Genomic DNA, 144,179 nt, shown 5'->3' on the forward strand with positions numbered 1-144,179 from the left:
CTGCAACCTATAAGAAGCAGCCAGTACACATTCTATAATAATAATAATAATAATAATAATAATAATAATAATAATTAGCCATCCAGCCAAACCTTGTGGGCATATTAGCCCACATTCTCAGTTAATCATCATCATCATCATCTCCAATTGCTAACCACAGTGAATTTTAATATTAAATACCATTTTTATTTGTCACTCACTCACTACTGCTGTTGGAAATCTGCCCCCTATATGACAGGGTCTTTTTTTAAAAAAGAAAACATCATTGGCAAATTTTAAATGTGGCTAGCATGAAAACTCCTGGAGATACCTACCTGAAATTTGGCAGAGTTAATTCCCTGTGTAGGGGCTACCATGTCACAAAAATTCATGTCTGTGTGAAAAAAACACAAAACCTTTATGTCCATTTTAATTTTAAAACATTTTACAGGTGGCTAGCATGAAAATCCCTGGAGCTACCCACCTGCAAAGGGATTTCCAGAGATTTGTAAAATCCGGATTGTGTCTGAATCTGTCCACGCCTGATCTGTATTTACAAATTGGAGCCACAAATTGGATCGGGGAGTCTGTGCAGAGCCCTAATGATGACACCTCTCTTCAGATTACCAGATGATCTCAATCAGAGCTTTCATGTAAATGCTAAATAGCATGGGGAACAAAATATCATTAAGTGCCACTGAGTGGAGCAAGCACCATTTTCTGGAAATAGCCATCCAGACGGGAATCCCATCCAGATAGGAATTAAGCTACAACAGCCCAGTACCCAATCTGCACCTCATACAACTGGACCAGAAAGATTATAAGGCTAATGATATTGAAAGCCACTGGATGGTCCAGCAGAATTAGCAAGGTTGCACTCCCCAATTTTTCTCCCTGAACAGGTCATCTAAAAGGACAATCAAAGCCATTGCAATTCCAGATCCAAGCTGGAAGCCAGATTGAAATGCATCCAGATAATTGATGTCGGCCAGCCAACCATTTGAGCACCTTGCCCCAAAAAGGTATATTTGCAATTCGCTTATTATTGGCTTATTGTGGAATAGTCCTTAGGGTCCAGAACATCTCTTTTACAAAATAATGGCCTCATGACCACATCACCTCCTTCAAGGACTACTGAAAGGTAGGCCCGTGATAAATACCATTTTGCATCTGCACTTTTATTTATTTGTTTAGACATTTCTTTACCACTTTATACATAAAAATCTCTCTAAATGGTGCAGACAACTTAAACAAAGAAGTTACAAAATACACGTTACATATACAAATGTTAAAGGTAAAGGTGTCCCTGCACTTATAGTGCGAGTCATTTCCGACTCTTAGGGTGACATCTTGCGACGTTTACAAAGGAGACCGTATATATGGGGTGGGATTGCCAGTTCCTTCCCCGGCCTTTCTTTACCCCCCAACGTATGCCGGGTACTCATTTTACCAACCACGGATGGATGGATGGAAGGCTGAGTGGACCTCGACCCCTTTTACCGGAGATTCGACTTCCTCCTTCTGTTGGAATCGAACTCTGGCTCTGAGCAGAGCTTCGGCTGCATTACCGCCGCTTACCACTCTGCGCCACGGAGGGTCTATACAAATGTTACATTAATACAAATTAATAAATTTAAACCAGTATCAATTCCTTCTCCTTCTGATACGCCTCCTCTTTCAGCCTTCTGAAGGACTCCATGCATCCACCCTCACTCTCACCCAGGGCCCAAGCACAGCTCACCTCACAATTTCACAACAAAGAGGGCTCTTAGAAGCTGCTGGCATCATCCTTGGCATCACTCTAGGATTGTTTTTATGGGCAGGCACCAAGGTGAGTGGAGCTTCCTCATGCTGCCCACAGCTGTGTGACATGCAGCAGCCAGCTGAACTGCCTACACCCAGTTCCAGGCTACAGCAGGTGTAGCTTGGAGGGTTTCTCAGGGGGGCCCCCCCAAGGACAGCAAATAGGACATCCCTTCACTCACAGCTCCTTCTCTGGCCTCTGCACACCTATCCTCCTCCAGCTGCTTTGTTCTTAGAGCAGGGATGGACAGCCTTTTTTCCTGTTAAGTGGTAATCTGTCAGGGGCCGCATGCTGACTGTGTGCGGCACATAGGAAGTGGCCCAATATAGAGTCAGACCACTGGTCCATCTAGTTCAGTACTGTCTACATTTACTGGAAGCGGCTCTCCAGGGTTTCAGGCAGGGAATCTTTTCCAGCCCTTCCTGGAGACGCCATTGGGGATTGAACTTGGGACCTTCTGCAAACAAAGCAGATGCTCTGTCACTGAGCTACAACCCTTCCCAGAAGCCAGTGGTGGGTGGGGCCTCCAGTCTTTACCCTCTGGCTCTTCATCTCCACCTAGAGAGCTGCAAGTGGAGACACAGATCACTCTTAGTAGGGGTCGAAGTGGATTGCTTTAGGTGTTGGAGTTGGATTCCTCATCGTGAGGGGATGAGGACTCTGAAGCAGAAGGGGAAGGGAATAAAGAGCCAGCCACAGCCAGAAGCACTCTCAGATGAACCCGTGGGGCCAGTATCCCCCTGGCCTGAGGATGTCACACTGCCATTCTCTGACTCAGAGGACTCCACTGCAGAAGACTCAGGGTAGGGTTGCCAGGCTCAGGGCCTGAGAATGATTATGTATCTTTAAGAGAAGAGAAAATTCAGCCAAGTGCAGGTGTTCTTGCAACACTGTAATGGGAAAAACCACAAGGTGGAATTCTCCCATCCCCCTGCACAACTTTTAAAGATACAGAAGACCTCGTGGAGGCTGGGCCTGGCAACCAAGAGGTCTTCTGTATCTTTAAAAGTTGTGCAGGGGGAAAGGAGAATTTCACCTTGCATTTTTTTCCATTACAGTGTTGCAAGAAAACCTGCACTTGGCTGAATTTTCTCTTCTCTTAAAGATACAGAATCATTCTCAGACCCTGAGCCTGACAACCCTAACTCAGGAAGATCTGAGGTTCCCCTGTTCCATTGCAGTAGGAGATTACTGGAGAAGGGTGGGCACTTTAAGTGCAGCAGCATCTTGCAGCACAGGTGGTGCTAACAATTAGGTTGCACCTACTGCTACTACTACAATAAGGGCTCAGTTTCAGCTTGTTACTTACTAAAGCAACTTCATAGCGCTGTGCTCTCTAGAACTGTCTTGTATTCCACCAGAACTTTGTCCCATCTTGCCTTGTCTTATACCCTAGTTGGGCCTTGCCACACCATAGAACACAACAGTAGAGGGCTTTTGAAATCAGGCCAAGGCATGTGCTAGCCAGAGCTTGGAAGATTACTTTAAAAAAGTAATAAATTACAGTTACTGTTACATGGCCCCAAAAAGTAATAAATTACCATTACCATTGCAATTGCTCTGAAAGTAACTAATTACCATCACTCCAAAGTAATCACTACAATTACACTTCAGTTACTTTTTTAAAAAAATGCCTACAAGCTGCTGGCCTTGGCTGCTGCATATCTAAGTAGCCTAAAACATTAAAAATAAACACACACACACAGAGAGGTGGTAGAATACTTTTTTTTATCCATAAGATTAGCAGAATGACATTACAGAATCTCACATCCCCCCCAGCAATGATGATACCCCAACGCACCCATAATAATAAATGCTGCTTTATAATACATTTATTATTTATTTATTTATTTTAATATTATCCTCCCTGATGAGTTTTCGACGAGCTTTAAAGACCTGGCTCTTCGGGCAGGCCTTCAGGAACCTTGAGCTAGTTTAATTGTAATGTTTTAACTGATGTTTCCGATGTTGGTTTTAATTGATGAATGTGGTGGTATTATTGCATTGGGTAGTGTATTTATTGTATTGTATATTGTATTTTGTTGCTGCTGTAAGTCGCCTAGAGTGTCCAAAAATTGGACAGATAGGCGACTAACAAATTAAATTTTATTATTATTATTATATTTATTTATATCTTACCTTTCCTCGCAGCAGGAGCCCAGGGCGGCATAATTTCTGTTATGTCTCGAAAGAACAAGATGCTCAAAAAGCATGTCAGACAAGGAATGTATTTTTACAGTCATTACATTGCCACCGGTACTGAACAGGAGTTCTACTGTGGCACTTGAAGGCATGCCTGTGTTGTGCTGCAAAAAACACCACAGCACATGTGGAAAGCCATGGAGTGATGACAATTCCCTGCTGGGAGACCTCAGTTAACTCAAGAATTCCTCATCAGCAGTGTCCACTGCTGAGTTCTTGCCCTGGGGCTGAATGTTACAGAAGTCATTTTCCAAGTTATTACCTTCCTGGTCTTTTTCTGAAGACTGATCACTGACCTCATTAAGTGCACCCATCTTAAGTAAGTGGACGTAAGCAGGCCAATAGCACAATTAAAAGAGATCCTCCTTGCATAATTTTTGCTATAATTTATATATAAAGGTAAAGGTGTCCCCGCACTTGTAGTGCGAGTCGTTTCCGACTCTTAGGGTGACGTCTTGTGATGTTTACTAGGCAGACCGTATATATGGGGTGGGATTGCCAGTTCCTTCCCCGGCCTTTCTTTACCCCCCAGTATATGCCAGGTACTCATTTTACCGACCATTGATGGATGGAAGGCTGAGTGGACCTCGACCCCTTTTACCGGAGATTCAACTTTCTCCTTCCGTTGGAATCGAACTCCGGCTGTGAGCAGAGCTTTGGCTGCATTGCCGCTGCTTACCACTCTGCACCACGGAGGGTCTACGCTAGTCCTGACTTGTAACAACTTTACATTCAATGGAGAACACTACCTGCAACTACAAGGCACAGCTATGGGGACTCGCATGGCTCCATCATATGCAAATATCTTTATGGGTAAACTGGAACAGGAGATCCTCAAAAAGGCCATCAACAAACCACTTATATGGTGGCGATACATTGATGACATCTTTATGGTCTGGACGAATGGTAAAGAGACTTTGGAACAATTTAAAAATTACATCAACTCTATCCATCCCTCTGTTAAGTTTACATTTAATAGTACAAATGACAATCCGCACATCCCTTTTCTGGATGTCCTTCTTACCATTGAAAACAACAAAATAGTCACTGATCTCTACAGCAAACCCACTGATGCCCACACCTATTTAAACTGGAAATCCTGCCATCCTAGGCATATAAAGAAGAACATTGTGTATAACTTAGCTCTGAGAATTAAACTTATTTGCAACACTGAAGATAAATACCAGAGAAGGATCAGTGAACTTAAAGAACACCTTCTTTGAAGAGGATATTCTCCACATATTATGAATTGCAATATCCACCGAGCCTCCATTCTGTCCAGAGAAAACCTCCTCCATCATACTGAGGTGTCAAAGAGCAGAGAGCAACGGATTCCATTTGTGGTAGATTTCCATCCAGCATCTCCTAACTATCACCGAGCAATCAAGGAGAGCTACCGATTGCTGGCAAACTCTGAACATCTTACCAGAGCCATCAGCAGGCCTCCTGCTATAGCATTTTGACAACCTCCTAATTTGCGCAGACTGTTGGTGAGAGCTGTGCTTAAGCCACCTATCACCAATCCAGTGTCTCATCCTTGTCACTCCAAACGCTGTATCACCTGTGTGTACCTCAGGGAGACAGCCACTTTTACAAGCACTAGGACAGGCAGGACATATTACATCAAACAGAACATCACCTGCAGGTCCTGCAATATAGTTTACATCATCGAGTGCAAAAGACCAGGATGTCATATCCAATACGTAGGAAAGACCACAACTGACCTACGCACGCGCTTCAGGAACCACAAGTCGGCAATTTTGACAAAAAAAGTGGAGCAACCAGTTGCAAAGCATTTTAACATCGAGGGTCACAGCCTGTTGGACTTTTCCATTACAGCGATAGAGATGCCAGCAGATCCAGCAGCACTGACCAAAAGGGAGAATTTTTGGATTTACTCTCTGGACACATTGGCACCACATGGCCTGAACCTGGAGGACAGCACCACCACTACTTAGCTTCTGCAAGTGAAGCCCCTCTGAGCATTCCATCCTCAAAGCTCTATAACTGCCACCTTGGTAACAGCATTTGTATGTTGGCAGCTGATGAAGGCGGAAGCTGAAACGTTTTGTTAATATAATAAAAACTTCTGTTTGGTTAATCACAATTACGTTCACACACACACACACACACACACACACACATATATATATATATTCACTAACAGGCAAAAAAACCTTGCGGTTTAAGAACATACCTATAGCCCACAGCTATTCTATCAAACTTTAAAAAGCAGGGAAATTGGGCAGCTATAGTGAATGCACCAGGGGAGCAGGAGACCTGAACTCCTCTCTGAGATATTGGACTGCCCTACAAATTGGTCAAAATGCAAACACCATTTGGGTTGGTCTTTCACAGTCCAATCCACTTCCTGTGTAGCTTGGAATAATTTGGTAAAATCACGTAGCTTGGAATAATTTGGTAAAATGTGCCTCTGAGGATATGGTGAGTGGTGGCAACACTTGCCATCTCCAAAGATAGAGAATTATATTTTTGTATGTTTGCTGGTGTTCTTCTTACTTTGCTTCTTTCCTCTGTTATTAATGTTTCTACAGAGAATCTACACTAGAAAATTTTATTTCCCTCATTATTCATCCCAGAAATCTGTGTCAAATTTATTTTTATTAATTTCAAAGCCTTTTTACTGGTCAGTGTCATATGATGGTGAAGACAGCCTTTTGTGTTTCAAATTGGAGGTTATGTTCTATTTCTATTTTGGGTGCATTAACAGTGGAATTTGGACCTGCAGTTTGATGAAAAATCAGTCTGATTCCAATATGTTGCTACTTCAGCAATGACTCTAGCTGTTGGAAAAAAGAGGATGCATATTTTCAGCCTGCTATGTTTAAACCACTTCATTTAAGGCAAGGTGGGCACAGTCAATTAAAAACATAGAACACACCTAGCATTTTGCTAGAATATTTTTCACCTCCCACTGTTTTATCTTGTGCAAATTGAGACACTCCTGAGGTCCACTGGAGACTATTCTGCAGAAGTCAGTGCCATTATTCCACAATTATGTTTGGAGTTTTTTTAGTATAATTTTTGCAAAGAGTTGCTGTACTTCACATATTCACAGAAATAGAAACAAAAGAAAATGATTTCCTATAGGAAACTTCACTAAAATTGCAAAGGAAATCAGACATATTCAAAGTGACCATCTCAACTATATCAACTGTCTTAATAATGTTGCTTCCTCCCTGCTAAAACAAGATCAGCACAGCACACCTCTTCTTTCTATTATTTGGGCTGATTGCAGGTGTTGCCACCACTCACCATATGCTCAGAGGTACATTTTACCAAATTATTCCAAGCTACACAGGAAGTGGATTGGACTGTGAAAGACCAACCCAAATGATGTTTGCATTTTGACCAATTTGTAGGGCAGTCCAATATCTCAGAGAGGAGTTCAGGTCTCCTGCTCCCATGGTGCATTCACTATAGCTGCCCAATTTCCCTGCTTTTTAAAGTTTGATAAAATAGCTGTGGGCTATAGGTACGTTCTTAAACCGCAAGGTTTTTTGCCTATTAGTGAATTTCCCTGCTTTTTAATCCGGGAGGTAAGAAATGGGATCCTGTCCAAGTTTGCTGAGAATGGATGGATCATTTGCATGGTTATTGAGCTCAATGGGAGTTCAATTGGGTGGAAGCGTTTGGATTTGTTAGGCACTGGGGAACATTTTGGGACAAGCCGGGCCTGTACAAAAGGGACGGGCTCCACTTGAACCAGAATGGAACCAGACTGCTGGCACTTAAAATTAAAAAGGTAGCAGAGCAGCTTTTAAACTGACTGAGGGGGGAAACCCGACAGGAGCTGAGGAAGGTCCGGTTCGGAATAAACCTCCCCCCTGGGATAAAAACCAAAGAAATGATGAAATTTTAAAAGGGGTAGGCCTAGAAGTAGGCATTGTGAGAGCAGGGGCACAGGATATAAATTCAGAAGGGCAAAATTACCACAGGCCAAACCACAAGTGCCAAAGACACTTGAAAAGAGACACTGCTTACAAGTGCCTGTACGCTAATGCTAGGAGCCTCCGAACCAAGATGGGAGAACTGGAGTGCTTGGTCTTAGAGAAGAGCATTGATATAGTGAGCATAACCGAGACCTGGTGGAATGGAGAAAACCAGTGGGATACGGTTATCCCTGGATATAAACTATATTGGAAGGACAGGGAAGGACGTATTGGTGGCGGAGTCGCTCTATACGTGAAAGAAGGCATTGAATCCAGCAAGCTCGAAACCCCAAAAGAGGCAGACTCCTCCACAGAATCGTTGTGGGTGGTGATACCATTCCCCAGGAGGGACTTAATACTGGGAACGATCTATCGTCCCCCTGATCAAAATGCTCAGGGAGACCTTGAGATGAGATATGAAATTGAGGAAGCATCCAAACTAGGAAATGTGGTAGTAATGGGTGACTTCAACTACCCGGACATAGACTGGCCGCATATGTGTTCCAGTCATGACAAAGAAGCAAAGTTTCTAGATATTCTAAATGACTATTCCCTAGACCAGTTGGTCATGGAACCCACCAGAGGGATGGCAACCCTGGACTTAATCCTCAGTGGGGACTGGGACCTGGTGCGAGATGTAAGTGTTGTTGAACCGATTGGGAGCAGTGACCACAGTGCTATTAAATTAAACATACATGTAAATGGCCAATTGCCAAGAAAATCCAACACGGTCACATTTGACTTCAAAAGAGGAAACTTCACAAAAATGAGGGGATTGGTAAAAAGAAAGCTGAAAAACAAAGTCCAGAGGGTCACATCACTCGAAAATGCTTGGAAGTTGTTTAAAAACACTATATTAGAAGCTCAACTGGAGTGCATACCGCAGATCAGAAAAGGTACCGCCAGGGCCAAGAAGATGCCAGCATGGTTAACGAGCAAAGTCAAGGAAGGTCTTAGAGGCAAAAAGTCTTCCTTCAGAAAATGGAAGTCTTGTCCGAATGAAGAAATTAAAAAAGAACACAAACTCTGGCAAAAGAAATGCAAGAAGACAATAAGGGATGCTAAAAAAGAATTTGAGGAGCACATTGCTAAGAACATAAAAACCAACCACAACAAATTCTATAAATACATTCAAAGCAGGAGACCATCTAGGGAGGCGATTGGACCCTTGGATGATAAGGGAGTCAAAGGTGTACTAAAGAACGATAAGGAGATTGCAGAGAAGCTAAATGAATTCTTTGCATCTGTCTTCACAGTGGAAGATATAGGGCAGATCCCTGAACCTGAACTAACATTTTCAGGAAGGGATTCTGAGGAACTGAGACAAATAGTGGTGACGAGAGAGGAAGTTCTAAGCTTAATGGACAATATAAAAACTGACAAATCACTGGGCCCGGATGGCATCCACCCGAGAGTTCTCAAAGAACTCAAAGGTGAAATTGCTGATCTGCTAACTAAAATATGTAACTTGTCCCTCGGGTCCTCCTCGGTGCCTGAGGACTGGAAAGTGGCAAATGTAACGCCAATATTCAAAAAGGGATCCAGAGGGGATCCCGGAAATTACAGGCCAGTTAGCTTAACTTCTGTCCCTGGAAAACTGGTAGAAAGTATGAGTAAAGCTAGATTAACTAAGCACATAGAAGAACAAGCCTTGCTGAAGCAGAGCCAGCATGGCTTCTGCAAGGGAAAGTCCTGTCTCAGTAACCTATTAGAATTCTTTGAGAGGTTAACAAGCATATAGATAGAGGTGATCCAGTGGACATAGTGTACTTAGACTTTCAAAAAGCGTTTGACAAGGTACCTCACCAAAGACTTCTGAGGAAGCTTAGCAGTCATGGAATAAGAGGAGAGGTCCTCTTGTGGATAAGGAGTTGGTTAAGAAGCAGAAAGCAGAGAGTAGGAATAAACGGACAGTTCTCCCAATGGAGGGCTGTAGAAAGTGGAGTCCCTCAAGGATCGGTATTGGGACCTGTACTTTTCAACTTGTTCATTAATGACCTAGAATTAGGAATGAGCAGTGAAGTGGCCAAGTTTGCTGACGACACTAAATTGTTCAGGGTTGTTAAAACAAAAAGGGATTGCGAAGAGCTCCAAAAAGACCTCTCCAAACTGAGTGAATGGGCAGAAAAATGGCAAATGCAATTCAATATAAACAAGTGTAAAATTATGCATATTGGAGCAAAAAATCTTAATTTCACATATACGCTCATGGGGTCTGAACTGGCGGTGACCGACCAGGAGAGCGACCTCGGGGTTGTAGTGGACAGCACGATGAAAATGTCGACCCAGTGTGCGGCAGCTGTGAAAAAGGCAAATTCCATGCTAGCGATAATTAGGAAAGGTATTGAAAATAAAACAGCCGATATCATAATGCCGTTGTATAAATCTATGGTGCGGCCGCATTTGGAAGACTGTGTACAGTTCTGGTCGCCTCATCTCAAAAAGGATATTATAGAGTTGGAAAAGGTTCAGAAGAGGGCAACCAGAATGATCAAGGGGATGGAGTGACTCCCTTACGAGGAAAGGTTGCAGCATTTGGGGCTTTTTAGTTTAGAGAAAAGGCGGGTCAGAGGAGACATGATAGAAGTGTATAAAATTATGCATGGCATTGAGAAAGTAGATAGAGAAAAGTTCTTCCTCTCTCATAACACTAGAACTCATGGACATTCAAAGAAGCTGAATGTTGGAAGATTCAGGACAGACAAAAGGAAGTACTTCTTTACTCAGCACATAGTTAAACTATGGAATTTGCTCCCACAAGATGCAGTAATGGCCACCAGCTTGGATGGCTTTAAAAGAAGATTAGACAAATTGATGGAGGACAGGGCTATCAATGGCTACTAGCCGTGATGGCTGTGCTCTGCCACCCTAGTCAGAGGCAGCATGCTTCTGAAAACCAGTTGCCGGAAGCCTCAGGAGGGGAGAGTGTTCTTGCACTCGGGTCCTGCTTGCGGGCTTCCCCCAGGCACCTGGTTGGCCACTGTGAGAACAGGATGCTGGACTAGATGGGCCACTGGCCTGATCCAGCAGGCTCTTCTTATGTTCTTATATTTATGCATATTGCCTGTTCTTGTGCCTATTCATTGAGGGATTTTTTTTAAAAAAATTACATCTTTTGATTGGTTTATCAACAGTGTTCCATTCAAATTTATCAACAGAATTTAACCATGCAAAATCGTATACTGGAGGGCAGAGCAATTTAAACCTCTAATCTGCCACGTTGAAAGCAGCACTGTTCACTTCAACTAGCTATAGCTCTCGAGGGTCTCAGGCAGAGGTCTTTCCCAAGCCAAGCTCATGAAACCTCTGTAATCGTAATCCCTTAAAGTTTTTGACAGATCGTCTTTGTTCTGGCAAGTGAAGGAAGCGACAGGGAGGTTTTACTATTGTTTGTAACAGATTAGCATAGAGGAAGAGAATGAGAGAAATAGTCAAGCAGAAGCTGGATTCTTCTTTCCTTTGATGGGGTTCCTATTTCATGTTAGCAGTTTAAATGGTAACAGTCCATTGCAATGTTGTATGCTTTTCCAGTGAAAGCTAAGTAGTTCCATTTTGGCTGGCTGAAGAGCTTTTGTTCAAGTTTAATGTGTTTTACAAGGTGAATTTATTCTGTAGATCTATTCTATGCCTTTCAGCTGATCCTAATAAACTAGCTCTTTTGCTACGTAGAGCTGCTGAATGGGATGTGTGCATAATGGATCAGTACAGCTGTCTGCATATTTTGGGAGTCATCAAGGCGAGTTCCTGCACTCCAGAATGTATTGCTACATCAGAGCTCCCTACTCTATTTAGCTGTTTTCTTCTCTCCTGCTGCCCTATGATTGGACCCTGCTCCTGAGCCTGGTGAAGTGGGGATCCTGCCTGAACCTCCATACTTCGGGAAAGGGACCAATAAGAACAAAGAAATGAATGAGAAAACATAAGCAATGTGAGCTATTGCCCAGTATTGAGATTAACTTCCGTCTACCAACTGGAAACCCAATTCACAATCCAGTTAATTGTGCTAAGCAGAATTTTCATCAGTTCAGTTCTATTTACATCTAGGGATGGCAGAGGGAGGAGAGATTTGACTCAGTTTGCATGTAAAGGGGAACTTATCAAATTAGCATTTTACGAAGCAGTATGTGAACTGCAACACAGCTATCTTTCAAAATTGCATCCGAATTTTGCAATGCAGTTCTCCAGCCAAATAATATATACAAAAATGCATATACTGTGGAATAGTATGCATATATTAGTAAAAATAACATGCAAAAATGTGTTCTGTTAGGGATAATTACTTTGCAAAAATGTGCATATTAGGAAGAATTGCATATAAATATATGTAACATAGGAGAAATTCCATAAAATGCTGATGAATTTTCCTTAGAACTTTTAAAAAACTTTTTTGCAAAATGATGTAGAAATGTGGAGAACTGAATTTAAGACTGGATAACTGAAAAACTGAAATTGATATCCAAAATTGACCTATTTCTATTGGTATCAACTGGATTATGTTCTTTAAAATATAACACTCAATTTACCTGGCTTGTTAATCCGGCTGCACATTTTCTTGGAAACATAACATATTGCTGAACATGCCCTAGGTGGCAGCAGCAGAACAAAATACTTGAGGGGAAGGAAAGAGGGAAATCAAACCACCTCTCCGAATCAGGACTATGTGTTTTTTTCCTTGTTAATTTGAATGTCCATTAATGGAATCAATGCAATATATATATATATTAAAAATGCCTACTGCGTTTTTATACTCTAGATGGCAGCAGTGGAACAAAATACCCAGAGGAAAATGGTCATCTGGTTATGATTACATTTGGTATGTTCATCTATGTTTGTGATGAACCACATCTGTCATCTGTCTGTCTGCCTCAGCAAGATTAACTATTAGAGAGATGAAAATCACAGCTGAAAAAAGTTGTCAAATATATTTTACAGCCTTTCTCCGAACTGCTATAAGTCCTTCATGTATGTTAACACAATGATTTTTTCAACAATCTTATAGAGGTAGATCAGTAGGGCATTTTTATTTGGGGTGGGGGGGGAGGACCATGAAAACCTTCCTGTCTTGGGAAGTATTTTAAACTCTGTTAGAGTTTTGTTTAAACTGGCCTGTCTTTGACTTTATGCTATTTGTTATCAGATCTACTTTTCATATTGGCCCCTTTTTGGGTAAATGGTTAGGGTTAAAAATTGGAATAATATACATAAAACGCTTAATCCTCAAATTGATTTTGAATTCTGTGGCTCAGCTTGAGCACATGAACAACAGTAAAGAAAAAATGTATTTGGGGCTGATGGTTGCCAGCTGGGCCAATTCTGTAATTATCTATTTATGCAAAACATTTTTAGCCCACTGTACATTGCAAAAGGCAATTCCAGTTCAGGTTACAAGTAAGATTGAACTAAAACATACATAATATATAGATAACGGCTTTAAACAAACCAGTAAGTCACAACCAAGTAAAAGTAAACAACTCTCTAGTCTGACGTTAAGCTCCAAGAAAAGCTTGGATAAATAATCTGGTCTTTAACTGGTACTAGAAATTCACCAGCATTGGTGCCAGTCATATTTATTTATTTATTGTACTTATATACCACCCTATAGCCAAAGCTGTCTGGGCGGTTTACAGTAACTAAAAACATTAAAACAAATATACAAATTTAAAAACACATCTTTTAAAAACAATTTAAAACACAATTTAAAATTTTTAAACATATCTTGGAGGGGAGGGAATTCCAAAGCTGGAGTGCCACCAGTGAGGAGGTTTTCTCCTGTGTTGCTGCCAGTCAAAAGTCAGGAAGAGACAGCACTGCCAACAGAACATTATCGGCTAATATTTAAGTGCAGGGCTGGTCTATAGGGGAGCAGGTATTCTTTCAGGTAACCAAGTCGCATGTTCTTTAGGGCTTTGTTCACCAGCACAAGAACCTTGAAATGGGCTCAGCAGCATATTAACAGCCAGTGCAGTTCTTTCAGAATTGGTGTTATGTGCTTGCAGTAGTCCGCTCCAACTGGAACATAGGTGTGTCATTGTGTGTACCTGTAGTTTCCAGATCAGCTTCAAGGGCATGGTAGTAAGCCAGTCCTGAAGTTACCAGGCAGAGTGGTCATGAGGCAGAGTGAGTTAGCAACCTCAGGTATCAGCTGTTGGGCAACAGAGCTGCATGCACCACAGAGCCTGCCCTGCACCCCATAGGCTAGGCGGCTGCCCCCAGGTGCAGTGGAGGATGCTGTCCAATTGCCAGTGATGAATTAACAGTCTATTGTTAGTAGTGGTGACTGGTGCCCATTGGGACTGGTGGGGCAGAAGACAGGGAGCCCAATAGTAGGTGGAGCTAGAGCCACTGACAGGCAGAGCCAACCAATTCTACTTTTGTCCAATTCTAGTTCCACCTGAGGCTACCCCTGAAATTGGTTATAAAGTAAGCAGGTGTAGGCTGGCTGAGGGCAGACAGAGGTTGGTGGGGCAGTGCTCTACTCGCCCCAGTGGACCAGCCTCCAGAATGGCAGTGAGGCAACAGGAGACAAGGTAGCTGTGACATTTCTGTCTGTTTCCTCCCTTGCCTTGTCTTCACTCCACTGCCCATCTTGCTGTAACTGACATGCCTTGAAGCAAGCATGGGCGAGAGGTAATTGACAGGGGCAGGAAGCAGGAGGAGGTCCAACGGCCTTGTCTCCTGTGGTATTGGAAGTCTTGATCACATATGGATTGCTTTTGAATCTGGCAATCTTGTTGAGGGTGTGCATAATGCCATTCTCTTACTAATTAGTAATTGAAATGTCCCCCTTAATACTGGGAACAAAGGTGTGGAATTTCATAGCAGAAGTTTGGGGATCTGGCATCTCTCATTTTGGAATTTCAGCACTATTTGGATTTAGTTTTGGAAGGAAGGAAAAGGCCATGTGCCCATCATACCTTCCCAACCTTTCCATACATTGTTCCTGTACAGGCCACCCTATGCTATACAGAGCATAATATTTTTTTTTGAGCAAGGGCCACATAGCTCAGAAGCCAAGCATATGCTTTGAGTGCTGAAGGTCTCATTTTCAATTCTAAAATGTGTAGTTAAAGGATATCAAGTAGCAGACCTGAAAAAAGATCTCTGCCTGAGATCTTTAAGAGCTGCTGCCCTTCAGAATAGACAAAACTGGGGAAACAGACCAATGGTCTAACACACCCAGGACCAAACTACACCTTACACTATAACATAAGGGCTGCCTTTAAGTGCAGGATTTCTTACACAAATACTCAGCCAGGTGTGGCAGATTTTCACTGCTGTTCCTCATGCTCTGCAATCCCAATCCAGATTAGGGGGCCCATGGTCCCTATGTGCATGGGGAGGGGGGAGTTCACATATGATTAATGTAATATGTCATTTGACCCTCAGTGTAAGATTTGAGGAGCCCAAAGATGTTGGTAGAGTGACTCATCCAAGATAACCAAGGCATGAGTCTGCCGAGAAAGGCAAAACGCTCTCAAGATCTGTCTATGCAATTTGACTTGGGAGAAAATTATTTCCAGGCCACCTCCTCTGCCTAGCTGCAGAGGAGGCTGGTCCATTAGGGCAAACGAGGTGCAGTCCCATCAATCTCTGCCTGCCCTTGCTTGCCTACCTCCTTACTTAAAACCAGTCCAGGGGGCTGTAGGGCCTGTCAGCTTCCTCATTCTCAGTCTCAGTGTTGCCCCTGTAGACCTCAGCAGAGGAGAGGGTGGGGACAAGACTAGAACTGATTGGCTGTGCCCTTCATGGGCTTTGGCTCCACCTATTGTTGGTCTCCCTGCCCTTTGCCCTACCAGTTCAAATAGGCATCAGCCACTGTTGCCTAGATCTATAGCCAGATTAGTTAATGAGAATTTTACACATGGCTTGGCAGCTCCCTGTTTCTCATTTTGCATCAGGACTGGTGATTATTTGCCTTTTTTTCTAAACTAAACATCCTGAAACATAACTTTTCCTTATAGGGAAGTTGCTCCAGCCCCCTGATCATTTTAGTTGCTCTTTTCTGCACCTTTTGCAGCTCAACAATACTCTTTTTGAGGTGCAGTGTCCAGAACTGTTCATAGTGTTCCAAGTATGGTTGTACCATGCATTTGTACAAAGGCATCATGATACTGGCTGTTTTATTTTCAGTCCCATTCCTAGTGAGCCCACAGCATGTAAACAGCCTTTTTCACACCTGTTGCACACTGGGCTGATGTTTCGTTGAGCAGTCTATCATGTCCCCAATATTCCTTTCCTGGTCAGTCACTGCTGGCTCAGACCTCATCGGCGTACATGTGAAGTTAGGCTTTTTGTTTTGTTTTGCCCCAACTGCATTATGTCAGACTTTCTTCCAATGAACTGCATTTTCTATTTTATTGCTTGTTCATCCACTTCTGAGAGATCCTTGCAACCCCTTTGTTTTTACCACCATGAATAATTTGATGAAGTCAGCAAACTTGTCTAAAGTCACTTCCACACCATACATTTAAAGCACATAGGGCTTATCCATATGGGAGCATAACTTTGTGCTGAAGATGCTGTTTTTACCCCAATTTTCTGTTTGCACTATCCACAGTAAGGGATCAATGCCAGCTGCAAACATGGTGTTTTCTAGTCACACTTGAGGGGAAGCCTCAATCATGCAGTTTCTTAAAGACCACACCCTCTAATTTAACATTTCCACTCCCTCTGGTTACTTGGCAACTGAGTATGCTCAGTTTGTTCTACCACTAAGTTTCATTTTTAAAAACAACAACCCCAAAGTGTGATTATTTCTTATTCCACTGATACAATACAGATGAAATGCAAATCTTTGTTTGAGCAGTGTTATGCTTTTGTGCACAAGTTGGGGGGGAAAGAAAAATAAGGCACCATTTGCAGAATGGGAAAGACCAGCGGAACTTTCTCTTTAGCCCACAGGAAATGAAATGAAAGGGAGGAGGAGGGAGTGGACATGGAGAAGGGAACCATTGACACCCCCACTTAAAAGCATCGGCACAAAGCATCTGCAAGCCCTAGAGATATGAAGACTTTTTCCCCTTTTTGGATTATCAGAGGACTGGGTTAGTAAGGATTTACAGGGGAAAACTGTGTGATAGCTTCTGTTTGCCAGCAAAATCATGTGAACCATGCAAATTAAAAGGGGATGCGAGTAGCACCAGACACAAAGTAAAATCCTGTGTGGATGAGCCCATAGCTTCCCCCAACAAATCCTGGAAATGTAGTTTATTAAGGGTGCTGGGAATTGTAGCTCTGTGAGGGATAAAATTTAGTTTCCAAGATTATTTGGAGGTGTGGGTCTTAAAGCCATGTGCTTTAAATGTGTGGTGTGGTGTTGTGTGGATGTTATTTCATTGCTCAACCCCAACTCTAAGTCATTTGTGAACAAGTTAAAAAGCACTGGTGATATCCCCATACAGATCCTTGGGGGACCCCATTTCTTACATCTCTCCATTGTGAGCAGAGCTTGGAAGATTACTTTTAAAAAGTAATAAATTACAGTTACAGTTACATGGCCCCCCAAAAGTAGTAATTACCGTTACAATTACAATTGCTCTGAAAGTAACTGATTATTTTACTTTTACTCAAAAGTAATTGCTACAATTACATTTTGGTTACTTTTTTCTAAAAGAATTGCCTACAAGGTGCTGGCCTTGGTTGCTGCACATCTAAGTAGCCTAAAACAACATAAAAAAAATAAGCACACACACACAGAGGGTAGTAGAATATTTTTTTTATCCATAAGATTAACATAACAGAATCTCACATCCCCTCACCCACCCCCAGCAATGATGATACCCCAACACACATATTTTTCTATATATATATATATTGTCTCCAGCTCTTTTCTCCTTCCACTCCTGTCAATTTTTAAACAATTGTTTTCACCACCCTGTCTCGCTCTCCACCTCCTCCCTCAGCGCCTCCTAAGCACCCATAGAGCATGAAGGAAGAACAACGCTGCACAGAAGCCCAATCTGAAGCACATGATTTTTATTCACAAATCAGAGGAGCAGAAGACGTCCCCTGCTCCCCCCCAAGTAATGCACAAAAGTAATGCTGGAAACATTACAATTACTCCTTAAAAGTAATGAAGTTACAACTCGTTCTATTACCAGCAAAATGTAATGAAGTTACCCACTCGTTACTCAAAAAAGTAATAAATTACAAGTAATTCGTTACTTGTAACTAGTTACTTCCAAGCTCTGATTGTGAGAACTGTTCATTTATTCCTACTCCCTGCTCCCTATTCTTTAACTAGTTATTGATCCATAAGAGGACCCATACACTTCCCTCTTCCCAGGGAGGTTCTGGTGAGAGATTTTGTGACAGGATTGTTGTGGAGATAAGATCACAAGGGAAGAACTATGTATGCTACATTAAGCTCCTTGGTCAAAAGCTGGGTAAATAACGCTAAATAATAAATTAATAAAATCTATTTGAAAGTCCAAGTAAATAACAACTATTGGATCACCCCTTTCCACATGTTTATTAACAAGTCCAAAGAACTCAAAAATAGAGATATAGGGTTTGCCTTTGTAGAAGCCATACTGATTTGTCTTCAGCAAGATTTGGTCTTCTATATTCTTGAAAATTTTATCTTTAATAATGGTTTCCACCAATTTGCACAGAACAGATGTGAAGCAAACTGCGCTGTGATTTCTTGGACCCCCTCTGCCCCCAGCTCATCTTGGTCTACTGCCTGCACAGGTCAACCTTGATCCTTCTCCATACAAACAAAACAAAAAAGTGTTCCCATAGAAAACAACACCAGAGAGGAGAACTCTAGTCCTCACCCTGACGTCAAGTACAAATTATTATTTTTGAGGATCTAATACAAGATTAGTGGTTTTGCTGTCTGCTTTAGGAGTTCATTTACTCCCAAAGTGCTCTGCTTGTTTATGTGGAAATGAACATAGGTTTTAAAAGCACCATAAGACTCCAGTGCTCTCATCCAAAGGAAACAAAACCTTTCTGCACTGTCCTTGACTTCTCAATTATCAGGGAGGTGATGAGCTCTTCAATACGTTATTAAAGTGATGCACAGCTACTAATTTTCAGGGAAGAAACTGTCTGAGCTAGATTTTCAAAAGTGTGCCCTTATTATGGAATACCTTGATCTTATAGAAACGCAACAGGGGCCTTTATTGCTATTCTTCACACTTTCACAAAAGTCATAGTTGTCCCTTATTTCAGACTCAACGCTCTAAAGTGCCCTTTTATTTGAAAATTTGATCTGCCTTTGCTAGGCTGAGGAGCCCTACTTGATAATAACAGAAGCATAAAGATATTAAGAAATGTTATCATGCCACAGTAGTCCCTTCCATGACATTAGTTCTACTCATTCAAGTGTAGGGGCTGGAGCTCTTTTGGAGGCCAAAACGTTGCCACTTTATTATCATTGTACTTTCTTATATTCTGGAAGTCATAGCCTGGCTTTTCTGCAGCAACAGTGTCATTCATTTGTTTCAAATGACAACCAATGGCCTTCTAGTGCCATGTGAATATATTTCGGGGGACTGAATAAATGAAGGAACAAAGATTGGGCAGGGCCAAGGTGTCCTTGTGTTTCACTGAAAGCATAACTCAGACATTCTGCATCAGCATTACAGAGGATTCTGTGGCTACATTTCAAGTTGTCACAGGGAGCCAATGATACAGGAATCTTCAGGAGATTCCAGGCATGCTTCTGGCATGGATAGGAACCCTTTTAATCACATCATGCCAGGCACTAGCCTAGTCTTTCTTTCCTGTGTGATAGAACATCATCCCTGTGATTCATGGATATAACCTATCCATTGCATGTCGTGGCCCAGGAAGATGGTGTGCAAGACCTAGTAGTTCTCTACCTTCTCTTATTTACTACTACTTCTGTCCTTTGTGGATACTATCCTGCCCTCCCCGGTATTAAGGAATTAGGGAGAACTGAAACTCCCTGGAAGGAGAAAAGAGGCATACAGAGCATTATACAAAGCTTAAAACAGTAAAGCAAGAATGACAGGATTTTCACACCACTGAAAGATTATCTTCTTTACATTTATAACTCTTGTCATGAGTAGATCATTGGATTGTATGTTCCAGCTTTTTTAAGAGAGCTATGCTAGTGGGGCGGTATAAAAATCTAATAAATAAATAAAAATAAGAGACATTTAGGACTTCAAATGCTGCAACAAATTAATCTCCAAGATAGAAACAATAATGAGGGATTGCATTCCAAGTCATGTCTATGAAACTTTATGAAAGCTTAAAAAGAAGATGCATGAACTGACAGTAGTCATTCATTTATATAAGGGAATACACTGAAGAAGGAAAGATGCAAAAGCAATAGCAGTGGAAGCTACTTTTTCATTTTTATTTATTTATTTATTGCCGAAGCTCTCTGGGCAGTTTATAACTAAGAACATTAAAAACAAGTATACAAATTTAAACCATTAAAACCCATAAAAACAGAGTTATATTATTCAACATAACACATGTTATTCAAATGCTGTTAAAATGCCTGGGAGAAGAGGAAAGTCTTGACCTGGCGCCGAAAAGATAACAGGGTTGGTGCCAGACACACCTCGTCAGAGAAATCATTCCATAATTTGCAGGCCACCACTAAGAAGGCCCTCTCCCTTGTTGCTATCCTCCAAGCTTCTCTCGGAGTGGACACTCAGAGGAGGACCTTTGATGTTGAGCATAGTGTACGGGTAGGTTCGTGTCGGGAGAGGTGTTTTTATCCATAGAGGAAGCCTAACTGAGAAAGCATAATCAGATGCCACCCTCTTAACAACATTCTAGGCAACAGAACAAATTAAATTACATAGTGCAACGGAACAAACAAAAGTTGGTACTTTGAATGGAATTGGATTCCTTTTAGTGATTTTTAAAAAACATTTTTGTGCAGGAGACATGCAAAATTCTTTTGATCTATTGTAATGTTCTAAACTAGTACTCATTTAGACTGCAGTCCTATGCAAACTGATTTCTAAGTTAACATGCATAAGCTCAGGATATTACAGGTATTGGGGGATGATCAACATTTTGATCCTGGTGATTATGAACGAAGGAACTATTTATTGCTTCTAACTAATCATCATCATTGATTATTGTGATTATGAACATATGCCTTCAGACCTTCATTCTGCTTTTACTTTGATAAAAATGTTTTAAAGCCATTTTTGGGATGTGTCTAAACTGGTGACCCTTCAATGGTCTCTATTTAGCTGGGTGTTGAGCCCAGGCCCTCTCATGAGGAGCGGGGAGGGGGAAGGCATGACGTTCTAGTTGTTGTTGAGGCTAGTCCCGACCTTGAGGAGGAGAGTGAGCTTGCCGCCCTGTCAGTTCCCACGGATAGCCCTGCCCTCCGAGGAGACAGCCCTCAGCCTCCAAGCACACCCCTGGGACCGTTAAGAGATGCTCCTGAGAAAGCAGTAACTCCTCCTTCAACAAGCAGGGTCCTAGAGACGCCCGACGCTTTCCCGCCCGTTGCTGCCCAACCTGCCGATAAGGAACCTGTTCTGTTCGACGAGGCTTTGGATGTTCGCCCCCCTTCACCGCGCACACGACGTCTGGAGAAGCGGATGGGGCAGAGGGCGTGTGTGCACAGGAGTGAGAGGTTACGCTCTAAGACCTTCCCTATTTAAGTCTGCCGCGTTCAGAATTGGGCGCTTAATCAACTCCTTCCACACGTTGCAGAGCATGTCTAGAGTGTAGTTAGGAAGTTGTAGTGAGTTAGCATAGGGTTTCCTATGAGGCGCGTTGCCTTTGATGTATCGATTACTTTAATAAAACAAGAATTGATTGGACCCTCGTCTCAGCGTCGTGAATCCCGCCCTGAACAGGACACTGGGATAGCAATCCTTTTTTTAATGATGTCATTTTTCTTTCCCACAGAAAACCCCTGTAGAGAAACTGGGATGACCCATGGATGCATGAATCATTCGACTCTCCATTACATAGCTTCCTAAAATGTCACAGGGACTCTTTCACCCACTCATCAGAATTACTGGGGAAGTTCCACATGAACCCAGAACCTGACCCTTGGTATACACATAGGCTGCATACACACAATACCTTTAAACCACATTCAAAGCGCATTCCCCCATCCCAAGAATCCAGGGAACTGTAGTTTACCTCTCACAGAGCTAAAATTTCCAGCACCTTTAACAAACTCCTGTCCCAAAGATTCTTGGGGCTGCGGCGAATGTGCTTTAAAGGTATGGTGGTTTACACAGCTATACGCCAAAGCCAGGGGTGACTGGAACCCAGTGGGAGTGGTAGGGCGGAAGACATAGAGGCCAACAGTAGGTGGAGCCAGAGCCAATGACAGTCAGAGCCACCTAATTCTGGTCTTGTCCCCATTTTCCTCCCTGCTGAGTTTTACAACGGCAACACTAAGACTGAGAAGGAGGAAAGCTGATAGGCAATGTCATGCCTGCACTGGCTGTAAGTAAGAAGGTAGGCAGGTGGAAGGTGTTTGGTTAAATGAAATAGGAACAGTATGTAGTCCCATTTCTTAGCAAAGTGTAAATGCAACAGAAGAATTTGAGAATAACCAGTCCCACACCTTCTGTCAGATATACTAGTTAATCAAATAACTTACAGAGACAATCTTCTTAGGTAAAAAGAATAAAATAATATGTACCCACGACCTTCATATGTTTTAAAAAAAATAGGCTCTGGCATAGGCAGAAATAATCTGTAGTCTCAATCCATTTTCAGTCTTTGGTGAGGATGCTCCTGGAAGGACCGTATGGCTGCTCTCTCTGCTAGAGGTTAATGGATAGGGTTGCCATATTGCCCGGTTAGCTGGGTTTTACCCAGATTCTTTGCATGCCACCCGGTGCCCCTTTAGCTCCTTAGGTGGCCCGGATTCTCAGCTTTAATTTTTTTAAAAAAGTTTCTAGGTGGTCCAGTTCTCAACATATACATAAAAATGTCAGCCGCCCCCCTGACTGTTAAATCTTTCTTTAAACAGTACTGTACTGTATAGCACTTCGTAGCTTTAACCCCGCCCGTTCAGGATTGCAGCCAATCAGTGAAGCCAGGGTTGCATTTGGTTGACCTGAGGCAGTGTCTAGAAAACCTCATTGCAAGGCCAGAAAATGGTGGTTTCCCCCCGTTTATCTGAAAATCTCATAAATTGGGTAAGTATATACATTTCAGTTTTTTTCCCTCTTGTGTGCAGGAGTCAGATCCTGGGCAGTGTTTTGAAAACCTTCCCAATACTTGCTTTTGTAAAAGCAATGCTAATCCCATATGCCCAGAGTAAATCCCATTGAATTCAATAGGACTTACTTTTGAGTAGACATGGTTATGAATGTGCTGAAAATCAATGGGATTTTGGAGTGAATGTAAAAAAGAATTGTGTTTGTGTTCTAACTCTTTCTGTCTCTCCTCCAGTCCTATTTTAAAGCAAGTAGGCAGGGCTTACTTAGGTATTACAGTTTTTATTCTGTAGGAAACTAATACTGATTTTTTAAAAACTAATACTGATTTTTCTGCAATGACCAACTGGTTTGACAATACATTATTATATGGGATGTAGTATTTATACATCTGCAGTGTGTCTGCGTGTGTGCATGTATGGAGTGTTTCCAACAACCCTGTGAGGTAGGGTTGGAAACCAAGGCAGCTCACAACAAGAAATAAAGCCATTTAAAATCCAATAACCAACAAGTATAAACAGTTGCAAAACAGCGTGAAGTGGCATGATTCGGAATTTTGGGTTGTGTGAATGAAGTTGCTTATCACTTGAGGATGCATTTCTGTCCCTGTTTGAATAAGCCCCACTGAATACACTGGGACTTGCTTCTGAATAAATAAACCTAGGATTGCACTATAAATATCTTTACAGTTTGTGTAAATAATAAATATATTTGATAGTCATGCTTATATAAATATTTCTTCATTTATCATATTTTTGGGTTTTGGTTAGGAATCCTGACTGGTTGTGAGATGCTTAGTTTTCTGCCTTACTCATAGGAATCTTGTTGTGGTTGGTATGGTGTTGCATTTAAGAAATCATGGTACAAAATGGCCTGAATCAGTATAAGGCAGATTCCTTGGTTCCTAAAAGTGGGAAGAGACTCAAGGGCCACAGTGACTCCAACATTTATTTATGTATTTTTATTTACAACATTTATATACCGCTTTATTGTAAAAAAATCTCAAAGCGCTTTACAGAAAGAATTAAAACAATAAAATTATTGGCAAAAGCGTTAAGGACAGATATTTAAAAACATTCAAAATAATAAAACCAACAATGAGTTAAAAACAGATTTAAAAACACAATAGCTTCCACATGCCTGGAGAGGCTTGCCCCAAGAAAACTGATTTTAGCAGGTGCTGAAAAGAGGCGTCTGCCTAATGTCAATAGGCAAGGAGTTCCAAAGCATAGGTGTTGCCACTTTACAGGACTGATTTCTTACAAGAGCAGAACAAGTACAGTACTATGTGGCACCCATAACATGGAAAGCACAGCTTGAACTTGGCCTGGTAGCAAATTGACAACTTGGGTTTTTGGTTATGAATCCTGACTGGTTGTGGGATGCTGAGTTTTCTGCCTTACTCATAGGAATCTTGTTGTGGTTGGTATGGTAGAAAGTGTTACTGCCTTTTGTGTTATTTTTTTCCTATTTGCATTTCACTTATTTAACCTCACTCTGTTACAGCCATAGAAGCAACAGCAGCATATGCAAGGTAATTAACTCTCATTAGTGATAAGAGCAAGAATTTATAATTATTATTTTAATTAAAACAAGAGGCTTATGAGTACTTTGAAGAGGACCAGATATTTATTTTCTTTCTGAACCCAGGACTGGGTCTTTCATGATGCCCGGTGGGGGGGGGGAGCAGGAGAGTGGTCGATAAGACAGACATCCTGGCATTGGTAATCTAATTAGCAAGTATGTGTGGGGTTGTTGCACACTTCCAGGCCCAGTTTCATTTTGAGTATGGAGGTGGAACCTGTGTAGATGTGGTTGATCAAAGGGAGAAGAAATTTTGAGTTAAGCAAAGCTCTGCTTTTATAAAACCTAAGAAACATACAGATACTTTGAATGTCTGAGTGCCTGCACCAATGGAATACTGGAGGAACTTGTAAAACTTGCTGCAACAGTATTTAGAACTGAGCATGTGGTGTGAAAGACTCCCTTTCCTGACATTTTGGCTTCTTGTTTTTCTCCACCCACCACATCTCTGAAATATATCGTATATGTAATGGTTAATCATACTAAAAAATGTAAATAAGTTTATTTCGGTCAATGACCAGCAAAGGTTAACCATACTGCTGCCCTGACTTACTTTATGTTTGTTGCTATTTTGTGTTTTTATTACGTTTTTATATTGATTGTGTATTTTTATTGTTTTTATTATATTTGTAAGCTGTGCTGAGCTTTGTTTTTAACAGCAGAAGGGCAGGATATAAATCCTCTTAATCAATAAATAAATATTCCATAGTGTTGGAAACTAGAGTCTAGGCATTTAAAGCTGAAAATGTCGCTTTTCAAAAAAAGATTTCTCACATCTTTCCCCAGTTTTTGGTGGCATTTCCTAGGCACAAAAACAAAACAACTGGACAATCCAAATATTAATATGCAAACAATTTGCATAATATGCAAATTAGCCTGCCCGGATTTGTGGAATTGGAATATGGCAACCCTATTAATGGAGAATATGCAGAAAGCTCAATATCCCCAGACAAAGGAGGAAGAAGAGAAGGTAAATAACCCCACCCTTTAAGGAAGTTACATCATGGTAAACGAACATATAGAGATATCCCCAATACTGGTTAGAGGGAACATCTCCCTATCAAAGGGGGTGGCATGCAAGCTTGCTTAAACCCAATAGAAGGTTGGCTGAGGGTAGAGATGGGGCAAGTGCCCCATTTGCCCTAATGGACTAGCCTGTACTGTGCAAGGCACCCTGATTACTAGAAAAATATGAAAATGGATATCTGTCTGTCCCTCCCTCAGTGTGTGTTTTTGTGGATCATAACATTATACCATAGGGGGCACAGTAAGGGCAAAATGGATTTCTGGAGCAGGAGACACGAACCAAACCATCTTTACTTCAACAAGTGAAATGCACATTCATGTGAATGGCAAATTGTTCATGCACCCTTAAAATTATAAAGCCCATGAGGCAACATGAAGTTCCTTGATTAGGGTTTGCACATCCTTCCTTCCCTGTTACCACTCAGCATGTGCTTAACACCCAGAGAACATGCTTAGAGGCACCCATATACGCCAAAATTCCTGAGAGGTTCTTTGGGCCAAAATTCCAAGCTGATAATATACATCTTTATTTGTTTAAATGTTTCTACTCCAGTGACGTCGTTTAGATAGTTTGGTAGACAGTGCTGGGAAGGAGTCAGTGGTCGTGGTGCACGTTGGCACCAACGACATGGGGAAATGCAGCCGTGAGGTCCTGGAAGCAAAATTTAGGTTGCTAGGTAGGATGCTGAAAGCCAGGACCTCCAAGGTGGCTTTCTCTGAAATGCTACCGGTTCCACGCGCAGGACCAGCCAGACAGGACCAGCTTCGCAGTCTCAATGCGTGGATGAGAGGATAGTGTCGGGTGGAAGGGTTCGGATTTGTTAGGCACTGGGGAACATTTTGGGACAAGCCGGGCCTGTACAAAAGGGACGGGCTCCACTTGAACCAGAATGGAACCAGACTGCTGGCACTTAAAATTAAAAAGGTAGCAGAGCAGCTTTTAAACTGACTGAGGGGGGAAACCCGACAGGAGCTGAGAAAGGTCCGGTTCGGAATAAACCTCCCCCCTGGGATAAAAACCAAAGAAATGATGAAATTTTAAAAGGGGTAGGCCTAGAAGTAGGCATTGTGAGAGCAGGGGCACAGGATATAAATTCAGAAGAGCAAAATTACCACAGGCCTAACCACAAGTGCCAAAGACACTTGAAAAGAGACACTGCTTACAAGTGCCTGTACACTAATGCTAGGAGCCTCCGAACCAAGATGGGAGAACTGGAGTGCTTGGTCTTAGAGAAGAGCATTGATATAGTGAGCATAACCGAGACCTGGTGGAATGGAGAAAACCAGTGGGATACGGTTATCCCTGGATATAAACTATATTGGAAGGACAGGGAAGGACGTATTGGTGGCGGAGTCGCTCTATATGTGAAAGAAGGCATTGAATCCAGCAAGCTCGAAACCCCAAAAGAGGCAGACTCCTCCACAGAATCGTTGTGGGTGGTGATACCGTGCCCCAGGAGGGACTTAATACTGGGAACGATCTATCGTCCCCCTGATCAAAATGCTCAGGGAGACCTTGAGATGAGATATGAAATTGAGGAAGCATCCAAACTAGGAAATGTGGTAGTAATGGGTGACTTCAACTACCCGGACATAGACTGGCTGCATATGTGTTCCAGTCATGACAAAGAAGCAAAGTTTCTAGATATTCTAAATGACTATTCCCTAGATCAGTTGGTCATGGAACCGACCAGAGGGACGGCAACCCTGGACTTAATCCTCAGTGGGGACCGGGACCTGGTGCGAGATGTAAGTGTTGTTGAACCGATTGGGAGCAGTGACCACAGTGCTATTAAATTAAACATACATGTAAATGGCCAATTGCCAAGAAAATCCAACACGGTCACATTTGACTTCAAAAGAGGAAACTTCACAAAAATGAGGGGATTGGTAAAAAGAAAGCTGAAAAACAAAGTCCAGAGGGTCACATCACTCGAAAATGCTTGGAAGTTGTTTAAAAATACTATATTAGAAGCTCAACTGGAGTGCATACCGCAGATCAGAAAAGGTACCGCCAGGGCCAAGAAGATGCCAGCATGGTTAACGAGCAAAGTCAAGGAAGCTCTTAGAGGCAAAAAGTCTTCCTTCAGAAAATGGAAGTCTTGTCCAAATGAAGAAAATAAAAAAGAACACAAACTCTGGCAAAAGAAATGCAAGAAGACAATAAGGGATGCTAAAAAAGAATTTGAGGAGCACATTGCTAAGAACATAAAAACCAACCACAACAAATTCTATAAATACATTCAAAGCAGGAGACCATCTAGGGAGACAATTGGACCCTTGGATGATAAGGGAGTCAAAGGTGTACTAAAGAACGATAAGGAGATTGCAGAGAAGCTAAATGAATTCTTTGCATCTGTCTTCACAGTGGAAGATATAGGGCAGATCCCTGAACCTGAACTAACATTTGCAGGAAGGGATTCTGAGGAACTAAGACAAATAGTGGTAACGAGAGAGGAAGTTCTAAGCTTAATGGACAATATAAAAACTGACAAATCACCGGGCCTGGATGGCATCCACCCGAGAGTTCTCAAAGAACTCAAAGGTGAAATTGCTGATCTGCTAACTAAAATATGTAACTTGTCCCTCGGGTCCTCCTCGGTGCCTGAGGACTGGAAAGTGGCAAATGTAACACCAATATTCAAAAAGGGATCCAGAGGGGATCCCGGAAATTACAGGCCAGTTAGCTTAACTTCTGTCCCTGGAAAACTGGTAGAAAGTATTATTAAAGCTAGATTAACCAAGCACATAGAAGAACAAGCCTTGCTGAAGTAGAGCCAGCATGGCTTCTGCAAGGGAAAGTCCTGTCTCAGTAACCTATTAGAATTCTTTGAGAGTGTCAACAAGCATATAGATAGAGGTGATCCAGTGGACATAGTGTACTTAGACTTTCAAAAAGCGTTTGACAAGGTACCTCACCAAAGGCTTCTGAGGAAGCTTAGCAGTCATGGAATAAGAGGAGAGGTCCTCTTGTGGATAAGGAATTGGTTAAGAAGCAGAAAGCAGAGAGTAGGAATAAACGGACAGTTCTCCCAATGGAGGGCTGTAGAAAGTGGAGTCCCTCAAGGATCGGTATTGGGACCTGTACTTTTCAACTTGTTCATTAATGACCTAGAATTAGGAGTGAGCAGTGAAGTGGCCAAGTTTGCTGACGACACTAAATTGTTCAGGGTTGGTAAAACAAAAAGGGATTGCGAAGAGCTCCAAAAAGACCTCTCCAAACTGAGTGAATGGGCGGAAAAATGGCAAATGCAATTCAATATAAACAAGTGTAAAATTATGCATATTGGAGCAAAAAATCTGAATTTCACATATACGCTCATGGGGTCTGAACTGGCGGTGACCGACCAGGAGAGAGACCTCGGGGTTGTAGTGGACAGCACGATGAAAATGTCGACCCAGTGTGCGGCAGCTGTGAAAAAGGCAAATTCCATGCTAGCAATAATTAAGAAAGGTATTGAAAATAAAACAGCCGATATCATAATGCCGTTGTATAAATCTATGGTGCGGCCGCATTTGAAATACTGTGTACAGTTCTGGTCGCCTCATCTCAAAAAGGATATTATAGAGTTGGAAAAGGTTCAGAAGAGGGCAACCAGAATGATCCAGGGGATGGAGCGACTCCCTTACGAGGAAAGGTTGCAGCATTTGGGGCTTTTTAGTTTAGAGAAAAGGCGGGTCAGAGGAGACATGATAGAAGTGTATAAAATTATGCATGGCATGGAGGAAGTGGATAGAGTAAAGTTCTTCTCCCTCTCTCATAATACTAGAACTCGTGGACATTCAAAGAAGCTGAATGTTGGAAGATTCAGGACAGACAAAAGGAAGTACTTCTTTACTCAGCGCATAGTTAAACTATGGAATTTGCTCGCACAAGATGCAGTAATGGCCACCAGCTTGGATGGCTTTAAAAGAAGATTAGACAAATTGATGGAGGACAGGGCTATCAATGGCTACTAGCCGTGATGGCTGTGCTCTGCCACCCTAGTGAGAGGCAGCATGCTTCTGAAAACCAGTTGCCGGAAGCCTCAGGAGGGAAGAGTGTTCTTGCACTCGGGTCCTGCTTGCGGGCTTCCCCCAGGCACCTGGTTGGCCACTGTGAGAACAGGATGCTGGACTAGATGGGCCACTGGCCTGATCCAGCAGGCTCTTCTTATGTTCTTATGACAATGGATTAATAATGAAGGAAAGCAATGTGAGTATGTGACAAGTGCCTTCCTTTGAAATAACCCCAGGAGATCACCAATGAGGAAGGGGGGGCTGCCCATCTGCCTCTGGTACTGCTTAAGCCCTCCAAACAGTTTTTCATAAATGTTTTCCCCCAAATGCTAGCAAGTCTGTTGAAATCTTGTCATACATTTCCTCATAACAGCACTACCTGCTCAAGAACAGCTGGTGTTCAAGTGCCTACATACATTATTTCAGTAACCCTGGTAAGAAATGATAAATAAATAACCAACAGCCCTATATAGCAGGCCAGTATTATTATCATACCCTTAATGGAGAAGTAGGACTGGGGCCAAGAGCATAGTGGCTTCCTGTGACATTCCTGTGTCTTTGGGGTTACTGCCTCCTGATTCCCAAACGCCTGGATCAGGAGATCCCCAAGAGGTTTGCCTCATCTTTTGTCAGATGCCCTCTGACCTACAAGCTTCAGACCCACCACCTTTTCCTCAAAAGGTGACCACTGGTGTAATCTGTCTGTAAACTTGGTATAGGTAGAGGTACAGAATAGGACCTTAATAGGGTAGTAGACCAAGCTGACATGTGGGATTTTGAATCAGACAAATAAGCTTTATTATATACAAGATGTTAAATGTGATAATAAATGAATGTTATTGTCCCTATCCTACCTACCTATCCTACCCCACTAATCTCGGTGAAACCCTCCCCCAAATCCACAGCCCTTCTAACTAGATGTTCACTTCTTGATCCCTAATCCTATCTAACTCTGTCAAATCCCAATTGCTTTTCTCTTCAAAACGTCTCTTAGAATTCTCACTCACACACCCCCTCCCACTTGTCAGTCATACCACATTTGAACCTAATAAGGATTATCAATACCTTGGCATAGTCATTAACCAAAATGGAGACAATAGTCAAGAAATCAGAAGAAGGCTAGGACTGGGGAGGGCAGCTGTGAGAGAACTAGAAAAGGTCCTCAAATGCAAAGATGTATCACCGAACACTAAAGTCAGGATCATTCAGACCATGGTATTCCCGGTATCTATGTGAAAGTTGGACATTGAAAAAAGCAGATAAGAGAAAAATCAACTCATTTGAAATGTGGTGTTGGAGGAGAGTTTTGTGGGTACCATGGACTGCAAAAAAAGACAAATAATTGGGTGTTAAAACAAATTAAACCAGAACTAGAAGCTAAAATGATGAAACTGAGGTTATCATACTTTGGACACATTATGAGAAGACATGATTCACTAGAAAAGACAATAATGCTGGAAAAAACAGAAAGGAGTAGAAAAAGGGGAAGGCCAAACAAGACATGGATTGATTCCATAAAGGAAGCCACAGACCTAAATTTACAAGATCTGAACAGGGTGGTTTATACCAGATGCTGTTGGAAGTCACTGATTCATAGGGTCACCATAAGTTGAAATTGATTTGAAGGCACATGCGAATGCGCACGCACACACACGCACACACCCCATTCTATTAACACTTTCTTACCAGAACACAATTTCAAAACACTTTTAAACATCTAAATAATTCTGATTTCATTGCACTTCCCTAAGGCCACTATGAGTTTGTAATTATCCTGAGCTCATGCATGAGTTTGCAGATGAGGTGAGCTTTGAATGAAGGACTTGCTACTAGCTCATATGCTCATCCATTGCTCTACACCAGAGTCTGAGCAGAGAAAAGCACTGTAAGTGGAGAAGAAGCAAACAATGCATTAGATGCTGAAGTCTTTGGGGAGGGACCATAGCTTTGTGGTAGGACAGATGCTTTGTGTGCAGAAAGCCACAGGTTCAATTCATGGTACTGACAGTTAAAAAGGATCAGATCACAGGCAAGACCCCTGCCTGGAAACCTAGAGAGGCATTGCCTGTCAGAGTAAAGATGAACAAATAGTCTGACCCATGGTGTGTAAGGCAGCTTTCCTACCCCATTTTTTTTCAAAAATGAAAAGCAGCTTCAGAAACCTGTGCTTTTGAGTGGAACAAGCATAGGAAGAAGACTTTAACCCTTTCCTCACCAGCTTCCCCCCCCCACACTCAGAAGGGTAGTCATATGTCTGTCTGTTGCAGGGAGTTTGTGGGATTCTGAGAAAGAAAATGGCTGATAGGGCTAAGTACTTCCATGCCACTCCTCTGTTCAAAATGTCAGCTTCCCAAGGCTTGTTTTCATTAAAACAAAAACCTCCAAGTGTTGAGGTCCATATCTTTTACAGAGTTAAAGGAATGCGGAGACTGAGTTGGCAGATTCTTCAGCTCAGATTACAGGGTGGTGGTGGAATCAGCAGTGAAAGTCCACAAGACTTTATCCTAATTTTATCAGATTACTTCCTCTGAAACTCTTCTTTTGAAGTGCTCTTCCACAGAAGAACAAATGGGGAAGACTTCAATGCTTCATAAAGCTGAAAGCCTCTCCCTGGGGTAATTGAAATATTTCTTATCAAAGGAACGATAAGATCAGGTTGCAGCTGTAACAAAGAAGAAGCAGATAAAGCCAAGTTGAGATCGGTAAGACAGCGTTGGTGGTACAGGCCTATTGAAGATGGTCGAGCTAATTAGAATCTATAACTCAGGACATTCCATTGCATGCTGGGCAAATGACCCTGTAAGTTTCAAGTCTACCTGCTACATTTTTTAAAAAAAAGTTCAGATGTAAAACTAATAATGTGGCTGATGGATTCTGTATCCTTGAATGGGCATCACCAACCAGAGGTCTGGTATTTGGCAAATGTCTTTTAAAATAAGGTCCTTTGAGTTCAATATATGCATCTACCTTCACCGCTGTTTAAAAACCATCTTCTAAAAAATTCACACAGAGCTTTCTAAGAACCAATGTTCAAAAGAAGGGGGGCAATGAAACATAACAAAGATATAGATATATATATATCTGCAGTTGGGGAAAATTCCTATTGAAGACTGAGGTAGTTTAAATTGGGTTGCTTTATGGGCAAAAAAGAAGAAGCAAGCATTGATCTAATAATAAAAAAGAGGCGACAGACTTAGGGGATGTTTTAAATTGCAGCAGGATGCAGCCCTTCCTGCACCGGTAATTCAGATTTAGACATGTGTGGAGATTTCTAAATTGCTTCTCAACAGGAATATTTGTAGGGTTCTGGAGGATTTTTGTGAAGCCCTAGATATGGATACTTTAGTATGATTTCTCCTTGTCAAAGTAGTCCTTTGTACCCAGTCAGTATGGTCCAGAGCAGCCTTTCCCAACCTTCAGATCCCCAGATATTGCTGGACTACAACTCCCATCAGCCCCTACCAGCATGGCCAATGGTCAGGAATTATGGGAACTGTAGTCTAACAACATCTGAGGACCCAAAGGTCAGGAAAGGCTGGTCAAGAGAACATGTTATTGGATACAGTCCTAGGAGATCTGGGTGCAAATTCCTCAGATTCTGTGGTCTTCTTTGGTAGTTTCGGAAAAGTCATCCACTCTCTCAGCCTCTGTTTTCCTTCTGCAAAATATTAAGTGCCATGTCTGATCTCACAAGATATGGCTTGGAGCCTAAGTTGCTCATTGGTTCACATAACAGAGATGTGATCTCTGCTAACACCTCTCTCCATCTGCAGCCCCTCCACATCCCACACCATTGCCAGGGGCTCCCCACCCTCAGCAGCAAACTTGGGAGAGGGTCAGGAGGCTGCAGATGGAAGGGGGAGGAGATAAAGAATCTTTCCATTAATGTGAACTGTACACAGAAGGAAAGTTAGGATTCAAGCTTATACCTACAGGCACTTTCATAGAATCACAGAATTGCAGAGGTGGGAGGGGCCTATAAAGCCATCAAATCCAGCCCCCTGCTTAATGCAGGAATCCAAATTAGAGCATACCCAATAGGTGGCTGTCGATCTGCCTCTTGAAGTCCTCCAGTGTTGGAGAGCCCACCACCTCCCCAGGTAATTGGTTCCATTGCTGTACTGCTCTAGCAGTTAGAAAGCTTTTGCTGATGTTCACTTGAAATCTGGCTTCCTGTAACTTGAGCCCATTATTCCGTGTCCTGCACTGTGGGACGATCGAGAAGAGATCCTGGTCCTCCTCTGTGTGACAACGTTTCAAGTACTTGAACAGTGCTATCAAACCTCCCCTTAGTCTTCCCTTCTCAAGGCTAAACATGCCCAGTTCTTTCAGTCTCTCCTCATAAGGCTTTGTTTCTAGTCCCCAGATCATCCTCATAGCCCTCCTCTGAACTCGTTCCAGTTTGTCTGCATCCTTCTTAAAGTGTGGTATCCAGAACTGGACGTAATATCCCAGATGAGGCCTAACCAGTGCCTGATAGAGGGGAACCAATACTTCACGTGATTTGAAAACTATAGTTCTGTTAATGCTGCCTAAAATAGCATTTACCTTTTTTGCAGCCACATCACCCTGTTGGCTCATATCCAGCTTGCGATCTATAACAATCCCAAGATCTTTCTCGCATGTAGTATTGCTGAGCTAAGTATCTCTTATAACTGTACATTTGGTTTCTTTTTCTAGGTGTAGAACTTTGCACTTATCGCTGTTAAATTTCATTCTGTTGTTTTCAACCTAATGCTCCAGCCTATCAAGATCCCTTTAAATTTTGTTTCATCTTCCAAGGCATTAGCTAGTCCTCCCAATTTTGTATCATCTGCAAATTTGATAAGCATTCCCTGCACCTCCTCATCCAAGTCATTGATAAAAATGTTGAAGAGCACTGGACCCAGGACCGAGCCCTGCGGTACCCCACTCATTATCTCCCCCAGTTTGAGAAGGAACCATTGATAAGCACTTTTTGAGTATGATTCTGCAGCCAACTATGGATCCACCTGATAGTTATTTTTGTACAATGAAGTCCCTGCCTGTAGAAAACTAGCACACTAGGGAGAAGGTCATTGCTTGGATGTTTCTTCATATATAATAATTCTCTGCACATAGAAAACTTGCACATTAGGAAGAAGGCCAGTGTTTTAATTATGGGGAAGGTGTTTGTGTGTGTGTGTGTTGGGGGGAGGACTTGATGAAATTCACAAGCTCGCAACTCCCGGCTCCCTCCAAGTTTCGCCAAATAATGCCCCTTTTAGCTTTCTAGAAACAGTAAGAGAGCTGTACCATCCCAATACGTAAGGGGAGGAGGCAAGCCTCCTTTACCTCTCTGAAATTCAAGTTCTAGGGAAGGCTGGGATAGAACCCTCTTCCATGATAATTTTCTACATAGAGGAAGGGTTTGGGGTTGTGTTTATGGAAGAATTTTCAGTTATGTGAATTCCCATCTTTAGAATGAAGTAGCACAGCCCAGGCACAGATTCACTGTCTCAGTGAGAAGTAGGTCCAAATGTCCTAAAAATGTGCAATATGAATCAGCAGATTTCACAAACAATAAATCCTTTCCTAGCCTCCAAAGAAGTAGCCATGTGGGGAGAATCATGATTGCATTTGGCAAAAGATTTTTGTCCCTTTCCATAGTGATGAATTCCATCATACATAATTGTATATTCATTCATTCATCCATCCATTTATACACTGCTCTTGATAAAATAAAATAAAATCCAGGGCAGCTATCATACCAGTGCCAATAACCACAATCTGAAGTCATTCACTCCTGGCCTAGCTCCCCCACTAGTTCCCCAACTGCAAAATAGGAAGTATGGTTGCTGATCTCATAGGGCTGTATGGAAACAAGCAAGGAAATAGCCCTATGAAGTCAGCCTCTATACTTCGTATTCTGCAGTTGGGAAGGTGAGCCTGGGAGTGAGTGACTTGTTCAAAGACATCACCAGTCACATCCACACCATACATTTAAAGTGCTCTCATACTACTTTAATAGTCATGGCTTCTCCCAAAGAATCCTGAGAACTGTTCTTTGTTAAGGGTGCTTGGAATTGAAGCTCAGGAGGGGGTCTTCTAACAACTCTCAGCACCCTTAACAAACTACAGTTTCCAGGATTCTTTGGGGAAGCCATGATAATCAAAGTGGTATAAGAGTGCTCTAAATGCTTGGTGTACATGTGACCCTGGAAATTCATAGCAACCGCAAAATTTGCCTCTAAATCTCCTAAGCCTCTGGATCACCCCAACTTGTTTACTCTCTCTCTCTCTCTCTCTCTCTCTCTCACTCACACACACACACACACACACACACACACACACACACACACACAGAATTTCAGTTCTCTCAATTTCTCATTTCACCAATCTTAAATTCAGTTTTCCACATTTCTGCAGCAATTTGCATTTTTTAAAAAAAATCCTCATGAAAATATTCTAGCATTTTAACACAGATTTCTCTCAAAAATGCATTTTTGCAGGCAGTTTTGATTAATGTACACCTTTTTCTAAGCAGTTTCTCTTCATATAATGAATTTTTGTATGTTATTTTCACTCATCTATTCATTTTATGAGCAATTTCCCCTAACATATGAATTTTTGTAAACAACGCGTGGTGAACTGCTTTGCAAAATTAGAATAAGTGAGAATTTTGAAAGATGCCTGGGTTTTGGAAAGTGCAAATTTGATAGATTTGGTGTGAAATGTGAACTGAATCAAGTTTCTAATGCATCCCAAACGTGCGCGTACACACGCACAGTGCCTTTTTGTGATTGTACACACTGAAATGGGCTCCGCTTCTTTTTGGGCTACCCATTATTGAGGTATGAATAATGGCACCTCTTTTTTTTTTTTTTTACCAAAAAAGCACTACAGTAGGGCCCCACTCATACGGTGGGTTACGTTCCAGACCCCCGCCTAAAAGCAAAACCCGCCAAAAAGTGGACCTCCATCAATAAAATGGTGCCCTACGCTCGAAAAATGCCATAAAGGCGGAACAAGCGCGGCATGAGTGGGGCCTTACTCTAATTGAAAACCGCTGTATTAGCGGAACGCTGAAAACCGGGCTGCTGAAAAGCTGGGCCCTACTGTATGTGTGTATACACACCTACCTACCTACCTTTTCGGCTTTTTCTTTTGCCCTGCCCTGTATTCTCTTTTGTTCTGTCTGCTCCTCATTGTCTATCTCATTTTTGCCTTCTCTTCTCTCTTACGGCTGGTTCACACGGCAACTTACTGTGAGATTGGTGCTACTTGCATCCCCATTTAATTTGCATTGTTCACATGACATTGCAGGCAATCAGCAGCTATCACACAGTTTTCCCATATCAAACCAATCCAATTTTAATGCGAAAAGGAAGGGAAAACCCTGGTTTGCTGCGCTGCTCTGTGTAGACGCTTTGCCTCGATGTTGTTTTAGTGGGCAGGCTCTCTTATGGCCCATCACCACCTGCAAAATCTGCCTTTCACTCACTCCTCCCTCTATTCAGTTTCAGTTTGGTGTCAATTGCACCCCAGGCCAGAGAGGCATGCAATTGACAAGTAACAATGAAACAGACCAAAAAACCCTCCCCTTTCTCCATTAGCAATATTAGTACTCCAGAGGGAGTAAGCATGTAAAATTAGGGGCGGGGCCACAAGGAAAAAGCGATACTAAACCTTTCCAGAGGAATGCCTACTTGTGTGAAAGGAAAACAGTGGATTTGAAGGTAGGAAGTGTGAACCTTGCAAATCTATTGTGATGGCAAAAGCTGCGTCTTTACTGTGAAGTTCAGCTCCCATGTGAATGAGCCCATACTCTCCATAGCCTCACACTAGCCCAAGCTTTATTGATAGCGTTTTAATGTATTTGGTGCCTAACATGTTAGAGTAAACAAAAATTGCATGGTCACTTTAAGGGATGTTTGGGAAATATCCCATGTACCTGTTTACCATAATGTAACTTCCTAATGGGTGGGGTTTAGTTACCTGACTTCCTTCTCCTTTGTCCTGGAGGATTTTTGAATATCCCCCATTCTTCTGCTGATCTTCCTACCTTTGAGATAGGCTGCATGGCATTATGCTCTCTCTAAGAGCATCCATTACCAACACCAAGATGGACTGAGACCTATATTTTCTTTCTTCTAACCTAAAGCCTATGTTCTTCTAAACATATGAGGTTGTAAGTAAACGTTCTTTTCTTTTACCTAAAGGATTGTGTCTGTTGTTATTTATATAGAGAAAGGTGGGCTGGTTTACATTCTCATTCCGCTGCTTGTATTTTTACAACTCTGCTAAGAAATAGGACCAACCAAATTAATTCCTATTTCTGTGTGTGTATTTTTATAATACCGAACATAACACTCGACTATTTATCTCCTCCAGTCTTCCCTAACATTTTCCATGTTGCAAAAAGGCTTTGTTTGGAAGTACCACTTCTACAAAGCAGGGAGGGAAATCCCAGTGCTACAGAGACAGGCAGAAAACCCAGTAAACATGGGCAATTATGGAATGTGATACAAATTGCAGTGTGGGGTGCACACCAATTTCAGGGCTCACAGGAGGGATCTTGTAGCAAAGGACACCCAGTGGAATCAGAGAGCAGTTTTTAACTTTGTCAGCAGATGACCTGGAACAATCTGACAGCGGTACAAACACAGTTTAGTTTCTGAAAAGAGCAGCACTGGCATTTAACTTTGCTTGGAGCTACATCATCATCACTCTTGCATGCCCTGCTCCTTATTCTCTCTGTGTGAGTGAACAAACTGCAGGTGTTCAGGACTGACAGAAAGGTAATCTGCATACCTTTTCGTGTGTACTAGTGTTTCACATTACTGCCAATAATCAAGTGATATCAAAACTGGAGTTTAGAAATTAAGAGATGTTTGTGCATGTGTGAAACCAGGCTCAAAGATTGGGTAATCAATGGTATGGGATATCCAGACATGTACAGACACATGTGTACCAATCGTTCATATTGGTGAGCCACTTCTCCATGTTAGACTGACAGGCATGTGGGAGAGAGCTTTTTCAGCTGTGGCCCCCAAGCTTTGGAACACCCTGCCCCAAGAAGTCCGCTCTGCTCCTTCCCTGATGGTCTTCCGGAGACTTGTGAAAACGATCTTGTTCCGGAGAGCCTTTGGGAGGGACTGAAGGTAGAACCTGACACTGATTTTATGCCTTCTACGTTAAATTTTACTCTTGTAGTCCCCTTTAGTACCGCTCCCTATATATATATATATATGTGTGTGTGTGTGTGTGTGTGTGTGTATATATATATATATATATATATATATATATTGTATTTTAATTTATTTTAATGTTTTTGTGATTTTATTGTTTACAATTTTATTATGTACATGTTTGATTTTATTTTTGTAAGCCGCCCTGAGTGCCCTATTATAGGGTAGAAGGGTGGGATGGAAATATTTTAAATAAATAAATAAATAAATGTCAGTCCTGTGTATGGCTGTTGGCTGGCTGTCAACAATAATGCAGTCAAGCTGCCTTAAATCAGTTTAATTTCACTGAAGCCAGTTGGTGGGTTCTAGGCATGATGTAGATCAGTGGTCCCCAAATGTATCTTCCCACAGACCACTTGATAATTGCTGAGGGTTTTGGAGGACAATTTTTTTGCCTGTTGTAGCAATTGTAATTGCACTGTGCTAGGCAATGTTTGGGGTTTTTTTTTTGTTTTTGTTTTAAACAGTTTTTATTAATTTTTTAAACTAGAACAAAAACAATGCAGCAGAATACAGTGAATCTTAATATAAAATTTACATCAAAGTGCAACAGGAGAGTGTAATGAAAAAGGCAAAAGCTGCAAAATAGAGGTCGGTATACCCTGGAAGAGCTGGCAGCTACTAATGAATCAGTTCAGAAGGAAAAGTGCATGGCTGGTGGACAAAGTGAGCCGCCACTAGCATTAATGTAAGTAATAAATAGGAGTGCTGTATGATTTTTAATTGTATTTTTGCAGACATGCTGCAGCACACCACCTGAATGAAGCTCATGGACCACCGATAGTCCATGGACCACAGTTTAGGAACCTGTGATCTAGATGCATAATTTCTCTAGTAGCCTTCTTAGGCCCATAAATTAGGATGGGGCAGGCCCTGCTCTGTGCAGGCAGAACATGGGCAAAAGTCTGAAAACCCTAAGAATCAGTTTGTTTGTTGACTTAATTCCTAACATGTCAGGTGGAGAGAGCTGTGCATCAGTTGGCTGAGTCACATTTGACATACATTAATCATGTAAATTTAAAAGGGGGTTGATATAATAAAATATTTCAAGCTTGATTTTTCTGTGTTGCTCCTTCCTTAGATCAGCCCCTGCTGCAATAACTGGCCCGATATCAGCCTGTGAAATACATTCTGCCTCTTAACCATTCCTGGGTGTATATTTCTAGCACAAACAGTTTTAATCAGGCAAATTCACATGCAGATTACAGCAGGCCAAGCCAAGACTTGTTACCATTAATGGTCCAGAACTATGAATAATATTCCAAATTTAGCTCTCATGGGTGTTTCTCATGGCTGTTAAGTCAACTTGTTTTGAAATTAGCAGAACCTTAACAGACTCAGATAACTTCTGGCTTTTATTTTCAATGGAAGACTAGCCATTTATTTTCTATGGTGAGTATGTCTTGGTGCAACCTGTGATCTTTTGCACTGGGTACAATCTGACTTAACTAGTTTGTAAAGAACTTTCTAAATCACCCTCTTTAGACTGTAACATATTGCAATGGCACTTCCACTACGCCCTCTACCTGCAACATACCGCCCCCCCTTTTTATCAAGCATGAAGCCACCTCATTTCTCTGTAATTGTTTTGAATTGTTCCTAATAATAGCATTATATTACTGTTCTTATTTAATTTTTTTTATAAAGAATCTCCAGTGGGAGGCTGGGTGATCTAGAAATAGGGGGGGGGGGAAATAAATGTTTAATTTTAACACAAGTCAAAAATATTTAAGAACATAAGAAGAGCCTGCTGGATCAGGCCAGTGGCCCATCTAGTCCAGCATCCTGTTCTCACAGTGGCCAACCAGGTGCCTGGGCGAAGCCCGCAAGCAGAACCCGAGTGCAAGAACACTCTCCCCTCCTGAGGCTTCCGGCAACTGGTTTTCAGAAGCATGCTGCCTCTGACTAGGGTGGCAGAGCACAGCCATCATGGCTAGTAGCCATTGATAGCCCTGTCCTCCATCAATTTGTCTAATCTTCTTTTAAAGCCGTCCAAGCTGGTGGCCATTACTGCATCTTGTGGGAGCAAATTCCATAGTTTAACTATGCGCTGAGTAAAGAAGTACTTCCTTTTGTCTGTCCTGAATCTTCCAACATTCAACTTCTTTGAATGTCCACGAGTTCTAGTATTATGAGAGGGAGAAGAACTTTTCTCTATCCACTTTCTCCATGCCATGCATAATTTTATACACTTCTATCATGTCTCCTCTGACCCGCCTTTTCTCTAAACTAAAAAGCCCCAAATGCTGCAACCTTTCCTCGTAAGGGAGTCGCTCCATCCCCTGGATCATTCTGGTTGCCCTCTTCTGAACCTTTTCCAACTCTATAATATCCTTTTTGAGATGAGGCGACCAGAACTGTACACAGTATTCCAAATGCGGCCGCACCATAGATTTATACAACGGCATTATGATATCGGCTGTTTTATTTTCAATACCTTTCCTAATTATTGCTAGCATGGAATTTGCCTTTTTCACAGCTGCCGCACACTGGGTCGACATTTTCATCGTGCTGTCCACCACAACCCCAAGGTCTCTCTCCTGGTCGGTCACCGCCAGTTCAGACCCCATGAGCGTATATGTGAAATTCAGATTTTTTGCTTTCTCCAGTGTTAAGTCATACTCAGGGTAGACTCACTGAAAAGAAGTTACTTTAGTACACTGATTTTAATTAGTCTTTTCTGAGTATGATTAACATTGGATATCACTTGCATTCGATAAAGAATGTTTTTTTCATATTCTGTGAAATTATTTTGTGCCGTTTCTAAAGAAACAATAGTTTTAGAAACAATAATTTTCTTGGCATTAGAATATTTTTAAATGCTTTATTATCATGAACAGCTACTCAATGAGGATGGCAAAATGATAACAGATGACAAAGAAAAGGAAGAAGTGCTCAGTTCCTACTTTGGCTCAGTCTTCTTCCAAAAGACGGTCTATGCCCCTCCTGAGAAATGTTAAGTTGAAGGGGCAGGATTGCAGTTTGAGATTGACAAATAGTCAAGGAATACCTAATCACTTTCAACGAGTTCAAATCTGCAGGGCCTGATGAACTGCATCCTAGAATATTGAAGGAACTCTTGGAAATGCTGTCTACTATATTTGCGAAATCGTGGAGGATAGGCGAAGTGCTGGATGACTGCAGGAGGGCTAATGTTGTCCCTATCTTCAAAAAGGGCAGGAACCTAGAAACCACAGAACAGTCAGCCTGACATCGATCCCTGGGAAAATTCTGGAGCAGATTATAAAGCGATCAATCTGTAAGCACCTTGACAAGAATGCAGTGATTACTAGAAGCCACATGGATTTATCAAGAACAAATCCTGCCAGACTAATCTGATCTCATTTGTTGATCTGGTAAGCTCCCTGGTAGACTGTGGGAATGCTGTGGACATAATGTATCTCAGCTTCAGCCAAGCTTTTGACAAAGTGCCCCATAATATACTGATTAGCAAGCTAGCTAAATGTGGGCTGGATGGAACAACTATCAGGTGAATCCACAGTTGGCTCCAGAATCGAACTCAAAGAGTGCTTATCAATGGTTCCTTTTAAAACTGGGGGAAGGTAACAAGCAGGGCTCAGTCCTGGGTCCAGTGCTCTTCAACATTTTTATCAATGACTTGGATGAGGAGGTGCAGGGAATGCTTATCAAATTTGCAGATGATACAAAATTGGGAGGAGTAGCTAATGCCTTGGTAGACAGAAACAAAATTCAAAGGGATCTTGATAGGCTGGAGCATTGGACTGAAAAGAACAGAATGAAATTTAACAGCGATAAGTACAAAGTTCTACACCTAGGAAAAAGAAACCAAATGCACAGTTTGGGGGATACTTGGCTCAGCAATGCTGTATACGGGAAGGGTCTTGGGATTGGTGTTGATCACAAACTGAGTATGAGCCAACAGTGTGATATGGCTGCAAAAAAGGCAAATGCTATTTTAGTATGCATTAACAGAAGTATAATTTCCAAATTGCATGAAGTATTGGTTCCCTTTGAGGAGAGACTGAAAGAACTGGGCATATTTAGCCTTGAGAAGAGAAGACAGAGGAGATATGATAGCACTGTTCAAGTACTTGAAAGGTTGCCACACAGAGGAGGGCCAAGATCTCTTCTCAACAGAGCACCTGTTGGCTATGCTTTAACTTGGATTCCTGCATTGAGCAGGGGGTTGGACTCGATGGCCTTATAGGCCATGTATGATTAATAATGCAATAAATACAGTAATTTCAAAGGTGTTTGTACATCAGGATACAACTGGCTGGAGTTATAACATTTAATCAAGGTGTCCAATTTCTTATTAATACATCTAATTTTTGGCACTTTGTCGTAACACTGATTTTTGTCATTTATGCATATTCCATCTCACAAATTTTTAATAAGTGAAACATTTGGTTGTCTCTTGTAATATTCTTAAGTGTGTCCCTCTTGCATCAGTTCATACAGTCGTACACCTTCCTGTTAACCATGCACCACAGACTCCAAGACAACAGCAGAATGAATGCTGTATTAAACAGGTGATACTCCTTGCTAGCTCTGAGGCCAGCTTACACAGAATAGAACTGGTAGAGGGCTGAAACACACACACACTCACACTCACACTCTCTCTCTCTCTGAGTCATAGGAGGGGCAATGGTTACAGTCAGTCTTCTTTTAACTCTTTGCATACCATATCTCACATAGCAAATATTTGACAGACAATTCTTGTAGCTGTGTGACTATATAAAATTTATTTATTTATTGCACTTGTATACCGCCCCACAGCCGAAGCTTTCTGGGCGGTTTACAGCAATCAAAAACATTAAAACAAATACACAATTTAAAACACATATTTTAAAAACAATTTAAAACACAATTTTAAAATTTAAAACAATATAAAACAATTTAAAACACATGCTAAAATGCCTGGGAGAAGAGGAAAGTCTTGACCTGGCGCCGAAAAGATAACAGTGTTGGTGTCAGGCGCAGCTCATCAGGAAGATCATTCCATAATTTGGGGGCCACCACTGAGAAGGCCCTCTCCCTTGTTGCCACCCTCCCAGCTTCCCTTGGAGTAGGCACCTGGAGGAGGGCCTTTGATCTTGAACGTAGTGTACCGGTGGGTTCGTATCGGGAGAGGCGTTTCATCAGGTATTGTGGTCCCAAGCCGTGTAAGGCTTTATAGGTCAAAACCAGCACCTTGAATCGAGCTCGGAAACATACAGGCAGCCAGTGCAAGTGGGCCAGAATCGGTTTTATATGTTCAGACCGTATGGTCCCTGTTACCAATCTGGCCGCTGCATTTTGCACAAGCTGCAGTTTCTGAACCGTCTTCAAAGGCAGCCCCATGTAAAGTGCATTGCAGTAATCTAATTTGGAGGTTACCAGAGCATGGACAGCTGAAGCCAGGTTATCCCTGTCCAGATAGTGATGTAGTTGGGCCATCAACCGAAGTTGGTAGAAGGCACTCTGTGCCACCGAGGCTACCTGAGCCTCAAGTGACAGAGATGGTTCTAGGAGAACCCCCAAGCTACGAACCTGCTCCTTCAGGGGGAGTGCAACCCCATCCAGGACAGGTTGGACATCCACCATCTGGTCAGAAGAACCACCCACTAGCAGCATCTCAGTCTTGTCTGGATTGAGCCTCCGTTTACTGCTTCTCTATCTGTAACTAGTATCCTGTCATCCATATAGATAAGAAACAACATATAAAAGACTGTCTCCCTCCCTACAGACCCTCTTGTGTGTTAAGAGCAACAGAGGGGGCCCTCTTGATATTTCCACCACCTTCAGAAGAGTGGGGACTGGCAGCCTGGGAGTGTTGCAGCCCCTATATTGTGACATTCCCTCCCCAGAGAAGTGTATCTCGCATCATCATAGTGTACACGTCTTTACCTTGGTCTTTGACTTCTGAGAGACCCTATTCTTCCAATTGTAAATTGTTTTAACTTATTTTAATATTGTATTTTTATATCTTTTAAACTGGTCCTCACAATGAAGGGCACATGAGAAATAGAGAAAGACATTCATTAGATAACAGTGACAACAGCGGGTCTGGTTATAGAGAATATCTTTGTATATTTTTCATTGTAATTTTGACCTTTCCTCAATATTTTTGGACCAGGAACAACTCTATTTATTATTTATTTCATTCATTTATATCCCCCTTTCCCCAGAACTGGGACTCAAGGGGGCTTACAAAAATTAAAACAAATATAGCTAAAAACATATAAGTAAAACATACAGAAAGTTATAATTAAAATGTAATTAAAGTATTTATAGAATTAAAACCACTGAAAACATTGCAATTGGAAACACACACACACTAAACATAGTAAAACAGCATCATATTACTAGTACATGCCTTGAGCTCCCAAAAACTCTAGTGTGGTATAAAAACACCATGTGCTGTGGGGGGTGAGGAGGCGACCATTCTGTAAGAAGTAAAGGCCTTTTTATTCTCCTATGGTTTTCAACATTTTCTGATCTGTTTTTCTGAAATTATTCTGATACTAGCTTTATGTTCCTTTTCCAACAAGCCATCTAAAATCTTTATCCCAATTGGTATCTGCCTTGGATTTGAATTGATTTCATGCATGCACTGGCATTGTTTTAAACTGTTTTTATAATTGTTTTAATAGATGAAATGGTTTTAACTGTTTTTATATATGTAACTTTTAAAAATGTTATTATATTGTAAATTGCTTCGGGATACCTCATGGGAAGCAATTTGTAAATGAATGTATTAAATACATAATAGCAACAAAAATGATGCTGAAGATGATGTTGGTTTAATGTATTTGCTGTTTTTAGATTATTTTTGGGTATTCATTATTTTATTATGTTTTTATATTTTATTGAAAGCAACCCTGATGTGTTTGAAAGGCAAGGTATAAATCTTGATAAATAGCAACAGCAACCCTATTTTAAAAAATGGGGAGTGCCATTGTCATGTTTTGTTTGCAATCATTTTTGGCCCCTAAGGCTGTTTTCCTCTGAGCATGTGCTTAATTCTTTTCCCCAAAGGACTTTCTGGCAAAGAAATGCCTTTCACTTGTGAAAGGAATACTTCACCTGGCCAGGTGTGCTGTGTAATCCAGCGTCCCATTGCTTGCTTGTCCAGAGAGACAGTGACCCCACCGATGCTGTGCTGTGAGAAAGTGCCTTGAAGTGAAATGGTGGGCAATTATTTGAGGGGGAGAAGCTCAGACTTTAATCTGGGTGGCTGGATCATTTGCTTAACACACACGTGCAGTCTCACCAGGGTGAATAAGCCCAGCAAACAGCACCAGACATCTCTGCAATCTTCTTAAGCGAGTTTCAGGGAAATGTATGGTGTGTAGTATCCACAGTGCATGCATGCAAACATTGCTATAGATTTGATCACTAATCTCAGGCATGCTCAATATTGAGCCAGGGGGTTGGACTTGATGACCTTGTAGACCCCTTCCAACTCTACTATTCTATGATTCTATGAAAACACACAAGGGCACATTCACTAAAAACATCTGCAGGTCACCCCGCTCCCCTTTTTCTGGCCTTGCCTCCAATGATTGAAAAATGTGGGCTATTGCCCCTCTCTTGTCCTGCTCGTGAGCTTCCCGAGAAGCCCCTTTTGGTAACTGTTGGAAACAGCATACTGGACTAGCCTAGATAGACCTTTGGTGTGGCCATGAAAGATCCTTATGTCTGTGTGGGGAAAAAGCGAGCAGCTTGTTTTACGAAGTGGTACCTTGGAGTGAACGTGCCCCCGGTCTCAGCTTGTGTGTGTGTGAAAATGTGCACACTCGCTCGCGCTTTGCCGGTGCGGTGAACGCCACCTCCCACACACGAGGTTAAGTCAGGAGTGTGTGAATGCAGCTGACACTCGATTCTCCCCCTGCCCCCGTTTCCCCTCAGCTGTAAACAGATCCGATTAAAACAAATGGAACGATGGGCATCGAGCCTCCCTCCGCCTTGTGTACGTGAGTGTTTATACGCGAGTGTTACGAAGCAACCGTCATGTAGGTATTTCCAGAGCGTGTGAAGTGGGAGAAGAAAGCCGAGAGAAGTGGAACCCCATCCCCCGCTTAATCGGAAGGGTGCAAAATCCTTCTCCTGCCTTTCCCCTTTTCCCGCCTTGTGCCTCTCAAAGGGGGGGGCGAGCCCTCATTCCCCATTAGCGTGCCTTCAACCACAGCCAAACCCCGCTGAAGGAGGCAGAGCCATTACCGTCGCCCGCCCTGGAGGCGCGCGGGAGGGTGGGAAGGCTGGGGGTGGGGAGATCCCTCCGCCTCGGTGAGTCGCCGCCGGCGGAGGAGGAGAGTGAGCGTGGCACCTCGCCCCGCCCCTTTGCGTCTGATCCGCTCCTCCCTCGACCCTGGGTCTGCGTCGGGTGTGAGGGAAGGGGGAAAGCCCTGAGGGTGCCCCGTTCCTCCCCTTCCTCCCTCTCCCCCCCCACCTCAGGTGGAGATAGTTTCTAGAAGCCCATCCCAGCGTCCTTTGCGGCCCCAACATGGAGGAGCTGACGGTGGAAGTGCGCGGCTCTAACGGGGCCTTCTATAAGGTACTCTCTTGTCCCTTCCTCCGGGCGCCGAGTTGAGTGGGGAGGAGGGACCGCCCGGGACGGTCCGATACTGTGGTTTCGTGGTGGGGGTTGGGTAAAAGGGTGGCCCTCGGCCGCCACTCGTGAAGCGGGGCTTGGAAGGTGGTGGTTTTTTAAAAAAAATATTGGTTTAAATGCCCAGGCCGAAGCGGGGAGGTGGTGGAAGGTTGAGCGTTGGAGGTCAAGGGGTGTGAGGTGAGAGATACGGGGAAGGGGGTCTTCTGCGGGGGTGGCTGGCTAGTAGGGCGAGGGGTGTTTTTTTTTGGTAGTGGCGGTGGGGTAATAGCTACGTGGAGGGCAGGAGATGTTGGGGGGGGGGGTTGTGGTAGAGCCTCCCCCAAGTGTTAAGTGAGGTAACGCTTGGTAGGAATTTTTTGGACCACTGTTAAAAAGTGTTGTAGAAAATTAAAGGGCTTCCCTTATTTCATGGGACAGGGTGGGGCTGACTTTGTGAAACACCTTGAGAAAACTCTTCAGGATTTTTTTTGTTAAGCTTTTGTTTCTGTTTTTACCTTGATGCCTTGAACCAGTGGATAAATGTTAGATGGGTAAGGGAGAGTCTGAATTTTATTTGGTTTTAATCTTGTGTTTTTACCCCCCACCCCAAGTAGGATACATGGGATAGGCACCATGAAAGATGTTTTGAGTCACTTGTAAGGAGTGTGTGGGATTCCCTCTGCTGTTCGTCACAATTTCTTTTCTGTGCCTTTACTAATGTTTGATTTAGGTCAGGATACATGGAGTCATACTTCTGATGATAAAAAAAGACCCACTGCTGTTGTTTGGCTCTTGGAAAATATTTGTGCAGTTTTGGCGAGTGAGGTAGATTGAAAAGTAAACCTGCAGACATTTGTGGAGTTCTGATCAACCAAAATACAGGTTACTTTATTTAAAATGAGCAACATCCTTATAAAATTAGGAATGTGTGGCAACCTTAATACTTCTAGGGGCTTAGAGTTTATTTATGTCACCAGAAAGCTTCCTTCACTGCCACCCTCTGTGGTATGCCAGGATGTTACAGGATCAATACAGGATACTCTCAGCTGCTGCTGTCAGTCCTTTACCCTAAGCCAGCCTTGGATGCTTGAGAATCCTAGATCCTTTTTATGGTGTTAGGCCTCTTGTGTTCCTCTACAGGAGCACTGACAGGAGCCAGCATTGTGAATGCTAGTTTTATCTTTGCACTATGAAAGCTTTTTTAATCGTAAATGTATGGTAATTACAACAAAACTATCTGCTGTGTCTGTGATTGGTTGGATGCCATGTGATAAATATAAATCATGTAAACATGATGGGAAATTAAAGGATTGTTGGTAGTTGACATTTCAAGCTACTTCAGTGGCAGTTTTGTAAAACTAACGTGAATAATACTGTTTTGAAGCTCTAAATTGCATTTGCATTTTACACTTCTGAGCCCTCAGAGAGATCAACATGGATCCAACTCTTCATTGGTTTGGTAAAGAAATGTCACATCATGCATAAGCTTTACAAATACCATATCAGAATATAGGCAAATCCTTCATCCTAAAATGTAAATACTTTCTGAAAAGGATGTGCCTTTCTGCTGGTGAGTAGTGTCAGGAATTTCTGGGAAGTATTTTGTCTGCCATTTTCTTGTGACCGTGAGCCACATACTTAAGCAGTGCTTTAGTTTTGTAACTCCTGGAGTATTAAAATGTCTTAAGATATTTTTAAATGGAAAGCCACAGTAACTAAAATATTTTTTTTTAAATCTGGAATTATGAACTTTTATGAGATACGGATGAACTTACAAAGCCACTAGTTGGAGGCTTGGTGACATACGTGATTTGACAACATCCATTTATATGTAAGAAGGTTGGAATGTTCAAGTGTGTTTCCATGGTGTGGGGAAGTAGTTTTCTCACACTCAATATTTTGAAAATTCTGTTCAGTTTCAGTATATAAATGCAATGAAATTATGTCAGCTGTTTGCTGAACCTCTTTGGCCTTGAACCTTCCTCGCTCAGCTAACCCAAGTCTTAGTTTCTGTAGAAGCTACTTTTCTTCATTTTCTTTTCACATGTGCACGTGGCAAAAGGGAGGGGGAAGTATTGCTCTAAGAATTCAAGCACAATTTAAGACTGGGATATGAACCTAGATGAAGTCAATCTACTGGCAATCGTAGCTGGAACTTCTTGTTGAAAATGGCACACAGTCTCAGCTAGACTGAACTTACGCAGTGGTCAGTGCCTTGGGCAACCACATACCAGGCATATAGTATTAGTATCTGGGATCACAACCCCAGTTTTAAATTGATCATCACCTGTGCCCAATTGTTGCAAATGTAAATTTAGGGTTTCCATGGCATTTAAGATATTGCTATTTGCATTTGTGGAGTTGTGTTAGCTACTGAGGGGGCTAGCACTTTGCCTTTAGGTGGTCTTTGGGCTTCAAGTTCAAAAGGTTCCAGATATTGATAGGCCCACCAGTTTTCTGTTTTTGTGTGCTGGCTTTAGGACCCACAGAATTATATTGTTTAGGGGCCACTTCACTAGCTGTATGACTTGGGGAGCTTACAGTTTTAAGTTTTGATACGTTCTGAAAACTTATGTGTTTAACTTACTCTTGGATTTCTTTTTTTGCAATCTGTGTTGTAATGGAAATTGGCTACAAACAATAAAAATCTGACTGATTTGTATAATTTCAAATCCCCCATTTGGCACTCTGATTTTCCTTACTGAAAGGCACAGGAGATCTATATTGGCAGAATGCAAAAACTGTGTAACTTCTCTTTTTCAGGAAAAAATGGGTGGCTATATCCTGTTTGCAGATCCTTCAAAATTAATCTATTTTATTGTAAGATTTTTCCAGGTTTACTTATCTACAACAGGGATGAGAACCTGTGGCTCTTCAGATATTGCTGGACTCCCAACTCCTGCAAGCTCCAGACAGCATGGCCAGTGATCAGGAATGTTGAGCGTTGCATCCCAGCAACACCTGCTTTCCAAGAATTGCTTCAGAGTGCTCACACGGATGGAAAATATTTTTAGATTCAGTCTTAGTAAGCTGCCATGTGGGACTTCACAGGGCTGGGGAACCCGTGTATTTCCTGATGTTGCTGGACTACATCTCCCATCATCCTTGATGATTGACCATGATGGCTGGGGCTGTTGGGAGTCAACAACAGCTTATTTGATCAGGCCAATGGCCCATCTAGTCCATCTTCCTGTTCTCACAGTGGCCAACCAGATGCCAGTGAGAAGCCTGCAAGCAGGGCATAAACACCAGATCACTCTCCCCTCCTGCAATTTCCAGCAACAGGTATTCAGAAACTGTGGAGTTTCTGACTGGAGAACCGAGTGTGGAGGCAGAGCATAGCCATAATGGCTAGTAGCCATTGATAGCTTTATCCTCCATGAATCTTTGAAAGCCATCCATGTTGGTAGCCATTATAGCTGCCTGTGTGAGCAAATTCCATAGTTTAACTCTATATGCTGTGTGAAAAGCACTTTATTTTGTCTGTCCTGAATCTTCCAGCATTCAGTTTTCATTAGATGTCCACAAGTTCTAGTGTTATGAGAGAGGGAGAAGACCTTTTCTCTATTTTCTCCATGCTATGCATAAGTTTATACACTTCTGTCATGTTACCTCTTACTCACCTTTTCTCTAAACTAAAAAGGCCCCAATACTGCAACTTTTCCTCATAGGGGAGTTGTTCTATCTCCTTGATCATTTGGTTGTCCTTTTCCAACAATGTCTGGAGGACCACAAGTTCCTCACCCACTATGTTGTTGTTATGTGCCTTCAAGTCAATTACGACTTATGGCAACCCTATGAATCAGCGACCTACAATAGCATCTGTCATGAACCACCCTGTTCAGATCTTGTAAGTTCAGGTCTGTGGCTTCTTTTATGGAATCAATCCATCTCTTGCTTGGCCTTCCTCTTTTTCTACTCCCTTCTGTTTTCCCCAGCATTATTGTCTTTTCTAGTTAATCGTGTCTTCTCATGATGTGTCCAAAGTATGATAACCTCAGTTTCATCATTTTAGCTTCTAGTGATAGTTCTGGTTTAATTTGTTCTAACACCCAATTATTTGTCTTTTTTGCAGTCCATGGTATGCGCAAAGCTCTCCTCCAACACCACATTTCAAATGAGTTGATTTTTTTCTTATCCGCTTTTTTCACTGTCCAACTTTCACATCCATACATAGAGATCGGGAATACCATGGTCTGAATGATTGTTCAGTGATACATCTTTGCATTTGAGGACCTTTTCTAGTTCTCTCATAGCTGCCCTCCCCAGTCCTAGCCTTCTTCTGATTTCTTGACTATTGTCTCCATTTTGGTTAATGACTGTGCCAAGGTATTGATAATCCTTGACAAGCTCAACTTTAAAGTTACATAAATCTTCTGTTGTCATTACTTTAGTCTTTTTGACGTTCAGCAGTGGTCCTGCTTTTTGTGCTTTCCTCTTCAACTTTCGTCAGCATTCGTTTCAAATCGTTACTGCTTTCTGCTAGTAGTATGGTATCGTGTGCATATCTTAAATTATTGATATTTCTCCCTCCAATTTTCACACCTCCATCTTGGTCCAATCCTGGTTTCCGTATGATATGTTCTGCGTAGAGATTAAATAAATAGGGTGATAAAATACACCCCTGTCTCACACCCTTTCTAATTGGGAACCAATCGGTTTCTCCATATTTTGTCCTTACAGTAGCCTCTTGTCCAGAGTACAAGTTGCACATCAGGACAATCAGATGCTGTGGTACCCCCATTTCTTTTAAAGCATTCCATAGTTTTTCATGATATACACAGTCAAGGGCTTTGCTGTAATCTATAAAGCACAGGGTGATTTTCTTCTGAAATTCCTTGGTCTGTTCCATTATCCAGTGTATGTTTGTGATATGATCTCTAGTGCCTCTTCGCTTTCTGAATCCAGCTTGGACATCTGGCATTTCTCACTCCATATATGGTAAGAGCCTTTATTGTAGAATCTTGAGCATTACTTTACTTGCATTATAATAATAATGCATATGTGGTAGTCATAAATACAATTCTTTGATATGGGAGGGGATCAGAAGATTGCCAATAAGAAATTGTATTTTTTTAAAAAAAATAATCTGTAGTGTAATACTGCTCCCTAGTTATTAAAAAAATTACTGTAGAATTTTTGCAGTTGATTCTAGTATTTCTAATTTCAAACTCTTAGAAGCCACTATAGCCATAACTTTCATTGGTACTTTCAAGAATTGACAGTCCAGTTACTCACTGAACTGAAATCTGTGGAGCTGCTATTGTTAAAAATTACTGGAAGACATTGGTAGAAGGTTGCTTATGTCAGTTTACCTTTGATAAATTAAAGGTCTAAAGTATTCTGCATTATTTGTGAGCGATATATTTCCTAATAGGGAATTGTATAGGACTGGGGGTGGTGGTGTTAATTGCTTTACAAATGGAAAAAGCAGTCCTCCTTTGTGAGGAATTTTTCAGTTTTCAAGTAAGCAGTTTATAATTGCTTGTAAATGTGATTGTTTACTCAGTGAGTGTTGCTGCTGTAGTCATAGGTATTGTAGTTGCAGGGCTGTCACACACTTATTGGTTACTCTCTGTAACCAGTTGTTTCTGTATTTCTTATACTGTGATAACATGTTGTAAATGGTTCTATGCTGTCTTTTTGCGTACAGATATGCAAAGAGCCGAAATGGGGGGGAGGACAAGGTATGAGTGGGTCTTTACTGATGGTAGAGATCCCTAATTATGCAGCAAAATGTGTGGAGGTCATAATGACTCCTCCCTCCTCTTATCCCCCAGAATCCCAAGACTGTTTGGGGCTGAGAGCTATATGTGTGCTGCCCTCATGCTGCCTGAGAATGCTAGCAGCAGAGAACAATGCATAGGTGGAGTACTTAGGTGGTCAGGACTAGGAGCTAGGAAGTACGTGAGGGCCTAAATAGTTTCTTTGTATACAGGCATTCTTAGATGCGCATGCTTAGATGTGCATCCTCCAAGCCCAATTCCCTGCTCTAAAGAGCCTTTAAGCTATGAGGCAGAGTTCCCTGTTGCAGTTTAAAGCATTGCAGGAGAACTGGGGAGGATTGCGAGTCCAAGTATCTTCCCCCGCATTACCCCAACGTCAGCTAGGAATTTTTAAATAGACTTCTGTTTGTCAGATTATGAATCTGTTGGCATTAAAGATATGAATTGACCATAGTTGATGCACTGTAATGTACCATAAGTCATAGAGATTAGTGGCCTTAATCATGCCTAACTCTGGTGGATTGGGGCCATTATACTTTAAATTGTCTTATTTACCATTTATATTTTGTTTCTAATTTTCTTGTAGTCTTTTGAAGAGCTGAGTTCTAAACTTTTAAAAAAGTTTACTCATGGCTAAATGTAAGCTGCTGTTTCAGTGTTTATCATTACTTGTATGCTTACAAGACAAATAAGATGGTGCTCAGTATTGGAAGCAACCTTCAACAGAAAGGAGTCACATTCCTTATTTGTATTCTGAAACCATCATGTATTTTTGTTTGTTTCTGTTTATATTTGTCAGTTGCCTAATAACCTGGGTTCTGGCAACATACAGTTGAACCATTTTAAGCAATTATATTGTAATCTTAAAAATGTGAACATTGTGATATATTCTCAATTAAAAAAACCTCCATGAAATACAATCACAATATACATTTAAAAAAATCAAATATGGAAGCCAAGAGCAGAACAGAGAAAATAACCTGATTACATGCAACCTTACAACAAGGGGAGGAATCCCCATGTAATCATTGAGATTTTCCTTCTCCTGTGTACTGATAGTAGTACAAAATACTGTTGGGGAATGATTTTCTGCCAGGTGGTAAGTCCTGAGTTAACATAAAGTCAGTTGTTGAGTTCCCTTACCAAAACTTTAAGAACCACTGATGTGGAGAAATGTTTCTGAAAACTGAGGATGTTGGCTTATATTGGTTCAGTCTGTTCAGCACTGAAGGCCATTTAAGCAGTATGTCTTGTTTTGGGGGGTAGTAGGTTATGTGTATGCTCTTGGACGTCGCTGATTCATACGGTCGCCATAAGTTGTTGTTGACTTGGAGGCACATAACAACAGGTTATGTGTATAATTTAGTTATTGCTATAGTTTATGTACCACTTTTTATTTACTTTGCAGATGCTATACTGCAGTATGTTGCAGTTATTCTGCAGTATTAATATTCTTGCTCTGGAATTGGTACTCTCAGATGTGAAAATCTTAAGTGGGTTAGACATCATGAGCTGACAAACATACTTGGGCAAGGTGCTGCTTCTGTACTTCAAGCAGTGTTTGCATCACATTTTCTTGCAGTTCTACAAACATGACTAACAATGGTATGTATGTTGAAAGAATGGAAAGTCAGCTACACCTTGCCTCTGTAGTGTATGCAATATGTTTCTGTGTGTGCAGCCCACAGATACACACTGCTCCCTCAAGAATCCATAATGTATCGTCTCTCTCTGTCCTTCTTGCTGGTCTGTTGTAAAGATGAACATTTTACCAGTTTATAACTCAACTTTTGGTTTTTGTAACAAAAAAAGATAGAGCTCAAAGTCTAGAAGCAATAAGCATGCATGAAGAGACAAAGAACAAGTCCAGGTCAAAGGGCTTCAAAAATTCCATAGCAAAATACCAGTATGGACATATTGAGAAGACAAATTTATTTTAATTTTGACCTGTGTCAAAAACTTGAAAATATTTTGTCTGTACTTGCTAGGCAAGGTGCAACTATGCTATTACTGGCTGGAACAGCTCCCCATGAGGAAAAGGGTAAAGTGTGTGAGGCTTTTTAGTTTAGAAAAAAGGAGAGTAAAGGGGAACATGAAAATAGAGATGTATAAAATTATTCACAGGGTGGAGAAAGCGAATAGAAGATTCCTCCCCCGTCTCTCATGATATTAGAACTTGGGTCATTGAAAGAAGCTGAGTGGTGGGAGATTCAGGACAACAAAAGCAAGTATTTCGCATCGCACATAGATGTGGCAGTGAGCACCAACTTCAGCTTGGGAAGGCTTTATTTATTTATTAAATTTATATCCTGCCCTTCCTCCCAGTAGGAGCCCAGGGCAGCAAACAAAAACACTCTAAAATCTTAAAAACAGACTTTAAAATATATTAAATCATCTTTAAAATCATCTTTTTAAAAAACCTTAAAAGCATCTTAAAAAGCAATTCCAACACAGACTTTAAAATGGGATTAGACAAGTTCATGGAGGATAAGACTTTCAGTGTCTGCTAGCCATGACTCTATACTATGTCCAAGATCGGAGGCGTCATGCATCTGAATACCAGTTGCTGTTGAATGATAGCATGAGTTGGCTGTTGCCTTCAACATCCTGCTTGTGGGCTTTCCATAGGCATTGGGTAGATCAGTGTGGGAAATAGCACGCATGACTAGATAGGCCTCTGATCTGATCCAGCAAGGCTTTCCTTATGTGCTGTTACGAAGTCAGATTGAATATTGGCACTTTTCAGATTTTTCGTTTGTACAGTGGTTACTTCTTAATAGGTACTGAGGTCCTTGGTACTTATTTGCTGTGTTTCCAGGAAATTACATGTTGTGGTACTAAGGAATAGGGTCTTCCCGGAAGTGACATTGCAGTTGTGGAATACCTTCCTCAGAGGGAGTTTACCATGCCATCTTATTGCTTTGTTTTAAGTGTCTTGAGAAAAGGTTAATTATGCTAGCATTTTGAAATGCAATAGGCTCCTTAATAACTGGTTTTTATTTATTTATTTGTCTTAACATGTTCCTGTTTTTATCCCAGTATACATTACCTTGAGCAATCATTTAGAAAGGGGTTTACACATTTTATGAAGGAACAAGTCTAGCCCTTGGCAGTAGATGAAGTCTTGGAATTATTTGAATAGTGCCTGCAATTTAAAATTGAGTAAATATGGCAGGAATAAGATTTGTTCTGAGCAATGACTTCTTGCAGTTTTTTCATGTTGAGTTTTCAACTTTTTCTTGCATATTTTAAATTTAGACGAATTAGGCTGCTTGAGGTATGTATAGATATAACTGCTTCATGAAGTGTGTAATAAATTTGCTTATGTAATAAAACCTGAGGGTGAGAGGTATAACTGTATTTACCACTCTCTGGTAAGAGTGGCGAATTGTCAAACCTGACTTTTGGAACAAACCTTTGTAGAGAATACTTCCTACAAGAATTCCAGTGTTAATACTGAAGAATCTTTGTAATTTCAGAAGATCTTGAAAATATGCATTCAAATAGTTTACTAAGTTTATGCTAAATTAGTGTGAGTTTGAGTAACAATGGCAGTGTCTAATTTCTAAAGAAAAGTTACAAACTTATTGCCAAGTTCAAATAATACTTATATTTTTGCAGTTTTGAAACTAAACATTATTATTATCATTATCATCCTCATCCACCCTGAGGTCCCAAGGCAGGTTACAAAAATTTAAAATACAATCTTAAAAACAATTTAAAACAACTTACACTAGCAAAAATCACAAGAATAGGATGGGTCCTAAAAATATACATCCCATGTGTCAAAGGCCAAAGTAAAGAGGCCAGGATAAATATCTGTTTCAAGTGGTTATTTTGAGGCAAGTTTGATCTTTGCCACTACTTTTTGCTTGCTTTCTGCTGCCAATGAGTCATATGTCCTTTTTGGATTGAGCTTCACTTGGCTATCTCACGTTCACTGTCAAGTTGCATGGTTATTTTAGGCTATCTGATTTTTATAGTAAAGGCTCTGAAGAGAATATAGGAAGTTAAACATTTAAATATTTTTTCATCTCTGTTCTGTCATTTTAAAAATCTAATCTTTTTTCTTTTCGGGTTATTAAATGACTGTAATTCGATTTTGAAAGTAATCTTTGTAATTCCGATACACAAAGTAGCATAAGAATAGTTTTCAGTACAACTTACATATTCAGATAAACATAGAAGCTTTCAAAATAATTGTCTCAAATATTACTGTTATTTTTCAAAGGACTTTGAGATGTGACAGATGTCAATTTCCAATGAAATGAATCAATCAACTAAACCAGGGATTGGGAACATGTGGCCCTACAGATGTTGGCTATAACTTCTATCATTCCTGGCCATTGACAATGTAGCCTGAGGTTGATGGAAATTGGAATTTACAACATCTGGAGGGCCACAGCTTTCCCACCACTGCATTATAGTATCAAATTCTCCTTGGGTCAGATCTTTAAAACTGTTAGGACACAATCCAATCTTGTAAGTATTTATACCTGGCTGAGGGTAGTTAGGATATGGTGGATCTCTGGCTGAACTGCCTGGATCCTGGCTCAGCCTGGCTACACTGGCTTAAGTCCCTCATCCTGGTTTGGCTGTGGATCAGCAGGCAAAACCCTGCCCCTCTTGGCTCAACCAGGGCACAGCCGGTCTCAGTTGAGACAAGCGCAAGTTAAGCAGGTGTAAGTCCCCAAAAAGGGTGTTGGGTGTGTGTAGGGAGCAGGACTGAGGGGAGGGACACTTACGCTGTATCCTACATCTGTTCAGCTTGGTCATGTGATCTCTAGTCCTGGCATAAGTTAAGCTGGGTAAAAGGGTGGTCTAAGAGCCAGTGTGGTGTAGTGGTTAGAGTATTGGACTATGACCTGGGAGACCAGGGTTCAAATCCCCACATAGCCATGAAGCGCACTAGGTGACCTTGGGTCAGTCGCCTCTCAGTCTCAGAGGAAGGCAGTGGTAAACCCCCTCTGAATACAGTTTACCACGAAAACCCTACTCATAGGGTTGCCGTAAGTCGGACTTGAAGGCAGTACATTTATTAAGTAAAAACACATAATAGCTTGGTCATGTGATCTCCAGTCCTGGCATAAGTTAAGCTGGGTAAAAGGATGGCCTAAGTAAAAACACAAAATAGCTCTGGTTTTTTTGCTGCTTTTATTTTCTTTCCACTGGGCTCTGCTGGCTGAGCTGGCATTCTCCCCTCCCAAGGGTTCCAGAATGGAGTTAGGATCTGATGTACTTTAAAATGACATAACTTCAGCTGGCTTAAGTTACTCTGACTTCCTTGATGTAGGATTGCTCTGCCTGTCTGCTTGAACTCTGTCTGAGTAAGGCATAGTATGCTGAGTATAGATTCCAAACACTTGAAAAAATTGGTGTGTTTTAAGTTTCATTGTAAAGTGATTCAAATGTGCGTAAGTGAGATAGCTTGGTCCTTATGTGGAAATTATGACATCTCAAAATTATAAGGAGAGTGTGTTTGGGTGCACTCTTAAATGAATACATCAAGCCTTTGTGACTTGTTTTTATGTGCTGTCTGCAGGGGTATTTTCAAACTATTCATGTGAAACATGAGGAACAGTTCCTGTGTGGGTGTTTGATTCCTCTGGGTGTTGAAGTACATATTTCCTCCTGGAAAAAAAATCATTTGTTGCTTGTTATTACTGATGTAGTATTTCTTTGATACACCAAAATACAAATGATTCAAATCATACAATGAGATTGATTGTTTAACCTTTGATTTTATTTATGTAACTTAAGTGTGCACAGACAGTGATTTACAGATTCTAAAGATTACTGATGTGTGCACATCAAACCATAGATTCAAAGAGCTATAGAATCAAATTACAAGTAATTTAGTTCAATCCCTACTTCAAGTCCAGTCTAACCGTATTTATTTACTATTGCATTTCTGTCCCACCTTTCCTCCAAGGACCCCAAGGTTGTGTACGTGGTTCCCCCCTTCTCATTTTATCTTCACAACAAGGTTAGATCGGGAGACAGTGACTGGTCCAAGGTCACCCACTGACCTTCATGACTGAATAGGGATGTGAACCCTGGTCTCTCAGATCCTAATCCAGTACTCTAACCACCACACTGCACTGGCTTTTAATATAGGAACATAGGAAACTGCCTTATACCAAGTAAAAGTCCATCTAGCTCAGTATTGTTGATCCTGACAGTGGCTGTCCAAGGTTTTAGTCTTTCCCAATGCTAGGAATTGAATCTGAGACCTTTTCCATACAAGGCATGTGCTTTACACTGATCTGTAGCTCCTCTGCTAAGGTCCAGCCCAATGCTATGAAGCAAAAGAAAACATCAGCACAGGTAACACTAGTGGCTTGATTAGAGGCTTAAATAAAAAACTAAAGATATAATGTGGCAAGAAATGAGGAAACATGTTATTTTCAACTTGGAATAAACTCCCACAAAAATCAGGTCGCAATTCTGACTGTGGTTTTGAAATCCCTCCAAATCCCAGAATTTTTGATTTTCTTGGTGATGTCTCAACAAGGTCTTATTGAATCCTATTATTGTACGCTGGGGCTGCCAAGCAGGCATCAATAAAAGCTGGCTTGGCTTACTTTGTTGTTATGTGCCTTCATGTCGACGATGACTTATGGCGACCCTATAAATCAGCGACCTCCAGTAGCATCTGTCATGAACCACCCTGTTCAGATCTTGTAAGTTCAGGTCTGTGGCTTCCTTTATGGAATCAATCCATCTCTTGCTTGGCCTTCCTCTTTTTCTACTCCCTTCTGTTTTTACTAGCATTATTGTCTTTTCTAGTGAATCATGTCTTCTCATGATGTGTCCAAAGTATGATAACCTCAGTTTCATCATTTTAGCTTCTAGTGATAGTTCTGGTTTAATTTGTTCTAACACCCAATTATTTGTCTTTTTTGCATTCCATGATATGCACAAGCTCTCCTCCAACACCACATTTCAAACAAGTTGATTTTTCTCTTACCCGCTTTTTTCACTGTCCAACATTCACATCAATACATAGAGACCGGTAATACCATGGTCTGAATGATCCTGACTTTAGTAGTTTAGTGATACATCTTTGCATTTGAGGACCTTTTCTAGTTCTCTCATAGCTGCCCTCCCAAGACGTAGCCTTCTTCTGATTTCTTGACTATTGTCTCCATTTTGGTTAATGACTGTGCCAAGGTATTGATAATCCTTGACAAGTATAGTTACATAAATCTTCTGTTGTCATTACTTTAGTCTTCTTGATGTTCAGCTGTAGTCCTGCTTTTGTGCTTTCCTCTAACTTACATCAGCATTCATTTCAAATCATTACTGGTTTCTGCTAGTAGTATGGTATCGTCTGCATATCTTAAATAATTGATATTTCTCCCTCCAATTTTCACACCTCCATCTTGGTCCAATCCCACTTTCCATATGATATGTTCTGCATATAGATTAAACAAGTAACGTGATAAAATACACCCCTGTCTCACACCCTTTCCGATGGGGAACCAATCGGTTTCTCCATATTCTGTCCTTACAGTAGCCTCTTGTGCAGAGTATAGGTTCCACATCAGGACAATCGGATACTGTGGCACCCCATTTCTTTTAAAGCATTCCATAGTTTTTCATGATCTACACAGTCAAAGGCTTTGCTGTAATCTATAAAGCACAGGGTGATTTCCTTTTGAAATTCCTTGGTCCATTCCATTATCCAATGTATGTTTGTGATATGATCTCTAGTGCCTCTTCGCTTTCTGAATCCAGCTTGGACATCTGGCATTTCTCACTCCATATATGGTAAGAGCCTTTGTTTGACCATTACTTTACTTGCATGGGATATTAAGGCAATTGTTCGATAATTACTGCATTCCCTGGTATCCCCTTTCTTTGGAATTGGGATGTATATTGAACACTTCCAGTCTGTGGGCCATTGTTTACTTTTCCATATTTGTTGACAAATTGTTGTCAAACTTTGGACAGATTCAGTCTCAGTAGCTTGTAGCAACTCTATTGGTATGCCATCTGTTCCTGGTGACTTGTTTCTCCCAAGTATTTTAAGAGCAGCTTTCACCTCACATTCTAAAATTTCTGGTTCTTCATCATACGGTTCCTCTGTGAATGAATCTGTCATCCTTGTATCTCTTTTACAGGAATACCCCGCTCTATGGACCTTCACTTAACATACACTCACTTTTACGGACATACTCCATACTCCACCATGCCCCTGTTTATGTACGCTTGCTTCACACTTACGAACACTTAACAGTGTGTGGGGGTGGAAATAGACGCGATCGCACCACCGCAAATCAGGTGGGAGGCGCAATCGCGATCAGCTGAGAGGCGCGGCAGCACAGCAGCAGAGGCTTTAGCACGGGGCTTTGAGGCTCCGAATGAAGGAGAGGTAAAAAAAGTTTTAAAAGGTAGTGCTTCACTTTAAAGACATTTTCAGTTTACGTACTCGCTCTGGTCCCATTGAGTACGTTAATGCGAGGTATTCCTGTATAGAGTTCTTCAGTGTATTGCTTCCAGTCATTATTTGTGGCATGAGCTTGAGAGGGCTATTTTCTTATTAGTCCTGGGTACCAAGATGATAAGAGTTCAGAGCTACTCTGCTGTTCTAAAGGGACTTCTGTTTTGTAACTTCTACAAACCATATTGCCGGGGGGAGAACCTTTGGCCTCTGGTATGGCCCCCAGAGGGTCCAGTTTGGCCCATTAAGCCATTTTCCCCAATCCATGCCACCTGCGCACCATCTGACATCACTAGTGGCATCAGCTGATAGAATGGAGGACAGGGTTTAATCTGCCTTGGCTGTGTGATCCTGTTCCCAATAGGGAACAAGATCATGCAGCCAAGGCAGCCAGATTTAATCCCTTCTCACCAGGTAAACAGGGATTAAAGCTGAGCTCAACTCAACTGCATGGAGCTCTGTTGCATACCTAAACTCAGTGCTAAGCAAGATTGCCCCCTCCCTATTGGCTGATGCGATCCAAGCAAACACTGTTTGAAGCCAACCCCTGCCCCTTTAATGATAGGTGGAGCAGTCTTTAAAGGGGTAGAGAGACTGCTTCAAACAATGTTGCAAAGCATGTTAAGACAGTCCTTACACAGAGGGTGTCTTAAAGCAAGTGCTCTTTGAAGCAGTCTTTCCCCCTGCTTTAACAATTGCTTCAGTGATCTTTAAAATGGGGGAGGGGAGACTGCTTCAAAGATCGCTGTAAAACAAGCACCTGTTTCTTTATTGCTACAGAATGGAGCAGTCCTTGTGTTAGCAAGACTCCTCTGTAGATACATGTTTCACATTCACATGTTCTAGGAGTCTTGTGAATTAGGATCTTTAGACATTGGCAATAGTGCATCTTGGCAGATTTACCCAGTAACTTACACTTGCACAGGTCTTAAACACGGGGATATTTATTGAGCATAGATACACTCAAAATATACACATTTAACACTCCAATGGGGAATGTTATGTGCCTTCAAGTCGACTACGACTTATGGCGACCCTATGAATCAGCGACCTCCAAGAGCATCTGTTGTTAACCACCCTGTTCAGATTTTTTAAATTCAGGTCTGTGGCTTCCTTTATGGAATCAATCCGTCTCTTGTTTGGCCTTCCCTTTTTTCTACTCCCTTCTGTTTTCCCCAGCATTATTATCTTTTCTAATGAATCATGTCTTCTCATTATGTGTCCAAAGTATGATAACCTTAGTTTCATCATTTAGCTTCAAGTGATAGATCTGGTTTAATTTGTTCTAACACCCAATTATTTATCTTTTTTGCAGTCCATGGTATGCGCAAAGCTCTCCTCCAACACCACATTTCAAATGAGTTGATTTTTATCCGCTTTTTTCACTGTGCAACTTTCACATCCACCAATGGGGAATAGCTCAGTAAAAAATACATATCTATTGGCATAAATGGGGATAACTCAGTAACAATATACATCACACAATTAGTCAGATAAACCTGATCATAACATTAATACACACATGAAGGAGGAAGCACCAAATGCATAAGAGGAGATGGTAGGGGAGTTGAGTTTGGCACAACTGAGCAAGGTACACTAGCCTACCCTTTCTTCACTAGCTTACCCCCGGGCTCACTTTACAGACTAGGCCTCAAAAGACCAAAGTATAGCTTCTGAAACACACTCACGCACACAGTCAAAGACAGGCAGAGGGAAAAGATGTGGAGGCTAAATTTTTTAGGGAAAGGACCTCCAGAAGACAAGATAGAGAGCAAGACACACTTTTCCCAGCCCCTGGGGGGCAATCTGGAAGTAGAACTGGAGCATGTTGACTCCTGGGTCAGATAGGGAAACACCAAATGCAGCAGGCTGGCCCTGAAATGGCTTCTTGGATATCTGCTTTGGCTAACAAAGGTCCAGAATAAAGTAGGAAATTAGTGTAGCCCTGAAGAGGGCTTTTTAAGCAGCTTCAGCAAGCAGGGACTTCGGTTTCAGCCGGCAGGGGTCCAGAGATAGTGAAGGAAAAGACCCTTGGGGTCTTGCTGACTAAGTTATTCAGCAGGCGATTTCAGGTAGAGTGATATTCAGCAAAGTGGAAGTGGGTGATCAGAACCCAGAGTAGCGACTCAGCAGATTCTTTCATAGTGGAAGTGGACAACCAGAACTAAAATCCAGAATGGCTCTAGGAATGCAGTTTTTATACCTTTTTGGACAAAAGCCTCAAAGGAGAATGCAGAATTGATTGGATCAGACAGGTGTCTGTCCTTAATTTCCATACCTGTTATGAGTCATATGGTCAGGGCAGTGGGCTTTTCTTTTGTGAAGACAGGTGGTGGTATTCACTTTTTAGCTAGCTTGATAAGATTTGAACAATGAGCTCCTCTCACCATAGCCAGCCTGCCAACACCTGCCAGAGCATTGGCTCTGACAGGAAGTGCTGCCTTGCCGGATCTCCTTGCTTTTGGAAAGCGTGCCTCATGCTGATCCTTTTTGGAGGTTGATGGGATAACCAGCCACCCCACCCTCCTTTCAAGCTCTGATTGAAAGGAGGGGCACAGGGCAGGCTTTGTAAGCACAAGGGAATTTGACAATTGGGTGGGGCAACCCACCTGTCAGTCATGTGATGTCATAGTGACATCACATGATCAACAGGTATATTGCCTTGCCTACCTGTCAAGGTTGGTCCAGAGGTAAGGCTAGATAAAGACCATGACCCTGGATCTGAAAAAGTTCCCCACATTGCCGCAGTGCCTAAGAGTACTCCAGGGGGATATATGTGTTGCTCGGTATCCTACATGTCCTTGGTGAGTGGATTTGTAATGTGCTTGATTTCAGTATTGGGTTTTTGTTGTGGAAAATTTTTGAATCATTTGTAAAGGAAAGAGATAAGGGAGTCAGGGTGATCATGGGGCAGCTAAACAGATACTGTAAAGCTATAAGAGCATGAAGAATGCCATCTGATCTAGCATTTTGTTTTCTAGCAGTGGCTATCTGGGTCGCCCTTGTAAGTTCACAAGCTGATCACAGTCCCATTGACTTAAATCTCATAGGTTTCAGTGGAGCTTAAGCATATGCAATGATACCAAAGATGTCAGCTTCTAGGCTGGAGTGTTGGAATTCAACAAGAAAAATATTCAGGGGATTTTGAGGAAATTTGAAACCAACAAACTCAGTATTGAAACATGGTGATGGAATGTATCTTTGACAACTTCAAGGCTACCTATTATTGTAGTGGCTTGGAAGAGAACCAGTTACTGCAACTTTAGGATGTTAAGTTCCTTGGAGTGCTTCACTCAAATACATATACTCTGGAGCCTTGACCGATCTGGCTAATTTCTGCCTTGGTGGAGAGACTGACATCATCAATTAAGGAGTTCTATACTAAATGCCTCATTGGTGGAGGGGAGTTATCTATGGCCCTTTAAAGGAGATTGTGATTAGATTGCTTCTGAAAAAAATCCGTTATAGGGATTGAATCCAGGAAAGCCATTGTGCAAGCTGAACAATTTTCACTCGCACAGTGGAACTTCCCTTCCCTTTCTTCCCTTGCATGCTCTCCAGGTCCCCTACAATCTGCTCTGGGGGGTTGGGGGAACCCTTAGAACAGTTTTTTTTGGGGGTAGGGGGCACACAGGAGTAGAAGAGGGAGGGGAAGTTTGTTGTGCAAGTGCAAGTCATTCAGCTCGCGCAGTGACTTAATTGGATGAACAGGGCATAGAGTGGGGGTAGCCAGCATGGCCCTAGATGTTGTGGACTGTTGTTTCCACCATCCCTACCACCGGATAAAGCTGATGGGGGCTGCAGGTCAAGGGCATCAAGTTGGTTATCCCTGCTCTGTGTGTGTGAGGTGCTAGATCAGCTGTGGAGATGAAAGCAACAGCCCTAGGCTGGGTTTTGAGACTGAAACTGCCTTGGCCAATCTGGTGGATAATCATTAATAGGAGATGGTGTGTGTGACCCTGCTGATTCTCCTGAACTATTCTGCAGCATTCATTATCATTAATCATGGTATCCACCTGGACCACTTGCCAAGGCTGGGAATTGGGAGTACTACATTGTGGTGGTGATTCCACTCTAAACGTTTGAAAGTATAGAAGATTATGCAGGGGAGCTACTACTCCACTTAAGAAATCAATATGCACATATCACTCTTTTTCATTGGACCCCAGTGAGACAGTATAATATGAACTAGAATTGATAATGAACTGAATTCAATCTAGGTAGGCTGGAATAACTGAGGATGAGCAGGCCTTTTGACTTGGATGCAAGCAAGTGGCATGTCTTAGACTGAGGTCAGATTGTCTGAACGATTAGGTCAGATATGGCCTGCAGATGTTAGACTTCCATCAACCCCAGCCAACAGGGCCAGTAGTAAGGGATGGTGGGAGTTGTAGTTGAACAGCATCTGGAGGGCCACAGGTTTAGCTCCCTTGGATGAGGTCCATAGCTTGGGGTTCTCCTGGATGATGTGCTGCTGTTTAATGCTCAAATGATATCTGGGGCCACATGTGCCTTTTTCTGGAGAGGGTTTGCAGGGAGCAGTGAATGTGAAGCCTCAACAATCAGTTGAGCTCAGCTGCACTCAGGCAGTGGTTCCCAAACACAGTCCCCCCAGAGGACTACTTGAAAATTGTGGAGGGTCTTGGTAAATCACTTAATGACTTTTCAGCTGGTTTAGCAATTGTAATGTGCTGTGATAGATGCTAAAGTATTTTTTTTCCAAAATATGGAATTCAAATTTTAATACAATAAAATAGATTAGAAATAAAGAAGCAATAAAATACAAGAAAAGATCATTATGAATATTTTAATGCAATGGAAGTAGGGTGAAATATTTGTCAGCCGACATCTTCCACTGTGACTCACTCTTTCTCTTGTTTGCTAGCTTCTTTTCTCCTTTCTCACTGCTTTGTTTCTTCCTGTGTATTGATTCTCCAGTAGTTCTAAGTGCCTTGTCAGCCTCTTTTCTCTGCTCAGGATCTTCCCCCATCTTGCCACCAGCTTTATTCCTGTAAGAAATTCAGAGCCCCGTCCTCCGTTTTGTCCTGCTCACCTTCCAAGTAGACTGCTGTTTCTAAGAACGACAGAGCAGCTGCTGTGCCTGCCATTCTTCACACACACACGGTTCCGCAGAGTCACTGCTGTGCACCATCTGAATGAAGCTCATGGGCCACTGGTGGTCTATAGACCACACTTTGGGAATCTTTGTACTTGGAAGTTCTCTGTTGGGAACTCTGTAGGAATCTGTCTGTATTCAAAGTACTTTCTCTGCAGCAGAGAAAATGCTTCTATAAATGCAGAATGTTCTCCTCTTCAGAGAAAGTAGTTTCTTCCAGTGGTATGAATATGAACTGTTTTCTCAGGATACAACCTCCCCCCCCCCCGTTTTCAGTTTAGGATTTGAATGTAATGCTAAACTATGGTTAATTTAAAATAGAGGTGGAAGTTTCCAATCTCTTTGTGACTACGTTGGGGAAAAGGTGTAAGCCTGAGATGTGCTGCAGCTCTAACAATAAACCTGTGAACTCAGCTAGTGGTTATTTAGTATTAGAAAACAAACACTTAAGAAGTTTTTCATTAGGAAAATATTTCTATCTTTTTTACATTTTAGTTTTCAACAAAACATAAACATCCTGGAGGCAAAAATGATGTTCATCCTGGCAAATAAGAATACCCAGGGGGCCTGGCTGTGCAGGCCCTCCCTTAGCATGTGCGGGGCCTGGGGCAAAAGCATAGTTGGGGGCCCCCCACATTTGCTCCGGGTCACCGTCTTGGTCTTGGCCGAGTCGCCGTAGGTGCGCAGGCACCAGTCCCAGAACTGCCAGCCCAGCTCGCTGTCCCCTGGGTGGCTACCGGTCGCTGACTGCAGCAGGAGCGGCGGCAGCGACAGGAGAGCGAGCCCTTGTCCCAGGCGGAGAGAAGGAGAGCGAGCTCTGCGCCCTACCTGGTGTGGTGAAGGCGAGCAGGCAGGGAGGGAGGAGCCGGCTGGTGAGCAGATCGCCAAGCACGGGGGGGGGCAAAGCACGGGGCCCGGGGCAACTGCCCTGCTTCCCAGTGCCTAGGGCCGGCTCTGTGGCTGTGTATTGTGAGGCTTACAGCCCAATTCCATATACAGTAAAAAAAATGTGTAAGCCTGGTGAAGTCAATGGATTTAGGCATATAGGATCAGCTGTTAGCACAGCATCAGGAGATGGAGTTGTGGGAAGGAGGTTGAGTTACAGCAGCTTTGTTAGGTTGCCAGAAAACTTGAAGTGGATTTCTTCTGTGGAGGCCTGGTGCTGAAAACAAATTTCTGCTGTTCTGTTCTCTGGCACCAATGAAGCCCTTTGTTGATGTGGGTGAACAGAATGAAGAGCTAGTCTATGTCAAGAAAGTTGGGATGTGGATGGGAAGTATTTTCATTGTGAAGACTTGTGGATAGGAGCTGGGGGGAAATTCAGAGGATTTGGGGGGGAGTTTTTTTTAATGCTTTCTGTTCTCTAGTTATGTATAGACTACTTGCTAGTGAGATGGGGGCAAAGTTTAATTTCTAAAAGAGTCATAGCAGGGATTCTGATTTGTGGGAAAGCAGTGCTTTGTGTCTGATAAACCCTTCTCCTTAATTCTGTGTGGGGATTTCAGTAATTGTTGACCTCTGATTATAGTAATTCTCTAAGCAAGGATTGAAAGTTTGCAGATGTGGTGGAGACTCTTACATCAACCAATTCTAGCCAAATGTATCACAATTTTCTTTCCTGAAAGGAAAAGCGGAATGTTTCCTTAACTCCATTCTGACTGGAAAATAATAGCATTCTTCCTCTTACTGTAAATTTATACTTTGTGTCATAGCTAAAGATGAGATTACTAATAAACCCAGCAAACTCTTTAACTTTTCTGACTTAAAAAAAAAGTAAATATTAGAATAGGCGTAAGTTGAATACCTCTATAATACAGTTGATCAACATTCAGCTTTTCCTCAAAGCTATGGCAGACCGACAGTAGCATTGCTTGTGCCTATACCCATTAAGTATCCGTGTGTGCACAGTCTGTGGCACCTTTAGTCATGTTTTGGTTTTCCTTAAACAGAAATTTGCTTTAGTTTAAAATTATTGTTATAATAGGAGATGCCATTTTGTGAAAAAAATAATATTGTTATTAAGCATGATTTTTTTCTAACCATGTTAGTACTTTATTCTAGGGATTCATCAAAGATGTTCATGAGGATTCACTCACAGTTGTGTTTGAAAATAAGTAAGTACTATGTGGAAAAACATATAAAATCTTAATTCTTTTCTCCACCAGTTAGAGAATATGCCATCCCTCAGAAATTCACAGCATCTTACTCACTGTGGAGGGAAAGAGTAAGATCTTGACCAGGGCTGTGGAGTCAGAGTCGGGAGCAATTTTGGGTGGAGTTGGCGTTGGAGTCGGTAGAAATGTACCTACTCCGATTCCGACTCTGACTCCTTCATAAATGGCAAATGTATATTAACTAGTAATAACAAATTTACTGTAGTAAAATGGTAGCACAAGGCATTTCACCACCACCATGTGAATCCAGAGCTTAGAAAAGTTACTTTTTTGAACTACAACTCCCACGAGCCCAATCCCTGGGGCTGATGGGAGTTGTAGTTTAAAAACGTAACTTTTCCAAGCTCTGGATTCACGTGGTGGTGATGAAATGCCTTGTGCTACCATTTTACTACAGTAAATTTGTTATTACTAGTTAATATACATTTGCCATTTATGAAGGAGTCGGAGTCAGACAGTAGAAAAATAGAGGAGTCGGAGTTGAAGGTCTGGCGTACCGACTCCACAGCACTGATCTTGAATACAAATACAGTTTAATATAAAGTGGAAAGAACATACTTAAATGTTGTTGCTAAGTTCTTGAAGCCACAATAGTCCTGTAGTCTTGGCAACTATGGAAAATGGAAATGGACTGCCTTGAAGTCATTCCCGACTTATTGCGACCCTTTGAATAGGGCTTTCATGGTAAATGGTATTCAGAAGTGGTTTACCACTGCCTTCCTCTGAGGCTGAAAGGCACTGACTGGCCCAAGGTCACCCAGTGAGCTTCATGCCTGTGTGGGGACTCGAACCCTGGTCTCCCAGATCGTAGTGCAACACTCTAACCACTACACCACACTGGCTCTCTCTTGCAGTTTAAACCCATTTCTGTTTACTATAGTTGGCAACTATAGTAAATAGAAATGGGTTTAAATTGAAATAGGACTGATCTTGCTGTGGTGACAATGGAGGGGCTTGTAAATAACGACTCATTTGGCTGCAAAGGCTGTCATCTCCCTAAGGCAGAGATGCTTCTGTAAATTAGAAGATAATATTCCTCTCTCCCCTTTCAGGCTGTCATTGGCCTGGCCTAGGTGACTGGGAGCAAGCTGCAACAAGTCTTTTGTGTTTCTGCTTCCCTCTTCTTCTTCATGCTTGTGAGGGACTTTCTACTTTCATGTTAGAACCAACTACAGTTCTGAATATCTGTGTACCACAGAAGTATGGTTTGTTTAAACAAAAGTTAGTTAAGCCAAAGTAAAACTGTAATCTCAGATCCTATTTTGTTAAGTAACTTTGATAAGAACAACCAGAGTTCCCAGCGTTCATATGTGGTTTTCTGAAAGTGAAAGCAGAAACATTTGCTCTCCTCTCATGTGCAAAGGATGAGAGGGAGGGGAAGTGCATGAACCCGATACTCACCACAGCTTGTTCCAGGATCATTTACAACATGGTTTAGGATGGACAATCATCTGAACTGTACCATTTGAGATACAAGTGGGTGTGGGTGTGGGGGGGGGAGGGATAGGCAATGAATCTAGTAAAAATGTTGCTGGCTAGTAACTTTTGTAAATAATAAAGTTCTGTGTTTAATATTAGTGTTGTTAGTATTCCATTTGTGTCCAATATTAATATTAAATTGCTTTAAAATCATAACTGTGAAACAGGGTTACCTTTTCTTATTGACAGTGATGTAATTTGAAATACCTGTTCAACTTTCAGTTGGCAACCAGAACGCCAGGTTCCCTTCAATGAAGTAAGATTACCACCACCACCTGATATCAAGAAAGAAATTGGTGAAGGAGATGAAGTGGAGGTGAGTTCATTCAATATTTCTTTCTTTGCTTATGTTGAAGTGTCTGTTCTGGAAAGTTTATGGCAGCATTCAGTGTGATGCTTCTAAGACCTAACGGACAGTGACTTGCCCTTTAGAGGTGCTATTGGCCAAGCTGTTAACATAAAACCAACCACTTTGAAATGAATGAGATTGTCACAGCAGTGTTTGGTCATTTGTGCCATGGATATTATTTTATTTATTTGTTTATTAAATTTATATCCCACCCTTCCTTCCAGTAGGAGCCCAGGGTGGCATCCTATTTATTAATAAGAGACGTCCCTTCATTCCAATAGCTCCACAGCTATTGGAGCCAGTCTGCGTGTTGTGGCTACCAAGTAGATGGTATTCTCCATGAAAGCTATTGATGCCCACCATAACTGTACATAGTGCTGCTCATCAGATAGGTACTGAAATCACATTGGGAGTTACTGCTTCCTTCATTCCCGCTGGAAGGTACTAGTGGAAACTCAACACAAGTGGATATAGCAATTCCTTTATTTTTTATTAATTAAAAAGGCATATTCTTGGCTATGAAAGGATCTATAAGAACTATGATTTTTACAATTTAAGATTTTGAAGTTGAAACTTAAAAAGGATTATCTTCAATAAATTTTATTCAAATTCATATTGGGAACATTCTTGTGCCAACCTGAATTTCAGACACAACACTAACATTTAAATCTGTTATTTTCCGGTTATTTTCTGGGCCCGATTCAAGGTGTTGGTATTAACCTTTAAAACCCTATACGGTTTCGGCCCAGCTTACCTGAAAGAGCGCCTCCACCGCCACCAATTATGCCGCCCAACTAGATCAGCCGCTCAAGGCCTTCTCGCAATCCCGCCAACCAAAACAGCTAGGTTGGTGGGTACTAGGGAGAGAGCCTTTTCTGTGGTGGCCCCCACTCTCTGGAACTCCCTCCCATGTGACCTTCGACATGCTCCTTCCCTAGAGGTATTCCGCAAGGCCCTGAAGACGTGGCTTTTCCAACAGGCCTTTGAGGTCCTTGGGAAGGGTAAATCTTTACGATTTATGATTTTACCATCTATCATATGCTGCTAATATAAGTGCTTTTATATGTATTGATGACTGTCCAGTATTTTTATCTACTGTTATTAATATGACTGCATTTGATATCGTATTTGATATTGTTGTATTGTATTTTATCTCATTTTAATGTACGTCGCCTAGAGTGGCTAATTGCCAGATAGGTGACAAACAAATTAAATCTTATTATTATTATTATTAAATCTTCATTTTCAAAGATCGTATTTGTTGATAGTAAAAAAGCCAAATTACCTGGCTAATTCATTACACACATACTGTTCTTCCTTCCAGAGGTTCAGAGTGGTTTTCGTGGGGCTCCCCTCCAGTCTCTGCTGGAGGCACTGACCAGACCTCTTTAGTTTTAAGGCAATAGAAAATTGTGCTGTCAATAAAGTGAAGTGGGGGAAGAGGAAGATATTCCCTTGTCACTCACATGTGAGGGGTTCAGTAATGGTGAAAGTATTTAGTACTTCAGATTAATACTACTTGAATTATTCTTAACAGAATAAGCTGTGCTTGAGTATTTCTGCCATACCCATAACAACTCTACATTATACCTAATTTATTGGAAAACGTACAGTATGCTTGTCGTTAATGACAAATGCGGATCTCTATTTTCATGCTAATTTGCATTGTTAAATTTCTTAATGCTAGTAATTTAAGGATACAATATTATAGGTATTTATGCGGGACTGAGGGGAGTTAGGAGATGACTGGGCTATGCTGGCATAAGTCCCTCATCGCTGCACAGCCAGAATAAAACTACTGTTTGCATAGGTTCCCTCCCCCCCCATCTCTCTCCCTGGGGGCTAAATGTTGCAAGAAACCTTTTGATGTTAAGAATTCTGAAATGAAGTCAAGGGAGGGGCTAGGATTCTCAGTGACTAACATGCTTCCCTTTCACACTGATTGCCTTGCACATAGGGACCCTGCTGAGATCCTCGTCCCAAAAAATAAGGGGCCTGTGACTCCCGTGATCCTAGATGATTGCACCCTTCGATGTCAGAGCATTCCAGAGAATTGGGCTGATAACACTGAAGACTTGATTTCATGTTGGTGTTAAATGAGCCTTACCAACTTGGGGATGACCAACGCCATTCCTGCAGGTCATCCCAGTGATTGAGCTGGGATATAAGGGTTCAGGCAGTCCCTAAGATAACCTGGACCTAAGTTGTAGAGGGCTTTGTAATTATTACAAGGATCTTGAACCCACCCAGATGTTTTAACAGTGGTGTCGCATGTTTTTGTCCATGTGCTGCCATCAGCAGTCTGGCCACTGTATTTTGCACTAGCTGAAGCATCCAAACCAGGCCCCACATAGAGCACATTGCAATAATCCAGCCTTAGGGTTGCCAATGCATGAACTACATTGGTCAGGCTCTATCTGCCAGGAACAACCATAGCTGACAAACCAGGCAGAGCTGGTAAAAGGCACTCCTAGCCACAGAGGATACTTGGGCCTCTAGTGACAAAGATGAATCCTTAAACTATGGACCTGCTCCTTCAGAGGGAGTGCAACCCCATCCAGAAGAGGTAACTTGCCTATCTCCTGGACATGGGAACCACCTACCCAAAGAGCCTCTGTCTTCCCAGGATTCAAGCACAGTTTATTGGCCCTCATCTAGTCCACTACAGTGTTCAGACCAGATCCAGAGCATTCACAGCCTCTCTTGATTTAGATGTTATGGGGAAATAGAGCTGCGTGTCATCAGCATACTCCAAAACTCCTCATGATTGCTCCCAATAGCACTGGGGAGAGGCTAGTACCCTGCAGAACCCCATTAACACAAGTACCAGGGGACTGAGGAACACTCTCCCAGTGCTCCTCTCTGGATGTGGCGCCGAAAGTAAGAGTGGAACCACTGTAATACAGTGCCTCTGGTAGCCATCCTGCTGAGTTGGTCCATAAGGATTCCATGATCAGTGGTATCAAAGGCTGCTGAGAGATTGTGCAGAAATTATCGGTCACACTCCTCCATCTATCTCATGATAAAAGTAATCCATCAGGGTGACCAAGGCTGGTTCTGTTCCAAAACCAGGTTTAAATCCAGGTTGTAATTGATCTAGGCCAGCGTTTCCCAACTAGTGAGCCACCAGATGTTGTTGGACCACAATTCCCATCTTTCCTGACCATTGGCAATGCTGGCTGAGGCTGATGGGAGTTTTGGTCCAACAACATCTGGTGGCCCACTAGTTGGGAAAGGCTGATCTAGGCAATCAGTCTCATCCAGGAATACCTGCAGTTGCTCTACAACCACATTTGCCAAGAAAGGTGTGTTGATGACTGGTCTATAGTTGTTACACTCCATTGTGTCCAGAGTGGGCTTTTTAAGAAGTGGACACACCACCAACACCTCTTTAAGAGCAGTAGGCATCACGCCATCATGCAAAGATGTGTTTACCAAATCTGTGATCTGTTCAGTCACCCAACTCCGGCTAGCTTTAATAAGGTAGGATGGACAAAGATCTAATGAGCAGGTGGTTGGGCGCATTACTGAAAGCACCCTGTCTGCATAATTGGGCCTCATTAACTGGAATTGATCCCACAACACCAGATTTGATGTCGCATTGGACACATCGGCTAGAACTGCTACAATATTATGATGATGATCATCACCACCATTGTTTGCCCTTCACCCAAAGGTCTCAGGGTGGGTTACAACAATTTTAAAATACAGCATTAAAAACAATTAAAAAGCGTAAAATGACAAAATAGGATGGGTCTTAAAAATGTCTCAGGTGTCAAAGGCCAGGGTAAAGAGGTGCTGTTTGGAAAGGAGTTAGTTCCCTTTTAGACAGCTCTTCTTAGATAGCTACTTCAGGATATTTAGGAGCCAAGTGACTCCATCCTCATAGTGTTTAGCCAGCCAGTTGCAGCTGGACACTGTGTCTTCCAGAGGCCCATCCCCTTGGTCAGGAGTGACCAACCTCCAAACACCACGGATTATGCTAAACGTTGTATCCATCCATCACCATTTTGTGACTGGTTTGGTCCCTGCACTCCCATTTTGTGATTAGTGGGCCTATGTAATTTTCAACCATCTCATTTGGGCCCTAGGAGTAGAAAGCTTGAGAGTCCCTGCTCTCTCTTACACAAAGATACTAAGGTAGACAAGATTATCTTATATAAAGGGAAAGTATATACAGTGCCTTGCAAAGGTAATCAGACCCCTGACAAATGCTCTAATATTACTGAATTACAAATGGTACATATTAATTTTGTTCTGTATGATATTTTATTTTGAAATACTGAAACTTAAGTATTCAACCCCTGTGCTGTGGAAGCTCCCAGTTTACACAGATGAAAGAAATTGTCCTATTGAGGACACAGTTTCCGTTACCTTTGGCCTCCACCTGTGAACTATTAAAGTTGCTGTCGCATTGTCAAGATAAAAACCCACTGTTGAAGGATCATTGATCAGGCTGTGGATCTGAAGGAAAATGAAGACCAAAGAGCATTCTACAGAAGTGAGAGAGAATGTAATACAAATGCATAGATTAGGAAAAGGGTACAAAATAATATCCAAGTGTTTGGCTATCCCAGTGAGCACAGTTGGATCAATAATCAGGAAGTAGAAGCTGCATCACACCACCCAGGCACTGCCAAGAAAAGGCCATCCCTCAAAACTCAGTGCTTGAACAAGGAGACTTGTGAGAGAAGCCACAGAGGCCGACAATCACTTTGAAGCAGCTACAGAGTTCAGTGGCTGGGAGTGGAGTAATGGTGCACCAGTCAACCATATTAAGAGCTCTGCATAACACTGGCCTGTATGGGAGGGTGGCAAGAAAGAAGCCGTTACTCAAAAAGTACCATCTGAAAGCATATCTGGAGTTTGCCAGAAAGCATGAGAGTGCCCCAGCTGCAATGTGGGGAAAAGTTTTGTGGCCAGATGTAACCAAGATAGAACTTTTTGGGCAAAACTCAAAAGCGCTATGTGTGACACAAACCTAATACTGCCCATGCCTCAAGACGCACCATCCCTACAATGAAGTATGGTGGTGTCAGCATCACCCTGTGGGGATGCTGCTCATCAGCAGGGACTGGACATCTTGTTAAAATCAAAGGACTACTGGATGGAGCAACATACAGGGAAATACTACAAGAGAACCTGCTTCAGTCCACTAAAAAACTGAGGCTTGGGAGGAAATTCACTTTTCAGCAGGACAATGATCCCAAGCACAAGGCCAAAGCAACATTGAAGTGGCTCAAGAACAAAAAGGTGAATGTCCTACAGTGGCCCAGTCAAAGTCCTGATCTCAGTCCCGTTGAGAATCTGTAGTGCTCTTTGAAAATTACATTCCACAAGCAACATCCACCCAACTTGAATGACCTGGAGTGAATCTGCTAAGATGAATGGGCCAAAATTCCTCTGACACTGTGTGCAAAGCTGGTACATACCTACCCCAAAAGACTTAAAGCTGTTGTTGCAGCTAAAGGTGGCTCTACCAAATATTAATGTGTGTGGGTTGAATACCCGTGCAAGCAACATGCTTCAGTTTTTTATGTTTCTTACAAACATCTCCCAACATAAAACCAATATCACCTTACAATAATTGATTTTGAGTTCCAGTGTTTCAAAATGAAATACCATACAAAACGAAATTACGATGTACCATTTGCAATTCAGTAATATGAGAATATTGGTCAGGGGTCTGATTACTTTTGCAAGGCACTGTACTTTTGAAATAGTTGATGCCTGTAATTCGGAAGTATGTAGAAAAAAATACAGCTTTCAGTAGACATGATTTTCTAAATATTTCACTAAACCTTATTGAAATGAATGGGGGTTGTGCTAGTTTGGCATAGATTAATGCACGTTCTAATCAAGATGGTTTAAATATGTTGTATGATTTTCTTTCAGGTGTACTCACGAGCAAATGACCAAGAGCCTTGTGGATGGTGGCTAGCAAAAGTTCGAATGATGAAAGGGGAAGTAAGTAGGAGGAAAACTTGAAATTTCAAGCATGCTTCATGAAGAGCCATAACTAAAGAAAATGTTATACATATGTATGGCCTTGTTGTAGAGGAGCAGCACTCCCAAATTAAACTGCACAAGCCTGGTAACCTATTCCCATCCACCTCCAAAAGATGGGACTGGGGACTCTAGGGTTAAAATTGATGAAAGCATTGTTGCTGAAGGATGAGGGAGTTAAAAATGAAAAGAGGATGATTCAAATCTTAATCGTTCCTCAAATTTACATTATTTTGCAGGTTTTGGGTTGTATCTGACTAATGGTGCAATCCAACACATGTCTGCTCAGAAGTGAGCTCTATTGGGTTCAATGGGACTTACTTCCAGGTCAGTGTGTATTGGATTGCAGCCTTAGTCATACTTGGAATAGACATAGAGAAATCAGTGGATTTGTTACTTTTAAGTCTGTTGATATCAGTGAGCCTACTGTGAGTATGCTTTACTTGGATACATCCCTTCAGTTGTTTGTCGTAATAGTCCATTTCCTAATCTTACACCTTTTTGTCACTATAATGGAGCTTTCATCATCGTGGTGCCTTTGAGATGTTTTGGACTATAGCAGCTGTGCTGGCTGGGGCTCATGGGGATTGTAGTACAAAACATCTGGAGGACACCAGGTTGATGAAGGTGGATAATGTATTTTGTTTCTTTGTATTTAGGGCTTCAAAAACCCCAGTATAAGCATGTTCCTACTTCTCATGTAGCATAAAGGGCGAGTGTCAAGACTAGGCTGGCGAGGCCTAGGTTCAAAACCTCACTCATCCGTAAAGCCCTCTGGTTGACTTTGGGCCAGTTACACTCTTCAGCCCAATTTAATCTAACCAGGGTTGGGGTGGGAGGAATAATGTATGCCACCCTAACCTTCTTGAAAGGAGGATGTGATAAAATGTAATAAACAAGGCTGAAACATGTTTTGAGGGGAATAGATACTTAAGCACTGCTATGATTATTTCAGTGTATTCTTGGATTCGGTAATTTACAAGTCTTTGGGGGAAAATATGCCGCTTAAGAATTCTTTTTTTAAAAAAGGACTCTCAACTCTCCTTAGTTCTATGTCATTGAGTATGCTGCTTGTGATGCCACGTACAATGAAATAGTCACATTTGAACGACTTCGGCCTGTGAATCAAAATAAACCTGTTAACAAGAGCACCTTCTTCAAGTGTGCAGTAGAAGTTCCTGAAGATCTGAGAGAAGCGTGAGTAACTGTTCTAAAATTTCATTATATTGCTACCTTGTATCTAAAAAATTACTTTTAAGTAACCTAATGTTGATCATCTGAAGCGTCTGACAAATGGAAGATTGAAGCTGTAATCCTATACATAATTGCTTGGGAATACGTCCCATTGAACATGATGGGGTTTTCTTCTGAGTAGACACGAATAGGATGACACTGTGAGTCGGTTTTACTGAATCCTTAAGATGGGTGGAAAGGAAGGGTCAGATACACAGTCGGGTTTTCTCAGTAGCAGGAAGAAGTGGATGAGGAATCCAAAAACCACAGATCAGATTTCATTTGTGGTAGACAGGTGACAGACATGTGTCACTGAGAGGCATGCAGAGGAAGAGGTTATGAACCCTCTTCTGGGTTTGAAACCAGAAGTTTCTTTTAGATTAATGGCAAGTAGGCCAGTAGTTCAGTGGGTAAAGGTGGATTACTGGGCTCATGAGCTTCAGCATTCAAGGGAGGTGGGGAAAAAGCACAACTGGAATATTTTTTGTAGTGGCACAAAATCCTGAGGCTAGCTTTGCATATTGGTCTTAAAGAATTAGAATGCAAGACAGTTGATGTGATATTTTAACAGTGTAAGGGTAGTGCTATTACTTTGTTTAAATCTGAAGTTACTAAAATAATTTTATTATTTGTGGGTACTTCCATTTACCAATGCCATTAGTTGAGTTGTTTCATAGTATACCTTAAAATACCTTGTTTTCCTCTTTCTTCTTTTTGGAAGATGTCGGTGTAGATTGCAAGTTTGGTGCAGTAAAAGCCATCACCTTCTCTGTGTCCTACACTCACTTGGCCAAACGTCATTCTGGATTTTTTTTCAGGCTTTTGAATGCTTTGCCTTTCATATATTGCAATATTTTCAGTTTTGTACAACAGCATGTCTTTTAATAACACTGTCACTTGAATTTATAAATTTAATTTTCTAGGTGTGCTAATGAAAGTGCCCATAAGGATTTTAAGAAAGCTGTAGGAGCCTGCAGAATTTTTTACCAGGCTGAAACTGCTCAGTTACTAGTACTGGTAAGGTATACTTTCTATTTGGCTCAGTCAGTGTGTGAGTTCTGTTTTACATTTCTGCTAATGTTACGATTGTATATGAGAGATATATAAAATGATGTCCAGCTTTATAATCAGAGTAGACCTATTAAAATCATTTATTGATTTCAGTGAATCTGCTCCGAGTATGACTTAGTTATCTGTTCAGAATATACAACTAAAATACATTGTTACTTGGGTTATCGAGAGAACTTTTCTACTTATGAGTGAGAAACTTGATTTCAAATCTCCAGGATGAAGAGGGGTGGGCAGAACCATTAGGCAGAAGATCTCATGCAAGCTACAGTCTAGGTAGTCCTGTTTTGGCCTTGGTACGTCTTTTGTGCATACTGGAGAGCAAGACACCTGAGTCAGGTACTCAGAAGTGGGGATTTTTGCAAAGGTGCCTTGCAGAGGTTGATGTATAGAGCTCCTATCTACTTTTCATGCCACAGCTGTTTGCATCTGTGTGAGCACGATTTATGCTGATAGTAGGCCAGGCTACTCCAAACAAAGTAATAATAGTCCAACACACTTGTTTGCCCTTCAATAACATAAAACTTGCTATCCCTCTTGCTGTTGAAGCAATATCAATAGCACCATTTTGATGAGAATAAATGTGTGTTGACCATGGAGATTAATTTTTTAAAATTAAATGCAGTAAATATTCCTTAATGTTCTTCTCTGAGTAACAGAAGAAGCTCTAACGTTATAGATACCATTATATAGGTATAAATTGCCCTGTAAAATGAAAGTGCTGCTTGCATCCATATTTCTTTCATTCTGCAGTCTGCCAGCGAAGCAACAGTGAAAAGAGTAACTATACTGAGTGACATGCATTTGCGCAGCATTCGAACCAAGTTAATGCTTATGTCAAGAAATGAAGAAGCCACGAAGCATTTAGAAGTGAGTTGTCCTCATACTTGCTTCTTCCTCCCGGTTTCACTCCCCTGCCCAATTCCAGGTTTGATGTAGCTGTCTGGCTGTTCTCAAGTTTGAAGTCCTGTTGCAGTAAACAGATTATTTTGCCTCCTCTCCTAGTGCACGAAGCAGCTTGCAGCAGCATTTCATGAGGAATTTGTTGTCAGAGAAGATTTAATGGGACTTGCAATAGGAACTCATGGTAGTAACATACAACAAGCCAGGAAGGTTCCAGGAGTTACTGCGATTGAGCTTGAGGAAGATACTGGTACTTTCAGGATCTATGGAGAGGTAAAAGGGAAAAAAGGATTTCTTTTTTTTTGTAGTTGTGTGGTATTCTACTTATTTACTTGGCTAGCAGTCTGAATTTGGCATGAACCTATACCTGTATCGGCCTGCCTGCAGATTGCAGTCTGCGCGGAACCCCTCCTCATGTGTTATAAGCCTAGATCAGTAAGGTTGGTGACCGTGGGGAGAGGCCTTTTGTGTAGTGATCCCAAGGCTTTGGAAGAGTGGATCTGTGGCAGACTGCCAAACTTCAGTTGTTTTGGAAGGCTTTAAAAATGCACCTCTTCCAAATGGGTTATTCTTGAATTGTGTTATTGGCTAGATGGTGGGTTGTTGTTTCTATGGACAAATGTTTTAATTGGTTGGCTGAGGGTGTGTGGTGTTAATTGGTGTGCATGTGTGTGTGCATGCTCATGGAGGAGTAAGTGTTTCATTACTCTGTAATGTGCTTGATGTTTAAGCATCCTAGAACTATTTAAAACAAAATAAATGAAAATTAGATGAATAAAAAATTACAAAAAATCCCAGTAGCCTTTGTAAGGACACCTTGCATTTACTGAAGGGAATGCTGTTACTACCTCTTTATCTGTTTCTCCTTTTACTTGTGTCCTTGCACGGAAGTCTATATGGTGAAACTCATCATTACTGCTTTATTTTCTCTTGCATGGAAGCTTTCATGCAGTATTTTGTGGATGTGCGTACCTGTTTCTGTGCTTAACAGCTGTGCTAGCTGGAGCATATGTTTTTGTTGGGCTAATTGCGACCAGTTGCTAGTAATATAAGTAGCCCATGAAAGTTTTTTGGGAAAGCTGGGATTGTTTTGCTGCCCAGAATAGTATATTAGAACTGTTTTTAATTATTGTGTTTTTTATATTGTGTTTTTATACTGTAAGTCTCCTTGAGACTATTTTGGTAGTAGGCATCTAATACATTGAACAAATACATTATAATAGATGAGGCACATATGCTTCATTTTTAACTTATTTTATCTGTCAGGATCATTCAGACCATGGTATTCCCGATCTCTATGTATGGATGTGAAAATTGGACAGTGAAAAAAGCAGATAAGAGAAAAATCAACTCATTCGAAATGTTGTATTGGAGGAGAGCTCAGTGCATACCATGGACTGCGAAAAAGAAAAATAATTGGGTGTTATAACAAATTAAACCAGAACTGTCACTAGAAGCTAAAATGATGAAACTGAGGTTATCATACCCATAATGAGAAGACATGATTCACTAGAAAAGACAATAATGCTGGGAAAAACAGAAGGGAGTAGAAAAAGAGGAAGGCCAAACAAGAGATGGATTGATTCCATAAAGGAAGCCACAGACCTGAACTTACAAGATCTGAACAGGGTGGTTCATATGCTCTTGGAGATCACTGATTCATAGGGTCACCATAAGTTGTAATCGACTTGAAGGCACATAACAGCAACTATCTCTTTTGTAATCTTATTGTACACAACATAGAAACCAGAGTGTATAAATAATTAAAAATATTTATCTATATATTTATTAGAGGCAGGAATAGATGTATGCTTTAAAAAGGGGGCAAAATAAAAGTGTTTAAAATAAAAATCTTATACAGGCTTTTTCAATTCTCTATTTGTGCACTTTAAAAGGGCACTAAACTCCCATCTCACACTTATCTGAGACCAGTCTCAGATACTTTTTTCACTTATTTGGAACCAGACAGCGACTTCCACTCTTAAGTTTGCTTTGTGAAATTAACGTATTTCAGTATTTAAATCTTTGCTGTACCTGCCTGCTAGAAACTGCTTTAATGTAAATGTCTTTTATCTGCTATTCAAATGGGCTTTTGGTGAGAAACAGCAGCACATAGGAGCAGTAGGCTAGAATGGATGATATAGATGACAGAAAAATATATTTTGTCATGGTGGTGGGTCTGGGACAAGTATTGCAAATAGCTTTCTCTCTTAGTTTATTATTTGGTACTGCCAGTTTTTCTTAAATGTATATATACCTTTTTCATTTTTAAGTTGCAAATGAGATTATATGTACCCATCTCCTATTTCGTATTAAATGTTTGGTGCTTGAAGGAGTTACAACTTTTGGAAGAGGTTTTAATTTTTAATGTGTTGCATTCACAAATGGCTTCCGTTCATTTCCAGAGTGCTGAGGCAGTAAAAAAGGCCAGAAGCTATTTGGAGTTTGTGGAGGACTTCATCCAGGTTCCTAGGAGCCTTGTGGGTATGTAATACTGATACAACTTTTAACACACTTGAATAGCTAGGGGGAAAGAGGTCATTACATATGAAAACACATGTGTCCCCGCCCCCCCGCCCCCAACTATACTTCCTCTGTTTTGGCCGTTGAAGCACTTGGGCATATATAGAGAATTTCATCCAGGCAAGATTCAGTAACGGATTGAGTTTTCTGGATTATGGGCAGAGGAGTATGGGAAGTCTTTTTCTTTGGAACAGAAGGCAGTAAATTGAAGCAGACCTTACTGCAGTAAACTGACTTTGAATAGATTCCCTGCCTCCATTTCATTTCTGTCTAGGCTAGAAAGCAAGAACAGTCAATGTTTTCCTCTCAATTCTCCCTGTTCAACCTACTTTTGCCTTAATTATTTCTTATTTTTCTTAATTTCTACCTTTTCTAGCCAAAGAACTTGAGGTGGAGGAACCTCAAAGTGACTCAGTTGTTTGAGACATAGGCTGAAGGAGGGTCATTACCTCTTTGGAGAGGCCATGCTCTTCTAGTTCTGCTCTACTCCTCTCCCTTGTGAGAGAAACTTAAGCAGAGGATACATATAACTCCACATCATGGTGGCTTCCTGGGTTCATTCATCTGTCTGTCATCCTTTGTGTAGTGGTCATGGTAATGAAGGAGAATATAGTGATTTTCCTCCTTCATGTCTCCTGTGGCCAGATTTTACGCTTTCAGCTGCTGCCAGGCACCCCATTCATTCTTCCTCAGCTCCTCACCACCTGGGGATGCTCATGCTTTCTGACTACCTTGGGTTTCCTGGAGAGGGATTTTTGGAACCCAGTGATGCTCCTCCTGGGCAGACATTCCATCTGGCATTTCTAAGGAAGTTTTATCAGAGATTTCCAAACTGCTTTCCCTTCAGATTCAGCAACTACCCAGTCCTCCATCACTTAAGCAGTGCTCTTTACTAGATCTGCTGGCATTCTACAGCATTTTGTGGTGTCAGTCCACAAGGTCAATGAATCTCAGCCTCAATCTAGGGTACGGCCATTCCTTTGCCAGACATGGGGTCGGCCCTTGTATAGAGTGATATGGGAAGGTAGCATAGCTCCTCTAATAACATATTTCATATGTTGAGAGAGAAGGTTTTGTTTTACATGGTGAAACCTCTTTCTGATTACAAAGAGAGAGAACATTTGGTCTTGCTGTTTCTGATTCCATCTGCCATGGGTTTGGGGGTAGGTTTGCTGTCCTTCATCTTTTTGTCTTCTTCCTGTTAAGAATTCTGTGTTCCAAGTGGTTGCTGTTCCAGATTAGGTGAAGGGAGCCCTCTTCATTGGGTAAGATCAACTTCTTGCCTCGTGGTCCTGAGGAAGTTGATTTCCCTCTTTTGGAATGTCCCTCTGCTCATACCCAGAAAGGAGATACCCCTTGTAAGAAAATCTCCTCTTTTTCTTCCTTATTCCTATATGGTATGTTGTAATTAGTATTCAGCCCTGGAAGTTTGTTGTAACATGTTTATAATAAAGCAGTTTTTTGAAAAGCCCCTTACAAAGAGAAATGTGGAATAACTTCATTGTTAGAAAATGTGTGTTGTGTTTTACAAATTTTTTTGTAAGTTGCTTGTATATTTTGAAATTGTAAGTGGAAATAATTGTTCTTTATCCATTAGCTACTTTTCTTATTGATTGTTTACTTAAGAAATATTCCACAATTATAGTTCAAAGTTTAACCATCTTTATGTATTAAAGGAAAAGTTATTGGCAAAAATGGCAAAGTTATTCAGGAGATTGTGGACAAGTCTGGAGTTGTGCGAGTGAGGATTGAAGGAGACAATGAGAACAAACTGCCCAGAGAAGATGTAAGATTTAATTCTTACTTGAATTTTAACTCCTCTGCGATATACCAGGGTTCTTTGGCAGACATGCAAGGATTCCTGAGTTGATGTGGAATGACAGAAAGATGGGAATCCATTGTATTAGATTATACTCTGTCTAGTGTTTGATGGACATAACACCCACAAATGCTTCTACATTGGGAATGGAAATGTAGAAAGGGGCCTTATACTGAGTCAGACCATTGATCCATCCAACTCAGTATTGTCTATGCCAGTGTTCTTTAACCTTGGGTCCTCAGATCTTGCTGGACTACAACTCTCATCATCCTCAGCTAGTTTAGTCAATGGTCAGGGACGATGGGAGTTGTAATCCAATAACATCTGGTGTCCCAAGAATGAAGAACAATGGTCTATGCTGACAGGCAGTGGCTCTCCAAGATTTCAGGGAGGGGTCTCTCCCAACGCTTTCTAGAGATGTTGGGGATTAAACCTGGGACCTTTTGCATGCAGAGCAGTTTCTCTTCCATTAGCTACAGCTTTTACCCTTACTGATGCCATTTGAAAAGTCAAAATGTTTAGTGGTGCCATTTGTGGGTTCTGCCATAGAATCATAGAATAGTAATTGGAAGAGGCCAACTACTATCTAGCTCATGTTGGCTATTCCAGGCTAAAATAAGATTTGAACTCAGTTGACAATTTAGATTATAATTCTGACTGCTGTTCAGCTGTCTTGTTTCAGTTTTTTGCAATACTAAAAAGTGGGATATTGTGATAATTTGCAGTGCTTAATGAGAACCATTAAAATCACAAACTGATGTAGAAATGTGGAGAACTGAATTTAAGATTGGAGAGAAACCAAAACTAACAGATTTGCCCATCCCTAATGTGTACTTGAGAGCCAGTGTGGCGTAGTGGTTAGAGTGTTGGACTGCGACCTGGGAGACCAGGGTTCGAATCCCCACACAGACATGAAGCTCACTGGGTGACCTTGAGCCAGTCACTGCCTCTCAGTCTCGGAGGAAGGCAATGGTAAACCCCTCTGAATACCGCTTACCATGAAAACCCTATTCATAGGGTCACCATAAGTCGGGATCAACTTGAAGGCAGTCCATTTCCATTTTCAAAGAGGGATGCTCCCCGCATCTATCCCCTTTACCCACCATGATGAAGAGGCATACAGATAGACTGAATTCACAAGAAAGAACTGCACTGGGAAATTGTTTGGAGGATGGTATAAAAGTCCCCATTAAAAATAATAAAAATAGAAGCTGCAGTCCAGCACACTGTTAGATCCCATAAAATGCATAGCTGTACACTGAATTGTAGGCGTGATTTGCTTGTGCCTTGGATTTGTATGCTTCGGTAATATTATATCTTATCTTTGTAGGGAATGGTTCCATTTGTCTTTGTGGGTACTAAAGAGAGCATTGGAAATGTCCAAGTGCTTCTTGAATACCATATTGCCTATTTGAAGGTAAGCATTGCTTTTGTGAAATACACAAATTTCTTGCATAACTGCCCCCTTTGTGGAAATCTTGCCATAGACTCTTGCCTTCAGTTGCAGATATTTTGTCCATTTTGTGTCTAGTGTTGAGCTACTTAATATCTATTTTCTTATGTTAAATTATATTGATTGTATGGTCATGATTTATCCAAGGAGATTTGGAGTGAAGTGTTGTGGTAAGCTCATGACACTTGACTCTGTTTCTTTGTAACATACGAGTCAGGTGTGACTTCAAGCCTGAAACCAGTATCTGGTGCAGTGGTGGGCTGGTTGAGGGCTAATAAATTGAGGGCCGATAAACTGAAACTGAATCTCAGCAAGATGAAGGCCCCGTGGATGAGTGATTCTCCAGACCAGGATATAGGCCAGTTACTTGTTCTGGATGAGGTCTGAAGAAACAGGTACATAGTTTGGAAGTACTGTTCAATCAGTTGTTGTCATTGGAGGGCCAAGTGGCCTTGGTGGCCAGGAATGCTTTTTACTATGGCCATTCCTGAATAGGGATCACTTCATTACAGTGGCCCATGCATTGGTAACCACAAGACTGGATTATTGCAGTGCACTCCATGTGGCTGCCCTTATACTTGCTCAGCAAGCTGTAGCTGGTACAGGATGTGGCAGCACAGCTTGTGGCTAGTGCTGCCCTACATCAGCACATACTGCTGCTGCTGATGGAATTTCACTGGCTTCCACTGTGATGTTGGGCCAGGTTTAAAGTTTGTTGGTATACAAAGCCCCAAACAACTTGGGACCAGGATATCAGAGAGCCCTGTATCCTTTCCCAATTACTATGCTCATTAGCTGGGGGACCCTTCTTGTGCTGCATGAACCAGAGATTCACTCTTTGACTGTTCACACTAGAACGTTTAGTTCAGTGACACTTCCACTGTGGAATGGATCCACTTGAAATCAGCTAGGTACAGATCTGTGTTTTCTTTTTGTTTTTTTGGTCATATGCTAAAAATATTTATTTCTGCAAGCCTTTCTAGAAGGATGAACCTATACACTGATAGAAATCTGTTGGAAGTTTTATCTGTTTTATTTTTTGTACACCATGATATCATCCCTAAAGCGGTTTATAAATCTTTCTTATAATACAAAACTATGACCTGGTTTGGCTGTAACAGTAAAGTATGGCTTGCTAGGACTGCACAACTATGCGGGCTCCCAGAGAGGAGCTCACAGCCACTTTTCTCCTCTCTGGCATGCTGAGCTAAGCCAGGGTTTAGCTTAGTGTGTCATCCAAATCAGGACATGGTTAAGGTCTCTCCTCAGCAACCAGTAGCTGTAGCCAAGATTTGTTCTTGGCTACAGTTTGTGGTTAGCCATGAGCCTGGTTTTAACAAAATGCTAAACCAAACCTTGGCTGAGCTCAGGATGGCAAGAAGCAAAGTGGCTACCAGCTCCTCTCTGGGGGGCCTGTGCAGACATGCATACAAGGCCTGGGTAACAGAAAGATTAGGGTACTCTAGTGCAAGTCTGCAGTTCAAAAAATAATGTGAAATCTCATGCACAATATTGCAGAGATGCAGAATGGGATGTTATAAGTTATATGATTTTGAACTGTGTGGAACTTGAATGATCCCAATGTATTAATGTTTGTAGCAGCCGCCAAATTGCTGACATGAACTGTAGTGGAATATATCCCCCCCCCGATGGTTCACTCTGAGGTGGATACTGACAGCATATTGGAATTGCCTCATATTTTAGGAGGGTATTTGGCTTCTTCAGGCTTCTTTATTATTAAATTTTATATCCTGCCCTTCCTCCCAAAGGGAGCCCGGGGCAGCAAATGCATGATAAAATACTAAACACATCTTAAAAAACAGAACTAAATCAGGCATGCATTGCAAACCTACTTGTGTAGCAATCATTGCCTTAAATGAATGTAAATTTAATGAACTAATCTGCAGCTGCTATGTAGCTGGGAATCATTGTTGGCTTTGATTAATTGTGCTCATAATTGTCCCATCCTGGCTTCTGTTATATGGCTTCTGTTTTTACAGGACTTCCAAATGTATCTGGGCAGAAATCTCAAGTTATCTTCAGTATAATGCTATCATGGGTGTGACAACATTGTCACTGTCTTTCTTATTCTTCCATCTCTGCCCCTCAAGTATAAAAGCCTGACTTATGTCTCGTTTGAGGCTTTTAAAGCTCAATCACTGCTTTTTTACTTTTTGTAGTTATTTAGCAGTTCCGGTATCATGGAAATGCATAATAGCATGAAAGGGATCATTGTGAAAGGGATCATTAGATCTGGAAATGCATATAATAGCAGACAACATATATCAAGTGTTCAGAAAGCAATGTGAACCAATGTAAACAGGATATTCTTCCATGCATTGTATCATGTTGATTTTCAGTAGAACTTGCAGTCCAGTCATCACAACACTATTGCCCTCAGAGCACTATGCACTTAATTGAGTTTTGGGACTAATACAGTTGTTAACTGCTTTAATGTTAAAATTAAAAAGTGAGCCTTATGTGTTTAATACAGTTGTTAACTGCTTTAATGTTAAAATAGAAAAGTTTATATACATATAAATCTTACATTTAACTTAATTGTCTATGCAGGAAGTGGAACAGCTACGGATGGAGAGGCTTCAAATTGATGAGCAGCTACGTCAGATAGGCATGGGGTTCAGACCTTCATCTACCAGAGGTCCTGAAAAGGAAAAAGGTTATACCACTGATGAGAGCACCCCTTCCTCTGTACAAGGCTCCAGATCCTATAGTGGAAGAGGCAGGGGACGGAGAGGCCCCAATTACACCTCTGGCTATGGTGAGTTATGCTTAAAGATCAGTGATGAAAATCCTAGATTTAGTCCCCAGAATCTCCTGCCTGCATAATCTTATTGTTTTATCTGTGGTAATGTGGTGGACATTTAGTATGCTACTTTGCTGTCAAGCTCCATATACGTTTTTTTACATTGGCTGTGAAAAGAGTTGGCAGCACGTCACAAATCTTGGGCCTCTGCATGCATTCTGGACAAAACTTTTAACAGGCCTTCATCTATTCACTTGGTGGAACACTTGGTTATAATGGGCCAGTTTGGAAGTAGAGGCTTCCATTTTTGCTTTTTTTTACCTTGTGAAGATGAAGGTTTAGAAATCTTATCAGGTGCAAGCCTTTTTCTGGGCCTTAATCAAATTGTATGCTTTCAACTCTAAAATGTTTGAGATTGCCTTCATTTGTCTTAAGAAGTGCTTGCCTGGAAGACTGGTATACTACAAATTGCAACAATTTCAGGTTTAAAATACAGAGCTGATAAACAGTGGATGCATGTGGCTCCTTGTTTGCTAATTCATCAGTGGTGGTTATGACAGACGGGATCTAAATGTCATGCTGTCAACATAGCTAAAGAGTTAGAAGAATAGTTAATATGTGTATTGCACTTCAGAGTATTCACTTGGTAATGAAACAGACACAAATGCAGAGCAGTGTCATATTGGTGGATTTGCCTTAGTGGGAAGTGTTTCCACATGCACAAGTCAGGGCACCTGAATTTACCACCCTCTCACCTACTGTTGCCCGCTGTGTGTATCCCATTCTGTTACAGAGGGTCCCTCAAGCCTCAGGAGCAGCTTTCCAGAAGCAGTGAAATGTGTGTGTGGTTGGGGGAATTGTGAAAATCTGGTGCCCAGACATGTAAGCAGAAATGCCTTCTGCTAAGGCAAAGGCACCATTGGATACAATAATTAATTTTCAGTGTTAACAGGAAAAATTTGAGATTTATCTGTAACAGATAATTGAGATGTATGAATGTTACAGATTGAAAGTAGCTGTTTAGGTGTCCGGATGGCTCTGTGTCTTGTGGTAAATAGATAACTGAAATTGCATTGAAACCAAACTAGGGATGGCTTTGAAAGCTTGTATGAAACTGAAGTATCCACAATTACATGAATAAAACATGCTGTCTTTTAGATTCATTCCCATATGGTTCCTACTACAGAAGTTTTATGCTGCTTTGCATGTACAAATGAAAAAGCATCACATGCTATCGAGCCACCTTGGCATCAAGCTTGTGCTGCAGAGTTCAGTTTCTCATCAAACCTATTAAGTCTGCTTTTTGGACTAAGTTCTGTTACCTGTTTCAGACAGTGGTGCAAAAATGGCTGGATACTGGCTGTGCATTTTGCTGGGAATGGTACAGTAATCTTGTGGAACACTTTTACCTGTGAATGTTGTGCCTTAGAATTGTATGTACCTCAACTCTTGTTAGAGACATTCTTCTAGTCCTGTGCTAAAAATCTAAAATGTCCTAGAACAGTACTTAATCCTCCCTCCCTCTCTCTCATTCATTCTAAAGGAACAAATTCTGAGCTGTCTAATCCCTCAGAAACAGAATCAGAAAGGAAAGATGAACTGAGTGATTGGTCATTAGCAGGAGATGACGACAGGGAGAATCGACACCAGCGTGACAGCAGAAGGCGCCCACCCGGGGGAAGAGGGCGCAGTATGTCTGGGGGTCGTGGACGTGGTGGCTCCCGAGGTGGGAAGTCCTCTATAAGTTCTGGTATGTTTTTGAGGGGCATATTTTGAAATTCTGGTGCTTCAAGAAACAATGTCTTGAATTTCTTCTGCTGTAACTTTCAAGTTAATTTAAACCCCTAGTAGTAGTAATAAAAAAAAGCTTTCCCCCTGTATTTATAGCTCCCACCATGTCAAAAACAATCTCACTGTCCTAGGTTGCATGATGGAAGAAAGGCAGGATATAAATGTAAGAAAATAACTAACATTACAAAATATAATATAAAAATATAAATTTGAAATGTAATAAACATCTAAAACACAGTATCATATTTAAAAATAATCACAGCAGCAGATAAAAACAATATCAAATTGTAGCTAGGTACGAAAACTAGCAGTTCAGGTCTTCATAAATGTTCAACTTTGAACATGCTTGTATACTGTGGTTCTGGTATACGCAAGACATTTTATGGCTTAATCAGAAAATAATTCTGAGATGAATTTAAATTTGGTTTCAGATATGCAAAAGGGAGAGAACAGAGGAAAGCTGTCACTAAGCCCCATTGCTGGATATTCTGGAGAGCAGGACTCATTGGCAGCACAGCTTGGACAAGTGCTTGGGTGTGTCCATCCTCTTTGAGTTCTGCAACATACTTTCCCTCCTGCTTCAGGCCTTGTGATAACTCTTTTCCTCCCGAGAGCTACTTTTCTCAAACTTACCTTCTTAGCGATTTGACATTCAGTCTGGACTTTGTGCCTGAGGCTTGTTTCCACTGGAAAGCCATGCGTGATGCGAAGAAGGAATTAAGCTATTGCTTCTCAGTTCCTTGAGGATTGCTGGTTATTAATATTTCTAGCTAAAATGCTAGATAATAACAATGTAAAATGAACATGTGCTCCTACTGGTTTTTATGTGGTGCTTGTTTCTTTTTCTTTACATTAGTGCTGAAAGATCCAGACAGCAACCCTTACAGTTTACTTGATAACACAGAGTCTGATCAGACTGCAGACACAGATGCGAGTGAATCACACCATAGTGCTAACCGGCGTAGGCGATCTCGCAGACGAAGGACTGATGAAGATGCTGTCTTAATGGATGGGATGACAGAATCTGACACAGCATCAGTTAATGAAAATGGCTTAGGTATGAAAATAGTTGTATTGGCAAAACTAAATGCACATTGTCACCCCAAAAATCATCCCAACTTGGTATAATTGTAATGAATATTATAGTCACTCTTCCTTTTCTTAGCTAGCACTTTATTCTACTTGTTTCCTTGTCGTTCAAGATGGTATACATCTCTTGTGTTACTAAAAGATTTAAGCTGTATAGTGGAACCAGAATACTTTGGACTAAATGAAATTCCAGAAAAGCTATGTAAAGTTAACTTTCATTTGATTGTGTTTTCAGAGTTGCCTTCTAATACTCACTTCATGGGGTAGAGCTCTTTTGCAAACCAATCTCAGCTACCCTACCACCACATACACAACCAGTCCAGTTTTAACCATAGTCATGGGATAGCAGGACGTATGTTGAACTCATTCACAAGGCAAGATTCCATGTAGATATGTGCTATGAAGCTTAATCAACGTGAGGCGGGAAAGTCAGAGGAGTCAAGCCTTAATTTCACATGTGCTTACTACTCCTTGACAATTAACATCCCTTTTGGCTTTTCTTAGGTCTTGAGTTGTTTCCTTGCTGAAATTTGCTAAACAAATTTTGGAAAGAAGGAAATCTTGGCCAGGAGACCATGTTTCTTGCTCCGCTAACACATTTAAAAATCAGTATGTGATTTTCTTTGTATGCGATTTCAGATCTAAAGTGTGTGTTCAACATCTAAGAAGTCATTTACAGTTTATGCAAATCATACCAAGGAAAAGTCTTTCTAATGAGATGGGAAATTAATTTCTTTAGCCATTGTTTAATTTTTGGTATCAGCCTAAAATCATACTAACTTAACATAGTTGCAGTTGCTTTTTCAGTCCCCAGATGTGTGAAACTGTTTGCATTGCTTAACCATTCTGAAGATGTTTTCTTTTGAATTTGTTGTGCGCTAAACTGCCAGCAAAATGATTAACCACTGCAAAGGTTCATGGTAAAACTTTGCAATTGCAGATGATAGAGACAAAAAACCCCAGCGACGCAATCGTAGTCGCAGGCGTCGTTTCAGGGGTCAGGCAGAAGATAGACAGCCAGGTAACTTGAGTGGAGAGGTGGACCACCTAAGGTCACAAGCATGAAGGAATGCTGTGTCTGCCATTTGTGTACCTCCTTAAATATATGTAAAGCTGTCCTTTATAAATAAATGTTTAATAACTAATCAAACTGCAGGATGGGAAACTCACCAGGACATGTTCTAGTTTTTATAATATTTAATGAAACTAATATCGGTGCCTTTTTTCTGGTGTACCCCCACTGTAAAGGTGTGCATAGACTACCTAATCTGTTGAATTAGAGCACAAATATCCAGGGATGTCAGAGGTGTAAGAGTATGCCATGTTGAAAGTAAAATTGTGAGATAGTGTCTCATCCCTGGGCCTTCTCACATCTTTTCTTTATAATAGGTATGTTAGCAGTGTTCTAGTATTCTAGCAAACCAGGATGCATGGAACCTTCTCCTTTGAATCAATCCGATATCTCTTGCTTTTAAGAACACCAGGCATCACAACCGAAATAAAACAAAAATAGTTGCATGCTCGTTTTGGTATTGTGGTTTGACAGATTTATTTTAATAGTACTAATGCCTTGCCTATGTTAAAATTTTAAAATACTTTGAGTTTAACTATTCTAAGTGTGCTGCACCTATAAATTCCTTCGTGGTTATGCTGAGTAACTTCAGAAGCTTTTTCTTTTAAAATGTAATGTGTATTTCACTGAAGTAATGAATTGTGATTAGTGCCCCTCTCTGCTTTATCCTCCCCACACAAAAACAGCTCGAGCCACTTTTGAACACTTGAGGCATACCACAAATCAAGATTAAAAAATAATTTGACCAAGTGCGATTTCAGATCAGCACTGTAAAAGAGTTGAAAACGGAACTCGTGATCATGATCAGTTAAATGCCATAAAAATCATCCACCATGCTTAGAATTTTGGTTTGTTTCCCTTCATCCCCAACTTTTGCCAGCTACTGTCATTTTGCTGCTTCAGGAGCATAGAACTAGAAGATAGCAGAAAGTCATATAGAAGGGCTGTTGCTAATAATAATAAATAATAATAAATTTTATTTTTCAGCCGCCTATCTGTCCGGGTTAGGGACACTCTAGGCGACGAACAACAAGAATAAAAACAATACATATAGATCAACATAATCAAATTTTAAGCTAAAAAACCATTCATTAATTCAGAACATAAATTAATCTGTCCCAATCTTGTAGGCCTGCCTGAACAGCCAGGTCTTCAAGGCTCGGCGATAGCTGGACAGGGAGGGAGCATGTCTGAGATCGAAAGGGAGAGAGTTCCAGAGGGTGGGGGCCACAACAGAGAATGCCCTCTCTCTGGTCCGTACCAGCCTAGTTGTTTTCACCAGTGGGACTAAGTGGTAGAGCACATGCTTTCCATGCAAAATGTCCCGGGTTCAATCCCCAGCATCTCCAGGTATGGCTGAGAAAGACTTCTGTTAGAACCCCTAGAGAGCCACTGGCAGTCAATGAACAATACTAAGCTGGATACTGTCTAACTCTGTGTAAGGCAGCTTCCTATGTTTCTAGACCTACATCATCATCTTAAAAGTGAACTCTTGTGTTAACCTTACTTTTTGAAGGAGCTAATGTCTGGTTATAGTCCTGTGAAATCTTCAAAAACTTATCTAGGTATAGTACTATCAGATTTTTCTTGCTGCACAGCAGTTGTGCATATAGATCTCCACTCACTTATCACCTAAGGAGCCCGTTCCAGGTCATATTGTATTGCAGTACCCATCTCCAGACCAGGGCTGCTGCATCAAACTGCGCTCTTCTCTCCTGCCTCCCTCTCCAACATAATGGTTGTACGTTTCAGTCAAAAGTGATAAACAAGTCACTCTGTTCCTATTGTGGAGAATTTTAAAGCAGAACAGAACTGCTTGCAGGCAGCTCTGCAGGATGGTTACTGATTACCACATTAACCCCCTCAGCGATAACAGGAAACTGAATCTGTTCTGAAGTTATAATTGCTGTGCATTGCAGTTGTTTTGTGGTTTTATGATTTGGTAATATGATTTGTGTTTGCTTTTAATTGTGATATTTTTAGAACCCATCCTGGGACCATTTGGAGAAGAGCAGGCTATGATAAATGAATGACCCTAAATGCCCAGCCCTAAAGAATTTCATCATGAGCTGACACTCAGACCTTGGGATGTATATCTGGACCATCTTGACTAGATTACCTGGCCCAGCTCACCACCTTCCTCCCACCCTGATCCAACCCTCTTTTTATTTTTGAAGCTTATTTTCAAAATACGAAATCTCTTTGAAGAATGTAATTGAGAAAACTGTAAGCTCTACCATAGTAACCATTCCTTTTCTAATATGATATAACCTATAAACAAAACCCTTAAGAAGGCATAAATAGGGAAAGCCTTTGGAAACAAGTAGATTTACTGACTTCATTAGGATTAGTTCTGAGTAAGAGGCTTCAGGCAGGCCTGAAGCCTTCAGTTTTAGATTGGTCCAGATGAGGGCAGAATTTGAGTAACCTGACAAATAATTCTATTTAGAGTCCAGAATCCTTCAGAAACAATCAATATAAAATATTAAAATCTTCAAAACGTGTTGGCAATTGATCTTTAGAGTCTCCCTTTTCTCTATCCAGCAACCAATAGTAAAAGTTGGGGAGTTGGGAAAATGTATTTTGATATAAAAGAGCTGATGTGGCAGAAGAGGACACAAAAACCTTGTAAGGTATCTGCATAAAAGGGACCTGTTAGATTGCAACCAGTGGTTGCTCAGTTCTTAAAACATGAAGTAATTTTAAAAATATTTTTCTTCTCACAGTAACAGTTGCTGATTATATATCAAGAGCAGAATCTCAGAGTAGACAAAGAAACCTCCCAAGGGAAACACTGGCCAAAGCCAAGAAAGAAATGGTAAGAAAAAAGCAAACACAATTACATACTTAGTAAAAATGTTTGGCATCCTATCTGTATAGAATAATTTAAACTCTGACTACAAGACAGTTGCTGATTGGGACCAACATCAAGGAAATGAGTAAATACTGCCAATTGCAATTGCCTATTCAGGATGGTGCTCAGGTCTGTCCTGCCACAATGCAGAAATGCTTGGGTACATTTACTATTTTATTCACACACCAAAACAAGGTATGATGATAATCATGGGGGACTGGAATGCAAAAGTAGGGAACAGAGAAGAACTAGGAATTGTGGGGAAATGGGGCTTAGGTGACAGAAATGAAGCAGGAGAAAGACTTATTGAATTCTGTGAAGGCAATGATTTGTTTCTTGCCAACACATTTTTTGAGCAGCCAAAAAGACGACTGTACATGTGGACATCACCAGATGGTCAATATAGGAATCAAATTGGTTATATAATTGGAAACAGAAGATGGAGAAGTTCCGTACTTTCTGCAAAAACAAGATCAGGAACAGACTGCGGTACAGATCATGAACTGGTCGTATCGAAAATCAGAGTAAAGCTAAAGAAGAACAAAGCACTCATTATGCCAAAATACAATTTAAATAACGTCCCAGAAGAATATAAAGATCAAATAAGGAGCAGGTTTGAGGCTAAACTGACAGAGAACCAGAAGAACTATGGACTGAAGTCAGGGACATTATCAGGGAAGAATGCAAAAAGACCATACCTTTAGTTAAGAAGAGAGAAAGACCTCAGTGGATGACTGAAGAAACTCTTAAAATAGTTAAAGAGAGAAGGAAACCAAAAGCAAAAGGAGATAGAAATACACTCAGAACCTTAAATGCAACTATACAACGACTAGCACATAGGAACAAAGAAAACTATTACAATAGTTATCGTATAGAAATAGAAAAGGACAACAAAGTGGGAAGAACAAGAGCCCTGTTCCAAAAGATTAGAAAAATGAAAGGGAAATTTAAACCAAGAGTAGGGATGTTGAATAATCAACAGGGGAACACACTGACTGACCGAGATGAAATAAAAGGAAGATGGAAGCAATACATTGAAGAACTCTACAAAAGAGATGCCAGGATGACAGATTCATTCACGGAGGAACCATATGATGAAGAACCAGAAATTTTAGAATGCGAGGTGAAAGCTGCCCTTAAAATACTTGGAAGAAACAAATCACCAGGAATAGACGGCATACCAAGAGTTGCTACAAGCTACTGAGACTGAATCCGTCCAAATTTTGACAAAAATTTGTCAAGAAATATGGAAAACTAAACAATGGCCCACAGACTGGAAGCGTTCAATATATATCCCACTTCCAAAGAAAGGGGATCCCAGAGAATGCAGTAATTACCAAACTATTGCCTTAATATCCCATTCAAGTAAAGTAATGCTCAAGATTCTACAACAAAGGCGCTTACCATACATGGAGTGAGAAATGCCAGCTGTCCAAGCTGGATTTAGAAAGGGAAGAGCCACTAGATATCATATTGCAAACATACGTTGGATAATGGAATAGACCAAGGAATTTCAGAAGGAAATCAACCCTGTGCTTTATAGATTACAGCAAAGCCTTTGACTGTGTACATCATGAAAAACTATAGAATGCTTTAAAAGAAACAGGGGTGCCACAGCATCTGATTGTCCTGATGTGCAACCTATACTCTGCACGAGAGGCTACTGTAAGGACAGAATATGGAGAAACTGATTGGTTCCCCATCGGAAAGGGTGTGAGAGAGGGGTGTATTTCATCACCGTATTGGTTTAATCTATATGCTGAACATATCATACGGAAAGCAGGATTGGACCAAGATGAAGGAGGTGTGAAAATTGGAGGGAGAAATATCAATAATTTAAGATATGCAGACAATACCATACTACTAGCAGAAACCAGTAATGATTTGAAACGAGTGCAGATGAAAGTTAGAGGAAAGTACAAAAGCAGGACTACAGCTGAACGTCAAAAAGACTAAAGTAATGACAACAGAAGATTTATGTAACTTTAAAGTTGACAATGAGGACATTGAACTTGTCAAGGATTATCCATACCTTGGCACAGTCATTAACCAAAATGGAGACAATAGTCAAGAAATCAGAAGAAGGCTAGGACAGGGGAGGGGAACTGTGAGAGAACTAGAAAAGGTCCTCAAATGCAAAGATGTATTACTGAACACTAAAGTCAGGATCATTCAGACCATGGTATTCCCGATCTCTATGTATGGATGTGAAAGTTGGACAGTGAAAAAGGCGGATAAGAGAAAAATCAACTCACTTGAAATGTGGTGCTGGAGGAGAGCTTTGCGCATACCATGGACTGCGAAAAAGACAAATAATTGGGTGTTAGAAGAAATTAAACCAGAACTGTCACTAGAAGCTAAAATGATGAAACGGAGGTTATCATACTTTGGACACCTCATGAGAAGACATGATTCACTGGAAAAGACAATAATGCTGGGAAAAAAAGAAGGAAGTAGAAAAAGAGGAAGACCAAACAAGAGATGGATTGATTCCATAAAGGAAGCCACAGACCTGAACTTACAAGATCTGAACAGGGTGGTTCATGACAGATGCTCTTGGAGGTCGCTGATTCATAGGGTTGCCATAAGTCGTAATTGACTTGAAGGCACATAACAACAACAACAAAGAGGTAAAACTGGAAAAAGGGGGGGGGGATTAGTTTCAGGCTATACCTTCAGTCCCTCCCAGTGTCTTTCTGCAACACCATATGGCGTGGGCTTCTTTAGGTAGGGTAAAGCTTGCCTGAGTCTAACATCTCATTCCAATCACAGAGATCAGAGCCTATCTGGTAGCACCAGCATAAGTCCTGACGTATAGCAGTTTTACTTCTAGGATCATGTGAATAACTGGAGCCTTCTGAGCTGCTGACAAAGCTGTTAAGTCTATTGCTTCTAGGACTTGTGCGGGAAGGATGACATTTCAGTATTTTATGTATAGGAGAATTAAGGCAGAAATATTTTATAATGTAATACCACCTCTGCTGTATCAGACTAAAGCCCCATCTAGTCTCACATTCGGATCTGAGTCTATCCAGGTGTCTGAGAAGCTTGTAAAGACATGAGCACAATAAACGTGATTTCAGTGAAGAATGCTTATTCTATTCATGCAGTCTCTTACCTATAAATAATAAGAGATCTAGCTTTCCTAAAGATGATTGGTCATGCCCCCTGCTTCTTCATACACAATTTGTGTATGGAACAGATTGCCACAAAATGCTTCATGCAACAAATGACTATAAAAGAAATTTATTGATGGCTGGGTGTAAAATGTTTCTAGTACTTAAAATGTGCTTGTTATTGTGGCGGTATTAGCTTATGCTCTAATGATTCACAAGTGTTCTTATCACTAATTGTTGGGTTTTTTTCTTTAAGACAAAAGATGTGATTGAAGAAGTTGGCCTTCCTGAAAAGGCCGTAAATGGCCCTGCAGTTATTTCTGAGACTGAGCCTTCAAAGCTGCAACATAGTTCTGAAGAAAGGCCTAGTACTGTACCAGAAGATGGAAATAAACAGGACGAAGCTGTGTTGAATGGTGTTTCATAAACAGAGTTCCTAGTTTACAGTTCTTTTACATTTACATTTTACAATAGTGCTTGTATAAGCTTGCCAAAGATAGAATACGGATCGCGAGTCTTGACACCGCACTTTCAGTTCCTCCATTTTGGAAAACAGAACGGGGAGGGATCCTGAAGAAATCCAATGTTGAACGTACTTTGACACCTACTGTGTTATAAATATCATCAGATGTGCCTTGAGAATAGTATATGTAACATTTAAATAAAAACAAATTGCTGGCTATAGGAAATGTTATTTTGTTTTCAAAATATGGCAGAGATGTGGGGGGAATCCCTAAAGTAACCTTCTTTATGAAAGCATTAGCTGCTTTTGTTACATTTTTAATAATATGCAACCACTTCTTCACCTGAGGAAAACTAGAAAAAAATGCAGTCTAAAATATTTTGCACTGAATTGTAATTTCTCCATTAGTTTAGTCTGGAAACTGGTCTGTTTTAATACATTGTTTTTTAAATGCTGTATGTAGTGGGGGGAAACTGCAGACCACTGGAATACATTTCTTAAATTCTCATTCTGCAGGGATATTGGGTGACATTGGCAGTGACTGTTCTACATTGAGGCTTTGTTTGATTTATTTATTAAACTGTACAGTATTTAAAAATCAAACATAGCTTTAGTTAAAACACTTAAGCTGAATTAGTCATGTCCATTAAGACATAACCAGAACTACTGAAAAGATCAATTTCCAGAAAGTTTATTCTGTATAAACTACATACGTTAGTCCTTAAGAGTATTTTTATTTTTGTTTTGGTTGTTTGATGTGCAATATGTTTTTTGTATGCTGGTAGAAAAATAAATAAACTTTGATCTTCCACTGGTTGATCCTTAAGTACGTACCACAGGCATGATCTTATTACAGTAACCTATTACAAGATTTAGAATCAAAATTGTTTGTGATGCTACTTACCTTTATGGGCCAAATGGGAGAGGATGGCAGGAGATCTGATTGAATTTGCCTTTTTTCCCTAAAGCTTCAATGCACCTGGGTATATTCGTGATCTAAATTGTCCCCCATTGCTATTTACCCCAAAAGGGGGGAAATACTTGCAATGGGGGTAATTAAATCCTCTTTTCCACTCCACAACCTAAAGATGATCTCCTTTTCTTTGAAAATGTATTGAACAATTCAAGAGATCCAGCTGCAGATCCTCTTCTCTATACTGTCTTGATTGACACTAAATATTAGCTAGATAATAGTAAAAATTGAGTTTTCACATGCACAAGTAACACCTATAATTGAGGAGGATGTACTTTACCAAAGATGCTACAACACTGATTTTGGGTACATTAAGCCACATGTCTGAAACCCAAGAAACTGAGTGTGGTAGCAAGCTGCATGAAGGTGTCTCACATTTGAATATGGTAATAGATTCAGTTCCAAGTATTATCCTACCCATGCAGACATTTTCCCCACACATCTCATTCCTCTTCTCATCTGACTAGAAATGTTTTATTACTAAATTGGAGTGAAAGAATTTGGAATTGGCATGCTTCCTTGCCTTTACTCATGGACCACTTTCTCAGCTTCACTCTTCTGTTAATGGCTATAATGTTACAATAATGCTTAAGCAGATGGGATGAGCCAATTGTTCAAGTGAATTCAGGCACACAAGCACCAAAAAAGTAAGCGCTCAGTTGATAAGCTTGGTTAAATTTCAGAAACATTCACTGTAGCCATGAACTGCCTTGCCCGTTTCCTTCTCATAAGCTAAGCCTTTTAGCAAGGCTTATGCTATAAATATACAATCACTGTAAAAAGCTTGCCCTGTGAGAGCCAAGTTCTTTTAGGATCAGTTGTGCTGCCTTAACAACATACTTAGTAAGGGAGCTTCAGATTTTTCAAGCTTCCTAATGGTATGACTTTAAACTAGTAGCATATATAGAGCTGAAATCTGTGGACCACACTTACCATGAATGAAGATCTCTATACAGAACTAACCAGTCAACGGAATTTCTTTATGGAACTTGTACTAATGTACAATGTGGTAGATACCAGGTACCCTGAGTTTGAAGGGGAACTATTGTAATTTGTATCTTATAGTTGAAAACAAGTTTACTACGGACAGGAAAGGGTAACTCCAGAAGACAAAATACATCAGTTTATTTTAATCAATGACTGCTTTATTCCTGCTCTATTCCATTCTTCAGTATTCAGTGATGTTTCATGTTCAAAGATGCAGATTTTGAGACAGCAGAAGACAGATTTAGGTTTTTCTTGGTGCTAAGAATATGTTGACTGCTGAAACTGGGGGTGGGAAACTTATACCCCCCCCATATTGTGGGACTCCAGCTCCTATCAATCCCAGCCAGCATGACCAATGGTCAGGGATGATGGGAGGAGGATCCATATAGGCCACAGACTCCCCATCCTTGATTTCATGGCTACACTATGTGGGAATGCTGGAGGTTCCAAAATCAGCCGTCATGGCTGGCAGCTGTTTAACGGATCAATCACAAAACAAGCCCTGGTCAATCTGTTGTATGGAGGTAGGATTATTAAAACAATTTTATTGCTTTTAAACTGTGACAACTATAAAAAGCTGAAAATATACCAGATAGAAGTTCTGTTGGAGGACAATTCATACAACTACCCCCACTTTATCAGGTAAATAAAATATTTCAAAATACTACATCACAAGTCTTAAACAGATTTTTTTAACAACCCAGTTTTGGCTGTTGATATGTTGCTAATTGTGATATTCTAAATCACAAACGCATGAACTTGCATCACCATGATCTGACTAATCAAACTAGCCCAAACTTTTCATAGAAAGCTTGTCAAAATAGCTGACTGCAAGCACAAATCTAGATACGAATCAATTCACTATTCCCCCCCATCTTCATAACTCTCACCAGAAGATACAGATTTAGTTCTGTAAAGATAAGCAGAAAGATGAGGATATGACCAATACTGGAACAAACAGTTCCTCATGGCACATACTAACTTCCATCTTTTGTCAACTTTGACTTATTTTTTAAAAATAAAACAAAGCTATTGATCAGGTGATGTGTTTTCACTTCTTAGCTTGACCTTCCAATAAGTCCTTAGCTTCATTGATTTTGGCTGCAACATACGGAGACCCACCTAGCAAAGACAAAAATATGGATGTCATACTCCATCAAAGCTGTCCTAGGCTCCTGAGGGAGTGGAAGGGTGGGATATATATTATAATAATAAATAAAAGGGAACATTTCTCCCATCCTTTTGGTACATGCTGTAATGACTTCTTAAATAAAAGTCATTTCAGAGTCTTATGACAGTGAGAACATTCATAATGACAATACCTTTTTGTCAGAGGACATTCTGTTAACATGAATTAAGATGGTCTACATAGTCAAGCATAATACTTGAAAAAGCCTTTCCAGACTTACCAGAAAATATCACATTTTCTCCTTAGCACTACCCTTCCAGTGTTTCAAATAACTAAATCAGACACAGTAGAGCAGAGCACAGGGAGGCCAAAGACAATCTCTGAAGAATAGGTCTATGCTGACCTTGCAGCATAGCTCCATTCTAAAAAAAATGGTATCTGTTCAAATTTGTTGTTTGATTTACCTTTATCGGGATGATTCAAAAGCATGATTCGTCTGTGAGCTTCTCTGATTTTCGCTTTATTAGCTGTAGGACTAATAAGTTAAAAAAAATAGATCAATTCCATCTTCAAAAAGTATGTCCAATAACTAGCAACCTACAGATACCTGTCAGAGCTGGGCTGCTTCCACGGAATGATAGGCATACATTCTTCCTTCCCCACTGGTGCTATAGCCCATTCATACCAGACATTAAAACATTGCTATTAATGAGAAGGGTTACGTATAACATTCTTGCAGTCTTAGTTGAAAGGACTTTGTACATTACACAATATTTACACAGTCTGGGCAGCAATGAAACAGCCTATCCTACTTGACTATTCTGCAACTACATGAACAGATGTTTTCTCCCCAGCTTCCACTGTTGATTCTCCTGTTAGAGTACTGCATATTGACAGTACAATTCCCCCCCCCCGCCTGAGAACTCTAGAGGACAGTACTGAAAGTCTAGTTTAGACGCTTTGAAGGTTTGCCACATAGCCTGGACTCTGCAAACACTAACTCAGGGATCTCTTATTAGCAGTACTGATACTAAAGCTGGCTGTTGTGGTCTGACCTGAGCTACAACCCACTTATTTCACTAAGGTTGAACAACAAAAAAACAGCAACATGGTCATCTTCTATAGTTATAAACTTAATGCAGACTGGCATGTTTCCTCTCTTTAAGTAGTCAAGTCCTACATTTAACAATATGCCCAACATGGGGTCTAGCACACTGGGAACCACTTATGCCAAAATGTACCCCAACCAATTTGATCAGTACAAAAACAATTATTTTTGGCAAATGAATTTGATCGACATTTAACATACCAAGCACGGCAATATCCAGGGAAAATCTCTGAGTAGTTGGGCACTTGCATTTTTTAAAATATGCACTTTTTTACCTCACTCCTAATATTAGAGCAGCTTCCCGCCTGTTCATTTTGGGTTCAAATCCTCCTCTGTAGTAAGCACTGAAGGTCTGAAATAAGATGCATTAGTATTTTAAAAAGCATTAAGCAAAATCATCTACAATGGGCAATATAACTATGTGGATAGGGTCATTATATACTTTAGTCAATAGGTGGCACTGGAATTAATTGTATCTGCGTGGAGTCAGTTACCTGTGGTTGTTCTGTTCTTGTTGAAGAGAAATAATTCTTGTTTAGCTCCCTGACTAGCGTGCTCTCTGCGCTTTCCATGACAAGGACTGCAATTGTGCCAAACAGCATGGAATAGGTAACCCAGCTCAAAACGCTGGGTAAAAACAATAGGTGACCCTAGTTTCTCAGCCTTTCTGCCCCAAATGCCCTCCCTCTGGCCTCAAATTATGAAGACCCAACCTTCTTTCCTAGTGTGAAATAAAAAACATTTTGACAAAAATGAGCAATCAAAAGCACGTGCCTCATTTGCAAATCTCCCAGTTGTAAGGTTTCTGATAGACAAAAGGTAGGCACAGAAAAAAGAATACTGCTGAAAAAGAAAAGTGAGTAAGACAGAACTCACAGATTTTGGTAGTGACTCAAGAGCTTGCTTTACTTGTGGTTCCATTAACTTCATTGCTTGTAGTGCATAACGACCTTGGAAAAAGGGAGAAATTTCAATTCAAATACTAAGTCTTAGAGTAGAGATGGGAACCCTTTTCAGCCCAGGGGCCACAATCCCTTCTGGGCAACCTTCTGAAGGCTACTCAGTTAGTAGGTGTGGGCAGAGGCAAAAGTAGGCAGAGCCACAAACGTAAATTTTATCTTTGTACAGTAGACTACTATCTACAGACATTCACACACCCCTCTCTCACCTCCCATCCAGACAAACAAGAGGTATAATCAGGGTTCAAGGACACATTCCAGCCAGGCAAAAACACTTAGGGTGAGAAGTGGAGCCAGTGAGGGTTGTGGCGTGGGGAGAGAGGGTGTGACCTGGAAAGAGTTGCCAGGGCCAAAGAGAGAGGCCTGGGGGCAGTATCTGGCTCAGGCCTAAGACTCTCCAACCCTGCCTTAGGGAGTGATTTACAAGTTCTTCTGGTGCAGCTGGCCAGCACTGCATGCCATGGAGAGATGGGATGAGATTTAGTGTCTCCAGAGAAGCTTTCTACTGTTGCAGTAAGCTGAAGAGGGTGCAGACAGAGGTGCAATGATTTCTCCTTGCTCCCAGCCTATAATTTGCTGCTGTTTCCTATTTCATGGTTCTTCTTAGAAACTGTAGGAGTGCTGACGGCAACCACAGCATATCTGAAGGTTTTCCTACAGGCCTTGCACAGATGTGTCTCTACAACTTGTGTTTTGCAAGGATACAGTCCTGATTAGAAGATGGGGGCTACCCACAAGTACAACGCACACGCTACTTTTGAAGAGTCTAAGTCCTGTTATTTAAGTGTATCCTTAGGGCAGTCAGATGAGTACTGCTCTCAGGCAAGAAAGTGAAGGGGACAAGGAGAAAAACACACTTGCTAATATAATATTTAATTTTTGCCACAAGCCACAGTTTTTATTGTACAGGACTCGCATGATATTGTGTGTGACAATCTCTACACCCCCAACCTCAAAGAACCACTTACTTAGCTCTAACAGTTTTACATTTCTAAAAATATATCTTTAAAAAAAAATAAAAATAAACATGACACTTAACCTGAGCACAAGTTAAATAATGGAATAGAAATTGAAATCTATATAATAATTTGTTATCTAAACTATTTGTGCCAAAAGAGAAAGAACAATTCAGAATATGAAATATGTAGATGAGCCCTGTCTTTCTACTCATAAAAATCATTCAGTGTAACCCTTGCAGATAAACATGCTACCCAGTACTGGACTACAGTGATACTATCAATTTACAGTGCAATACTATTCAAAGCAATCAGAAATAAAGCATACAATCCAATACTAACCTGCATATCCAGCAGCAGCTATTGTCAGACCAACTGCTATCATAGTACTAGCCTAAAAAGGGCACATGGGTGGATGGAGAGGAAGAAGCAATACCAGAAAATTTAAAAAGCAGTAATTTCAGTGCATAATATTAATATTATTGAGACGGAGCTGGTTTGGGATATAAAGAGAGAAAAACACTCTAAAACACCCTAAGATGGTTGGGATACAGATTGCTCACACATTACAGACAGCCTTAATTGGCAGCTTTCAACTCCTTCCAGCATTTGAAACCATACCCAACATACTGTCAACAGCTATTCTTGGGCATTTAGGTATGTGCAGTTACTAAAACATGAATGCCAAATTTCTTCACAGTCCCCCCTTCCTACATCTTTCATTTAGGCAAGCAAGAGGCATTATTTATTTATTTATTGAATTTATTAGTTGCCCATCTGGCTGGCTGTCCAGCCACTCTGGGCGATGTACAAAATAGGCATACAATATCTAGACCTTAAAAATCTAAAGACAATGAAGATAAAATCTAGCCCACCCCAAAAGCCTGCCTGAAGTCAGGTCTTCAAGGCCCGGCAGAAACTCATCATGGAAGGGGCATGGCGGAGATCATTTGGGAGGGAGTTCCACAGGGTGGGGGCCATAACTGAAAAAGCCCTCTCACAGTTCAAGGACATATCCCAGCGAAGCTAAAATATTTCCCAACACTTCCCCTATAAATTGTGTGGGCAGTCAGGGGCATGGCCATGTAAGAGGAAGTGTGGGCTGTATTGAGGGGCATGGTGGGCTGTATTATAAGATCACGGGCTAGAGACTCTCACCTATTCTACAGGTAATTATTCTGTATAGGAAAACACATCCTAGCTAACAAAGGAGAGTCCTCTATAGTAGGGCCCCACTTCTCGGCGTTTCGCTAATAGGGCGGTTTTCAATTACAGTAGGGTCCCACTCATACGGCGCTTGTACTGCTTTTTTGGGGTGTTTTGGGTGTCGGGCGCCATTTTATTGTCGGTGTTCCACTTTTAGGTGATTTTCGCTTTTTCGCGGGGGTCTGGAACCTAACCCGCCTTATGAGTGGGGCCCTACTGTATTTCGAATTCCTTCTATGTATAATATAAAGATGATTCCACCCACCTCCCGTTCTCAAAAACAAAACAAAACAACTTTCTGAACCAGTGCACCAAATACTGGGAATATCTATGCTCAGCATTAGCCACTAATTTTCTAAGCAGCTTTGGGCAAATCACTATCAACATTGCAATATCCTACACATAATGTGTTGTGGCAATCTATTTCCTATGATTTCCTATGAAATCCCAATCCAGATTTTGTTAGTCTTTAACCAGGTTTTTCATATGTAGGTGTCTTTTATATGTACTTGCAGCTGTGTGTGTGTGGGAACTACTTTTCCACAATGCTCTCCAATAGCCGAGTGCCTGCAAGTTCCCTTTCTAACGGAAAGATGATGGGACTGCATCACAGAAAAGAAACTCTTCTGCAGCTGCAGGAACATATAAAAGGCAGAATAATTAATGTCTAAAAGGTGGTGGGATGAATTCCTTCCCTTATTTCCATTATCTTTTTATTAGTAAATGACCCCATGGGATAGTTCAGATACTGACATGTTTGGAATGTTTCCTCTGGTCTTAAACAGTTTTCCTCACATCTTATAAGCCTCTGATGTATAAAGTCACAGTATACTGTAATTCAACCAATTGATAACAAGTGTGGTAATAGTTCAACTAGATGAAGATTCAAATGACTGAATGTCTAAATTCACATGTAGATTTGAGGACATTTTACTACTCAATGTATCAGCATAGTAAAATATACCCAAATAAACTAAGGTTGCCAGGTTCATGGCCTGAGATTGATCCTGTATCTTTAGGAGAAGAGAAAGTCAGCCAAGTTCAGGTGTTCTTGCAACCGTGTAATGAGAAAAACCACAAGGTGGAGTTCTCCCTTCCCCCTGCAGGAAGGGAGAACTCCACTTTGTGGTTTTTCTCATTACAATGTTGCAAGAACACCTGAACTTGGCTGACTTTCTCTTCTCCTAAAGATACAGGATCAGTCGCAGGCCATGAACCTGGCAACCCTAAAATAAACCCATGTATATGGTGTCAGAAGGATCAGGTTTTGTCTGAAAAACCTCATGGGACTTTTTTTTTTTTTTTTACCATAATATGTTCCATTGGCTGGGACAAAACGGCATCACAATGGCAAAACTCAGCGTCTTGGGATTTTTTTTAATGTCCTGAACTCTTTTAAATAAAACATCACTGTAAATAGTAAGTGGCTGAAATTTCAGGGCATTTTCATCTGAACAACAATGTCCTAAAACAGCAGTTGGAAACCTGCTTCCTGCAAACAAGCCCTGCTGGGATTGGCTACCTTACTGAGTTTTCAACTGGGAACTCCATAGGACAGTTGATCCCTGCCCAAAACAAGTCCCGCAGGGAAACACCTCCTTGCTCACTGGTTTGATTTCAAACTTCAAGAACAGAGAACACACAACACACTTCTTTTTTCATCAGCTGATTGGCAGCTGCTGCAAACCTCACTTCCTTTGCTTGTATGGCTTGAAATCAAACTACACAGGCACAAAGGATATTGCTTTACCTTGAGAGGTTAAGACCGAAACAATTGCCTTTCTAAATCAGGCCAAGCTTTAATTTAGTCCAAGTCCAAAAAATATTTATTGTACTAGCCAAAGGCCATGACAAATACCTTAAAATACATTAAAATGTAAAAACATGAAATATAAAACATACAGAAATATATAAAATATACAAAGAACAGGTTGTTGCGACCTAGTTTAATTTAGTCCAGGGATAGGAAACCTAAGACCTCAAGATGCTGCTGGACTAAAACTCCCATTATCCCCGAGTAGCTAGGCTGATTGGAGTTGGAGTCCAATAACACCTGGAAAGCCATGTTTCCCATCCTGTCTACCTTCCTGTTTCCAGTTGCAATAAACCAGACACCCTATTTGTGAGCATCTGTGGGTATCTGGGCAAAACTTGTGGTTAAAAGCCAACAATATATGAATATATACCTTTAGTATGACAGGAGTGAAAAAGTCATGGCCAGCTATGGTCTATCCCCTCTCCCCATAAATTACTGCTCTGAATAAGGAAATTCCACAGACAGACCTATCCTCCGTATACATAGCCTGAGATTCTTATGTCCATTACCATCTATACAGATAACAAAGTTCACAATTATAGTAACGATAGGGAACCCCCCCTTTTTCAAAGCAAGTCTTTACACAAAAATGCAGATTTTTAACAGGTGGATGCCAATTCCAAACTAAACAATTAGCGAGGAAGAAAACCAAATTAACTATTATACACCGAAAAGCACAAGTCCCTTAATTAAGTTCTTGGCCTTTAAGGTGCCAAGTCTTTGCTGTGTTTGCTGCAACAGACTAAGCCGGCTACCGCTCTGGAAGCTGAAAAGCGCAACAGCGGTTGTTCATCCGGATGCACATTACTCCAGACTGCAATCCTATGCACACTTACTTGGGAGTAAGCCTCACTGGAGTTGGGCTGCAATCCAACACACACTTACCTTGGGAGCAAGTCCCACTCAACTCAATGGAGTTGACGTCTGAGGAGACATGTACTGGATTGCAAGCTTGGTGAGTTTTACCTCTGAGTAAAGAGGCACCGCTTTGAGCTGTGCGGCACATGGAAGCTCCATGTTACTTCCGCGTAATATTTTGCGCGTAACAGTGTGCATCCTCCCTATGCCTTCAGAATGAAAGGTCAAATTACACACAGAGACAGCCGTCAAAATAAGACAGCCATCAGCCTGTCTCGTCAACAAGGCCACGGGGGTGAGGGTGGGCTGAAAGGAAGGCTTATTTCAGGATAAGGCGGACTTACAAGGCAGGGAGAGAGGAAGAGCCGCTGCAATCTCTACGAGCGTCCCCGCGCTATCCTTCCCCCCCCCGGGGGCTGTTCTCTTAAAAGGGGAGCTAAGAGAGCAAGGGCTGCGGCCCTTACGCACACTCACCATGGCTTCACCGGGGGCGGGGGAAAAGAGAGAGAATTCGGTCAAGCCGACACTGGCTGCGGGAAGGCACAGAACGCCCAGCAGCCCGCCCTTTTTTCTTCCCCACCACGGCCGCCGCCGCTCGAGCCGGCGGCGCGCCCTTCTTTCGCCTCAGAACTCCTGCCGTAAAGCAGATAGAAAGGTCTCGCGCGCTTGCCGTAAAACAGCAAAGTTTCTACCACCTCCCCAACGCCCACCATCACGCTGAGGCGGGAAGGAGAAAGGGCGCGCGAGCGCTTCAGTGTTTGGGGGCGAGGGCAACGGAAAATGAGGAGAGATTTGCTTTTAAACCAGTTTCTTAGGAGATAAGAAGGTAGAAATCTAGTTAGCTTGGTCAGTTTCAAGAAAACGATACTATATTTACATTTAATGGCTGTGTTGCTGTTGTTTTTTTGGTAAGAAAATAAATAAAAAAGAGGTGGCAGAATGCTACACCAGTGACTACTGCCAGAAAAAAAAGCACTGATTGTTATTCATATTTTAATTAGATTTCATACCTGGCCTTCATTGTAAGGTCCCAGGCGAGTTACAATAATTTAAAAATACAATATTAAAAAACAGTTAAAACGTATCACAGTGAGAATAAGGTGGGATATATATTTAAAGAGAGAGAGAGAGAGACTTGAAAGCAACAAACAGAACTTCACCCAAGCTTGCTCTGGATCCTTACAAGGATTCTGTTAATCACCTAAAAATATATGCACGTAATTGTGATGAACAAAACAGGTTTTTATTGTACTACCAAAACGTTTCGGCTTCCGCCTTCATCAGCTGCTAACATACAAATGCTGTTACCAAGGTGGCAGTTATAGAGCTTTGTGGATGGAATGCTCAGAGGGGCTTCATTTGCAGAAGCTAAGTAGTGGTGGTACTGTCCTCCAGGTTCATGCCATGTGGTGCCAATGTGTCCAGAGAGTATATCCAAAAGTTCTCATGCCAGATGCACCACTATGGAAAGGGCTCTCTTGGGGGGGCATAGACAATAGCATTATCTAGACTGTCACTCCTCCCGAACCTGTGGGGGTGGTGGAACTATCAAGAGGACTCCCTCTGCCGATCTCAATACCTTGGAGGGTCTGCAGGGTAGGCTGCGGTCTTTCAGATGTGTGTGAGTATCAGGGTGGGGAACCTCCAGCCCATAGACCAAATTTGGTCCAGCATGGGTCCCAAATTGGCCCAATAGGGCGTTTTCATCATTCACACCCACCTACCCCACAGCTGATATCATATATAGGGCAGGAAGAGATATGGCTGGAAGTGGCTGTGTGATCCCCATGGAGATCTTGTTGCACAGCTGATCCCTGCAGAAAGCAGGATTGAAGTGACTATCCATGCCTTCAAGCCTGCCAGTTTGGCTGGGCAACTGAGTTCCCCACTGGGTACTTGAGAACACAGCTGATCCCTGCAGAAAGCAGCTTTGCTAGCCCAATGCTTGGCACTTGAAGTGACAAGGCTGGCAAAGCCCCTTGTGGTGCAATTCCCAAGCATCTGACAACTAGCTGGCTGTAGGATACTTGGGAAGGGCTGCGCAATGGACTTTGACAGGTGGGCAGGACAACCCAACTCTTAATCACCTGATATAATAGTGATGGGTAGCATTCCATGCTAGTCCTACTCAGAGTTGACCCACTCAAGTTAATTGACATGACTCACTTAGGGTCATTAATTTCAATGGGCCTCTTTTGAGTAGGACTTACTGAATATAACCTGATGTTAAGTGATTGACAGATGGGTTGCCCCACCCACCTGTCAAAGCTGGGAACTGAACAGGATCTGGCCCACTGAGCCAAAATATTTCCCACCCCTGGTGTATATAGTGTGTGTGTGTGTCTGCATTGGTGTTGGTTTATAGCTATTGACATATCCCTGACAGAGTTCCTTTCCAGTGGCAGTTAATTTGTATTATTTATTTTTACATTTTTATCCTGGTCTTTAAAATGTTAAGGGTGACTTACATGGTTCCCAGCCACTCACCCCTCTGCTTGTCCTCACATCATTCTCTCAGTCACTGAACCATGCTTGGGGGCTGCTCACCTCAAGCTGAGACACTGCTACTTGAAGGTAGAGGAGGAGTGCATAGGCTGTTGAAATGCACTGAGGTTTCTGTTTCTCATTTCCCATCTTCATCTGCCTATTTAGTGGTTTTGGTTTGAAATATATCTCTTAATAATGTAAGTCTAGAGCAGTGTTACCCAACCTTTTTCGACCCAACACCCCTTTGCAAAATCTTTTTGTGCCCAACGCCCCCCTCAGATTAAGTATATGCCAATGCTACCTATTCTTCCCTTTAAATATGAGTAATGCATAAAAGGTATTTTCAATGATTATTACTGATTGTTTTTATCATGCCTTTTTATTGCACTTAGATTACACATTGGATTCTTAGTATGATTTAATAATATACATACATAGTTATAGAAAAGTAAATAAAATGAGATTTATTATAAAATACTAGTGTGATCCTTGAGCTTGATGAATTTTGGCTAACTTCACAATATCTGGAGTATATAGATCCATAAAATACACGCAAGAAACAAATTGCAGATATAGGAGTTGTTTCTTTTTTCACAAATCCTAAAAACATAAGCAAAAACTAATTAAGTCCACACGGTATGAACCAATAGAATACATTGTGTTACTTAACAACAAACTCATTCAGTTTACCAGCATTGTTTTGTTAAACAAGTTCATTTAAACATCACAGAAACAACGGGTGGCGAGTGTGTCCCATTCCTGAAGAAAACCAGCGAATAACTGACATGTCTGCGTCACCTGTTTGCACATGGCACTTACTCATCCGTTGGAAGAATGCGCCCTCCACCAATACACCCAGCTTATGAAACACTCTCTCATGATTGGTTCCAACATCCCTCAAGACAGCATCGGAACATTACCTAGTGCCGGGGCGTGGCTAATATCCCCATTCCTTGATATGACACTGGTAGCTATTCAGAATTTCTTTACTAAAGAGCACATGCTATTTATAGTGTTATTTCCATGAATTGAGACTATTAAATACATTCTAACTGGGGACAAAACAGTGAAAAAATTAATGATTTGTGTATTAAATAAAATTAAAGTTAAATGCTTCAACTGTCGCATCAGACCGCCAAATGTCAACGCCCCCCTAATGAACCCAAACGCCCCCCTAAAGTTTGTAGTCATGCCAATGCCCCCTTGAAAGGCTGTAACGCCCCCCAGGGGGGTGCTACCACCCACGTTGGGAATTGCTGGTCTAGAGGGAACATTTTCACAGCTGCTTGTTACTGGCTCAACCAGTGTTTTTGTAAATAAGTAGATGGAAGTGCAACATTAAATGATACACTGTGCCCCTCTCACTGAACAGGTTCAGCATTGCAGCCACACCAAATATTTAAAGCATATGACTTCCCCCAAAGAATTCTGGGAACTGTGGTTTTCTCCTCACAGAGCTACACATTCCCATCACCCTTTACAAACCACAGTTCCCATGATTCTTTGGGGGAAGTTAAATATACAGTGTGAATAATTTCACAAGAGCAGATCTTTGAGGGGTAGAGGAAAAAGGAATTATCTTTTCACCCTCTCATACAGCTCTACTATATAGTGCTTGGACTGCCTTCAAGTTGATCCCTACTTACGGCAACCCTATGAATAGGGATTTCATGGTAAGCGGTATTCAGAGGGGGTTTACCATTGCCTCCCTCTGAGGCTAGTCCTCCCCAGCTTACCACAAATGCACAAGCCAGCCCCTTCCTTGTCTGCAACTGCCAGCTGGGAGCAACTGGGCTCCTTGGGACTATGCAGCTTGCCCACGGCTGCACAGGTGGCAGGGCACATAACCCCTGAGCCACTCCCTGTGGGGGTGATCTTTAGCTGACCCTTGACACCCAGGAGACACAAGGGGAATATGAACTCTTAAGGGCTTACATTTAGAACTGCCCTCAAACTTGAGCACTTGTTATTTAAGTTTATTTTGGGTGGGGGTTGGAGAATGAGAAAGGGGCTAAAGGGACTGTTTTTCCTTCACCTTTCCTGAAATCTCCCTATATACTGTGGGGAGGATAATTTTTTAAATTTAATGTCCTGTGTCTGCCCAACTCTAATACCCTAATCTCCATGTACTATTACAGTCCTGAACAGGCATTTCTCCTACGCATTCCATTTTTTCTAACAGCTGCCTACATCATTCTGTTGTCTCTTGGAGGGCACTGAGCACTCTCAGTCTTTGTCTAGCTGTTTTGTTTCTTTAAAAAAATTGCAAATATTTATCTATTTATAAGCATACCTATGGAAACCCCCCAACTTTGCAGAAATCACTGTTTTGTGTGGGGATGACTTGTACAGTACTGCTGCTTAGCTGATAATGTTCAAGTCTGGTGCTCAACGAAACAGATTGGGGATCCACAACAAAATGCTGTGGCATATCCCCAGCAGCTAACAGGAGCGCTCCTGTTCATGGCTCTAATCAGCCTGGATCAGCCTCCTGGTATTATTTTAGAACTTGCAGAGGAGAGGAAGCTCAAGGACAGGAGAGGGGACAGGTAGGGACGGAAAATGTTTTACATTCATTACATGCATCTGCCTTACCTTAACACCAATTTCCAGGATAGTACTGTCAACATTCTGTAGATGCTGGAAGCCCCTGAACATGGAACCAAGCTGAGCCAGATTTGTTTTTTAAAATCCTTTTTCGTTTAATTTTCAAATTAATATACTTCTGCATACCTGGGGAGTTCTGAACGTACACAGAAATCACCACTACCCTATTTTTGGGTAGCCTCATTTCATTTCCTAACTGAGGAAACACCAGACTACCCAGCATTGGTATTAGAAGGAACAATTAGAGGCCCTCAACAAACTGTTGCATTGTATTCCATGCTCCAGTTGTCCTGGAACAGAGGGCTTTTAGGCTTCTGTTTGGAGCTAACAGATGACTTTTTTAATTTCCCACCCTCCTGAAAACTACCCCAGTTGTGCTATACAGTGTTAAAGGGCAAATAGTAAGCATTGTGTGGCTCTAAACCTGGATCCTTATTGCTATTTTCTTGAGTGAGGGAGTATAGTATGGGCTGTATGAGGGTGGGTTTTTTTTTGTTATTTTATTATTTATGTTTTATTATTTTGTTTTGATAGTATGGTATATTTACTTATGTTTTTAACAATGTTGTAAGTTGCTTGGAGACCTTCAGGTAACAATGCAATAAAAGTAGTAATAGTATGGAGAGTAGAGCTTTCTTTAGCCTCATGGTGCATATCTCCCACAGGCTAAGGTCAACTTCAGAATCCTATAAGACTTAAGCTGTTTAAAGGCTAAAACAGGCCAATTTCCTGTTTTTCTCATATTATCCCTATTAAAGCACTCTATTGCTCAACATCCCCCAACCACTAATTTTTAGATTCACACAATCTGCTGTCTCAGATCCAAACGGCATGTACTCTGGTCCACTACTACCATAAGACAGCTCTCAACTTAATAAAAAAAAAATCAGTATACACATGTATAGTGATTGTGCCTACTTGAAAATAAACATTTGTTTTTATTTTTTAGGTTTTTCCACAACCTGAAGACTACTGGCATCCATCTTCTGAACTGTGTGCCTTATGACTGCACACATACAGGTAAGTGTTGCCTTTGGGAGAGTAGATAAGGAAGATAATAAAACTAAAGCCAAGAGGGAGTGGGGAACGGAAAGGTAACCATTAAGTAGGGAAGAATGCTACTACAGTCAGGTTAGCAAATACATTTATTCCAATGAGTCAGATTCAAAGTTGTACTATCCCTTTCCCTGAACAGCCTCCACACTCCCAATGTAACTCAGGCAGTGTACACATCAGAGTTCAGGTCACATTTGGCAGGTAGAGGTTTGACATCTCCTTGAAGGCTGGGAATATGATACACCACCTCCGGGAGCAGGGGAAGTTGGTTGTTGCTGGTGGAAATTGTTGCTGGGATTTCTCTGTCTCCTTGTTAGACAGGATTTAATCAGGAACGTTGTGCATTTTATAAAAGATGTGTCTTATTTATAAAGCATGATGGAAGACAAGATACCAGATTTTGTCAAATACTTTACCACCTTAACATGCAGCTAGGTTGATCTTTTTCTCAATTCATATCAAAGCTGGTTTGGGGAAAAACACATTAAAACACAGTATTTCATAAGAAATCCTAGGATTGATATGGATTGTGGTTAACATTGTGTAAACACTGCTTCCCAAACAAGCAGTGGGAGCGCATTGGATGTAGAATAAATGGGAGTGTGTACACAGCCTCATTTTCCTTCATCTACAATGCACACAGTGTTACATTCAAATCCAGTCAAGAAAAAGGCTGCTGTAATACAAACTTAAAATCAGGGCACAATCATGTGACAGAATTCACTTGCAAGCTAACGAAATTCTGTTTACCACCTGCAGAATAAATGGGCTTGTGCACTCTTGATTACTGCCTCTTAATTTTGCTCACTGGCTTTTGTAGCTTCCAGAATCCTAATCAGAAGGGGGAGAACGGAGGCAGATGCCACTGTGTTGGGATCACCCGCATTTGCATCAGCTACAATGGAAGGGGATGGGTGGGGAATCATGGGGAGGAAACTGGAGATGGCTGGGGCCAGGTGTATATTTTATTTAATTATTTTATTTATATCCTGCCCTTCCTCCCAGCAGGAGCCCAGGGCGGCAAACAGAAATGCTAAAAACACTTTAAAACATCATTAAACGGCTTTAAAATACATTAAAACAAAACAATGTTCAAAACATTTTTAAAAAGCTTTAGAAACATCTTTAAAAACAAACAAACAAAAGGGTTAAAAACATATTATTAAAGAAAACATATTAAAAGCAATTCTAACACAGACGCAGACTGGGATAGGTCTCAACTTAAAAGGCTTGTTGAAAGAGGAAAGTTTTCAATAGGCACCGAAAAGAAAACAGAGATGGCGCCTGTCTAATATTTAAGGGGAGGGAATTCCACAGGGTAGGTGCCGCCACACTAAAGATGCGTTTCCTATATTGTGCAGAACAAACCTCTTGATAAGATGGTACCTGCAGGAGGCCCTCACCTGCGGAACGCAGTGATCGACTGGTTATATAAGGGGTAAGATGGTCTTTCAGGTATCCTGATCCCGAGGTGTATAGAACTTTGTACACCAAAACATGAACCTTGAACTTGGCCCGGTAGCAAATGGGCAGCCAGTGCAATTCTTTCAGCAGCGGGGTGACATGTTGGCGATACCCTGCCCCAGTGAGCAGTCTCGCTGCTGCATTTTGCACCAGCTGCAGCTTCCGGACCAACCTCAAGGGCAGCCCCACATAGAGCACATTACAGTAATCTAGCCTGGAGGTTACCAGTAAATGGACAACAGTGGTGAGGCTATCCCGGTCCAGAAACGGCCACAGCTGTCTTATCAACTGAAGTTGGTAAAAGGCACTCCTAGCCACGGAGGTCACCTGGGCCTCTAGCAACAAAGATGGATCCAGGAGCACCCACAGACTACGGACCTGCTCTTTCAGAGGGAGTATGACCCCATCTAAAGCAGGCAACTGACCAATTATCCGAACTCGGGAACCACCAACCCACAGCACCTCCGTCTTGCTAGGATTCAGACTCAGTTTATTGGCCCTCATCAAGCCCACCACCAAGTCCAGGCAGCGGTCCAGGGCTTGCATGGCCTCTCCCGATTCAGATGTTATGGAGAAATAGAGCTGAGTGTCGTCAGCATACTGCTGACACCTCACCCCAAATCTCCTGATGACTGTTCCCAAGGGCTTCATATAGATGTTAAACAGAATGGGGGACAAGATGGTACCCTGCAGCACCCCACAGCACAATTGCCAGGGGGACAAAAGACATTCACCCAATGCTATTATCTGAGGGCGACCTTGGAGACAGGATCGGAACCACTGTAAAATAGTGCCTCCAGTACCCATCTCACCAAGTTGGACCAGAAGGATACCATGGTCAATGGCATCAAAAGCCGCTGAGAGATCAAGTAAGAATAACAGGGTCATACTCCCCCTGTCCTTCTCCCGATAAAGGTCATCCATCAGGGCGACCAAGGCCGATTCAGTCCCATAACCAGGCCTGAACCCAGACTGGGATGGGTCAAGATAATCTGTTTCATCCAAGAGTACTTGCAATTGCTGTGCCACAACCCTCTCAATCACCTTCCCTAAGAAGGGGGTATTTGCAACCGGTTGCTGGTTGTCACAAACCAGGGTGGGCTTTTTCAGGAGTGGTCGGATCACCGCCTCTTTAAAGGTGCCTGGAACCACTCCCTCCCGCAATGATGCACTGCAGTCTGTTCTCTTTGGTGAAAAATGAGTAAAAAGATTAGTAACTCTCCTGCCCCCAGTTAGCTGACTTTTCGGAGACAAAGAAGCCTATAGCTATGTTTGCACCTGGCTGGGGTGCTGTTTGACAAGCAGTGTGGGATATGGGTAGCATAGGGTTGCATTTCACCCAGTTTCATAGATGAGGCCTGCACAACAACCTGGGCCCTCCCTGTCTATTTGGATCTGCCTGGATGAATTCCCAATTGTGGCCCATTCATGCATTTTTGTGGGACCATATAAGACCCAGTGAAGCCCATTGTAAGTGGAAGTGGGAATGGGAAACTACAGACAGAAAAAGGAGGTAAGTTGAGAAATGGGGCCTGGAGACAGACCTGTAAGTGGGAAAACAGAAAGGGGATTGCTGAGATGGTATAGAAAATATACAGAAATGATGGCAGGGGGGATAAGAACATAAGAATCTGCTGTATCAGGCCAATGGCCCATCTAGTCCAGCATCCTGTTCTCTTCCCAACCGGATGCCTGAGAAATCCAAAAGCAGGGTTTGATCACAGCAGCACTCCACCTGTGATTTCCAGCAACTGGCATTCAAAGGCATACTGCCTCAAACTGTGGCGGTAGAACATAGTCATCATGGCTAGTAGCTGTTGTAGCAAGGAGAGTGCTAAAGGGCACTTCAAGAAAAAAAAGGAGGTAACTTGTAAATAGTACTGCTGAGTGAGTTGTGCATAGGGAAACGGAATGAGGGGATACAGATGTGAGTGTGGGGCAGAGGGAAAATAGAGTGCACACTCTGGAGTACAAAGAAAAAAGGAGGGAGATTTAACAGAAAAGGGTTTCTGACATACCTGTAATATTACACAGAGAGAAGACAGCGCATGCTATGGTGCACAGAAAAAGGAGGGAGAAGAATGGGTTAAAAAGAAAACATTTGAAATTGTAACAAAAACCTTCCTGTGGATAGCATGATGATGCATTCCTTTTGTTAGTAAAAACAACTCAAAATGAATTGAGTTGTGTGCCCCGTCATAGATAATGCTGTCACTCTGCACCTGCCCTCCCCCCCAATTTGTTGCTCCGTTTAAGGAGCATGGCATGGCCACTAGGCAGACAGATCTCACCACACAGCTGGGTCATTTACTAAATGGCTGCAGCTGTCATGATAACTTTCTAATCACTTCCACAACTTACTGTAGGTGTTTGCATTTCTACAACCACTGCAATGCAAAATGAAAATGCATCCAGTTGCAAAACAGAAGGAATTTAAAACAGAATCACAACACCCTGTCCTATAATATATTCACTACAGCAATTGAACCACAAGTTGCAAATTGAGAAAGTGAATGTACAGTAGGGAATATGTCATGAAATGAATTTTCAGAGAAAATAATGTGCAGTAGGCATTTCTATTTCTATTATTTTCTCTTCCTCACACCTAAAATTTTAGGCTATACATCACAAATGTAAGTTTTGCTTTTTAGTCAACGATGCACGGAGATGCAGCAATTTACTAAACAGAGTGTGCAGCCCAATCTTATATATAAATATATAAATAAATTTTATTTATTGGTCGCCTATCTGTCCAGGTTAGTGGACACTCTAGGCAACTTACAACGGCAAAAACAATACATAGTATACAGCATAATAAACCAATAACATATCATAATCAGTTTAAAACAATTCCATAAAAAAAAAAAAAAAACCAGCACACAAAAAAACACACCCAGGCCACCCCAGCCAGCCGGCTTATGTATCCCTCCAAAGAGGGACAGGTGGTAGCAATCAGTCACAGCTGGCTGGGTACCTGGGGCCTGGTCCTGCAGAATGCAGGTCTGCCAAGCAGAAGTCCCACAGGGAAGGGTGGTGGAGGTGGTGATCCAACAGCAACAGCAGCAGCAGCAGACTCTCCTTCCCTGGGCGGCGATGTTCTCTTCCTGCAGGCCCTGGGTCTGCACATTTATGCTGGGAAATGTCCTACTGTATGCAATTAGGCTTTTTTCCAAATAGGTTAATGCTGTATTGCAGCTTTAATTTTTATTTAATCCACATATTACACACACACTCTCTTTCTCTCCCTTTCCCTCTCAAATTGTGTTCAATTTCAGTAAATTTCAGCAAGTATGAACATTCCTGTTGCACCATCCTAGCATGCCATTGCTCTATTTAGGTGGACGGACTGCCTTCCAGTCGATCCCGACTTATGGCGATCCTATGAATAGGGTTTTCAGGGTAAGCTGTATTCAGAGGTAGTTTACCATTGCCTTCCTCTGAAGCTGAGAGGCAGTGACTGACCCAAGGTCACCTAGTGAGCTGCATGGCTGTGTGGGGATTCAAACCTTTGTAGATCGCCCTTCAACCAAAGTTCCCAGGGCAGCATTCAATAAATATTATAAAATAAGCATAAATTCATTAAAACCATAAAATTATCATGAATCTTCAGAATAACAGCAGTACATGATTCACAGTGAACAGAACAACAATCTCATCAGTCCCCAAACAGCAAATGGAACAAGTATGTCTTCAGTCATCAGCAAGTTGATGGCCCTTTCTGTCTAACTGTTCCACAGTGAAACTAGGGCCTACACAGGAGCTCCAGCCATGTTCACTGGAAAATCCCCTAGAGCATTCAGAAATCCCTCAGGTTTCATCAGTCTCCAGGGGTGGTCCAATATAACTTGTCCTCCACCCTAGCGGGGGTGGTGGTGTCAATCACGGCCAATCCAAAGCTCACCAGGGCATGATCCATCCATAACAATGGGGTAATATTCACCCACTTAATCAGTGGATCCTTCCCAATGCCATCTGTAGTGAAAACCAGATCCAGGGTACGACCTGCAGTATCTGTTGGGTGCATGATGTATTGTAACAGCCCCATGGTTGTCATGGCAGCCATGAAGTCCTGAGTGGCCCAGACAAGACAGCATTCACATGGATATTGAAGTTCTCTAGAACTCATATTCTGGGATTCTCCAACACCACACCAGAGACTGTCACTGCCAGCTCAGTCAGGAAACTTATTGGGCAGCGGGATGGATGGTACACCTATCAGTTCTCTGTTCTGTCTCTTTTTCCTATCATCAAGTACAAACCCTCACATCCAGCTCCCAGATGGACTGGCCTCCTGGTGAGTCCAGCTTGCCAACACTGGAAGGCCCCCACATCCCTGCTGGCTTTCTACTTGCATAACTGTTTATGTAGTTTATTGAATTACTTTATTGGGAGCTTAGGTTCTGTTTAAGTGATGGAAAGGTGGGGCAGGAGTGTGAACGCTGGCCTTCTTGCCCTGCTGCTGAACTTGCTTGGCTGCTTAACGTACCTTGATTCTTCATCAGCTGAGGCTCTCTGAAGCCCTTGGAGTTTGCTCCCCTTGCTAGGTTGTTCCAACTTTATATGCTTGGCTATTTCCTTCCAGCTGCTATTACAGCCTATGAGGTCATATGAGAGTAGGGATTTCAGAAGAGAGATGGAGTAATGTCAGTGGCTCCAGACCCTGGTCTAGCACCTGGACAGTCTTCTGATTTCATATGGAATGGAAAGAGTTTTGTCTTGTCCACTGTGAGGCGTCCTTCCCTGGCTCTCCCTGTCAGGTTCCTACCTGCGCGTGGCTACTGCCTGTCACTAGGCACCACCAGGGACTCCACCAGTCCGGACCGCTCTCTCTTATGGTTTCTCTCCCCGCTCTAGCACAGATCTCAACAGATCCCCCTGCTAGGCAACCACCAGTCACGTCCCAATACTAGTATTCCCAGAGACTCTGAATACTGGTATTGTTATTCTCTTCACCGCTGCCACCATTTGTTACAGTTCCCCTTCAGCCTTGGTCATTACCTTACCCTCCCTTCTGGTCTGTGAAACCCCAGCCAAGGATCAAGCCTTTGGTAAACCAAATTAAGTATTTATTAAAGATAACAAAGCTAACAAGATTAACAAGATTTCTTCTTAAGGCACATAAGCATATGGTTTTACTCAATACTAATCCGAACTCCACCCCCCTCCTTCTCCACTCTCTCCTGGCAAACCACTCTCTCAAACCCACCAAACAACCCACTCTTTCTCTTCTCCCCCCAGATTCCACTCTCACTCTTCCAGAACCCAGGAAACATGACAAATTACAGGCTAACTGGGAAGGACCATATACCATCAGAGAAAGGCTTGACACAGTGACATATGTAATCACCACAGACCAATTAAACAAAAGCAAAGGGGTTCATGTAAATATGTTGAAGCCTTACCATACCAGGGATGCACAGGTGTTGCAAGTTACCTTATTCCCTGAGGGAAGTGGGCCTGAACTTCCAGATTTGGTACAGGAAAGCAAAGACAAAGGAGGGGTAGATCAAGTGGAATGGTCAGAAGAGGTGCAGGAGGAAGTAAAAGAAGAGATTCTGAGAGTTTTGAAAACTTATAGGAATCTCTTTAGTAATAAACCTGGCCGAACCAGTATAGTTATACATTCCATTGATACTGGAGATCATGCCCCAATCAGATCTGTTCCGTACCGTGTGAATGGGAAAGTTTTGAATGAGATCAAAAAGGAGGTGGAAGATATGCTGGAATTAGGAGTGATCAGGGAATCCATCAGTCCCTGGGCCTCAAGTATTGTCCTGGTTCCGAAAAAAGATGGAACGACCAGGTTTTGCATTGATTATCGGCTAATCAATAAAATTACTGTCCCAGATGTGTATCCTATGCCTAGGGTAGACGCAATGTTAGAGTTATTGGGGGCAGCAACCATTATCTCTACACTAGATCTCTGTAAAGGATTTTGGCAAATGGAACTAGACGAGCAATCCAGAGCCAAAACTGCCTTCAGTACACCAGATGGGTTATATGAGTTTGTGACCTTACCCATGGGACTAAGGAACTCACCAAGTTCATTTCAGAGGCTAATCAATACTGTGTTGCGAGGCATGTCAGATTTTGCAGTGGCCTATATCGATGACGTGGCCATTTTTAGCAAGTCGGTGCCTGAGCATGTCCAACACCTGACAACAGTATTGGAGGCCTTAAGGAAAGCAGGCCTCACAATAAAAGCTAAGAAATGCCAGTTTGGACTAAAGGAAGTAATCTATTTAGGACATAAGGTGGGGAGTGGGAAAATCACCCCCTTATGGAGCAAGGTGGAGGCAATACAAGCGTGGCCGATCCCCTTAACCAAAAAACAAGTAAGGGCATTTCTGGGTGTGGCTGGATTTTATAGGAAGTTTGTGAGAAATTTTGGGGAAATAGCAACCCCCTTGCATGAATTAACAAAGAAGAAGTGTTCTGAGCGTGTGGTATGGACGGATGAATGTCAGAAGGCTTTTGATCTACTGAAGCAAGCCTTGTGCCAAGGACCCATATTAATAGCACCAGACTATGAGAAACCATTCATCGTGGCTACAGATGCGTCGAACCTGGCGCTGGGAGTCGTCTTGCTACAGGAGAGAGAAGGCACCAGACATCCAGTGGCGTACCTGAGTCGCAAGCTGACGCCGAGGGAGAAAAACTATTCGTCGGTCCAGAAGGAGTGCCTAGCGGTCGTGTGGGGACTGAACAAGTTGCGCCCATACGTGTGGGGATGAAGATTCACAGTGACTACGGATCATCGGGCCTTGTTATGGTTGCAGACTATGAAAAACCATAACACTATGCTGCAGAGGTGGTCCTGGGCCCTACAGGACTATCAAGTGGACTTCCAGTTCATAAAAGGCAAGGACAATGTACTGGCCGATGGACTTTCCAGGCAAGTGGCTGGGACTGCGGTGACGTGACCAGACAGAGGAACAAAGAAAGACATTTTCCCCATAGAGACTTTTATTTGTTAACGTGACGTATAAATCCTGGAACAGGAATAATACTCTGCCGTTGTTTAAGGGGGGGGAAATGTGATGTTCCTATATTAATGTATATATGGTAAGTGTTGGTTGTTTAGAAGATACATGGTAAGTGGAGTGAAAGAGGGGGAGTGAATGGGCAGTAGAATGCGAGATGATTGGCTGAGTGTTTAAAATGGCTGAACGTATAAAAGGAAGAGTGAGAGTGGAATCTGGGGGGGAGAAGAGAACTGAGTGGGTTGCTTGGTGGGGTTTAGAGAGTTGTTTACCAGGAGGGAGGTGGATTTTGGATTAGTATTGAGTAAAACCATATGCTTATGTGCCTTAAGAAGAAATCTTGTTAATCTTGTTAGCTTTGTTATCTTTAATAAATACTTAATTTGGTTTACCAAAGGCTTGATCCTTGGCTGGGGTTTCACAGACCAGAAGGGAGGGTAAGATAATGACCAAGGCTGAAGGGAAACTGTAACAAATGGTGGCAGCGGTGAAGAGAATAATACCAGTATTCAGAGTCTCTGGGAATACTAGTATTGGGACGTGACTGGTGGTTGCCTAGCAGGGGGATCTGTTGAGATCTGTGCTAGAGCGGGGAGAGAAACAATAAAAAAGGACAGTCCGGACTGGTGGAGTCCCTGGTGGTGCCTAGTGACAGGCAGTAGCCACGCGCAGGTAGGAACCTGACAGGGAGAGCCAGGGAAGGGCGTCACATGTACCAACAAGATCCCCATTCTCTTTCTCTGGCCCAAAACCAGGTACAGCCCCTCCCATCTGGCTGCCAGGTGGATAGGCTTCCTGGTGAAGAAGATAGAGTCATAATGAATGACAACCCCTCATTCCCTCCCTGTGCAGTGGTGCTGCACTGACTTATGTGGTATGATGTAACTTTTTTAAAAAGCACCATCACAATATACTGTACTACAAATTCAGTGCATGCAGTACAGTATTGAACTACAAATCTGAAGGAGCAATATGAAGTACCATCAGTGTGCACATACTAAGAGAGGACATCCATTGATCTTTTTCCAGGGTAGGAGCTTGTTAAACACAGATCACAAATGAATCAGACTGGTGAGAGTCCACCCATGAATACTACAAACCAGCACTTAGTTGTTATTCAGATCCCCAGAGTGCCATGTAGTATCAATATAACTTTGAATAAACAGCTCCTCAAGATAGTTCCCACTGATTCTGTGTGTAGAATTGGAGCATGAACACTGGAAGTTGCCCTGCCCTATTACTCACATTCTGTGCCATGCACAAATTATTTCATAATGGAGCCACAGATGTACCTTCATCTATTGCTTTTGTTATGTGTGAGACACTATTATTAATACATGACACTGTATTATTACGAATACTCACAAACAAGTACCAGAGCTATAATTCACCCTCATTTTGTGATAATCTCCAGCAATCAAATAACTTAGCTTGTCCATCTGGAACCAGCACGTGATATTAAGTTTACACAGATTGCTCCAGTGGTCAGTTGTATTTGTTCAGAGCCCAGCAGGAGAAACACCATTAGAGTGTGCATTCACTAAAAATCCTGTAGTAATGTATCTGGAACAAAAAGGGAAAGGCAAGAGAAAAGTGGTCACGGGTGGGAGAGGGGAAATAGGAGGTCACAGACAAAAGGAAGAGAATTAACATAAATACAAGAAAAGATCAGAAATGATCAATATAGATCTGAGGGGATAAAAGAAATTAAAAAAATATATGGAAGCGTCACACAGAGGGGAAAAATGTTAACCAGGATATGTCCTGGTTTCCATGACAAGTCAATTTGCTGTTTGAGAAAAATAGCAGTCTATTTGCTTGCTATAGATGGAACCATAACTTCCTGTTATGAATGGAGATGGTAGTGTAATTTTGGTCATTCTTAATAGCCCTCACCTTTTAAAAAAATAAATACACATTTAAGGCTAAATGTGAAGACCTCCTTTCAAATTTGCTTATCATCTGTAGGCTATTGACTGTTCCTCCAATTTCACAGAAGTCTCTAAATCGGGCTGGGAACTTATTTAGCACTAAGGGCAATGTGGGAAATATATCATGAACCATAGGCCCATAATATGAATAGTTTAGTTGTGTGAAATTAACATTATTGCTCTTTTTCTTGGTGTTGTCAAATATAGTGATATTGTTATTTTGAATGAAATGGAAATGAACTGCCTTCAAGTCGATCCTGACTTATGGTGACCCTATGAATAGGGTTTTCGTGGTAAACGGTATTCAGAGGAGGTTTCCCATTTCCTCCCTCTGAGGCTGAGAGGCAGTGACTGGCCCAAGGTCACCCAGTGAGCTTCATGGCAATGCAGGGATTCGAACCCTGGTCTCCCAGTTGTAGTCCAACACTCTAACCACTACACCATACTGGCTCTCATTAGTTTGAATAGCTATCCTCACATATGAGGAACCAGTGGTAGCTCTTTAAAGTCTCAATAACCATACTTTGTTAGAAGAACATTTATCTGTTATGTTGGCCACTGAACATTTTTTCTTGCTTTCTTGTTTCTTCTCTTTATTATGTACTTTTGCTACTCCATTTTCAAAACTCTGTCTCTGATCACAGGGACTAGTAAGTTACTTTTTAAAAAAGTAGACAATGCTCAAAATATCAATTGTTGAAAACTACACAACAAAACATAAGAAGAACCCGTTGGATCAGGCCAATGGCCCATCTAGCCCAGCATCCTGTTCTCACAGTGGCCAGCCAGATACCTATGGGAAGCCTGCATGCAGGACCTGAGCACAAGAGCACTCTTCCCTCCTGCAGTTTCCAGCAACTGGTATTTGGAAGCATACTGCTTCTGACTATGGAGGCAGAGTGTAGCCGTCATGATAACAAATTTATTTAATCCACTTTTAAAGCCATCCAAGTTGGTGGCCATCACTGCCTCTTGTGGGAGTGAATTCCATAGTTTAACAAGCATTTCTTGGAACCGTACATAGTCTGAATTCCATGTTTCCCATTGTTCAGCTCAGTGGGCATATAAAGAATCTCAAAAATCTGAAAATATTTTACTGTACACAGCAAAATGTTTACCATATTTTGAACAGTGATTCAAATAGTAACTAACACTGAAATCCTGTAGTTGCTTACTGGGAAGAAATCCCATCAAACTCATCGGAACTTATACCCTGAATATATATAGGACTGCACTGCTGCTGAAATGCAATCATAAGGTAGATTTCCAACAGCACAAATGATAGTCATGTGTTTATTCCCAGATTCCAGCAGTAGTCAAATGAACTTTTTAGGCTTGATATCTAGTAAGAAAGTTTCATATTTGATAACAAATATTTTATTTGAATCTTTGTAATTTTGAGACTATTATTATTATTATTATTATTATTATTATTACATGTGTTTTCCGCCCCTTAGCCAAAGCTCTCTGGCCGGTTTACAACAATTAAAAACATTAAAAACAAATATACAAATATACAAATTTAAAAACACTTTAAATTTTTTTTAAAAAAAATTGCCTGGGAGAAGAGGAAACTCTTGACCTGGTGCAGAAAAGATAACAGTGTTGGTGCCAGGCGCACCTCATCAGGGAGATCATTCCATAACTTGGGGGCCACCTCCTAATGCCCACCTCTGGATGAAGAAAGGTATTCAGGAGCCCGTTGCACCAGTGCTTCAGAGGCTGCACCACTGCTGAAGTAAAAAGTGCGTGAAGTAGATACCTAATGCATTTCACACATTCTACACTGCTGAATTTGAACACTGATGAATAGCCAGAAACTGATCTCTGTGGCAAAATCAGATTTCATGGGCACTATTCAGATTTAGAATTCAGTTTCATAAAAGCCAGATGTTTGAAATTCTCTCTGCTGCTCCTGCTAAAATCTGTACCATACCAATTTCAACTTCAGTTTTGTTTCATATGTGTGACAGTGGTGCCCTGTTTTCTCCAGTGTTGTCAAGGTATGCCTTAAACAGCTTGGGCTTTACTTATTTTTTTATTTAAAATATTTATACCTCACTTTTTCATATTAATGTTCAAAGCAGCTTACAAACAAAATGATATAATCACAATTCAAATATCAGAAGTCAGTTCAATATCAACAAGAGATAAAACAACAAAACAGTAAAACAGCTATAGAGTTGCAACAGATTAGAACAAAACCAAGACTTGTAGACATAATTAAAGCCTCAGGTATGATTATGACAGGGAGGGTTTTCAAAGGATATGGGGCCACTATAGAGCTATCACAACTCACTTTACCTGTGAAGCAAAGGGGGGGGGACTGTGATGCCCCTGTATTTTGATAACTGTAAATATGGTAAGTGCAGGTTTATTAAAGTATACATGGTAAGTGGATTGAATGAGAGGGGGGAGTACATGGGCTAGAATGCTGGAGAATGCTGTATGATGATTGGCTGAGCGTTTGAGTGGCTGAAGATATAAATGAGAGGATGACAGTTGAGAGTTGGTTGGTCGGTTGTGGAGTGTGGATTGGAGTTGGTTGTGGGTTGGATTATATTTGGCTGGTATTGAGGCAGATTATATATGACTAGAAACATAAAGAGGAACACAATATATGAAACCATACGCTTGTTAAATATCCCATAAGTAATCTTGTTATTTCCTGGTGTTTATAAATAAATATTTTATTGGTTTACCAAAAGCCTGATCCTTGGCTGGGGCTTTCACAGACCAGAAGGGTGGGCAGGGTAATTACCATGGTTGAGAAACAGTATCAATGCTGGCAGCGGTGAAGAAATAGTGTATCATGAAGTATCCAAGGCAACCCAGGTCTGTATGCTTTATAGGCACAAAGATACAGGGGGGTTGTGGCCTGCAAGTGCACCCAGACACAAAGCAACAATAAGCCAGAAGGGGACTAAGGCTGGTGGTGCTGCCTAGCAGTGGGATCTTGCAAGATCTGTGCTAGAGCCGGTGAGAGAACAATTAAAACCGAGGATCCTGACTGGAGGGACCTGACAGGTGGTGGTCTGAGGTGGGATCCTCACAGGGACATTGAAGAAGACCCTCTGAGAAGCCATTTATATTGGAGAAGACAGTCCTTCAGAAATCTTGGCTGAAGCTATGTATGGTTTTATACCTCAAAACCAGCTCTTTGAATTATATTTGGAAACAAATATGTTTATTTTGGCATGGGTCCCAAGATATGGTCTGACCCACCTTGCTGAAGCCAAGCAGGTCTTGGTCTAGTCAGTGCCTGGTTGGGAGAGCACCTAGGAACAGCATGTATGTTACTTTGGGTTCCCTGGTAGAATAAAGGAAGGATATAAATGTAAATTCACTAATAGGCAAAAAAACCTTGCGGTTTAAGAACGTACCTATAGCCCACAGATATTTCTACCAAACTTTAAAAAGCAGGGAAATTGGGCAGCTATAGTGAATGCACCAGGGGAGCAGGAGACCTGAACTCCTCTCTGAGATATTGGACTGCCCTACAAAGTTGTCAAAATGCAAACACAATTTGGGTTGGTCCTTCACAGTCCAATCCACTTGCTGTGTAGCTTGGAAGAATTTGGTAACATGTGCCTCTGAGCATATGGTGAGTGGTGGCAACACCTGCCATCTCCAAAGATGGAGAATTATATTTTTGTATGTTTGTTGGTGTTCTTCTTACTTTGCTTCTTTCCTGTGTTACTAATGTTTCTACAGAGAATCTGAACTAGAAAATTTTATTTCCCTCATTATTCATCCTAGAAATCTGTGTCAAATTTATTGTCAAAAAAACCTTGCGGTTTAAGAACGTACCTATAGCCCACAGATATTTCTACCAAACTTTAAAAAGCAGGGAAATTGGGCAGCTATAGTGAATGCACCAGGGGAGCAGGAGACCTGAACTCCTCTCTGAGATATTGGACTGCCCTACAAAGTTGTCTTCTCAGAGGGTCTTCTTCAATGTCCCTGTGAGGATCCCACCTCAGACCACCACCTGTCAGGTCCCTCCAGTCAGGATCCTCGGTTTTAATTGTTCTCTCACCGGCTCTAGCACAGATCTTGCAAGATCCCACTGCTAGGCAGCACCACCAGCCAAAGTTATTGTCATCTGTGTCAAAAGGGATCCAGAGGGGATCCCGGAAATTACAGGCCAGTTAGCTTAACTTCTGTCCCTGGAAAACTGGTAGAAAGTATTATTAAAGCTAGATTAACCAAGCACATAGAAGAACAAGCCTTGCTGAAGCAGAGCCAGCATGGCTTCTGCAAGGGAAAGTCCTGTCTCAGTAACCTATTAGAATTCTTTGAGAGTGTCAACAAGCATATAGATAGAGGTGATCCAGTGGACATAGTGTACTTAGACTTTCAAAAAGCGTTTGACAAGGTACCTCACCAAAGGCTTCTGAGGAAGCTTAGCAGTCATGGAATAAGAGGAGAGGTCCTCTTGTGGATAAGGAATTGGTTAAGAAGCAGAAAGCAGAGAGTAGGAATAAACGGACAGTTCTCCCAATGGAGGGCTGTAGAAAGTGGAGTCCCTCAAGGATCGGTATTGGGACCTGTACTTTTCAACTTGTTCATTAATGACCTAGAATTAGGAGTGAGCAGTGAAGTGGCCAAGTTTGCTGACGACACTAAATTGTTCAGGGTTGTTAAAACAAAAAGGGATTGCGAAGAGCTCCAAAAAGACCTCTCCAAACTGAGTGAATGGGCGGAAAAATGGCAAATGCAATTCAGTATAAACAAGTGTAAAATTATGCATATTGGAGCAAAAAATCTTAATTTCACATATACGCTCATGGGGTCTGAACTGGCGGTGACCGACCAGGAGAGAGACCTCGGGGTTGTAGCGGACAGCACGATGAAAATGTCGACCCAGTGTGCGGCAGCTGTGAAAAAGGCAAATTCCATGCTAGCAATAATTAGGAAAGGTATTGAAAATAAAACAGCCAATATCATAATGCCGTTGTATAAATCTATGGTGCGGCCGCATTTGGAAGACTGTGTACAGTTCTGGTCGCCTCATCTCAAAAAGGATATTATAGAGTTGGAAAAGGTTCAGAAGAGGGCAACCAGAATGATCAAGGGGATGGAGCGACTCCCTTACGAGGAAAGGTTGCAGCATTTGGGGCTTTTTAGTTTAGAGAAAAGGCGGGTCAGAGGAGACATGATAGAAGTGTATAAAATTATGCATGGCATTGAGAAAGTGGATAGAGAAAAGTTCTTCTCCCTCTCTCATAATACTAGAACTCGTGGACATTCAAAGAAGCTGAATGTTGGAAGATTCAGGACAGACAAAAGGAAGTACTTCTTTACTCAGCGCATAGTTAAACTATGGAATTTGCTCCCACAAGATGCAGTAATGGCCACCAGCTTGGATGGCTTTAAAAGAAGATTAGACAAATTCATGGAGGACAGGGCTATCAATGGCTACTAGCCGTGATGGCTGTGCTCTGCCACCCTAGTCAGAGGCAGCATGGTTCTGAAAACCAGTTGCCGGAAGCCTCAGGAGGGGAGAGTGTTCTTGCACTCGGGTCCTGCTTGCGGGCTTCCCCCAGGCACCTGGTTGGCCACTGTGAGAACAGGATGCTGGACTAGATGGGCCACTGGCCTGATCCAGCAGGCTCTTCTTATGTTCTTATGTTCTTATGTTATTAATTTCAAAGCCTTTTTATTGGTCAATGTCATATGATGGTGAAGATAGCCTTTTTTGTTTCAAACTGGAGGTTATGGTCTATTTCTATTTTGGGTGCATTAACAGTTGGACCTGAAACTTCAGTTTAATGTAAAATCAGACTGATTACAATATGCTGCTACTTTAGCAATGACTCTAGTTGTCGGAAAAAAGAGGATGCATGTTTTCAGCCTGCTATGTTTAAACCACTTTATTTAAGGCAAGGTGTTCCCGATCAATTAAAAACATAGAGCACACCTAGAATTTTGCTAGAATATATTTCACCTCCCACTGTTTTATCTTGTGCAAATTGAGACACTTCTGAGGTCCACTGGAGACTATTTTGCAGAAGTCAGTGCCATTATTCCACAATTATGTTTGGAGTTTTTTTAGTATAAATTTTGCAAAGTGTTGCTGTACTTCACATATTCATAGAAACAAAAGCAAAAGAAAATGATTTCCTATAGAAAACCTCACTAAAATTGCAAAGTAAATCAGACATATTTAAAGTGACCATCTGAACTATATCAACTGTCTTAATGTTGCTTCCTCCTGGCTAAGACAAGATCAGCACAGGACATATCTTCTTTCTATTATTTGGGCTGATTACAGGTGTTGCCACCACTCACCATATGCTCAGAGGCACATGTTACCAAATTTTTCCAAGCTACACAGCAAGTGGGTTGGACTGTGAAAGACCAACCCAAATTGTGTTTGCATTTTGACAACTTTGTAGGGCAGTCCAATATCTCAGAGAGGAGTTCAGGTCTCGTGCTCCCCTGGTGCATTCACTATAGCTGCCCAATTTCCCTGCTTTTTAAAATTTGGTAGAAATATCTGTGGGCTATAGGTACGTTTTTAAACCGCAAGGTTTTTTGCCTATTAGTGAATTTCCCTGCTTTTTAATCCGGGAGGTAAGAAATGGGATCCTGTGCAAGTTTGCTGAGAATAGATTGATCATTTGTATGCTTATTGAGTTAAGTGGAATTTACACACACAAACACACACACACACACACACGGCAATCATGCTTAGGATAGGTGAAACTGACCACAGGGGATGGGGAAGGGAGGAGGGGGAGGAGGGAGGGGGGAAAGGCAGAGGGGAGGACTGGGATGGGAGCAGGCAGGAGGGGGAGGGGAGAAGAAGGACAGATGTGGTCATTTGCATGTTTATTGAGTTCAGTGGGATTTACTCCCGTGCAATCATGCTTAAGATAGGTAAAACTGACCCGGGGGGGAGGGATGGAGGGATGGAGTGGGCAGGGGAGGTGGAAGAAGGAAGAGGGCAGGGGAGGAGAAAGGGAGAGGAAAGGGGAAGGAGGGAAAAGGCAGGTCTGATCATTTGTATGATTATTGAGTTGAATCGGATATACTCCTATGCAATCATGATTAGGATAGGTAAAACTGACCAGGCTGGGCCTGCCAACCAAGACGTCTTCTGTATCTTTCACACTTGGGCAGGGGGAAGGGACAATTCTACCTTGAGGTTTTTCCCATTACAATGTTGCAAGAACACCGGCACTTGGCTGACTTTCTCTTCTCCTAAAGATACAGGATCAGTCTCAGGCCCTGAACCTGGCAACCCTACCTCCCACCCAAATTTAAAACAAAGCTGTCCCTGGCCACATCCACACCAGGCCTCTATTACACTTTGGACAATCATTATTTATTTATCTATTTATCTAGTGTATTTATATACCGCCCCATAGCCGAAGCTCTCTGGGCGGTTTGCAATAACTAAAAACATTAAAAACAAATATACAAATTTAAAAACACACCTTTTAAAATCAATTTAAAACAATTTATCATGGCTTCTCTCAAAGCCATGGCTCAAAGCCAATCATGGCTTCTCTCAAAGAATCCTGGGAAGTGTAGTTAGTGAAGGGTGCTGAGAGTTGCTAGGAGACGCCCTGTTCCTCTCACAGACCTTTAATCAGAGTGGCTGACTGTTAAACCATTCTCTCAGGGGAATAGGAGTCTCCTCTCAGCACCCTTCACAAACTACACTTCCCAGGATTCTTTGAGGGAAGCCATGACTGTCTCAAGTGAAATCAAGTCTGGTGTGGGTGTGGCCCTCTGATTAGCCAAGCCCAGCAGCTGTGAGGCTTTTAGAACTCTGACAGTTGGTCCTTACTGAGCATGCTCCGTGTTATAATAGGCTTCCAACCAAAATTTCTTAAATTAATTAAAAATCAACCAGGCATTTTTTTAACTTTTAAACTGCAGTAGATGAAGGTCAGAGTATGGGGCAAGGTCAGTATTAGGATTACAGGTACTCTGTGAACATGGCTGACTTTTAATGAATTTCAACAGATTATGAGAACTTGCATAAAAAAGTCCCAAAGGGCTGAGTTTTTTTCTCTCTTTTTAGACTTTGAACTCTCGATTCTCTCTGACTGTTTTGTGTATCTCCATGAAAATTGACAGGGTTGTTAAGCAAGCGTTTCTGAGTTCAGAACTATAAGTTTTGTAAGGTTTTGTTTTGAAATGAGCTTATGGGAAGCCTCAGAATGGCATGGGGGGATATTTTCCATTTAACATTGCAGAATGTGAAAAATCCCCGCTGACTATAGTATACAGCCACGAGAGTGGCTGTATAATAAATAAATATCCCTGTTAATAACAACCAGTTGAAGTTTCCAAGTGCTTCCATGTACATCATATTACAATAATCTAACCTGGATATGAGCAAAGGAGGCTAACTCTAGTGAGGGAATTTCTTTCCAAGAATGGGTGCAGCTGGTCTACCAACAGAAGTTCATTAAAGCTGCTTTGAGCCACAGATGCCAGTTGGACATCCATGGTGAAGGCCACTCCTAAAAGGACATACAGGCTACAAACTAGCATCTTTAGAGTGCCTACAGCAAAGCACAACCCATCTAGCACAGGATGAATATAATCTCCCTGGAGAAATAAGCCCTCTATCAATAGCACATCCATTTTGTATGGAACTATGTAAATTGTCTTGAGACTATTTTGTAGAAGGTGTCTAGCAAATGTAATAAATAATAATAAATAAATAAATAAACATAGTTGTTATCGGTCTGGGGAGTGATTATAACTTCATTGGAAGAGGGGGAGGTGCCATATGCCTTCCCTGGACCCAGAAGACTTAAACTGGGCTCCTTTTGGGAGGAAGGGCAGGATATAAGTTTAATAAACAAACTATTGCTGAGTGGCAAATGTCCCCCTTTGGGGCAAGGTGCTCAAAAGGATGGTGGTGTTCTAGCTTCAGGCATGCTTTGAGGAGACAATATCTTCTGGATCCATTTCAGTCTAACTTCAAGCCCATTCATGGCACTGAAACTGCCTTGGTTGTCGTGGTTGATAACATTTATCAGGAGAGTGGTAGAGGAAGTGCAACCCTGCTCATTCTCCTAGACTTCTTAAGAACATAAGAGCTTGCTGGATTGGGCCAGCTGTCCATTTAGTTCAGCATTCTGTTTTCACAGTGAGCTGCCAGATGCCTCTGGGAAGACTTCAGATGCCTATGGGAAGCCATTGATGGTTTTTGAAACTGCTGAGCACAGTATTTTTCTGGAGTGGCTCAGGGAGGTGGGGGTTGGGGGCACTGCTCTTCAGTGGTTCTGCTTCTGCCTCCAGCGCCATTTCTATAAAATAATTATGGCATTTATTCAGCACCATGGGAGCTGCCCTGTGGTTTCCTGCAGGGTTCCATCTTGTCCCCTGTGCTATTTAACATATCTCTAAAGCTGCTGGGAACTGTCATCAGGAGATTTACAGTGAAATGTCATCAATATGCAGATGACACCCAGCTCTATCCAAATCAGGAGAGGTAGTTGAGGTGCTAGACTGGTGCTTGGATGCAGCAATGGGCTGGATGTGGGCCAATACACTGAAGCTAAATCCTGAAAAGACAGATGTGTTATGTCTTCCAAATTCTAGAATTCAGGAGGTGAGAAGATGACCTGTTCTGGATGGAGTTGCACTCCTCTGGGAGGAGCAGATATGTAGGTTGGAGGTACTCTTACTGGGAGGAAGAGTGGGATATAAATCTAATAAAATAAATACTCTGGGATTCAGCATTGTCACTGGAGGCCTGGTGGCTTCAGAGGCTAGGAATATGTCTTCTTGGGTATCAAAGGCCAGGGTAAAGAGGTGTGTCTTCAGCATTAGCCTAAAACTGTACAGTGAAGTTGCCAGACACACCTTGGTGGGGAGGGAGTTCCACAAGTTAGGGACTGCCACAGAGAATGCCCTCTCTTGGGCTACCACCCTCAAGCTTCCAAGGGTGGTGGAACTATCAACCACCACCACCACCCCCCCACTGATCTCAACACCTGAGAGGGTCTGTTGGGAAGGAGGCAGTCTTTCAGATATTTGGGATGTAAGTTTAGAGCTTTAAACAGTAGTGTGAGCACCTTAAATTGGGCCCGGAAACAAACTGGCAACCAATGCAGCTGTTTTAAAACAGGGTTATATGAGGTCTAAAGGGAACCCCAGACAGTAATCTGGCTGCTGCAAATAGCCATACTTTTAGCACCCACCTAATTTTAGGTTGTTTTTAAATTGTTTTTAATGTCATGTTTTAATGTTGTTGTAACCTGCCCTGGGATCTTTGGGTGAAGCGCAGGTAATAAATGATTATTATGATAGTGAGAGTAATAATAGTAATAATAATAATTCCATCTTCAGATGGTTCACCACCTATGAATCCTTTTGGACATAGATTACTTGGCCACGGTACTCCATGCTCTGATAACTTCCAGGCTGGATTATTGTAATACACTCTACGTGAGGCTGTCCTTGAACACAACTCAGAAGCTTCAACTGGTCCAAACTGCAACAGCCAGATTACAGGCTGGGGTTCCATTTAGAATTTATATAATCCCCATTTTAAAACAGCTGCACTGATTGCCAGTTTATTTCTGGGCCGAATTGAAGGTGATTACGTTAGTATTTAAAGCTGCTTAGCCTCCAGATTTCTGAAAGACTACCTCCTTCCCTACAGACTCTTTTGGGTATTGTTCAATAGAGGGAGCCCTCTTGGTAGTTTCACTGCTCTCAGAAGTTCAGGGGATGTCAGTTGTGGAGAGGGCATTCTCTGTGACAGCCCCTATGTTGTGGAATGCCCTTTTTGAAGAGGTGTGCCTGGCACCTTCATCATACAGCTTCCATTGTATGCTGGAGATGCTGCTCTATACCTGGCTTTTAGCGCCCGATGCGTATTTTTTATTCTTGTGACTGTAATTTGTTTTAAATTGTTTTTAATATAGTATTTTTTAAATGGTGTAACCCTCCCTGAGACCTTATGGTGAAGGGTGGATAAGAAATAACATTTATTTATTTATCAGAAATGATATACCACATACTAGAACAAAAGACCTCTAAGCAGATTACAATAAACAGTCTGTATTTATTTAATATTACTATTATTACAGTATTTGCCTTCATCGCTTCTGTTACTGATTCTAGAGCAGTTTTATCCAGCTGCTCCCATATCTCCAGTAACAAAACTAGATGTTATCAATATACTGCTAGCATCTTACCACAAATCCCCAGACAACCAAAGCCAGCATATAAAAGCATTAAGAACAATAAATAAAAATGTAAGAAACAACAAAACAGTATAACAGTAAAAAGCCTCAAATAGTAAGATAAATCGATTAAACATTGAAATGCTTGAGCAAATAAAAATGTTTGGCACCAAAACAAGGCACTAGGCAAGCAACCCAGGACAGAACATTCCAGTTTCTTTGTTTATTAATATTTATTTATACATACATCTCTGGAGCATCTTTCATCACAACAAAACGAATAAATATTAATGAAGAAAAAATCAGTAATAAAATAACAATAAAATAGAAATTAAAAGCAGCAGAAGGACCCAATAATAGAATCTAAAACATTTTTAAAAGCCAGGCAGAAATAAGAGGCCTTTGGTTGGCACCAAAACATAGCAGTGTAAATGCCAGGTGAGCTTTCCTGGGAAACTGTCCTGCCCGAAGTCAAGGAAACAAGGCTCAGACTCAGCTGTGGCTTTTTCTCTTTTTATTAAAGTAATAGATACATCCAAAGCAGTGTGCCTCATTAATCTAACTACTTTTCCTAGGAGAAGCTACCACCACAGAGAGAGGCACGGGTGTTGAGTTCACCCTCTAAGAACCTTGAGCCCCCTCCCCAGAGAGGGGGAATGTTGCCAAGTATGACCTGTAAGAGTCCGCGCGTGGGAAGTGCTTTAAATCCTAGTGACACTCCCATCAATGTAAGGGCAGCTACATCTATTTCTTCCCCCCCTTCACTGTTACCTTTAAATGGACAGGTCCCCTATTTACCCTTTCAGGCTCCTTGGCAGGACGCAGTCTTGAAGCAGCCCCTAACCTGGGGGATGGGGGACCAGCTAAAAGACCCAAAATGGAATTTAGTTTTGAACCCCTCTAAGATGGTTCTTGAGAACTTTCCCAAACCCAGCGGATTTTTATCCCAAGACGACCACGTTCAACATCTCCTTGGAATCCTGGTGGGTACTTCTTCAATCCGCCTTCTGGCAACTGATATCCAACAGGTGGAGTACCTGTTCTATAACGGCATAAAGGCACGTGCTGTCGTTTTGTTTTCCTCCCGGTCTGTGACAAATTCCGTCTTCTCCAACAAGGGCGACCTGGCTAAAGTTGGCATAAGCATCTCAAGACTCTTCGAAAACAGGGCGCTACCTGAAGCCCTATTTCCTCATCGTAGGCTGTGCCAACAGCCAGTAGAGGTGTCGGAGAATCACGCTGCACTCATTGACTTTACATCTGAGGCTTTGTGCCCAGGCCATTGGGGGACTACGGCTGCCAGGTCTCAAGACACCGACCATTTGGCAGGAGAAATCAGGGATCCCTTCACTAATGAAGAACTGATGTTGATAGACACTTTTGGCACTCTCCCATTCTTGGGCCAATCCGAGATTTTGAGCAGATTGGAATACCTAAGACTCCATCTGGAAAGGCTATCTGTCCAGGAGAAACTTTCTCCTGACCCTGTTTTGGTGCGATCCATGCCAAATGTATGCCCCCTACTGAGGGGCTGGGTTCCCCCAGGAGGGTGGCCAATGGCATTGATCCCCCACCTTCCCCGCTTAACAGTCCCAGGGTACAGAGTAGGGGGGGATTAACTACAGGTATAGGCCAATATAGAAGGGTGGTAGAAGAATCTCCTCTTAGACCAAATGACAATTCCCCCCCTGGTCCTAAGTATACACATAATAGCACAGCCAGATACAGGAAACCAACGTCCCCTGGCTTCTGACCTAGGATGAGGTTCCTGGAAGATGAGGAGCTGGGATCAACTGATAGCACCCCTCGGAATAGAGGCATATTAAGTTCCCCTGCCCCGGTCCCTCTGGAGGTACTTTCTGTTGCTGTCAAGTCTCAAGTACACTGTACTATGATCCCCCAGGAGTCTAAGTTGGCAGTTAAGGGGAAAAGTACACAGGCTCTAACAACAGCTGCTAATACTAATGGTTGTGTCTGTGCTCTCAAGGATGTTGACGCAATCTGTACAGACTGACAACTATCTATCGTGGAACATTATGGGTTGGGAGAGTAAGCTATATGATGAAGATTTTGTTGATTACCTCCGCAAATTTAAGATCATCTGTCTCCAAGAAACTTGGGTCGTCAATTCAGACTCAGTGTTCTTACACAGTTATCGTGCCTTCTCTAGCCCAGCTGTAAAGCAAAAACTAAAAGGCCGTGGCAGCGGGGGGCTTACTATCTTCATCTCGGTTGATCTGTCAGTCGAGGTTCAGCAATTACCTAACACCCTCCCACAATATGTCCAGATCCTTAGGATAAGGGGCAAATCCATAGGATCCCTTATATGTATAAATGTCTACTTCCCCCCCTCTCTTGCCAGGTCCCTGGGCCATAACAGTGTTTGGGATCGGCTAACAGAAAGTTTATCGCAGGTAGAGGTACAATTCCCTAATGTTAGACTGCTTCTTTGTGGGGATTTTAACGCCAGATTGGGTGATCTATGGTTGAGCGGTGAAGCATCTACAAATTGGGGTCCTACTTGCCAGGCTCCCATGACCTATAGGACTTTGCAGGACAAAAAATCGAACAGACAGGGTAAGCGTTTGGTGGAGCTTTCATTTGTACATCACCTCGAAATCCTGAATGGTTCTGAAGTTGACACTTCCAAAGGCTCTTTTACTTATTTAACTAACTGGGGTGCAAGCACAATTGATTTTGCTTTGGTTTCCCACTCTTTGCTATCAGATGTCCTAGGATTTGTTGTTGATACCAGGACGGAAAGTGACCACTTTCCTCTCCTGCTAAATCTGAGCCTTCCATTTTCGACTTTCCCTCAATTCTTGCCGCCTATGGAGGGATCAGTAATTGCGGAACAGAGAGTACGTTTGTCTACTAATTTGTCCCTCTCTATAGTAAATCTCTTTGAGGGTAATACCCTCCAATCCCTTCGTCAAGGGGTTTTGAACTCTGAGGTGGACCCCTTGAAAGCCTACCAGACCATTCTGTTCTATTTAAAACCTAGATTGGTCCAGAAAAGACATCCTACAGCCAACAGGTGTTCTGGTAATACCTGGTTTGACCAAGATTGTAAGTTCGCCAAGAGAAAGCTGACGCGCTACCTTCGCCTGACAGCTAGCTGCCCGGAGAATTACTCCCACGGTTTCTTCGTGGATTTAAGAACCTCATACAAGCACCTTTTGAAACAAAAAAAGGCTGCTTTCGCGGAATCTCAATGGCGACAATTAGCCATGATGGTGGTAGAAAGAAAAGAACGCCAGTTTTGGGACCTTGTTGCGGCCAGTATGGGTGCAACTAGGCACTTAATTATAGGGCAGATACCAGCGTCAGCCTGGCACTCACATTTCAGTAGGCTCTACACACCACTGTCAGTCTCTTTTGCGGCACCCTTTGACCTCGAAGTAATGTCCACGCCTCCTTGGCCTTCGGTTACGCCAACTCAAATTAAGTCCCTCATCACCTCCCTCAGAGCTGGTAAGGCCCCTGGTGAGGATATGTTGCCTCCTGAAATCTACAAACATTTCCTGGACTGGTGGGCCCCTATACTAGCTAAGCTTTTTTCACAGATTAATGGTTTGGGCACAATCCCTGAGGGTTGGCAGCAAAATATAGTCGTCCCTATTTATAAAAAAGGTGACAGGCAGGATCCCAATAATTACCGCCCAATCAGCCTCCTAAACGTAGCCTCTAAGCTTTATAGTAAGTACCTCCTCCATAAGCTGGAAGATTGGGAAGCTGAAAATCAAATTATTTTTCCGGAGCAAGAGGGGTTTAGAAAAGGCTTGAGCCCTATTGACCACTGTTTGACCCTTTACTATCTGGCCAGACAAAGTATCGCTGGGCCTACTAAACATCTGTATGTCGCATTTGTTGGTTTGGCCGCTGCTTTTGATTCCATAGACAGGAATCTTCTGTGGAACAAATTGGCCAGCTCTAATATCGACAGGCACCTCTTATTTCTGTTAAAGGTATTGCATGCCAACACAACCGCACGTGTGAGGGTGGGAACCTCTGGCTCCCTAACAGATCCTATTGCGGTAGGAGAAGGGGTAAAGCAGGGTTGCCTTCTGGCCCCCCTGCTTTTTAACCTCTACCTTAATGACATTGTTTCTGAACTGTCTGGCCCAGAATCCCCCCCCCCATTGGAAGTAGGAAAATCTCTATTCTTTTATATGCAGACGATATGATTTTACTTTCTATTACTCGTATCGGTTTACGGAGAATTTTACGAAAACTTGAAGACGATTGTTTTAAGGAAAAGTTACAGATTAACTATGAGAAGACAAAAGTGCTGGTATTTGGTAAAAGGTATCTTAAGTCTAAATGGGCAATAGCTGAGCACCAACTTGAACAATGTCGATCCTTTAAATATCTGGGAGTACATTTTTCTGATACACTTTCCTGGAAAAAGCATTTAGAAATGACCAAAGCATTAGCAGCAAGAACTTGCGGGGCTATCCTTAAATTTTATCATACGGTGGGTGGTAACCTAATCAAGCCCGCTTTAAAATTTTTCCAGAGTAAGGTTATTCCCCAGATCACTTATGGAGCAGCAGTATGGGGCTGGGATGAAATCTGTACTGCTAGCCTGGAGGTCATTCAAAATAACTTCTTGAGTAGACTTCTGGCATTACCCCCTGGTACTCCAGCTGCGTCGCTCCGAGCAGAAGTGGGGCTCCCCCCACTTAGAGCCCGTATACATAATATTCTTGTTAATCTACAGAGATCCATAAAAGAAACACCGGCCAAAATATTTCTAAATCTCTGTTTTGATCAGGCTGCTGGTGTTAGGCTATGGAGTACAAGAATAGACAACCTACTCCAAGTTTATCATATACCGCCTCAGGATCCTTCCCTTCTAGCTAATAAAACAAAGCTACGTGATGCTATTTACTGACATTGTGCCTATTTAGACAGATTGACTTTGATTAATTCTAGAGCCTCTCGCTGGTACTGGCTTTTTAAACTTGATCATGCCAGAGCAGCATATTTGACTCTGCCCATCCCTGTAATTCTCAGGCAGGCATTTACGGCGCTTTGCTTTTACACCATGCCAAATGCGGTAAGGGAAGGTCGTTTTTCAGGGATACCATGGGCTCAGAGACTCTGCGTATGCGGAACATTGGAGGTGGAGGATCTTGCCCACTATCTGCTGTCTTGTCCTATTTACTTGAATCCACGTGTAAAGTATCTGAAGGGCTTGCTGGCAAGTCAGTACCTGGTCTCAGACTGTGAAAAAATATGTTACCTGATGTCTGATGTAGAAGCTTACATAACGCATAGAGTGTCCTTATTTGCCCTGGCAGCTCAAAAACTACGAGGAAACCATATATTGAACTGACACCTCTGGGGGCCCTACGTGGTTACAGTAATCTCCATAAGGTCTTTTTTTAATCTATAAGGATCCTTTACCGTGAACTGTATTACTCTTTCTTAATTTTAAACGGACTGTTTTGGCCTTTTAATATTAACTGTTTTAGCTCTGTTCATTTTAAAACTGTTTGTTGGACTTGTGCGATGGCCTATGGCTCTGCAAATAAAGTGAAATGCAAAAATGCAAGTACTTTTCCTAGGAACTTTGCTCAGCTCTAGCTCTGACTAAGTATGGCCTTGCGACTCTTAAGATGTTGACTCAGCAACTGGGTCTCTCTCTCTCTCTCTCTCTCACACACACACACACAGACACAGACACAGACACACACACACACACACACACACACACACACACACACACACACACAGAGGCTCCTCCTCACCTTAGTCTGTTGAACTTCCTGACTCAAACACCTCCGAGCGCAGGGCAAAGGTGGTTTGATCTCAGCTTCCATCTCCAGCAGAGGGAGGCTCCTAGCTGACAGTTTGGGTTGGGGAAGTTGGGCAGCACTTGGCTGGGAAACGTCTGACGTGCAAGGTTGAATCTCTGGCACCAGTGATGCTTCCACAGGGGCTGAGCTGTCTAAGATGTGGGCTGGGGTGCCCTGTGAGTCCATCCTGCTATCTGCCCCCTCCCCAGGTTCCCAGTCCAAGACCTCATCCTCTGTGTCACCCTCGTCTATCCGCCCTCTCCCTGCTTGGCTCACGACAGAAACGAAGGTGTACATAGCTGAAAATGCTCCCCCTGCCTCATGTCCAACTATGGGGACCCTTGGACCAGAGTACTGGCAAATCACTTCAACATTTACATACAGTATCCCTGGGTACTAGCTAGCAAATACACATGACAGCTAGTCATCTAGCCATACTTGGTAGTATTTTTGGACAAGGAAGGGGATGGGGGAATATTTATTTTATTTATTTATTATTTGTTTATTATTTGATTTATATCCCACCCTTCCTCCCAGTAGGAGCCTAGGGCAGCAAACAAAGGCACTAAAAACACTTTAGAACATCATAAAAACAGACTTTAAAATATATTAAAACAAAACATCTTTAAAAACATTTTTTAAAAAGTTTTAAAAAACATCTTAAAAAAGGTTTAAAAACATATATTTTTTAAAAAAAGGTTTTAAAACATATTAAAAAGCAGTTCCAGAGCTTGGAAAAGTTACTTTTTTAAACTACAACTCCCATCAGCTCCAGCCAGCATGGCCACTGGAGTGGGCTGATGGGAGTTGTAGTCGAAAAAAGTAATTTTCCAAGCTCTGGTTCCAACACAGATGTAGACTGGAATAAGGTCTCAACTTAAAAGGCTTAAAAGGCCTTTTAGTAGGAAGGAGGAAGAAGCTGCTGCTCATCACGCTACATAAATGAGGTAAAGAAAGGTATGCAGCCTTCTTGGTTATCCTAAACCAATTCACCAGTCTTGACCCCGATTCCCCCAGATTGGTAAAATGCTCCCTCCCAATTGGTCCCCTATGAATGTGGTGTCAGATTGGGGGAAGGTATTTCTTTGAGCTACTTGTTATTACCCCCAATCCATCTATTACTGATTTGTGGCATCAGATCAACACCTCTGGTGCTTCACCTGATCACTCTCTAGGAGAAGTGGCTTGCTTGTCCAGCATACTAATAAGACCACACTTCAAAACCTGGATGACATCTGGAGGTTTCATGTAGGTGTTTAAAAGCATGGAGAATAAGATGGAAACGGAAGGATCCATGAGGCACAGCAATGAACTCCTGGGACCACCTTCTTGAACTGATCAAGTAAGATTGGAACCACCTTGTCAAACCCCAATTTACAACCCACAGATCCAAAAATTTATCATAGTTGATGGTAATAAAGGTCATACAGAGGTCCAGGCAATCCTCTTTCCTTGGCCCACTGCAGGCATATGTCATCTATCAGTATGAAGGTAACCAACGTAGCTGGAAACCAAAGTGGAATGGGTCCAGAAAATCCATCTCATTCAAGACAGCCTGGAGCTGACAAGGCCCCCTTGAGCACCTTGCCCAAGAAGGGAATATTTTTACCTGGCCAATAATCCTTATAGTCTCCTAACGCAGTAGGGATTCTTTTTGTTGCATATATTTCTTGTGATGGCTTAGATACGTTTCTGTTGATTTTGAGATTCAAACATCTCAGAAAACTCTTCTGACCTATATATTAGCCACTTATCTTGTACAGATCAGGGGAGGGGAACTGGATCTAGTTGGCATGTCA

At 41.7% G+C, this 144,179-nt stretch overlaps 2 protein-coding genes across 4 annotated transcripts; one reads left to right on the forward strand and one right to left on the reverse strand.

The window, feature by feature from the left end:
• Nucleotides 1-47,162: 47,162 nt before the first annotated feature.
• On the forward strand, nucleotides 47,163-99,724 carry FXR1 (FMR1 autosomal homolog 1). Of its 2 annotated transcripts, XM_061637393.1 has the most exons (17): nucleotides 47,163-47,411; nucleotides 68,797-68,849; nucleotides 70,611-70,704; nucleotides 76,633-76,704; nucleotides 77,792-77,940; nucleotides 78,900-78,993; nucleotides 79,798-79,914; nucleotides 80,050-80,220; nucleotides 82,353-82,431; nucleotides 84,147-84,256; nucleotides 85,620-85,706; nucleotides 88,314-88,521; nucleotides 90,050-90,256; nucleotides 91,154-91,354; nucleotides 92,327-92,407; nucleotides 95,185-95,276; nucleotides 98,685-99,724. In XM_061637393.1, the coding sequence occupies exons 1-17, from the start codon at nucleotides 47,361-47,363 to the stop codon at nucleotides 98,853-98,855; spliced, it is 2,037 nt and encodes a 678-aa protein (XP_061493377.1). In that variant the 5' UTR covers nucleotides 47,163-47,360; the 3' UTR covers nucleotides 98,856-99,724. The 2 variants fall into 2 exon arrangements, with proteins under 2 accessions (XP_061493377.1, XP_061493378.1); XM_061637394.1 differs by lacking the exon at nucleotides 92,327-92,407 and having other exon boundaries at nucleotides 47,164-47,411.
• A 1,263-nt stretch (nucleotides 99,725-100,987) lies between these two features.
• Nucleotides 100,988-109,588, reverse strand: DNAJC19 (DnaJ heat shock protein family (Hsp40) member C19). Of its 2 annotated transcripts, none has more exons than XM_061637396.1 (6): nucleotides 109,358-109,588; nucleotides 105,346-105,397; nucleotides 103,965-104,038; nucleotides 103,364-103,440; nucleotides 102,445-102,515; nucleotides 100,988-101,973 (listed from the first exon to the last, which is right to left on the reverse strand). In XM_061637396.1, exons 1-6 carry the CDS (start codon nucleotides 109,358-109,360, stop codon nucleotides 101,903-101,905), a joined length of 348 nt encoding a protein of 115 aa, XP_061493380.1. In that variant the 5' UTR covers nucleotides 109,361-109,588; the 3' UTR covers nucleotides 100,988-101,902. The 2 variants fall into 2 exon arrangements, with proteins under 2 accessions (XP_061493380.1, XP_061493381.1); XM_061637397.1 differs by lacking the exon at nucleotides 109,358-109,588 and adding an exon at nucleotides 109,228-109,329.
• Between the last annotated feature and the right edge of the window lie 34,591 nt (nucleotides 109,589-144,179).

Source organism: Rhineura floridana, chromosome 7 (genome assembly GCF_030035675.1).
Source record: "Rhineura floridana isolate rRhiFlo1 chromosome 7, rRhiFlo1.hap2, whole genome shotgun sequence".
NCBI classification, from domain to species: Eukaryota; Metazoa; Chordata; class Lepidosauria; order Squamata; family Rhineuridae; genus Rhineura; species Rhineura floridana.

What these genes read in the sequence shown, in the direction of transcription:
- FXR1 (XM_061637393.1), top strand. Translation starts at nt 47,361, where the DNA reads ATGGAGGAGCTGACGGTGGAAGTGCGCGGCTCTAACGGGGCCTTCTAT. An exon ending in CTGCTCAGTTACTAGTACTG is followed by an intron (nt 78,994 to 79,797) that starts GTAAGGTATACT and finishes TTCATTCTGCAG; the next exon opens with TCTGCCAGCGAAGCAACAGT. An exon ending in ACAAACTGCCCAGAGAAGAT is followed by an intron (nt 84,257 to 85,619) that starts GTAAGATTTAAT and finishes TTATCTTTGTAG; the next exon opens with GGAATGGTTCCATTTGTCTT.
- DNAJC19 (XM_061637396.1), bottom strand. An exon ending in AGCTGCTGCTGGATATGCAG is followed by an intron (nt 104,039 to 105,345) that starts GTTAGTATTGGA and finishes CCTTTTTCCAAG; the next exon opens with GTCGTTATGCACTACAAGCA. An exon ending in TTGAGTCACTACCAAAATCT is followed by an intron (nt 103,441 to 103,964) that starts GTGAGTTCTGTC and finishes ATCTTATTTCAG; the next exon opens with ACCTTCAGTGCTTACTACAG.